The sequence below is a fragment of the Acomys russatus genome, chromosome 32 (genome assembly GCF_903995435.1).
Source record: "Acomys russatus chromosome 32, mAcoRus1.1, whole genome shotgun sequence".
Classification (NCBI taxonomy): Eukaryota; Metazoa; Chordata; class Mammalia; order Rodentia; family Muridae; genus Acomys; species Acomys russatus.
Genome location: NC_067168.1, coordinates 19,678,546 through 19,822,724, shown reverse-complemented (window position 1 = coordinate 19,822,724; position 144,179 = coordinate 19,678,546). Strand labels below are relative to the sequence as shown.

The 144,179-nt window shown below is 39.8% G+C and overlaps 1 protein-coding gene and 1 non-coding gene across 3 annotated transcripts; one reads left to right on the top strand and one right to left on the bottom strand.

Annotated features, from left to right (window-relative positions):
• Positions 1–46,454: 46,454 nt before the first annotated feature.
• Plod2 (procollagen-lysine,2-oxoglutarate 5-dioxygenase 2) lies at positions 46,455–114,362 on the bottom strand. Of its 2 annotated transcripts, XM_051140008.1 has the most exons (20): positions 114,112–114,362; positions 80,366–80,457; positions 78,064–78,200; positions 73,756–73,919; positions 71,012–71,124; positions 69,849–69,912; positions 68,023–68,120; positions 64,440–64,541; positions 61,976–62,101; positions 60,440–60,561; positions 58,557–58,661; positions 55,269–55,394; positions 53,141–53,282; positions 51,963–52,025; positions 50,923–51,036; positions 48,847–48,912; positions 48,195–48,299; positions 47,021–47,167; positions 46,795–46,920; positions 46,455–46,645 (listed from the first exon to the last, which is right to left on the bottom strand). In XM_051140008.1, exons 1-20 carry the CDS (start codon positions 114,218–114,220, stop codon positions 46,490–46,492), a joined length of 2,277 nt encoding a protein of 758 aa, XP_050995965.1. In that variant the 5' UTR covers positions 114,221–114,362; the 3' UTR covers positions 46,455–46,489. The 2 variants fall into 2 exon arrangements, with proteins under 2 accessions (XP_050995965.1, XP_050995966.1); XM_051140009.1 differs by lacking the exon at positions 51,963–52,025.
• A 16,608-nt stretch (positions 114,363–130,970) lies between these two features.
• Positions 130,971–131,103, top strand: LOC127184519 (small nucleolar RNA SNORA17). Its single transcript, XR_007830157.1, has one exon. It is a non-coding gene; the product is annotated as a small nucleolar RNA SNORA17 (small nucleolar RNA).
• Positions 131,104–144,179: the final 13,076 nt, after the last annotated feature.

Genomic DNA, 144,179 nt, shown 5'->3' with positions numbered 1-144,179 from the left:
CCTTCATAGACATGCTTTTCTCTTTAGCAATCCAAACCTTGTTGAGCTGACAGTATTAACCATTACAAGTCCACCTTTATCAATTTAAAAACTAAAAATACCACTTTTAAGCCATATCTTCTATGCTATCCCCATAGTCCCATGGCTATCTCAGAATACAAAATGACCTCAGTCCAACTTTAAAAGTCCTCATAATCTCTAACCATTACAACATTGTTTGCAAGCCCAGAGTTTCTTCTGAAACTCAGGCTATATCTTTTAATGGTAAGCCTCTGTCAAATTGAAGACCAAGTTACATTCTTCCAACACACACTGGTACATTCCAAAAAGAAAAGAATGACACCATGGCAAAGAAAAGTCAGCCAAAGCAAACCCAAAATTCATAAAGGAAAACATCAAATCCTAGGAGGATCTTAAGTTAAGCATCTAGGACTCATAATGACATCACCTTGGCTCCAAAAGGCCTGGCTAACTCCAACCTTCCAAGTCTTCTGCATGCAGAATGCTGTATGCATAGCATCTGTCTTAGGATGACTTCACTTTGTGCCTGCAACGTCCCTCTCTAGACATCCTATTTTTTTATCCTCTCCAACATGCTGGGCTCTTCCTTGTAACTTAGGTTTCACCTTCACAGTTTTATGCAGTGGCCTCTCTGGACCTCTCTAAGGGAATGCTGGCTCTGCTATAATCTGGAAAAACGCCCATAGAACCATAATGTAAAACTCTATGACTCCCTCAATCTTGCATCATTTATATTTGCAGATCTGGCACCATGTGGATGATACTGTCAAGTTCTGATGCCAGCTTGGACCACAACTGCAGTATCCTCTGTGTGCAGACCCTGAGGAAACATTTCCATCAATTGGTTTCAACAAGTAAGCAATTTTTCAGCAGCATCCTCAGTCTAGGCTCTCTCATTTCAGATGAATTTGAATTCTTACAAGTTGGAAACTTTAACGGATGAGATGTTGCCCTCAGGACAGCCTTCCTACTGTCCTGTGCTGAGCAGGATGTTTCACTCTAACAATTGCTTCATCTTTTTCAGAACATGCAAGAGGCTGTGAGTTGCACAAACTCTTAGGTTTTTTTTTTTAAGCATATAGTTTTTTTTTTAATCTTTTGCCTGTTTGTATCTTTTCATGGGAGACCTGAATAAAAGTGATGAACAATAATATGGATTCTTTTCTGTTTCAGATTTTTACCTATAAAACACATTAACCTATCTCTTTTAATTTTATCCTTATTCAAGTCCTGAGTGTATAGATAAGAGGTTTCCAGATGCTCTGTCCAAACACCACACAAATATAAGGTCAAGCTCATTTCTTGATAATTCCTTGTTCCTTTCTGGCGCCCCATGTACTGAGCTTCCACTGGCCTCATATGATTCTGTTAAACTCCCAACAGAATGGCCCATTAAGCTCTATTTGCAATGTTCAGAAATTAGCGAAATTACCATTTAAAATTTTCTAATGTATTTTCACATAATAGAGTGTTCAAATATTTTAAAAATGTGAAGTGAAGAGGGTAAAAGAAAAAGGTAATATAATTTTATATATACATCTGATTAATTGAGGTATATATGACTTTTCCAAATGAAAACTGTGCTAAAAATAGGACAACTCTGAAGAATTACTAACTTCTTCTTATTGTAAATCTACTGAAAAACGTTAATCACAACTTTTACTACTGAAAGAAAAAATTCAGACTCAATAAAGTAATAATTTCAGACATTCTTCAAATCATCCTATACTATGACTCAGACAATCTCCAACATTTGTGGGTTTTTTTTTCATTTAAAAATGGAGACATATTACACAATATTTGACAGAAAATAATTCTGATAATTTTGGTAAAATCCCCTTTTCTTCCTTCTGTCTTAACTTCTATTACTGTTAATACTTCCTAATGTACTAATATTCTCTGGTCTTAGAAACCTCCTTTCTTTCCAAATTTAAAGTTATATTTAACGTGAACTGGAAGAACACAGTGTTCTCCCAGATGCCAGCTCAATGATTTAGAAAATTCTAGAAGCACTTGAGAAGAAATCAGAGTGGATAGCATTAGCATTGCTCTGAATGCTTAGTTCATTTTATTTCTGCTGGTGGCCCTCTTCTATCTAACACAATGAGGGATATGAGGAAAAAGAAGAATTGGCACTATATCCACTAATTTACATGTAATTGATATATCTTCCTGGAAACATTCAAAAGTAAGATTTAACTTCCAACTTTATATCCAATATGCTTACTGATGCATTGACAGTCTTGTATATTATAGATGCCCATGCAATTATGCATATGCACAACATATTTATAAACAAAGAAAAGGCAATAAATTCTAAAATATGTTTTGTTTAGTAGCAGTCTCTGGAAATTTCATCTAATCCTGCCCATCTACCTATATATTTTCCAAGTTATAAGTTCAGTAATTGATGTAAACATAATCATGGCCAAGTTAATTTCAGGAGTCACTCAAGTTTTGAGCATAAGATAGCTTTCCAAATTAACAAGCAAAACACTATCTAAATTACTTCAGTTAAAACAGCACCTTTAGTAGTTTTATGTTTGAACTGAACCAACTGCCAGAGAATGTGGGAGCCACTGAACCAATACAGGAGTATTACCAATTAGCACTTTCACAATCTGTGAGCAATTTGGAAGCAGGCCTCCTAATGTAGAAAGAACACTAAAGACACTTAAGAAAATGCTGTTTAACAAACCCCTGACTGCAAACTTTTCAGGTGTGGTTTATCACCGCTACTCAGTAACTCTAGGTCACATAGTCCACAGAAGGTTGACGACCTTGCCTGTGAAAATCCTCACATTTTATTTCTTTTAGCAAATATTTGACTAGTTTATACTACAAATATTGGTTAAGCAAGAATAAGCATAAAATATTTAGAGAGTGGATTATCATGGTCGCAGATGCGTTCCTTTCATCATGTAATCTAACTATGGTTGGCCTACTGCACCCTAGAGGTCCAGAGTCTATCCGAGTCCCCAGAACTCCACAGAAGCATGGGTAGAAAGACAGCACAATCTAGCTTTCAACTGGTAGGTTCATGTCTGTTCCAAGTTTTGTCAGAGAACAAAAGAAGAGGAAGATTATAAATTAATTACGTTTTGGAAAAAGACAGTGAGAATAGACGGAATGAGGCTCAGTAACTCACAGACAACAGCCACTGTGAGCCTCTTCCTTATGCTACACCCATCACTTGAAGTAGCTTTGAAAGGAAGTTTTGTTGTACTAAGTTCCCAGACGATGTTTCTTTGTTTTGTCTTACGTTAGTTTACCAGCACACATATAGAACATGCTGCAATCCAGATGACATTAAGATAATTAAACTTTCTAAAGACTGTTTTAATTTCATTTGTACTGAAGTTTATGGAACTTATACTGCGAAAGGCTCTATCTCATTTTTAGGCTGTTGCCCAATAGAATAGCAACTGACGCTGATATCCAGAGACAAAAATTTTATTCTTATTTGCCCCCTATTACACATATCTCATGGCTGAAGGTGCTGTGTGCAATAGTCGTATTTTCCCATTGATAACAATTTGGGATGTGGGGAACAAATTTTCATGACACTCTGTCCACTTTAATTGCTCTCTTTTTCCTACAACTTAAAGGGCCTTTTACCCTTTCAAAATAAATGTGCCTTTCTTTGTCTGGAAAAGCTAAGCTATAAACCAGAAGTCCAGAAAATGTTATGGTTCAGAAAGGAAAGTGTAGAAGAACAGCCTAAATGGACACTGTGTATTTTCTTTGCATGCAAAAATGGAAATGTCATGTTGACCCACAGACTCTCAAATCCCAGGCCAATACAATCTTGAAACCTCATCTGTTTTTGTTGCTTCTTGTCCTTGGTTGACCTCAAAGCTACTAAAACACCTCACCAGTTTATAACATTATAACATATAATGTACTGAACTAGGAAACATCCCCAGCACAATTTTTAAATGTCGCCCTGCAAGCTGTTCAGCAATGTATCAAATGAAACGCTTAGAGACCACCCAGCCATTGCAAAAGGCCGTCTTAATCCTAGAAAAATTTCCAAGTGTTTTGAGGAGGCAGACTCTGAAGCTGAAGCTCACTGGAAATGAGAGGCACCAGTTTCCTTCCAAAGACTCCAGAAATGTTTCCAAGTTTTCAGTATTTGAAATTCAACAATTAATCAAGACTCATTTGGCTGTTTTAGTTCTCTAGAGCTGTATAAACAGATCAAAATAATTGCAAAGAAATAATACAAGATACTTCCCGAAGTTCAATTCTGCCCTTCACATAAAAGTAGCAATGGCATTTGTTAAATATATCAAAATAGAATCATTAACAGCATTACTTTATGCATTCTAAATATTTGCCACATCTGAAGTTATTATGTGAAAACAGCATAGCCTAAAATACTTTGTTTATAAAAATATAGCATATTTAGATAGATCACAGCATGACAAATTCTATTTTGACTTCCACTGTCAAAATAAGCAAATATCCTAGATCATAAATGAAGTATAGTGTAATTTTTATAGTTTCATATCATGGCATTCGTTTTTACAGTTAAAAATATTTTAAATAAGTTACCAGATTTAGCATATCATTGTGCAAGAAATGAAGACTCTAAATATACCCACAGTAAAATATACTGTGCATTTCTTATTCCTAAAAAGCCTTACTTGTTGATTTGTAAACAACATGTGCAATGTTTCTTATAAAACTTAATGAACTTGCCAAGTGCAATGGCACATGCCTTTAACTCCAGCACTCAGACGGCAGAGGTAGGTGGATCTCTGTGAGTTCAAGGCCACTCACCTCTACATAGTGAGTTCTAGGTTAGGCAAGGCTGCATAAAGAGACCCGATTAGATGCAGCATCTATTCAGTTATGTCTGTCTTTTGAGTCTTTCTGTGTAGTATTCATTATCTTACAGTCTTGAGGTTCAGAGACTGAGAGAAATATAGCAAAATCCTACCCCTTCTTAACCTCTTTCATAAAACATCCTCTTACTGTTCTACTATGTCTCTGACATGGGAATCTCAAAAGATTGCATTATGGCCTCTATGGAAATTATTTTCTTTTACAAGTGGTTTTGTAATTAAAAAAAAATTATAACCTTAAAAAAATCAATTAACTTCGTTTGTGGGCCCAGCTCACACTGGGACATTGTACAGATTGTGTGTCCCAAGTGCACATCGGCATAACTCAATACCACTGCGCTGAAAGCTGCATGGCTCCTTCTCACACTAAACGACAGCGGCGATGACTACAGAATGCCTTGTGCTTGGCACTAAAGAGCAGATGTTTTGCTTTCTCTTTTTTCTGTGAGAACAGCTAATATAATCCTATTCGTGAGGGCTAATATTCTAATAGTTCCAGCAAGTCTCAGCAAATACAGGCAAACTGAATCAAAATCTGGCATTCTACCTGACAACAATAGAATAAAGCTGGATATCAATAGCAATAAAAACTACAGAAAGCATACAAACTCCTGGAAACAAAAGTAACACACTGATGAACAATAATCAGGTCAAGGAGGAAATCAAGAAGGAAAATGTAAGATTACTAGAATTAATTAAAAATGAAAGCACAACATACCCAAAATCTGTAGGACACAATGAAAGTTGTCTCAAGAGGAAAAGTATGGACTGGGTACCTGCATCAAAGTTATTGTGATTTCAAAATAATACTTTAAGGGTGCTCCTAAAGACCTTTGAAAGACAAGAATAAACAAACCCCCAAAACAATAGATGGGAAGAGATAACCAATACATGGGCTGAAATTGAGGAACTAGAAACAAACAACAGCTCACAGAGAATCAATGAAATAAAAGGTTGGTTCTTTGCAATGATTAGCAATATTGACAAAACTTTAGCCAAACTAGACAAAAGGAAGAGAAAGAGACTATACAAAGTAATTAAATTTGAGGGGGGGAGGGGAGAAATTAAAACAGATACGGAAGATTTAGATAATCATAAGAATAAACTTTTGAAATGTATACTCCATCAACTGAGAAATTTGTCAAATATATGTTGATCATCTTCATCACTGCCCTTCCACCTCCCCCAGATGTGTTCCCTTAAAGTAAATCAACTCCTCCTTTCCCAGAAGCCATCAATTGCTAATAGCTCCTCCTCAGCTAGTGTGGGTCGTATCCACGCGATCCCATGTTTGAATTTTGTCTGCTTTGAGCTTGCATAAGTTTCACGAATGCTGCTACAGCCACTATAATTTCATATGTATAATTTCCTTATTGTGTCCATAAAAGCACTGCTCCTCAGTTATCCCCCGCTCCTTGGTCTTGTAGTCTTTCTTTTCCTTCTGCCACAAAGAAAGTCTTCTGGTGGGTGTGCAGTGGATACTTTCTGTTTATAACTGGGAAAGCCACAGTTGGTATTCCCTGTACATTGATGACTTGAGGTTCTCTGTGTTAATTGCTGTATACTACAAAGAGTTCTCTAATGAGCGTGTAGGTATGTACTGATCTAAGATTGTAGCAATAAGACATTAGGAGTCATTTTAATACAGTGCCCATTGATCAGACAAACAATATTCTGTTCTCCCCTACCTAGATAGAGCCTATTATCTATGTGGCCACAGACTCTTGTCCTTATTAACTGTACCGGGTATGGGTTCCATCATATAATCAAGCCTGAGATCTAATAAGAAAATGGTTGGATACTTCCATAGCTTTCATGCCACTACTGTACCAGTGTAGATATCTTATCAGGCCACGTATTATTGTAGCTTGCAAGGTACAAGCTGTGTAGCTCACAGCTGGGTGAGATTGGTGGTTAATTTTCTCCTCTTGTAGCTTATATATTAGCTCCTTGCTATGTAGGTTAACTTCGCTAATTTTTACTTCTTTTGTGTATTTGCATATACATATGTGTATGTAACTAATACTACTGTAGCTTTCCATATGACTTTTTAATAATGTAATGTTAATTGCTTCTCCCCAAAGTCCCTTATTCACTCTGCCTTCTCATCCACTGTGGCAATTTAACACTTCCTCTTACATTATTCTTTCAACCATTTGTAGCACTGCATTCTGTCACTTTCCCTTGAACGACCCTCATAATACATCCCTTTACTAATTTTCTGACCTCCCTAGTCGTTCAAATGAAACACACATAGTCTAAGGATTGAAAACTAGCATCCACAAATGATAGAAAAACATAAGATATTTGCTTTTATGTGCCTGTATTATTTCCTAGTCTGAATCTTCGAACTTCATCTGTTCACTTAAAGTTTTCACCATTTTGCTTTTAAAAGTTGAATATTACTAACCCAAGGGCCATGTCCCATGAAAGTCTTCACTTACCAGGAAAGTGGGACAGAGGGGAGGACATCCTATTGGGGCTTTAGGTGAGAGAAGCATGGGAGAATGGAGAAATAGAGGGTCCCAGAAACCTACAAGAAGAACATTATGACACACAGATCTGGGTCCAGGGTTCCTGCTCAAACTATGGCGCCAGCCAAGGACAATATAGGCAGTAAACTTCGAACCCCTACCCAGATCTAGCTGATGGACAGAACATTCTCCACCATTGAGCGAGAATGGAGTCTGACTTTCACATGAACTCTGGTGCCCCATTTTTTACCATGTCCCCTGGACGGGGAGGCCTGGTGGCACTCAGAGGAAGGATAGCAGGTTACCAAGAAGAAACTTGATACCCTATGAGCATATACAGGTGGAAGAGGCCACCTCAGTCACAGACATAGGGGAGGGGAGTAGGGGGAAAGTGGGAGGGAAGGAGGAATGGGAGGATACAAGGTATGGGATAACAACTTAGATGTAATAAGAATAAATTAGTAAAATATTTTTAAAAATAAAAATAAAAGTTGAATATTCCATTGTGTAAATGTACCAAAGTTTTATTATCCATTCATCAGTTGATTGGCATCTGAGCTGTATCATTTTCTGGCTACTGTGAATATAACATCAGAAACATGGATAAGCAGATATCTCTAGAGTAAGATATTGAGTCCGCTTGGTATACACCCATGAGTTGTACGGCTGGGCCCTGTGATTGATTTTGCTCAAAGATATACACAGAAATATCAGTGCTGGGCACAAATGTCTATTTGGTTTTAGTATACCACTCCCAGCATACTCAGGTAATCAACTTTCCACAGAAGACTTATCTGTTTATATTTCTTGCCAATGATGTAGAACCATTCCAAATATTTGCTATTATCACCAATATAAATTTTAGTAATAATTTTAGTTGGAACAATTCCATTGGGTACATTTTGTTATATTGTATTGTGAATAAATTTGATATTTTACTAAAAAATAATTGTGGTGAACACATTTCTTGTAGGTTTGTTTGTCTGACACTTTGATATTTTCCTGTGTTATGCGTTTATTCAAATGCTTGAATTTTAATCTTAGGTTCTGAGAAACCTTTTTTTCCCTCAGCATGTGTTAAGCCCTGTGTTCAATCCCTAACACACAATGAAAATGTAAAAGCTGCTAACACATACTGTGTAAAATACTTTGTAAAATTTGTCTGTTGGAAATGTCTTTTTATGTAGCTCCTTTGATTACTGTTAATGTTGGTGATTGATGAACAGAATGGAACCACTTCTAAGAAATAAAATCCAGCTCATAAATCCATGCCTAGTGCTTTTGGAAACAATATTGGGGTACTTTGTCTACCTGAAGATTCTGAATACATTCTCATATACTTTAGTTTGGTATTGTTTCATCTTTAGGACTGAAATTAAAAATATAATTTTCAAAACAATTGTACATATATAGTAAATGAGATGTATCTGATATCAGTTGATGTAACATAATATACTGGTAAGCCTATTATTTCACTTACATAATGTACTTATAATGTTATTTAACACAGTCTCTGGGTTAATGTATGTTTGTTTTCAGGAATCTGTACTGTGCGTTGGTTAGCTTGTCAACACTTGCCTAGCAGAGCTCTGTATTCGTTATTCTAGCTGAAATGTTCTCAATGCCTACTATTTTTGTAGTATTTTTATCAAAGTGTTTTTTTCATACAATCAATATTTTGATCATGGTTTCTCTTCTTCCAACACCCTCCCCCGTATACTCTCTACTTCCCCTTTTATCAAAAGCCACACCCTTTATTTCAACTCTCTTATTAGAAAACAAGTATTTAAAAAAGCAAACAAATCAAGATAGAACAAAAACAACAATAACAAGGAAATGAGGGGAAAAAGAGGCAAAGAAAAAGTGCGAGAAGTACATGCAGATATAGATACACACTCACACACATAGAAATCCCATAAGAAGCACAAAATAAAAAACTATAACATATAAACAAAATATATGGAAGGTAAAAAAAAAAAAAATGCCCTGACAAAACGTTATGAGACAAATAAAACCCTTACAAAATGCCATTGAGTTCATTTTCAGTGCCTATTTTTAAAGTGTTTTTGTGAAACTGTAGGGTTTTTTTTTTTTCATGTCTAGAATCAACTTTGTGTCAATAACATGGCTCAGCAGATAAAAGGGCTTACACACAAACCTAGGAACCTTAATTCTATCATTATAACCCATGTATAACACTTAGTTTGGTGACGTGCATCTGTAATACCCATCCTTCTGTGGAAGCTGCGGAAACAGAGACTGAAGAAGCACCTCCAAGCTCAGAGCCAAATTACCTTGAACCGACTGCAACAGAAGCAAAAGGGACCCTGCCTCAACAGGTGGAAGGAGAGAATTGAGTCTCAGGAGTGCTCCTCTATCTCGACACCATGTATACCTTGGCATGTGTATGCCGGCATTTACAGACATAGCACACACACACACACACACACACACACAGAGAGAGAGAGAGAGAGAGAGAGAGAGAGAGAGAGAGAGAGAGAGAAAGAGAGAGGAGGGGGGGATATCATCCCCATCATCAAATAAATAGCTAAAACTTAAAAGCAGTTTGTCATTAAAATAATGGGAATTTGATCAAGGTTACGAGGAATCTGCAAAAAAATAAAAAAAAAGAAAAAAGAAAAAAGAGGTACAGAACTGACACCTTGACAAAGTGACTTTTCAATGACTTCTTATTGAAAGTTGTTAAGTAATAAATCAAAAAATGATAGTTTAGCTTAGGTTCTCAATTTTAAACTTTTTAACAGTTGGTATATTTTTGAATATTCAATAATGTTTTTGCTAAACTTGCTAATTTCTTCTGATAGTTTATAAATTTGTTCACAAATCATTGTACAAGTAATGGTATTTTCTTATTGCTGTCTAGGCTGGGTTTTAGCGAACTAGTTGGAGACCTCGTGGTGTATTAATTAGAAGCATTGATCGTACATATGATTATTTTCAAGTTTGAGAGAAAAGTACTCCATGTCTTAATATGCTAAAGGTTGTCATTACCCCATTTAGCTTTTTTGAGTTAAGGAGTATCACTTTTCTCTATGCTGCTGGGTGTTCTTATACAACATGGATTGTGAGTTTTACTTACATTTTTTCTTCTATCTACAGAGTCAGTCATAAATCTTTTCTTCACTAATTGTGAAAAGTGGAAAAGAGACTTGATTAATTTTCTAATGGTTGGTCTGTCTTACATTCCTAGAATAAATTATACTTGTGTTCTTGGGTGTTTGTTTTCACTGAGCTTCATAAAACAGGTAAGACTTATTTTTCCTTAAAGTTATTGTATGGTTTGTGGCATGAAGATAATCCTGATTTTGCACAAATACTTGAAAATAATCTACTTCTAGTTTTTGAATGAACTAATAACAACTATTTTTCAGACAGTTAAATACTTGGAATAATGTTCACTCACGGATAAATCTGACTAAGCATGAAATTTTTATGTATATCTTGGAATGTTGTGAACTCAATTTCTTCGGCAAACAACCTATTTAACTTTTGGAAAAATGTGTGTGTTATATTATATACATGTTCGTGTATACAAGTGTGGTGGTGTATGTGCACGTATTTACATGTGCGTGTGAAGGTCTAAATTCTCGTGTCCTGTCCTTCCACATCACCACCCCCCTGTTATTTATAGAGACAAGGTCTCACATTCAACCCGGCACTAGCAATTCAGCTAGACTAGCTGGCCAGTGAGCCCCAGAGGTGCTGCCCTCTGCCTCCTCAGCACTCAGATGATTGCTGTACTGCCACACCCAGTTCTTTACATGGGAGCTTTGAATCCAAACTCCGGTCCTCGTCACTGCATAGCAAGCACCTAACTGACTGAGACATCTCTCCACCCCCCAAATTTCTCCAAAATTCCTTTGTAAGTTGTTTATTGTCAAGAAAATATCTATTTGAATTGTTTTCAAACATCTTAGTGTATTTGTGTTCCTAGTTCACATAGTATAAAACTGACCGTTTTTAAGTGCACAGTTCAGCGGGGTTTTAGACTATTTACAAGGTTATGCAATCATCATGACTATTAATTCTAGAACATTTTTTGAAATCCCCAGAGGTCACACAACTGTTAGCAGTCACTAGCTGTTCCTCCTCCTAGCCTCTGGCAACTGCATACCTGTCTTATGTCTCTAAAAAAATGGCCTTCTGAGAACATCATGCACAAATAGAATTATACACTGTGTGTCATTTTATGTCTGGTTTCTTTCACTCAGTGACGTGTTTACAAGGCTTCCTTATGTAACAGCACTTGTCCATAGTTTGTTCCTTTTCTGCTGCTCACCAGTATTCTTGGGTAATGGACACACCATCTTTTTTTACTCATCAGTTGATATAAATTTGGGTTGTTTCCTCTGTGGGCTATTATGAAGGAAGCCTCTTCCCATGCCAATACTTGAGATGCTTGTTTAAACATTTGCTTTTAATCATGTGATTATATAAATTCAAGAGTAGGGAGGTCTGGGTCACAGTCTAACTCCATCTTTCATGTGTTGAGCGCTGCCAAAGAGAACAGATGAACCATTTTTACATTTCTAAAAGAGAAATGTGTGGCGATCCCTGTTTCTTTTCATCCCACAGGTCCTGCTTTTCTTTTCTTTTCTTTTTTCTTTTCCTTTTTCTTTTTGTTGCATTATAGAGAGTATAAAGTGTTTTGATTTGCATGTTCCTAGTAATTATGAAGGTTGTGCCTCAACATATACTTGTGCTCTATTTGCCTTGCTTTTTTTCTTTTTGACTAATTGATATGATATCTCACTATATGGCGTAAGCTCAATCTTACTCAAGATTCACAATCTTCCTGGTTGTATTTCCAATTTCTATGTTATCTGCAGTTGAGTTACCTTTTTCATCTCTGAATGAGCACTTTGTGTTTTCTATTATCATCTTGCTGACGTGCTTGTGATGTCATTGTTCTCTGTTGTATATATTTTCTCTTTTATTGCTATTTCCCCATGTTTTAATTAGGACTATAGTCATAATTCAGTGGTAGAATACTTGCTTATCAGATGCAAGGGCTTGGGTTCAATTCCAGGAATGACAAAACAACAAAATCAATATAATGTTTAGATAATTGTGCAATACAAAGCTTACTTTATTTTTTGATCTTTCTTGTTTTTTAGTGTGTCCATTAAAGTGTGTCCATTGAAATTAGCTTTCAAATTTGATATGTTGTATTTCCACTATCAGCCTGTCAAAAAAAAAAACAGTCACAATTTATGTTCTTTTTTCTTTTTGGACTCATTGTTTATTATAAAGTTTATCACTTAATCAAGTGTTTATAGGTTGTCCTCTTAATTTTCTGCTGCTTATTTCTAGATTATATTCATTGTGGTTATAAAAATACACTATATCTGATTTAATTCCTTGAATATTTGTTGACATTTAAAATAAATGCAAAATATAAAGGAGTCTACAAAGTACATAGAAACAAATAGCTGTATGTTTTCATTTTAAAAGTTGGACCTAAGGAAGTGTCTTCTCATTCTTGTTCTTTACCACTTTCTTATATACTGAAATGACAGTGGTTACTTAGAAATATAACCACAATGGAAATGACAGTATCATACATGTTGATGTAACTATAACCATTCTATAACAAGTGCTGCAAGATACCATTGACATATGAAATTTTACAAGGATAAAACCAATTCAAGCATCATAGATAGATTAATTTTGCATCAAGCATGATGAAAGTAGACCAGGAAGGATCAGAGGATTTGTTTCCAGCTTATGAAAATACCCTTTGTGGAGTGAATGTGTATATGTTTTTCAAAACCAATTTAATCACTCTGCATTCAGCACTTGGGCATGAAGTCCCACCCTCAGCTTAGTAGCAATTGGTAATGGATAACTGCTAGGAGCAGGTGAGGACATTTTTAAAGGGTAAAGCCTCTGGTAGGTTGATCACCTTCCACTGGGAGGCTTTGTATTCAAGAGAATATGGGCAGTGCCAAATGTACCTGATAGGAGAAGAAGAAGGAGAAGAAGAAGAAGAAGGAGGAGGAGGAGGAGGAAGAGGAGGAGGAGGAGGAGGAGGAGGAGGAGGAGGAGGAGAAGAAGAAGAAGAAGAAGAAGAAGAAGAAGAAGAAGAAGAAGAAGAAGATGAAGAAATAAAATTGAGTAGCTAGGAAGGAAGACTGGGAAGAGGGGTGACTATGATTAAAACATATTATGTGAAATTCTCAAATAACTAATAAAAGGGAGAAAATACTAAAAAGCAAAAAATAATTAAGTGAAAAAGAATATTTTATTCTGTTTATAATATCACAATTTAAAAAATTGAAAAGCATTCATGAAACCTTTCATACTCTTATAATTTAAAAACATTGCGTTTGGCAAGCCTAATTCTATTTGTTATCCATTTCATGATGTTCATGTTGACTCAAACTCTTATGATAATGCTTTGTTTTATGCAAGACAGTTTAGAACACAATAATTCGTCTGTATATTTTAATACTATAAATCATTAATTTTCATAACCTAGTTTATATTCTATAGAATTCAAGATATTTTGTCCAGTTTCAATGGATAAACCAATACTTAAAACAAAAACCTTACACTGAAAGAAACATATATGTGCACCTACTGACATGTAGTATGCATTTCCACTCCCAATTTCAGTGGGTTTGCAGCTCTTTGACAGTTCATCTCACTACTTAGGAAAAGCTTGAATACGAAACTAAAATACATCAGTTTTAAAACTAGTAACAGAATTTCATTTTTCTTTACAGCAGAATAAAACTCCACTCTGCACCACATTTTCATGATCCACTTATCCACTGTTAGACATCTAAGCTTGCTCACATTTTCTGGTTACTGTTAACAGAGAAGCAATGAACATGAACGTACTCTTCTGTAGTAGGTTGTAAATTCCTTTGGGAATACCTCTAACAGCTGTACGGCTGCATCCTCTGATAGATAAGCTTTTTTAGGAAGTACCACATTGATTTCCATAGTAACCACACCGGTTTTTACTCACACTACAGCCACTATTGGAGCTTCCAAGCACTAACAGTATTTACTTACCACACATCTTCCCCTTTTCCCCACATCAGTGATAATTGAAACTGGTGATTAAATCAGAGACCCAAGACTTACCAATGAGCAGGAGAATATGACATAGTGGACAGGTCTCCTCTAAATACGACATCTCTATCACACTCCCTTCTCCCAAAACTCAGTGATAAATGCTGACGAGAGAGTAGAAACAATTTAAGAGGCAGAGAGAGAAGATACAGGCAGGACCACTGTATGCACGAACTCGCATTGGCTATAGCTACATGTTTTAGACATAAGCAAGATACATTTGGCCGAAATAGAAAGAAGTGGGTAGGGCTCATGAAGCTTCACTCAGCTGAGGAGCTACTGGTAGTCGATGGCTGCTGGTAGAATGAGAGTCAGTTTTATTATGGGATGTTGTCTCTAAGAGCCTGCACATCCTCTAGAGGATTGCCCTTCACTCATACCCATGGAGGAAGTACTAAGTGGACTCTGTAGGTTGTAAAAGGAAGAAGCAAACAAATATACAAATTGTATATATTTTCAAAAAGTATGAGGGTGTATGAAGGACTTAAAGGGGGAGTTTGGGAGGTGTATTTGATCAAAATATACATACTACATGCATGTATGAAATTCTCAAACAATAAATAGAATTTTTAAAATATCAACAAATACAAAGACCTAGGAAAAATTGTATTTATCCCATAAATCAATTCTAAATTAAAATATAGACAGACAAATTTTAGCCTAGGAATTTTACCCATAAAGAAGTTGAGAAAATTGTAGGCAGTAAGTTCTTGACTGGGAAGGATCACAAAGATCTTTAGCAGCTCTGGACAGTACGTAGGCTACCTATCAAAGGCAGCCTGAGACTTACATCTGTGCTCTTCAAGTCCTGTAGCTGTATTCAAGTCCTTCAATCTATGGCACGACAACCTCCTTCTGTTTTCCATGTCCTTTCCAGCAGTTTGAGCTGACTCACAGTGTACCTAAGACTGGTGTGTAGAGGTTTGGCTTGAAGTGTATCTCAGTGTTTTCCTGAAGTTGTTGCCTCATCATGAGGCTCCAATTGTACACGGATTTCCCTGAAGAGATCCAAGATCTCATTCTCCCCTTACATTACATCTCCCTTTGAATTTCCTCTTTGTTGAAGTTATCTTTGATGATTTGACATGTGGGCTCTTGCAAGAGATTGTGTTCCACGCTGTGGCTATTCTTTCATCTGTTGCTTATTTGGGGGTGTATTTAAGACCTTTAAATATATTATTATTCATCACACCTTTAAAGATAAGTTTGATAGTGTTGACACAAAAATCACAGATCTCATCTTTAAGGAAATAAGTGATAGTTTACTCTTTTAAAAAAAAAGGTTTATTTAGCTTATGATTCTCATATCTGGAAAGTCTAATTTATGGTGGTGGAGTCTTTTGAGGACATCCTGGCTGCTTTGATAGTTTACTCTTGAGCCATATTGTGTGACCATTGCCCAGGAACACAGATTTGGGTTGCCAGTTTTATGCTCCAGTGTGGAAGTAATTCCAGGAACTTGTTATAGTTTTCCAGAACAGAGTAATTAGTAAATCAAGAAAAGTTTAAAATACAGTGGTGTGTACATCAGAAAAGCAGGTACATTGAGATGGAGGAAGATTTCCTTTAAACTCAAGATGTTATCTGATGGCATTCCCAGCTTTTGTGTTGTTAGAAGCTAGTGGCCTGCTAAGTCAATAGATCCTAACAAGTTTGTATTTATTGTCACAAGATGTTAGTTCTAACACAGAGGCAAAAGAAATGGCTCTTCAGGAGGGCCAGAACTTAGCCCAAGATAAGATAACTAGCCTCTAGACTTGCAACATTCCAATCTTTCCACGGTTCTGAAATTAGTCAAACCAGTGCCTGCAGACACAGATTTCTTTCAGGAGTTTTTATTCACAGGTAAAGGAAGCTTTTCTTCAGACTTTTGCTTTCACACTAGCAAGACTAGCTCAAACCATGAGCTCTGTATTTGATTAAGATACTCAGCTTCCTTATGTAATGGAAGGACACCTGATGAAAGATGATTCCTGACATTAACCCAGACTCCACATGCACACACACACACACACACACACACACACACACACACACACACACACACACACACACACACACACCACGAAGGAAGGTCAAAAGAGAAGGTCATTTTTTCAATGAAAAATGTTTAAAAATAATGAGATTCTGCATGGTTTGCATGCTCATTATTACTGGGATGGATATCCTCAGTCAGAACTGGGAAAGATGTCTCGTATGCACATGCACACATGCACCCATAACTACACATCCACACTGACAGCCAACAGTTTGCACTGGCAAATCCAACACCACAGGTTTATACACAGTCCTCCCTTGGCACACGTTACCTTCTTCTGTCTCTGACAGGGTGAAACCTGGCTCCCCTTATCTCTCAGTTGCCTTTTTGGCTCATTTCCTGCAGCGTCCAACGAGTCTCCCTTTGTTACCACATCTTTCTTCCCTTGTTCCCTTTGCTGACTCCGAGCTGCTGCCGCCTCCCTGTACTCCTACGAAAAATGTTCTTTTTGTCCAGTCAAGAATCCAACACTTTGCTCCAGCTGATGCTACCAGCACCCTGCAGAGCTACCCTTCACACTGGCCCCACGTCCCTGCAGTGCCACAAAAATGTTTTCATTCAAAAGTCAAAATGCCAGTTGATTCCACATCACTCTATTACTCCTAGACCCTCTAAGAAGCAAGCCTGAAGGGAAGATTCATCTTGGAATGGTTTGTTTAAAGGTGAAGACTATGTGCAGGAAAACAGGGAAGAAGCCAGACCAGCTGGAGAAACCCAGTGCGAGTGAGCTCTACTGAAACTGACAGAAATGATGAGCAAGTTGCATGGAATCGGGGCAAAGGCACTCTGGCTGCGCATTCAGGGGTCCACAAGCCTTTAGACTCCCAGAAACCTTCCGCCCTCCAAATCCATTCCAGCTGCGCTCAATCGTTTGGTTGTAAACAGTCTGTGTAAAGTGTGTGATGACTGCAAAACTGCACAGCTCCTGAAGTCACGCAAAGCTACACCCCTGCAGCTGGACAAGTGTGAGCCCGTTTCTCATTATCACCCCAAACCACATTCTGTTTTTCAGGTTACAGTTTTTTGGGGTTTTTTTTGTTTTGTTTTGTTTTGTTTTATGATTACAGCTCAGAGTCAGTTCAGCACCACATTAAAATAAGCCTTAGATAAAGAAGCCCTTAAATGTACAGTGAATAATAAGTTTATTGCAAACCACAGGTCACATCGAAGCCTAAAGACAAAGGACAGAATCAGATTACAGTATACTTGTTCCAATATAGACTTGTGGAAAGCTTTTCCTTGGGTTCTTCCTGAGGAATAGCAGCTATTGCACAGGCAGGCACTCTCTGCCCATCCCTAAGGCACCTGTCTAGTGTAAGCAGCCAGTCGGGGAGCATGGTGAATTAATAGGGATTTCTGGAGCAATGATATCTGACATTTATATTCCTCATATGATATTGGTATTCTGTATGCATATGTGTGTTGATGTCTGTCTTTATATGAGACCCATAGCATTTCAGACCTTACTTTTTCATTTACAGGCACATGTGCCTTTTTGAACAATGCATCAAGTTTTTCAAATAAACAAGATACGTCTGGCAGATCGTGCACACGCTGAAAATGTGAGGTTAAAAAGAAGAGGCCATGCCAGTGAAGAGCTACTGCACCTCACAGAGTTAATGGCAACTTCAGGCAGAACCTGAGGCCTCCAAGCTACAGCTCACTATTCATGGTCAATGTCCTATACATTGCCTTTGAATGTAATGCCCTCACTTCAGCACCAGGAGCTTACACGGAATAAAAGAGGTTAAATGGGCAAAATGCTGGAAGACCTCATGGTCCCTTGACATACCGCAACGTCATACAAAAAAAGAAACAAGAAATTCTAGCTACCGATATAAAACACAAACGCAGCAAACAGGTAAATGAACAAAACTTAAGGCTCATGTAATGACATTCTCCTGAAAGTCTCGATTTGAAACTCTCAATAGTCTCTTTGCTATTTAGGTCACAGTTTAAATAGGGGATACAAACAGGAGGGAATAAAACCCAAGACTAAAGCACCAGTGGCGTTACAAAGGAGTAAAGCTTTGGTCACTTAATACTCTACATATACTTATTAAATGAATTGTTTAAAACAGTATTATTTAATCACATGTGTTTATCTGGTTGGTTTTTTGTTTTTTCTTTGTGTTTTTTGATACAGAGTTTCTCCGTGTAGCCCTGGCTGTCCTGAAACTCACTCTGTAGACCAGGATATCCTCGAACTTGGATACCTGCCTCCCTCTTCATCATCTGGAGTGCTAGGATTAAAGGCATATGCCACAATTCCCAGTTTATAAATATGTATCAAATACTTGAAATTTGGTAATTCAGACAAAAAGTCAAAATAGTGAAAAATTCTACTTAGACATCAAAAGTTTGGGTGAAAGAAAATTAATGCAAAATATCCCAATAATATTATACTTACTCTTAAAATGATATTTGAATATTTGTGTTAAATTTATATATGCATGCCATTATTTGTTAATTCAATCTAACTCTTTCAACTTTTGTAATATGGATACTAGGTATTTTTAAATTATATTCATAGAAATCCCTTACACCTATTGGGAAACATGATTTATACTTCAGAGCATAGTCAAGATACTGTCCAAACAAAGGTCAGCTTCCCATCCTACTTCATTCCTAGGAGAATGTCATACCTTACTCCCCTTAAAGATAAATTTGGTAAATAGCATCCTTCAGCTGGAGGGTTTTAATGAGTGCCCCTTCCCAGAAGTCGTTTCAAGAGCCAAGTGTGATTATCTTCCTTACCTGCAGATGAGGTAAAGTGCCCCTTCTTCTCCCCTTTTTCCCCCTAGCTATTAACATGGGTGTCCTCCCACGTGCACACAATGTATACTAAACATTTACTTAGACAGAAGCATTTACTTAATAGTTCTTCTCAATACTTCTTCCAATAGAATGGTAGTAACAACAAAAAAAGTAAAAAAATAAGAGAACAGTATTTGTTCCCAGACCTTGATTGCTAATACCGTTCTCAAAGTTCTCCTCAAGGAAGTGGCTGACTTTGTAGCAATAGCTACGTGAGCCTTGAGTATCTTTCAGAACCACAGTTGACCATATTTTGAAAAAGACAAAATGATGACCACATGTCAAAAGGACACAGAGCTCTAGTTTTAGAGCTCCAGTTTCAGCTAAAGCAGAAATAACTAGAACAACAACAACATGTTAAAGACATGTTAAAGACATCGCATGTTAAAGACTATCTGTGTATATCCATACTGACAGAAGTGAGCCAATGAGTAAATGATAAATGAAGTAGGCACACTTCTACACAAGAATTGAAAAGACTCTATTTTAGATTGGACTCACCATATCACATGTTCCATGGAAGAGAAGTGAATGGCTCACTCTTTCCCTAGGTGTGTTCTGTTCTTAGTGACAAATTGCATGGTATGGTGAGGTATGTGAGAATGAACAAATCCCCTGTGGTATAGACTGGAAGGTACTTCCTTCTCTAGGTGACCGCAGAAAGCATCAGCAATGACACTACATTCTAGGCAAACATTTGTAACGTATATTGACAGTGGCACTTCATTTCTGTAGTCTGCCCCCAAAACAACAAATCTGACATAAACATTAGAAAAAGAACAAGCTGAGAACCAGTCTACAAATGGCCATCTTAGAACCCCTCAAAACCATTAAAGTCATGACAAAGCATTAAAAGGCTAAGGAGACATGGCTGGAACAAGTCTGGTATCTCGATCGAAGTGTAGTAATATTCAAGAAACGTTACAGGATGTGGCACCACTTGTGTGTAACCACAGTGCCCCTGCAGGAAGATAGGAGACAGAACAAGGAGACTCTGGGAACCTGCAGAAAGGCCAGCCTGATGAATGCAGCAGCAAACATGGATCTGTATGTAAAAAGGTGGAAGATGAGGATAAACAGTTGAGGTTATCCTCAGAATCTTGTACACACTCTGTGGCAGACACAATACACACACACAGAGAGAGAGAGAGAGAGAGAGAGAGAGAGAGAGAGAGAGAACACACACAGAGAGAGAGAGAGAGAGAGAGAGAGAGAGAGAGAGAGAGAGAGAGAGAGACAGAGAGAGACAGAGACAGAGACAGAGACAGAGAGAGACAGAGACAGAGACAGAGACACAGACACAGAGACACAGACACAGACACAGACACAGACACAGACGGAGACACAGACACAGACAGAGACAGAGACAGAGAGACAGAGACAGAGACAGAGACAGACAGAAACAGGGAGACAGAGACAGAAAAACTTTTAAATAAGCATTGGAAAAACTAAAGTACTACTAATAACATAATAATATTGTCTCATTAACTACGTGCCATAATGATACAGGATAGTAACAGAGAAAATGTGTACAAGATATATTGGAACTTATTGCAGTATCTTAGAGAACTTTCAGTAAGTCTAAAGCTACCTCAAGTTAAATATTTTATTTAGGTATAAAGCAAAATATTTTAGTTACTTTGAAACGTCCTTAGTTACAAGAGACCCAAGCCAAGAATTGTATCCTGAACTTTGTGGAAACCTCTTAGTGGCTGAGCACAGATACCTCAACTAGAAGAGAAACCAAGTCTCTGAGGAGTTCCAGGCACTCGTTTTGATGCCTGTTATTGCTTCAGTTAGACTTGAAGGTCGGAGAGATCCTACATTTGTATTAATTGTATTGAAATCATTAAAAGGTGATCATTAAACACTGTTTATATCCTCATTAGTTCATCTGTGCTGACCTCTTCATCTATGAAGGTATGCTGGACAGCCTCATGGTGACCAGCATCACCTCCAATGTGTGCATTTGCCCAAAAGTCCCAGCAATGACCTCTGAGCATGACTATGATGCACACTGCTGTCCTAGATAATAAGAATTTAAAGATGCAATGTCTACTCATCAGGGCATTATAATATAATATCGTATTGAGTCCTGAAGCACTACTGTAAAAAAAGAAAAAGACATATTAGCAGATCAAACATCCAATCCTGCCATGGCTGGCTCTCCCTCTTGACATCTCTGCCTCCTCAAATAGAATGAGAAGCATTCGGCTAAGCAGAGGCTAATGAGGAATCAGCCCAGCTTCCTTTATTTCCTTTTTGCTCTGTAGCAACAGTAACACCTCCCGTCCTCTATGTTTCATTTTACTTTTTTAAAAATATATTTTATTGATTTATTCATATTACATCTCAGTTGTTATCCCATCCCTTGTATCCTCCCTTCCTCACAGTTGAGTGGAGAGTGGGGTCTGACTTTCACATGAACTCTGGTGCCCCATATGTGACCACATCTCCTGGATGGGGAGGCCTGGTGGCACTCAGAGGAAGGATAGCCAGCTATGAAGAAGAGACTTGATCACTTTACTTTTAAACCAGAAGTATTGATGACGACAGATTCCCCAAAACCACTGGGCTCAGTCTCTCAGAAAGATTTGTGACCTTAAAGAAGCTCTTTACTCACTGTGAAGCTCTGTTTCCTCTCTTAGTAAATTATATTAACAGCACCATGTAAGCTATTGTTGTAAAAATTAAATTGAATTAGCAGCACTATATTCTATTACAGTGTTTATCATACATTAAGCATCTGATAAACATGAACTGCAGTTATTCAGTGTCTGCCTGCTTCTTGTACTCAGGAACGTTGGTTCTGAAGGCTCTGTGGCAGCATTTGGCTAAAGGTAGCCAAAAGCTCTGCCCCCAGCATGAGTGTCACAGAAAGTGGGAATCAGAACCACAAAGCTCCTCACCTCCTGCAGGGGACATCTACAGCAGGCCATATTTTTTACAAAGACAAATAATATTCTATGTCTATGGAATTCAATTTCTTCCAGTGTCTACACTAAAGAATTACATAGAGAATCCAACATTCCCCACCCAAGGGACTGTTGTGGTCTGGCTTTGGATGACAAGGTTTGCTGACCTCAGTTTATAGTTTTCTGTATGGCAAATATGGGGACCATCAACTCATGCCTGGCATATTATTAAAGTGTTTTCTTGTAGTGTGTTTAAATTAAGTACTCTGTTTCAATTCATTAATTTTTAAATTAACCAGTTCTATATGCTCTTCTGCAAAAACATCAAGAAATGTTTTCCTACAGCTCAACATTGCCCTCCTATGGACTAAAATCCATAACATAAATGTTCTAATGTTTAAAAACAAATAGGAAAACTATACTCCTATAGCACAGTGATTAAAAGAAGCAATTAGCCTTTGGGATTCTGAATATCAAACACACACCTGTCCCTAGCACCCAAGCATGCTCACAGCTCTTATGAATGAGTGTTCCTAGAGAGACTTCTCTTTTCAGACACTCTCCAGTCTGAGTGGGCAATCAATGTACAAACGTGACCAGGAACTCAGCAAGTAAAGCAGCGGCTTCACAGAGCCTGGCCTGTCATCAAGGGATGTGCATGGTGGTTTTATTTACTGGGCACTTCACATTAGGTAAACATCCAACAAGTTTAAAAAAAAAAAAAAAAGAGTAAGTCAGATTTAGTCCAGAGTTCCACAAAGTATTAAGCCATACTTTGCTAACAATTCTCTTGGACCTGAAAGTGTGAAGTTTAGCAAATCCACAACGAGGCATTGCAGGGCAATGATCAAGAGAAACAAATAAACAGAAAAGGTGAAGGGTAGGAAATTGATGTTTTACATACATTTAAGAATATCAGTGGCAGGTGGGTGTGATGCCCAATGCTTTTAATCCTAGGACTCAGGACGTAGAGGCAGGTGGATCTCTATGAGTTTGAGGTCACCCTGGTCTACAAAGTGAGTCCAGGACAGTGAGGACTTGTTACACAGAGAAATTCTATCTCTAAAAAACAAAGAAAAACAAAAAGCAAACAACAACAACAACAAAAAATAACATCATTGTCTAAATGTTGTATATAACAAACTCATAGGAAAAAAGTGAGAAAAAGTTAGTTATCTTGTTAAAATAAACAATGAAACAGTGCTGCCCATTATAGTTACTTCTTTTTAATACAGTGCTTGAAGCACTGGGTAGAATTGTAAGAGAAGACAAGGAGGGGCCACAGAAATGCTAAGTGGCTGAGAGCATTTGCAGCTTTTCCAGAGGACCTCAGCCAGATTCCTAACACCCACATAACAACTACTACCTTTAATTATAGCTCCAGAGGAGCTTCTTTTGGCCTTTTTGGTTAACTAGTCAGACAAATGGTCCACAGACAAACATGCAGGTGAAACACTCACACAAATAAAATAAAAATAAATATATCTGAAATAAAAAGATAAGGCAAGGAAATTAAAGAAATATAAATATAAAAAGAAGTCAAAATATCATGATTTGCAAATAATATATATATATATATGAGATCCCCAAAATTCTACCATGAAACTACTGGAAATGATCTACAGGTTCAAAAAAAAATGTCAAGAGATAAAAGCAACATTCAAAAGTCAGTAGTCTTGGTATAGATACATAGATACATACATACAAACACACATACACACACACACACACACACACACACACACACACACACACACACACAAGCATGATGAAGAAAAAAAATACTCTCACTAATAACATAGTGGCAAGATAAATCTTGGAAAAAGCCTAACCAAGGAAGTAAAAGATCTGTAAAATTGAATCACTAAGTCCCTAAAAAATAATTAAATACATTGAAAAATACTCTAAAAATGGAACGATACCCCCATGTTCATATATTGGTAGAATCAATGTTGTAGAAATACTCATCCTATCATAATCAAGTTATAGCCTCAATATAATACCAAGTAAGTTACCCAGGATGCTCTTAATGGACACAGAAAAAAAAAAAACCACACAATCGTATGTCACACAAAAGTCCCTGTGATGACAATTCTTTGTTGTCAACTTGACAACATCTGGAATTAACTAAACCAAAAATGGAGGGCACATCTGTGAAGTATTTCTTCATTTGAAGTGCAAAGATCTACTTCTAATCTGGATCTTTGAAATGGGAAGACATAGCAACAATCCAGCTCTTGTGGTCAGAAGACCCACCTTTAATTCAGATGTCATCGGGGCCTGGCCTTCTTCAGGGAACCCATGTACATACCTGGGAGAGGAAAGTTTTGCTCTCTGTTTGATTGCCTTTGTCTTGCTAGCAAGCCATTCTTTCACTGGTGTCAGCGCCTGCTTCGTCTGGATTCTGGCTTATCTGGCAGACCAGCTGAGATATTCAGACTAAGGGACCAAACAATTGTGGTATTCTTAGACCTCCTGTTTATTGGCAGTCATTGTTGGATTAGCTGGAGCACAGCCTGTAAGTCATTCTAATAAGTCACCTTTCTATAGATACATATAGAGATTGATTCTATTCATTTTGTTACTCTATAGAACTCTGATTAATATAGTTCCCAAGTAGTCAAAGCAAACATGAGCAAAGAGAGAAGCTCTAGAAGGAATGCTTTCCAGATTTCAAAATGCATTACAGAGACTAATGAATAAATTCTCTCACTGAAACTCATATACCAGAATGGAAGACTTAAATCAAACTACACATACCCAAAATCTTCTGAGAGTTGACAAAGATGCCAAGAAACAGACTCTGGGGGAAAGAGGTGTTTTTTTTTTCAATGCTGTAGGGAAAACTGATCATCCACAGGTAGAAGAATGAAATTGACCTTACCTATCACATACACAAAAATCAACACCAAATTCATCAAAAACTTCAATGTAAAACTAGAAACACTGAAAGTTGTAAAGTATACCTTACAAGATAAGAGTTTATGAATATAATTGATTCACTTCTTGAATTAACGACATTTGGTAAATGAACCCTCATAAAATTAAACATTTCTGTCAGCAAAGGAAATAATCAAGTGAAGAGGAATCTCACAGCATAGGGGAAAAAAAATCTTTGCTAGCTATATATCCAGCAGAGAATTAAAATCCAGAACATACAAAGAATTCAACAAAGAACCAAAAAAAAAAAAAAAATATGACTTAAGCAAAAAATGGTTTATAGATCAGTGAATTTTTAAAAGAAGAAATAAAAATAGCTAATAAATATTTTATGAGTCTTGAATATCCTTAGCCATCAGAGAAATGCAAATTCCATCTCCCTCTATTCACAATGGCTAATATCATGAAAGCAACTAACAAGTGCTAGTATGTTTGTTGGGAATAAGGAACTGTCATTCACAGTTGGTGAGCCTGCCACTATAGCAATCTGTGTGGGGGCTGAAGAGATGGCTCAGCCATTAAAGACTAGGCTCACAACCAAAAATATAAGAGATCAGTGTGGAGAATTCTCAAAAAGCTAAAATAACAATGAGGACCCTAGGGAGAATGCTTAAGTCTCATTCAGAAGGACAAATAGAATAGACACCAGAAGCAGGTGAAAAGAAGGAACAGGTCCTCTGAAAGACTCTATCCAGTGGGGGGGGGGGTCAAAGAAGATGCTGAGACTCACAGCCAAACTTTAGGATGGAGCTAAGGGAGTCTTATGGAAGAGTTAGGGGATAGAAGGACCCAGAGGGGACAGGAGCTCCACAAGAAGAGCAATAGAGCCAACAAATCAAAGTTGGATGTGGGTTGGAGGGGTGCTATGGACACTGATCCATCAACCAAGGACTATTCCTGGTGAGGACCTAGACCTTCTGCTCAGATGTAGTTGAAAGGCAGCACAGTCTCCTTGTGGGCCCCCTAACATGCGGAGTAGTGGCTACCTCTGACATGGACTATGGAGCCTACTCATAGGTCACTTCCACCTGGCAGGAGCCTTGACAGGCCACAGAGGAAGAGGATGCAGGCAGTCCAGATGAGATTTGATAGGCTAGGGTCAGATGAGAGGGGAGGAGGGCTCCCTCTTTCTGAGGACTAGGGGAGGGGGAGGGGGATGAGAGAGGGAGGGTAGGACTAGGGGGTGATGAGGGAGGGGACTACAATTGGGTGTAAAATGAACAAATGTTTTAAAAGCCAAAAATAAATCTACCATGTGACCTAGCTATACCAATCTTTGACATATGCCCAAATACACGGATCCCTGTTCAGCCATGCCCATTGTTGCTCTATTTGTAAAAGCTAGGAAATGGAAACTGTTTCACTGTCCTTCAACTGATGGATGGATAAATAAATTGTATTACATATGCCAATTGGAATTCTATTCAAGCATATTCATAGAGAAACATGATACCATGACATTTGCAGGTTAATGGATAGGACTAAACCTACTACCACCACTCCCCCACAAACAGTATAATGTCTACATATTCTTCCGTCTACATAATTATCCTTACATCCACAGTTATAACTCTCACCAATCATCAAAGAATCTTCTTTTTGCCATTGTAGAAATCCGCAAGTTGTCAAAATACAGAGCACAGATGAGCATATAGTGGCCAACTCCAATCGATGCTCTACCCATTAATCTCAACAACATGGTTAACTAAACCAGACCCATACGATGGCCAACCAGTAGTCCTCATAATGTGGATAGGAGAAACATCATAAGGGCCTTCCCTACCTCATACACACATTTGTACACATAATAAACACACATTGATGGAACACTGAACAGCCTCCAGAAATGGCAACTAATTTTCAAGGAAATTGCTGAGATAATTCACTGGAAAGGCTCCTCTTCTCAGTAACTATGACATAGTGCTCTTTAGATTTTGGTGTTGTTTTCCAGCACTTACATACTACAAATATTATGTTAGGAAGAAAGCCAAAAAATTCATGGTTTTTAGATATAATTATATCACATCTTTTACTTTTGTTCCACATATGTCTGTGAGTGTGGCCTTGCTAAAATCACTTTTGAATTTGAATAAATTTTTGTAGATTTTTTTCATGTTTCACTATTATAAGACTCAAAAAGTTTTCTCTTGCCAATTTACATGCTTTTTATGTACATGAAAATAAGAGCATGCACACGCACTGCATACACACACACATACACATATATGCATGCATGCACGCACTTGCACACACACAGTCTGTTTGAGCTGGTTGGAAATTCTAAAATACGGTGATACAAAAGAATAACAAGTTTGACGTTTGCCCTGGTTTTCGAAGAAAGAACTGACTTGTCTTTAACTGTGTTGGTATCTGTAAATGTATCCAGTTGGGAGAAGGTTGATCGATCCACTAAAAAAAAAAATATTAAAGCTCCATCTTGAAATGTTTCAATGGTTTTCCATATAAGTAAAAATTATTTTCGTCTATTCTGTGAGTACAGCTATCCTATCAATACTCCTTTTAATGGTAAATCAACTTGCTATTCCTGATAGAATATCTCACTTGGACACCTTTATTATTCTTTTCCTGTATCATTGGATTGAATTTACCAAGATTGTGGATCTCTCTTTGTAATACACAGGCCTCTAGTTTTCCTTTAAATTATTTTGTGAGTCTTCGATATTGAGGATGACATGTTTACAGTGTCTCCTTATTCTTTTTCTAAAAGCTAATTCTTTAGGATTTGTGTCACGGCCTTCTTAAACACTTTATTGGATTCAGCAGTGATGCCAGCTGAGCCTGTGTGTGAGTATCTGTGTGTGAGTGTGCATGTATGTGTCTGTGCATGTGTGTGTGCATGTATGTGAGTGTTTGGGGAGGGGGGGAGAGAGAGAGAGAAAGAGAGAGAGAATTAATGTGTGTTTATGAGTGTGTGTATGTGTGATTGTGTGTGTTAAATGGTTCTTAAAAAAAAATAAAGATAACAGGTTTTCTAAGTAAGCGCATTTTTACAATTTGCTTTTACACATAGCTTCAGTGTATATTGCAGTTTTCATGGCCTAACATTGTTGGTGTGCTGTTTTTGCTGTTAAGTTTTCAAGTTATGTAATAACAATCCCTTTATCATCCTAGAACTTCTGAGTTTTTATGCTTATTTTAATGAATTTTATTAATCATTTGAAATGATCAACTTTTCTCTTTACTTATTTTCTCTATTTCTTTTTTTTTTCTGTCATATAGCTTGCTATTTTTTATTGCTTATTATTTCTTTCTCTGGTCTATTATATGAATTTTTTGTCATTTTTTTTATGTTTTTGCTTCTCATAAAAAAGTGTTAAAGGCATACATGTAAGTATTCGCAGCATTGAATTAGCTGTCCATTTAATAGGCTTTGCTGTGTTGATTACAAATGTAGTCCAATTTTTTCATTACAAAAATATTTAATTTCAGACAATGATGACAAATACTGTCAAGATGCATTGAAAGGTGGCGTTTCCTCTACCGTCAGGAGTGGTGACCCTGACATTCTTTCTTGCATATTCTCCCACCACCTCGCATCTGCAGAAACTGCGGCTAGGTTCAACAGGGCTAGTTGTGAGAAACTTTATTCCAGCCTTGTTTCTTAGAAGCAACAGAGGTCCATGATGTACTCCAGATTCCTTTCTTCTGGAAGTTTCTGACAGTGAAGTACTGAGTGGATTCAAGTTTTACTTAATCCATGAACTGTTAAGTCCATGTCTGTCCAGTCAGGAAATGGAAATAAAGCAATTTAAAGGAGAAAATGGAAAGAAACATGAGGCCGCAGTAGGAAACTATCATGAAGCTATAAGGACGAAGATAGCGATGGCGTACTATGGAGGCTGGCATTTAGACTCCATAGAGAGTCTGGTAACAGCGGCTAATGGAAAGAAGCTCACAGAATCATGACAATCCACACTTGGCAGGCAAGACAACAAATGTCTGCAGTGTAGGCAAGCCCTCCAGTTAGACTTCAGGTTCCACTGTGGATGTGAAGCCTAGAGGATACCACACCCATGAGAAGGACTTAGAGATGGGAAAAGTCAGCCTTCCGTGAGGACAATGCCATAGATCGTGCAGAAATTGTATCTGCATGAGTCAACACGGGGGCCTGATTCAGAGGTAGCAGGCAGGTTGCCAGAGATGCTGTTACACTCTTGCCGAGGAAGTGCTGCCCCAGGTCAAACTCCCCTCTGCCCTCTCTACAACCTGAGAACTGCCTCTACCTCACCCTGGCAATGGCAGCACCTGCATAAGCCGTAAGTAGCTAGGGTGAGGGGGATCACACCCTCACATTTTCCTGTGTTATATCTGGGCAGAAACAGTGGCAAGATTATGCCTAATGTCAAATGCTTCTTTGTTAGACACAAAATGTCCTCTTTTTAGTGCATCAATCCTGCACAGTATTTAAGGGGACATAGGAAATCAGTCATCTGTCTCAGAATGGAAAATGATTGACTTTTGTCACAGATTCACCATTCTTAAATACAGAAAAGCCAGTGAAGATGGGTGGGGGTAGGGATAAAGTATAAACATAGTTACTTAACAGAAAATGGGAAACTACTGAAGGACACACTCTGTAACTGCTTTTGCATTTCTCTTTGTTCTTCCTGTCATTTAAAGAAGATGAGAAGGCAAATCGGCAGGGCAGTGTCAGACCACAAAGACCAGAGCCGAGATGATGAACAGATGTCAACAAGATGGAAGACAGAGAGCAAAAAGGACAAAAGAGAAAGTGCTTTTGAAAGAATCTGAGTGCACATAGTAGGTGAACATGTGTGAAATCATGCCTAGACTTTGTATAGGATTGAGATACCATTTTCAGGCTCCTTAGGTCTGCTAAGTTGGCTAAATAATACAAATTCTGGCATCTTGAGCCTGCATACTTGGTTTGTTCTGAAGATGATTCAGTTTGAAAAGAGTACAAGAATTTTTTTTTTAAGTGAACGTCCTCTGATTTTGAGGATATGCTGTTTAAAAGAGCAAGCCAGCAAGCACCTAAGAGGTGGAAAAGTCATGCGGTGTAGGAAGGCTGCCCCCTACAAGGAAAACATGTAGAAGGAAAAAAAAAATTCTGGTTATGCTAATTTAGCCGGGTCTTGTACTAAGGATTTTCCAGCTTTTGTGCCAGGCTGCTGAAATGGCAATATAAACAAGATGTAATTACTAGTTTGCCCATTGAGAATTACAAGTCCTGCTGTGATGAAAGGAAAATAGCAGGAAAATCACAGGCCTAAAATCCCATAGGTCACAAATGCAAGGGCCTACTGAGGTCAGGATGATGTTGAGGGAGGGCTGCTGCTGGCACTGTGGCTGTGGCAATACAGAGTCTGAACCCATGCCAAGCACCAGTAGTGCTTCTATTGTTCTGTTCTGACCCTGTGGCCCCACCCACAGACGCCACACAGCCAAAGCTTCTCAAATCCCCCCTGAAACTGCAAACATATCCTATGAGCAAAATCACTTAGTATTTTTGTTATTATTTATTTTTATAGGTTTTAATTAGAATAGAATTACGTCACTTTCTCCCATGCCTTTTTCTTTTCCAGACCCTCCCAGTTATGCTCTTTGGAGCACCTCCCATATCCTCCCATTCTTAAATCGGTAGCTCTTCTTCTTTTTTTACTATAGTTGTTACATACATATACATGTACATGTATGAACATATATGTATGTAAAAATATACAGATGATATAAATGTAGATAGATATAGAATATAAAAGTACAGATGATATAGTTTACCGGGTCCATTTAGGTTGTTTGTGTACATATGGTGTCAGGACTGACAACTCTGCATGGACAACGCATAGGTTAATTGTCCTTGTCAGCAGCAGTCACTAGGTGCCTGTAGTTCCTTGTCTAGCTTGGAACCCTGCCAAAGTTTCCCCTTTCCAAGTTAACAACTCTATTGATATGACCACTTAACAGTCCTGTTTATGCAGCCGTTTCTAGGAGTGACTGTATCACAGCTGGTTGTCTTATATCCTGAAGAAAAGTTATTAGCTATTAAGTGTTTAAACTTTTTTTAAGTATGAAAAATGAGGAAAGAAAGGAGGATAAGAGACTTCTGTGACCATAATAGATATTTCTTCCATGAGCCTCCAGTGTTCTCAGCCTATACACATATTTCAGATGAGGAATTTGGCCCGGGGATGGGAACAGGCTTTGGCCATGGTTACAGATTGGTTCCTAGCAGGTCCGAGGTTTAACATGAAGACTCCCTTGTTACCAGCTCAGTGCCTGCCAATTTTTGTAGATTCCAATGTTCCCAGAAATCCAGACTGAACTCTCAAAGCCTTTTGAGCTTGGAGAGAGCCTTGCTTGTATGCCTTGTCTTTGCGGGTTAGCTGAGAAGCCACCGCACTAACTGCCCCTCCCCAGACAAGGCTGCTGTGGCCTACCAAATGCATTTTTTTCCTTGACTTGGTGTGGAGGGCAAAAAGAGCACTGCGCACCCAGATAAGCACTGGAGAAGCCAGGAAAAGTTAAACACACCGCTGAACTTTCCAAAAGGAGAAGATATTTGACTGTTCTCCAGGCATGCTGGGGGGTGGGGGTGGGGAATGTACTTTACAACCTGGTAATTGTTTTTTATCTGTTGGGCTCAACCCGTATCAACCAGAATATTAAGATAGTTTATCGCAGACTTTTTCTCCCTAAAACCCTGAGCACTGATTGCTTCTAGATTATAAAACTTATTCTTTTTGGTAACTAGCTATCCTTCCTCTGAGTGCCACAAAGAGACTTGATAGTCTGAGAGCATATATAGGGGGAGGAGGTCTCCCTCGGTCACGGACATAGGGGAGGGGAGAAGGGGAGAAATGGGAGGGAGGGAAGAATGGGAGGAAACAGGGGAAGGGCTAACAATCAAGATGTAATATGAATAAATTAATAAAAAAAAGATGAAAAAAAAACTTATTCTTTTGAGGGATATCATTTGCACTTTACAAATTTAGTTCTATGTTTTCTTAGGACCAGGCCAAATCCTGACTCCCACCAGGCTATGTTTACCTCTGTCATTCTCAGAAGACACTTATCTTGAGCATTGTTTCTAAGTCAACAAGGACCCTTCTTATGGACAATGCCATATGTACTTTGTAGAGAGCTTCAATGTAAACAAGCCTTAAGCTTTGTTGCACTCATGGGGCTGATTTGCCTGTTATCTGAAAACGTTTTTCTAGTCCTGTGTTATGCTTAAATATGACAAAAATATATGAGCTGATTTTAGACTCCATGAAGAAGTCTTGGCCCAGCATCAGTTATCTAAATCGAAGGGAACCGAGATTCAGTTCCCTGACAGATCATTTTCCCTGCCACAGTTTGGGAAGCAAATTGGAGAAGGTTGAATGCCTCCATGTTCCATGGTAATCTGCAGCGTTATATGAACAGGACAGGAGCCTTTGGTCTACACTGGCTGTATAACCTTTGTGCCCACTTCTTGCTAAATATTCCCAAATATAAAAAAACTGTGTTACACACCTTAGGTTTTTAGGAGTACTCTGAATGAACTCTGGAAATTTAGATCTCAGTGGAACAGGCACCCAAATGCAGATTTGTGTAAAGACTGATGAAGGAGACCATCACTTTTTGTTTTATTTTGTTTTTTGTTTTGTTTTGTTTTTGTCTTTTGAGACAGTGTTTCTCTGTGTAGCCTTGGTTGTCCTGGACTCCTTTTGTAGGCCAGGCTGGCCTGAAACTCACAGTGATCTGCATGCCTCTGCCTCCTGAGTGCTGAGATTAAGGGTGTGTGCCACCACACTTGGCAAAGACCATCGCTTTTAGGATTGAACCTGACACCATAGAAAATGTAACGGCTCAGATCCATGATCAGGAAGGAACTCCTCCTGCTCAGCAGAGTCTGATGTGTTAGGAAGCAGTTGAAAGATGGACAAACTCCTTCTGACTACAACATTTCAAAGAAGACCACCCTTCATCTGGCATTGAGACCTTTGCGTGGTGCCGCACACAAAAAGAAGTCTCACGTCACTCTCAAGAAGCACAAGCAGAAGAGAAAGGACAAGATGGATGTCCAGAAACTGCACCTATAACGTGCACGAAAATGGTGAAATCAGTCCCCTTTGTGGAGAGCGTCTTTCTACGAATGCGGTGTTGGAGTTCTCATGGTCAGCCACTTTGATGCCATTGTTGTGACAAATGTTGTCTAATGACTGAATGCTTCAGCAAACCAGCAGACAAGTAAGTATGCATGAGCTAACAAAAAGAACTGACAATAAATACGTAAATAAATTGCCAGGAAGGAACAGCATTCTATTAAAACTAGTCAAAGGTTTAACAGCAAAATACGAAATGAGTGATATTATGGAGTAGCACATAGGGCCATCAGGTACTTCAAAGTAAAAACTCAGTCCCCTGCTCGGCAGATGTCTGCAGACGTTAGAGAAGTGCTTGTTGCAGAGCTGCACTCAGTTTGTTTAGAGAAAGCTCACAGTCGTGAGTACCATTTCATGACTAACATGTTTTATAAATATTATCTATATCTGTTTTTAAGTCAAAGATGTCTACTACCAGGAGTGAGGGAAGAAAGAAACTACCTGCTGACACTGGAGCATGCTCAAGCCCTTGAGTCCTGCAGCACTGCTTAGTCTTGGAAACCGGCATATTGATTGTTTCCAGCAGTCCCCTGCAATTGCTTAGAGATGTAAGTAAACTCATTAAGTAGCTATACACAAATGCAAATTTCTTTTATGTTCTCTTGGCCCACCAGAATTTAATTAAACATGCTTCATACAGCTTGTATTTTTAACCAAATCTTTATATTCGTCTGCTGCTATTCACAGCATCAGTCAACAAGCCCTAACATTTGGTGGGACAAGATGTGTGTGTAGCATTTACTATTAAAACTGAAGAGACAGCCGGATGTGGTAGTGCACGCCTTTAATCCCAGCACCCGAGAGGCAGAAGCAAGCGGATCTCTGTGAGTTCGAAGCCAGCCTGGTCTACAAAGCTAGTCCAGGACAGCCAACGCTACACAGAGAAACCCTGTCTCCAAAAACCAAAAAAAAAAAAAAAAAAAAAAGAAAGAAAGAAAGAAAACTGAAGAGACAAAGATAGGCCAAAGTGACAAAGTTTGAATTAGCCTTTTTTTAAATCCCATCATTCCAAGTTCTGCTTCGCAATAGTCAAATCTAATTTTTGAAATCCAACCACCAGAGGAGAAAATACACAAATATCGTGGAAAACCCCTTTCTTCTGAGGAAGGCTGAAGTTGCAAGAGGAACAGACCTCCAGGGATAACTGATGGGTGTGGGGCCCGCCTCCTGGCAGCTGCAGCATCACGGAGAGGGAAACCTCATCATTCTCAAACTCCCCTGCTCTGTGATTAGCACAAACCCTTACAGAAGGCTTCATTATGCTCCTTCAGTGGGTGAGGTCTTCACCCAAGTGTGTGTCGGTAAATAACCACCTTTGCACTGCAGATCCCCACTCCTGTCTTTTTATAGGCAAAGCCTGGCCCTGAAGGTATGGCTCATCATACTAAACAAGTGTGCCACCTTCCCTGAAAGCAAACAAGCTTCCCTCATGGTTGAAGGAGGTACCAATGGGCCAGCTTCCCAAACTGTAACCTGGTTATGTGTGTTGGGTAATTCTCTCTCACTCTCTTCTTCTGTGTGCATCGCATCAAGTGTGCATCAGCTTCCTCAGCCATCTTAGTCACCTACTTGGCCAAATTTTCTTTGCCTTCACATATATATCCATGACATATTTATCATCATTTATTATTGCGTCCTTCCTTACCAAATTAAAATTGTATGAGATTTAACAAGCAAATATGAAATTACTTTACTTTTCAAAGAAAAAATTCTACACTAAAATCTTTGCTGGCTTTAATCTTGATATTCTGAAACCTTGTACCTTTTGTCCACAGTGTATGGTACACAAGAGGTCCAAAAGATGTTACCAAAGTTATTTAAAATTCATTTTCCTAGTGGCATGGTCTTTTCACCTACAGTACGACCCCACCTCTCCACTTTCCACCCTCACTACAGGAGAAACTTGCGCACACATGCCTACACTCTGATATTTGGAGAAGTTGATGATAAAACAGGTAAAGAACAGAACTGCTATCTTGAAATGAAATTATTGACAGTATTAATCTTTTTAAATTAATTTATTCATATTACAACTCGATTGTTATCCTACCACTTGTATCCTTCCATTCCTCCTTCCGTCCCGCTTTCACTCTACTTCCCTCTCCTAGGTGTAAGACCGAGTGGGCCCTCCTCCCCCACTATAGTCTTTTATAATGTTATTTTTTATAGCTTTAGCACCTCCCCATCCCAACTATGTAAACTGCTTAAATAAAAGTAAACTGCAGTGCCTGCAGAGTTATGTTCAAGTGTCCATAAGACAAAGTTCTCCAAAAAACACAGTTGAGCCCTCAACAGCGCCCAGTGGATTCTGGGCTGTGCTAGCTATACCCAGTCATGACACAAATAAAACGGGTTGTTCTTGTGGGTAAGCTGAATTACTAGCCTTGGTCCTGTGTTTAACCCAGGGTCATAAATTGGCGAGAAATGTTACTCTTTGTCCTGAGATTTGTGGAGAGAAAACCCTAGGACTGTCCACGTGGCATGGCCTGCAGCACTGAGGGCTACTGGTGTGAGCTGAGCTAGTCAGAACTGGATTAGAATGTGATAAATGTATACATATCTTTAAACATTGATTACTGGTCAATCAATGTCCAAGCCTTTTCTTCTTTCCTTGTTTGTTTCCGCTTACTGGATATATACAGATCAACACCTTGAACATGCAGGAAATTCAAAATGATGTCGACATTTTAATCAGTTTGAAACTCTTGTGATTTCATGAAATAGTTATTCTATATGACAAAGGTCTTGCTAGCTGGTTCTTTTCTTTTTTCTTTTTCCTTTTTTTCCAGGAAAAGGATCCTAAGGATCATATTTGGGTTTAAGGATTGGGGGCAACCTCCTTCATTTGCTGAGCCATCTCATCAGATCACATTTCCTAAATGCTATAATAAATAGCAAAAAATAAAGCTGTTAAATGAGAAAAAGAAAAGTAAACATTGTATAAGTATTTTGCTAAAGAAAAGCAAAAGCAGGTTAAAGAAAAAACTCTTTTAGATAAAAATGTATTTAAGGCCTGGTGGCACTCAGGAAGGATAGCAGGCTACCAAGAAAAGACTTGATACCCTATGAGCATATACAGGGGGAGGAGGTGCCCCTCAGTCACAGTCATAGGGGAGGGGAGTAAGGGGAAAATAGGAGGGAGGAATGAGAAGATACAAGGGATGGGATAACAATTGAGATGTAATATGAATAAACTAATAAAAATATTTTTAAAAGATTAAAAATTATATACACTCTAAAATAAAGGGTTGTTCTAAAATAGAAAATACAAGATGAAGACAAAACTAAAAAGTTAAAGTAAATCATAAAAAATGCTATAAAAGTTAAAATTTAAATGAAGATTACATGCCAGAACTAAATTAGCTGTAATTAGGCATCCTGAAATTCCCAAGGTCAAATTCAATACCTTAATATAGATGTAGTGGCTTAATTTCTGTTTAAAACACAGTTTTCTTAAAACATTGTTCTGCTTTTAGTGTTACTGGAATTGTAAGGATTAGAGCCTGGGCTCCAACAAGCCTGAAAAGCTAGGATCAGCCACATGGCCTCAAGAGGCCAATTAAAGAGACAAATAATAGTGAAACAAACAGACAGATGAGAGCTGAGATTCTTTCTGATGTGGCCGCACATCAGAGGAGGCTCGGTAAATAACTCCCTTCTTGCAGCCAAAGCCCATCCTCACCCGTGTCCATTGGAGTTTAAAAGAACAGGAGACACTGATTGTTAAACTTGACCAAAGAACCACCTCCTTATAGAGGAAATGCCAAGCATCCTTTACAAACATGGTCAAAGGACTGCTAAAGGCAACCATGGTACACTATTATAAAGAAACTTTAACCCTGAAAACTAAAACTTCAGAATTGATTACAGAATCTTTCCACTGAGAGTTCCCAGACATTAATAATTAAAGGAACATGAGCTAAATCTAGCTGCTTTGATCTATTGGAAAAAGGAGAAGAGAGCCAAAGCTCTCTTTAACCTAGAGGGAGAGACCACAGCGTTACTTCTAACTACCTCATGTGTGGTGGAGTATCAGGAGCTGAATTCTCCAGTCCTTGCTTTCTGCCTCACACTTGTGCCGACTTCTTTTGAAAGCACATCTTCATAGACTTCACAGAAGCCGATCAACTCCAACAACACGAACCTTTGCACAGCCCAGTTGTATTTTATTATGGGCTATTTGTAGTCCGATAAGATTTTGTTCTCCTCATTATCAATCTCATAACTTCCTTTTTTTTTTTTTTTTTGAGGCTAGCATAGAAAGCTACCCAATTACATTTTTCTTTGTGGCTTTAAATTGTAGTTCTAGGTTGATGATGTATTTGTGCAAGGTGATTTCCCCCGTCTAATATAATTTGTCAGTCTCCCCCTAGTTCATGTCACCTGAATATGAACAAGGCACATCTGTAATGTATATATAGACCTGTTCAGGAACTTTAATCTAAGTTGCAATTACATTCTATAAGCCATCTTAATCAGAGTGGTAATTATGATTACAAATATTAACATTTTAAAACATTTTAGTGTGTGTGTGTGTGTGTGTGTGTGTGTGTTTTGACATTGTTTGTTGATATACAAACTTATTCTTAGAACTCACAAATGGCAGACTTTTAATAGTTGAAGAGAAATTTGCAATTTGTTTTCCACTGGTCTGCAGTGCAAGGTGGTGTCTCCTTCATGTTTGTAACTTGAGACTCCACAAATGGGTTCACTCACTACAGGAAGACTTCACGTGGGTGAGAGTGGGTGGGTGGTCAACAAGGAAAGATTGAAAGGCTCGGCTTAGGGTGGAAGTGCATAGAACGTGAACTGCCACTGCCTATACACCTCTCTTCTTAGATGACAAATTCAATCACTAAAGTCTTCAGATGATGCTATCATTTAATGACTTGAGATTCAACACATACAGATGTGAGTTATATCCCAACCTACACAATGAATTGAGCACTCAGAGGAAGGATTGCAAGTTACCAAGAAGAGACTCGATATTCTAAGAGCATATATAGGGGGAGGAGGTCTCCCTCAATCACAGACATAAGAGAGGGAGAAGGGGGGGAAGTGAGAGGAAGGGAAGAATGGGAGGAAACAGGGGAAGGGCTAACAATCGAGATGTAATATGAATAAATTAATGAAATTTAAAAAAAAAGGAGAAAGTGAAAAAAAAAGTGTACTTAGCACAAGCTTGACACCCTAGCACAGCAGTGCAGAGCACCACGCCCCTGCGCCCAGGCTTTTTGGGAAGCCCAGCACAAATGATACTTTGCAACATAGAGGCAGTACTATGTGCACCAATAACCCGAGAAAATATAAAATTTCAAAATTTTTATACTTCATGTATATTACTTTTGAATTGCCAAAAGCTAAAAAAAAAAAAAACAAAAAACAAAAAACAAAAAACCTAAGCTGGTAAGTCAGTGACTATCCATTTCTATCTTTTCCTCTTCTCATCACTATTGTGTTAGCACATTTTGTGTAGATGTTAAAACAAACAAAACAAAACAAAAAACATCATGACCAAAGCAACTTATAAAGAAAAAGGTGTATTTGGGGTTTAGGGCTCTAGAGGGGGTAAGCATCTGTCACCATCAGAGTGGTGAAGCATGGCATCAGGAAGACAAGAGGAAGAAACAGCTGCAAGCTCACACCTGAAGCTGTGAGCCCACATCTGGAGCTGTGAGCCCACACCTGGAGCTGTGAGCCCTCACCTGGAGCTGTGAGCAGCAAGCAGAGAACTGGGAACAATGGGAGGCTTTGAACTCTCCAAGCCTGTCCTAGTGACATATTTCATCCAGCAAAGCTACACCTCCTAAGCTTCCCCAGACAGTAGCACCTACTGGGGACCAATTATTCAAATGTCTGAGAACCTGGAGGACATCAGTTTACACTGTAATCAACTGCTGGGCAAACTCAGTTAAGCCTCAGTTACTTAAGTAACATAATCAACTTTAGTTCTCATACAAATGTCTTGAAGTGCTCAAGCATACTTATTTCCAAGAGTAACTCGGTGTGCATGCACTAAAAGGTGTCCCAAATGGGTGCTAAGTGCTTGTCTTGGGAGTGATCCAGAGTCACATGATCCCACCCGTCACAAAGCAGGGAATCTGGAAGTGCGTTTGTACTCAGTGAGTACCTGTAATTATCACAGAATTGAAGCATCAGCCATCATCCAGGGCCACAAGCATCTAAGAGCCATCAATGATGTCGCAGAGACAAGTCCGCATTTTGGAATTAGTGGTGCCCTCATTTTAGACCACAAGTCGTTTAAAGCTGGACTAAATTTTTACAAAATGTACTGCAAACTCTGTTATCCAAAAAACACTGCCAAGACAAATGTCCAGAACCAGTAGAGAAAGGCTATTTAACGTATGAATTCATGTCAATTTTTTCCACATCTGCTGGGTGCCATTCAGGCTCCACTTTAAGGCACATTCGCATTCCACACAGGACAGTGATCTGTGGATCCTAAGAGAGGAAACAGGGATGGGGGGGGGGGGGGGGGGGGCCTGTAATGGCAGGGGATGAAGGAGACCTCAGAGGGCTGTGAGTGCATTGAGCAACAACAGACTTCTTGGGAGACAGCTTCAGTGAGGCAGTTTGTTTAATTGGAGCGGGGGTGGGGGGGTGCGGGGGTGGGAGGGCGGGGCGGGGCGGGGTGTAAAAATGCTACTTAAACCTTTGTGGGAGAATTTCAAGTGCTGTCAGACATGACCTTATAAGGCGAAAGGGAGTTTAACCTGGCTACCAGGATATATGACCTCCTCTGGGTCCCACAGCTCTCCAGCCCCACAGCTGGGTAATAAAATCAGAATATTCAGCCAGGCAGTGGTATCCCATCGCGTCGTCTCAGCACTCAGAAGGCAGAGGCAGGCAGACAGAAAGATCTGGGTTCAATGCCAGTCTAGTCTACATAGCTAGCTCCAGAACTGTCAGGACTACATACTGAGACCCTGGTTCTTTTTTTTTTTTTTTTTTTTAAATCAAGAATAAAAATAATAATCATGTTATTCCCCCCTTGAGCCCTGACTATTATCTTCATCATTACTTTTCCCTTGAATTCACTGCAAGTTCTCTTTACACATGATCAACTCACTTATAGGAATTTTAAAGTTAAAAATAGCCTCTTCATACTTTTACAAAATTGCTATTTTCTAAGATTATGTGACTCACTAATGTCTACCTTTCAACGAGAAGTGTTTCTAAGTTCTAGCCTTTTAATTTTTTTTTCTTTCAACATTATTGTAGTTTTAACTCTCCTAAGTAGTATTTATCCCATATCTTAGACCAATCTGAAAAGATGACGAAATGGTGTTTGGCCAAATCCGCCAGCCAAGAGGGGTGAGCAATACCGTGAGTATCCATGGTAACCGTGTGGTTCCAATAAACACATCAAGGCTACTCTCTTCCTCAGCATCTGAATCCACTCTTGTCACAGGTTGCTAGTTTAGAATTATTTTACTTCAGAGTTAGAGGGTTAAATGGGGGGCTTTTTGGATAGTTTATAGGCATAGCACTTTTTGAAGAACATAAAAATACACTATTTTAAGATGTGTAACACAGATTCATTTGATTTTAAAATGCCTATTGGAAGTCTACCACATGGCCACCAGTGAGCAGGTCACTCATAAATTCAATAAATAATGAGAATAGCAGGGGCAGTGGGTTCTTGTTACAGTTTTAATGCATCACTCTCTCCAACTTGGATAACATGTGTGGTGCTCTATTCTGGGACAGACGGTACACCTTCATTGTATTTGCAGACAAAGACCCGTGCATTTCAAAAAAAAAAAAAAAAAAAAGTTCACCTGTTCAATTCAAAGCCTCTGCTCCCACACAACCTCTTTTCAAGTACTGGTTCAAACACAATAAAATTTTACAAATAAAAGCACCTCCCAGTTACTCACAGTTAAGTATTTTGTAGCTCCAGACAGGGGGGGGGGAGGGGGGGGCTAGAATGTCTAAGAGGCTCCAGAACTGGGAAGGCTACTGAGAGAGGAGCCTTTATTTCTGCCCTTGGGAAGCTCAAGAACTTGAGGGGGAAATGTAAATAAAGCCAGTATCCAGAGGAGGCACCAGGGCATTGGGCTGCTTCCCATGGAAGCCTCGTGGTTTACATTGTTATCACTCTACTTTCTCTGCTGGACTGTGCCTCTTAGAGGATGACTTGGCTTGAAGCGGGTGCTCAGCTTTGCTGGCAGAGCTTGTAAAAAAAAAAAAAAAAAAATCAGCCTTTGGAGTCTGGAGATAATTCCCTGAAAGTCACTGTCCAAAGAACTAACACTGTAAGTTCTTCTGTAATTCAACTTGGAAGCAATGCTATCACCTTTGGATGAATTTTTTTCCTTCTACAGGGTCCACATGGACTTGATGTGTAGGGCAGTGACTTCACAACAGCCCATGTCAGTACCCATACAGGACCAGCTCCACAGCTCACCGCCACAAGCATTCAATCTTCCCAATAACCAATGCTTCCCGTTCTTTGTCCTGGAGGCTCACCGATGAGTGTAAAGATGGCATCCTAGAGCAATAGTTCTTAACCTATGGATTGTGACATCTTGGGAGTCCAAAGACTCATAGGCGTCACCTAAGACCATAAGAAAACACAAATATTTACATTATGATTCACAACAGTAACAAAAATTGCAGTTATGAAGAAGCAACACAATAATTTCATGGTTGGGGGTCAGCACAATACGAGGGACTATATTGAAGGGTCGTAGCATCAGGAAGGTTGAGAACCACTGCACTAGCATCCAAGCCACAAGGAAAGGGTGGCTGTGAACCTTTGAACATGCAAAGCAGACATACCTGGGAATTCCTTGGGCAATCTCCCTCCATTTACACCACTAATGTCAAAAATGCAACTACCGTAGCTTTCAGAGTTTCAGTCATCCAGTTCCTATTTTTTCTTTAAACCACAATAATCTTGTCCTTAATGTTACAACCATCAGCCTTTTGGTGATCACTCACAATTATTATTTATTTCTTTTCCCCATAGAGCAATTCAAAGGATTTTCCTTTGCACAGTAGAGGCCTACAGACCTGTTCCTGCGTTGGTATAGATGGAACTTGGGGACTCCAATACTTATGAGTTGTACCTTCATCTGACATCGTCTAGACAAGTTTTATTAGCAGGACAGGCTAGCGGTCCCTACTGGTCATAGATGAAAGGACTATAAAGTAGGTAAAGTTAAGGACAATGCTTGTCATCAGCATTAACTGGAAGCATGCCCATTCTTTGAGATAAGGTGTTGTGATTCCTGCTTTTTTAAAACATTGCTATACAGCACAACACGACATTTAAAAAGAACTGCTTTAAAAAACCTCATTTCTGTAATCTTCCTTATACTAGCTTTCAAGGAAAAAATGCTCAGCAACAACTAAAAGAAAATTAAAGTTTTTGCATCTTGCTTTGATTAGAAGCTATCATCTGTGGCTTCTAACCACAAGGTGGAGCTGTGATGTCACAGTTTGGAAATACTTATAAACCATGTAAATCCAGATGAGAGTAATTTAATAAAACACAATGAAAAAGGCTAACTTAGTTTTGAAAGCACACACTATTTCCAATTAACCAATGATGCACTGCTTATGCTCAGTAGGAAATGGATTTCCGCGTGCTCAGGACTGCCCTTGCTGCTTCTGAGCTCGGCCAGATGCAACCAGGGCACAATTGATTCCCTTGGCTCCATTAAGAGATCCTACTACAGTCTTGATCACTGAGCAACACTGACCAAAAGGAATGTCTTTCAAAATTACTTCAAAAGTTACTGTCCAACCATGCACAGAATGGTTTATCTGCCACAAATCTACAGGGAACCTTCCCCATTCCTTAATTCGAAGTGACAAAGTAGCGTTTACTCTAGAATGAGACTTTACAATGGAAACCTTTCTTTATAAGATGCTATTTTAATTTTAAATTAATGATGTGGTTTTTACCATTATATAGGCAGAAATTACTAATTTAAGAAGACAATCAATGTTCAAAAGTAGTCACCAATTTTTCAGTGGTGAAGACAGAACACATTAAATGGTCTTTATATACTAAATGAATAAATATGGACATTATACATTGTTAGCGTGAAAACCAACTCTCACAATTGAATGCACGGTCTTGTACCTATAAGGCAAGAACCATTCCACTGGACCTGAAGCCCAGTCCACAGCTCAATTTGCATTTTAGAAACATGCTTGTATGCAGCTTTCTACTCTCTTCATTACTTTTTAATTTGAATCCAAAGCTCATTTCTTCATTCATGCACCATACACACACAAAAAACCCTTTATGGATTTTTCTCCTTGTTGTCCCCCAATGTCTTTTTCTTAATGGAAATACTAAGTCTATACTTGTTTTCTGAACGGCCACAGAAAAACAGTGCTGACAAAGCCTGCTTTCATAATGTCTTAAATAATTTAAGTTTCCAAAAACAGCATCTAGTGAAACAAAGCTACTTACCCAGGCCGACGCTCCACTGTGGACAGCAATTTTAAATTCTATTAGAGTTGTCTGCAGTTTAAAGAGATCTGGTGTATAAATAGTCCTATGCCCTGAACGAATGACACATCCAAACACTAGCACATGAGATGCACCCTAGTCCTCAGCAAGCAGGCAAGTTAACCAGTGTACACTCAGATAGGAAATCAGGAACGTGGGCTGCTTCTATCACAAGAAGCCCCACTTGATACAAAGATGTGTGGTTTTCCATACTTTTACTCTATAAAATTACCAATAAAAAGTTAGTGATTTTCATAGGTAAAGCAGAACTGACACTGAGTCACCAGAAAATAATTAATTATTTATTCTAGGGGTCAATATTCATACTGACTTCCATGTGCATTAACAGTTAACAAAAGCAGACCTTAGAGGTGTAAAAAGGACGAGAGTGAAAGGCTCTGGTTTCAAACAGGAGGAAAGAAAGGGAAGAGGAAGAAAGAAGACTAGAAAAGGAGAAAAATAACTTGGAACAAAATGACATCAACACGATTACTTAAAAGCCCTCTTATCATACAGACATTAATGATATTCCTGAATTTTTTCCATTCACGCCTAAATGCATTTTTTGGGTAAGATTTCAGTTATAAAAAAAAAAAAAATAACCAAAAGCACAAAATCTATTTACTCTTCCAAGAGGTCACACCATTATGTTCCTCCCTAGAATACTTTACACACACACACACACACACACACACACACACACACACACACACACACACAAAAGGGGGTGAAAACAGGGAGGTCTGTTTTTAACATAGCTGGTACTGCACTCTAATAGTCTGATTTTTTTCCTCATATGCCTCTTTTGTAGAGACATCTGCCATTTTGTTGTTCCCGAAAAAAGAACGCACAAGCCATGCCTCTGAAGTGACCTCAGGAACTTCCTGTCAGAGCCATCTCCGTCAGTTTCCTCCGTCTAGCAGGATATCTCATGTTCTTTTCATCTTTTAGATTGTATAGTCTACTTGTGGGAGGGTTACTCTCACTAATTAGGATTCTAAGACTTTAAACAATATATAGTTTCCCTAAATGAGATTTTTTCAAAAACAGAAAATTTTGCTAAGTTGGTTGTCTTTATTGAACTTCTGGAAACGTGGCATGGCTCACTACGCTCGGTGGCAGCCTAGGGCCTCTGTCACATAGGAGCCCACGCCTGCCGTGCTCCGAACAGTGTAGCACTGGGTGTGGGGCTAACTCCTCTTGCTTTACAGTCTGGTTCACCTGGATGGCACCAGTGCCAGACCAGATCTGCATACTGTGAACACTCTGTCTGAAGTACACTTAAATTCAAAAAGCATTACTAAATGATTTATGCGTAATTGAATTTTAAAGTTCAGGTAGCAATTTTGATATAGTAAGCTAAATGAAATAATAATGACTTTTATATACAGATATGCTTTCAGACTGGTTTATGATACAGCCCCCTTCTAAAGAACCATTAATAATACTGAAAAGCATGATGATTTTTAAAAATTATTTTATTTTTCATCATTTTCTAACACACAGAGTTAGAAAAGTTAATTTTGGCACCATGAAGTTTTTTCAAGTGTAACCTTAAAATTAAAAACAGTAGCTATAACAAAGATATTCAAACTTTGTTCTGAGAAATATTAAAAATTGAAATCAAAATTTTTGTTGTGGGAATTTTTTAAAACTGGGATAAAGGAAAATTAATAAAACTAAGAATGATGAAATAGATTATGGTGAGGAGAAAAAAAGTATTTACCCCCAGGAAAAAAGTAACAGAGATCACCTAAGGGGAAAAAAACAAACAATAATAACAACAACAAGAAACCAAAAAACCAAGGCTCAAACTATTTATTTTCCTGATATAAAATTCAAGTACTGAAGAAGTTTGGTTTTCGTTATTTTTAAAAAACATTTCATTAGTCTCAATGAAATTGTTTTTTGTTTTTTGTTTTTCTTACTATTTTCTATAACTAAGAAAAAACCCAGAAGGAAACAAACAATCCTTTTGACATAAGGACACTTGGGAGTTTATATTTGAAGCACTTTGCAAAGCAGAAAGACATCAACTGCCCCGAGAGCTTGCTCTGGATTAACACAAGGGTCTAATTTCCAGCAGAAATGAGTATCTGCCTTACATGCTTGTAGTTCCAACGGATATGCTCCCACTGGTTGTCTGCGCTAGGGTTTCTTGAGGAAAAGCTTTGTGTAATATTTTCTTTGGCTTTCCTTCCTAATTACTGAACAACAGACCCAGGCAGAGGTCAACATGACTTACTAATTACATATAAATTCAGTAAGCTTCAGAATTCTGCATTTCCAGACTTGCTGCTTTTCCTTTATAACCGTTTTCTATACTTCTCCTCACTGATAAATAAAATCTCAGGTTTTCCTTAAGTAAGAAAATATGACTAGGATTGTTTATTATCATTCATGCCTTTGTACCTAAACATTGTATAAACTGTCATTATTTTCAGAGAAAATTAAAGCATAGAAATAAATACCAAGTTCCACTTTTTTTCCTTTCTTTTCTTCTTCAACCTGTGTTTTAAGGCTCAGAGCAGACATTAAGAAACATCAAACAATTTTACATAAAAAGTTTTCAAATGTTTGGCCCAAAGTGAAGTTGTTCTGTTGGCATCCTTTAAATATTCCTCTCATCTTCTCAAGCACAACTTCAGAGGCATGTTCGTGTCAGTCCTCCATCTCAGAGAATGATTCCGTTCAAGGCAAGTAAATAACTTAGGGATCTATAAATGACACTGCGATGTATCTCGTGCCATTTTTAACAGGAAGTCCTTCATGCAAATGCGTAAGTCTCCCAGGATGCATGAAGCTCCAGCCTTTCCGTGGGGACTCAATGGAGCAATTATACCGTATAAATTTGCAGCCACCTCCCTAAAGAAAGGTAAGCACAAACAAATATATCAACTTAATTATTTTACACTTTCAATCAGCAGCAGTATTCAAACCGTGCCATCTAAACAGCCTTTCCCATGATGCCACAGTCACTGGAAAACATTTTTTAATATGTTTGCCATAATTACCTGAAAATCTACTCCTACATTATTTAGAGCAATGTTGATGGTAAAGGTTGAGGCATCATGGTGTGGACGGAGTGAGCGCTGTCTTTCAGGTGAGTACTTCACTACAAAATTCAGCATTGCAAATCCCTAGAAAGGCAATGCAATGGAGGATTTGCTTAACAATGAAAAGATGCTCATGCAGGGCCAAGAGAGACTGAGCAGGCAGGAGGAGGCGTGGGACAGATACCTTTGTGTAATACCCTGCGAAGACCTTCAGCGTCACTGGAGCAATGAACTCGCGGATAAAGTGAAGCCAAACATGCTCCAGATCGATTTGTTTCATATGAATGTCATCAGTGGGAACATTTTCATAACCACCAGATATTCGACTGTCCTGGAAATAGCATTAAAGACTATTTGCGTTGTTTACCTTGGCATTTTTCAGTCAGGAATCATAATAAAATGAACAGTTGTTTATGGCTTGCCGTCTGTACAGGGAGATCAAGACCATTTAGGTAACATAGCTTTGCACATGACCTTTATGAGTGTTGAAGCGAGCTTTAGCTGGAAAACACATTTCTACTTATTAACTGTAGATATAAGTTTCACAAGAAAATTGATTAAAATGGACCTTCTAAGTCCTCACACCATCCTCGAAAATAATTTTTTATAATCACCCTCATGGTAGATTCCACTCATGTGATCTTTTGCGTCATTGACCCTGCAAACCTTGCTTTCATTTGGTGAAAGCCACGTCTTTCTCTGAACGGTGAGTTCTTCCTCATATTTTCAGTGTGCCTCTTCTTGGTCACCTAGCTACATAGATGTGAGGCAAGTCTGGCAAATGCAGTTAGATTCCAAACTAGCCCACCAAAACGCCAGTGTAATTTTCAAGAACAGGCTGTCCCTGTGGCTTCTTAAAGAGACACATGTGGAATCAATGCTGGTATTACTTCCTGCCAAGTTTCTAACCGAATGTAAATAAAAAGCAGAATCACATATTCAACCTTACTATTTTACACATATACAAAAAAAAAAACAAAAAAAAACAAAACTCATGCTGACAGTCAAATGGAGTCTGTCTGAGCATTTTCACTACAGTGCAGTAGAAAGATGAGCCCAGGAAGACGTACTTGAAAAAGAGCACTGATAGGTAAAGGAATGTATTTCCTAATCAATTCCAATCTGAGGGCACTGATCCCTCAAGGCTAAACAATGTAATTACTCTTATAAATGAGAAAGGGACCCAGGCAGAGAGTAATTTAAAACAATTAGTAATCAGTAAAACCAGACTAAAAAGTTTTCTTCACGGCTAACTCATTTAGATCAAGGTCTCAGAGACACACGTAACTGAAAAGAAAGATGTCCTTTGTAATCCCTTCCCTCCCCATTTCACTCGGTTCTGTAAAATTACAACTCACGTGATGCTTTCCCCCAGACCACTTGCCATAATGTTCCATCTCCTGGACCAATTCATCGCAGGCTCTTTCAGAAAATATGGGAAACCAGAAGACATCTGGACAAGGCTGCAATGCAGTGCGTCGTTAAAAGACAGGGCAGCACCAGTAAGAGCTCTTAATGTGTATGCATTGTTTTTTAAAAACTTTACTAGAAGATACTTTCATAATAGTTTAATTGTAGTGTGTTTTGTTCCTCTTCATGCCTAAAACAACGGTGTATCAGTGAAACTTTATTTCTTCAGAAACAAACCCAACTGACAGTTTTGAACACTGAAGTACAGTACATTTTGTCTTTCTGAGTACTGGCTCTTTAAGAGAGATGACCCATCGTTTCCCAAGGTAACCTTCCACTGTCCAACCGTCTACTAAGAGTCCCCCAGCTTCCGTGGCTTGATGAAGCTCTGGTGCGCAGCTGCATGTCTGCATGTTTTTGACGACAGTGAGGTCTTAAATGCTAGGTTCCATTAAGCAAATTAAAAGCTGTAAGTAAACCTCATGAATTATAACCTAACCAACTGTTTCTCCACATTTGAACTGTCTGCTAATGTAGTAGTATTTAGGTAAGACTTTGTGGAAATTATACAAAAACCATGTTGTAACTACTAGCACAAACCTGCTCGGCTATATTTTCAGTGAAAATCTTTGAATAATCACGGTTTATATATTTTTCCTTCCAGTCCTAAAAGAGAGAGAGAGAGAGAGAGAGAGAGAGAGAGAGAGAGAGAGAGAGAGAAATGAAGAGAGCGGAGGAGGAGAGAGAGAGAGAGAGAGAGAGAGAGAGAGAGAGAGAGAGAGAGAAAACACATTTAAAAAAATAAAATTTCCATTAATAAGCATATAGATTGTAGAAATATTTATATAACTTATAAGTAACTATGTAACTGGATGAAATGATAATTTTCAGGAACCAGTTCATCTTCGCCTGATTCTGTGTATGCGTCCACCATCCCGGGGAACCAAGCTTTTTATCTATAAACTTTCAGGTATCAAGCTATTAAAACGGAATAGTATTATAATGGATAAGATTTATAAGCCGTTTTTAGGAAACAGATGTTTAAACACAAGGAACAGAACTGAGAATGTAACCCGGAGTCCTAAGGGTAGAGAAAACCCCTTGCCTGGATACAGACCTCCCATTGCAGTTGAGCTGGGCCATCATTTTACCTTAGCTGATGCTAAAGGTTTTAATGTTTTATAGTGGGCATTAATACTAACTCTTCATTCGAAAACACCTTTCGTTCTGGTCATTGAGTCAATTATGATCGCACTTACAAAACGGGAGACCCCTAGGTGTTTATTTTCCGCCATCGTGCATCTTCAGACGGAAGTATGAGAGAATAAGCAAGACCATGGGAAGAGAAAAGAGGCCACTGCACTGTGTCCTCTCAGGAGAGCCGAGTTCCCACAGGAATCTATGATAAAGCTCACCTGCAAGCTATAACAAAGTAATTCTACCCCTCGGGAACACTCAAAAATTCAGAACCCAAGTTATGTGAGTAGATTCTATCTTCGCCTTAAAAAAAGACAAAGAAAACCATTTCCAGTTCTATCCCATTAAAGATGAAGATATGCAGGTAAACATAGAACAAAGGTACTTTTAAAATACCAAAATGCCAAAAATAAAATTTTTTTTTCTCTCCAACAGAGGATTCAGTGTTCAAAGCTGCTCTTGGAATCCTACTACTTCTGTAAAATCAAAGACTACCCACATTAGGAGGCTGGAGGCTGCAATTCAACACTTACTGCTGGCAAGAGAAGAGACCTTAAAGACAAGGTAAGTGAAATGACTACTCAAGAAAGCTTTCTCAAGGGACAAATAGGCTAAGCCTACTGAAGAAAGAGATCCCTAAAAAACTCAAGACCAGGAGCTATTACTATTTCAGCACATTTCTTCAACTTAACGCATTTTTTTTTCATATGGGAGGAAGCTTTACTCTGCATTTTCCTTTGGCTATCTTCAGTATATATTTACAAAAAGAAAAAAAAAGTTGTAGCACTTTACTAAGTGGAAAAATAATGGGTATTCCCCCAAACTAACTTCTTGATATATCTTCGTGTATGTGTGCGTGCGTGCGTGTGTGTGTGTGTGTGTGTGTGTGTGTGTGTGTGTTGTGGGGAGTGGGGACAGCTGGGAATGAACCTAATACATTTTGCATGCTAGGGGAAGAGTTCTACTCTGCAGCCATACCTTTAGTCACTGAGCTTCTTTCATCCCACCCTACCCTGTTTGAACATATGTATGCTATTCATTTTGTTCTAATTAATGGTTAAAAACTTGATAATACTTTTGAATACAGAAAGCAGAAATGTTGGGAGAAAGAAAAAAAAACTGATAAATTCCCTTCCTTTAAGGAAATGTGTATCTTAATTTTCAAAAGTTCTTGGTCAAGTTGAGAACTACTACAGATCATAAAATACAACTGTACACATTTAAAAATGTTTATGTGCTGGGAGTGGTGGTGCACACCTTTAATCCCAGCACTCGGGAGGCAGAGGCAGGCAGATCTCTGCGACTTCAAGGTCAGTCTGGTCTAAAGGTGAGTCTAGGATAGCCAAGGCTACCCAGAGAAAGCCTATCTTAAAAAATCTAAATAAATAAATAAATTTTATATTTTAGTCTTATTACATGATTTATACCCATTTAGAGTGACAGGAAGATATGCAACAAGAGAGTTGAAAATGAGCATACCATAGGGTTTTCAAAGATCTGCCAGAGGTCATTGTTTAGATGAGAGGTGTTGTAATTAGCAGTTGATAACAGCCGTCCAAATTCATGTCTGTTAGAAATGTACATAAACACACCCTATATACCAAAAAAACAGCAGTATTAAACTCAAAGCACAAAACATTTAATCATGGGGAAAATACAGAGAATGTATTGATTTCAATTTTTTTAATATTTAATTCATAAACATGCATTTTAATTTTTCATAGAACATGTATTATTTCAGATAAATTGTTATAAATTCAGACAAGACATAAACTAATAGCCCTAGTGGACAACTGAAAAGAAGAAGACTCGGCTGCTGGGCTGCTTTGTTACTGTCTCAGTGAACCTAGATACAGATAGAAAAAAAATCCTGTTCAAAAGCAGAAAAGTATTTCAGACATCAACAGGCAATGAAGTGTATCTTCTTTTTATCTTCGGTTCCTTTCAAAGAAATGCAATCTTTATGCAACCTCAAGGTGCCAGAAGTTGTTCCTTGGTGTCCTGTATTCCTCTATTGTAGGGTTTCAGCACCCAGCACAATTCTGCAGGCATGTAATGGTCTAAGAGAGAACTCTCCCGTTTTTGCCCTAAACCACATGAATGTGGCCGACAGCTCTGGGCCAAGGATGTCTCTTTGTACCTGCTTTTATTATAAAGAGATTAGCAGCAAACAAACACCTTGGCAGGTTCCCAAATGCCATCTCTAGTAGAGATGTACTTTACACTTACTCCATTCGCTCTCCACAGCACCCCAAAAATCCTAGTATTTGTGGTCATTTCTCTTACTTGCTAACTATAAAATGGAAATTACTTCAATGACCCAAGAGGTGAACACCCAGCAACACTCCTCCAAAATCCCACAACACACATATGAACAGGTAAGGATCTCATGAGTACCAACATTTCACCAGTCAATGCCAAGGAGCCTCTTAAGAAAGTGGCTTTACTGCCACTCAAAATAGCATATCTAATATAATTACATAAAGAAAAAAAGAAGAAAAAGTAAATAAAAATAACACCTTTGGGGGGCTGAGCATTTGGAATGTTTCCGGAGTAGGGGAGTCTTTTTCCCTTTGAAAGGTCTAAAATGAAGAGAAGCATTGGGTCAGTTGATCTGTACACCCCATTAGTCAGGCATCTTGGTAAATAAATACAGCAGCTCTGATAAAAAGCTGATATTGTGAAATGTCTTTCCCGGATCACATGCAAAACAAGCAAAGCTTGCAGAGCCCACAAAGAACTTCAAGCCTACCCCCTCCGTTTTATTTTGACGTGTTTGGCGAAACACATATCCAAGCTCATTCCTTAGCAAAACTTCATTAGACACATAATTAAGACAAAGGGGAAAAAATGAGTAACAGAGGCCATTCCTGATGCACTGTTGAGTGAACTCAGCCAGACACGAGCACAAATACAAAGGTACTGAGGGCGTTCAGTGAGGATGCACACAGGTACATACATAGTCAACACAAACATACCGGAACAACACATGCCTTGTTAAACTAAGAAAAAACACTTGCCAACTTTTCTGATATTCCTAAGGCCATGACTGCTTATATAAATTGAGAAATAAAAATAACAATATTTGAAGCAGAAAATCTTATAAATATGTTTCTGAGTAAAAACACATTTGTGCATTTCAAAAAAATATTTTTATAAGCATTTCTATAGCTTTCTATAAGTATTAATGTAGAAATAACATTTCTAAAACATTAATGTATCACCAAGTTTTCACAGAGATTAAATAGACTATTTCCATAGTTTAAGGCACCTGCTTTGTAAGAGTGTCATCACTAATATTATAGGATACATTTTAAAAATATTCACTGATTTTATAACATGAATATATGCTTATCAAATGTGTAAAACACATTTTGTTCAGATTAATATTAAATAAACTCAATTTTTTAGTAAAAAAATTTCAAATGTGAGTCAAGACATATTCTTAAAAAAACAAAGCTTATTCTTAATTCTGCCTCTATTAAAATCTTCTTAAGCTGGTCTATGAGTCAAGCCTAGTCTAACATTTCAAAACTGTGTCTCAAATGTTAGTCTCCAAAAAAATATAGAACCAAAAAAATTGGCTAGTATTTACAAATGAAAGATAAAAAGGGGGCATCCAAATACAGTGACACACGGACTGAAAAGCAAGCCATCTGATCAGAATGTTCAAGCGAGCTGCAGCTCTGCATCTTACCGTTTCTCTAGCGTTGCGGCAAAGAGCCATATCAGGGTCCAATTTATCACGGACAAAGTAGTTCCTTTCATTCATCTCTGAACGGAGTGTCTTTCCTTGAATTAAATACACATTAGCCATGTAGGGGACATTCCAAATTCCTCTGAAAGTAAAAAAAATATATATATGTATATATTCCAGAAATACCACACATACAAAAAAATGTGTTTCATGTCTATATTTTAAATAGATGCTTTGTACATGTTCAGGATTTATATATATAAAGTAATCTGTAGGTAAAACATATGCTGATGTTTGACAAATGTGAAATATTATATATATTAATGATGTTTAGAAGAAGTTGTTATCTACAGAGAGACTTAATTTAGGTTGTATTTATCTGTGGGCCTTTCGTGACACCGTTGTCAGTTAGGTCAGAATATCTTCTGTCTAACAGCAATCATCTGATAGCTAAAGCAATGACACAGAACAAAAGGTGTGCTGGCACTAGCTGGCCCAGCTCCCTAGAGCAGACATCAGTGCAAAGACTGCATTGAAGAATTAAGTAGGCCATAAGAGAAGCATTTATACCATAGAACTTTGTAAGCACTACAATTGAGGGTATTCATCCAACTGCAGCCAAAACAAAACATTTAAATCATATTCTCCTGAATTTCCTTAAATCTGGGTGGATGAGGAAGACATGAGGAAAAACAGCTGGAAGTGTAAGTGATGGCAGACATTTCTCTTTCTTCACCGTTCCCAACCCCATTCTGCCAGGGCTCTTTCTATAAGAGACTTCCCAGCCTAAAGGCCTGTGTCTGTCATGTTTAGAAAACAGAAAGGGAAAAATCTTGACCAAAGAAGTGTAAAGACATCATTTCATCTTACTTTGATGGGGAAAATCTAATGAATAAAAAGGCCCTTAGCCTTATATGACTTTTTACGTAAATTCAAGCATTAGTCATGATGGAATGCACGGTGCTTCTAAGGGCACACGTGCAGGTGCCCTCCAACAAGTCACTCACTAACCAAGGTCCCTATCAGCCTCTTGACTTTCTCCTGTGGAGAAACCAGGCAGGAAACCAACTGTGTACAAAGAAATAGCAATGACTTCCTACAGTCAACACGGATGCACCATCCTGCATTTGGCAGCCTCCACATCCATCTAATCCATGGACAGCATCAAATATGTGGCTTACGTAAGTCATTTTAGAGTCATTTAAGTAACTGAAATAAAAGAGTTGTCGTAATACTAGTTTCTTACCTACCATGCTATCAGCTAGCAAAAACTTTATCATAGCTGCATCATTCAGATGTAAAGCTTCTAGGCTCATCCTTACCCCGTCCACTACTTCCTAAAGGAAAATACAAGGTATTTAATCTATGGGCACTTCCTTTTTGATGTCACAGTATATTCCAGTTTTTCACTGAGTTTGATAATTAAGACAAAGCAGTTAGGACTTGAGCACATCTGGAAAAAAGAATGACATCTTGCCCAGTATTTCCTTAACAAAACTCTTGATATTTGATTAATTTTTAACTTAGAAAATATCAGCTATCATCTAGGAAGTACATATCAGTTGAACACTTGAATTTGTAGCATGTGTATTTTTGAAACATCTAAAGGATGGTAATCGGATGTCAGTAAAGTTTCCTACCTTTTTATGTATACAATTACACACAGAGATGACAAAACAAACAAAAAGCTACCACTGTCAATAACAAAGTCAACTCATGCAACTGGGAATGTTGGGATGTTTTTGTATTCTGTGAATTATGTCTGTATTTATTCATTCTAAAGACAAGACAACTTTTTATTGGAGCTACTAAATGAATTAGCTAAACTGTCTTTCCCAACTTTTAGGGAAGATCTCTACTCTTCTCTACCAATAGGTGGGTACCCACGGCAACCAAGAATTAACACACAACAATGAAGTTGTCCTGTTAATGATGTAGAAATGCTTTCTAACTTAAAATTTATACATACTGTTTTTATATAAATGTTCCAGTATCCTTTGGTCTCCATGTTTTCAAATTTACAGTAAGGACAATGAAAAGATGAGCAAAAAGACGATTTTTCAAGTAATATTAGTAAGACAGGGTCTTTATGGTATCGTATGTGATATGACTAAGTCAGACAACTCACACTCTAGTCCCCTGAACGATGTCCACGTAATCTTCAGAGCGAGCGTAGTATCCGTCAGGACTCAGTGCTCCCCAGAAATTGGACCACAACTTTCCATGACGTGTCACAAGAGGAGCAATGATCTTCCTAAGAAAGGGAAACACACTATTATTAATTTTTAAAGGATCAGAGTTGTATATTTTTCTTTTCTTTCTTCTTTTTCTTTTTTCTTTTTCTTTCTTTCTTTCTTTCTTTTTGTTTTGTTTTGTTTTGTTTTTTGGTTTTTCGAGACAGGATTTCTCTGTGTAGCCTTGGCTGTCCTGGACTCACTTTGTAGGCCAGGCTGGCCTTGAACTTACAAGGATCCGCCTCTGCCTCCTGAGTGCTGGGATTAAAGGTGTGCGCCATCATGCCCGGCCTATTTTTCAAGACATAACATAGTGACGTTTATTTAACTTATTATAACAAACAAAATTTGTGTGTGTGTGTGTGTGTGTGTGTGTGTGTGTGTGTGTGTGTGTGTGTGCGACACACAAAAATATTAATCACGGCATCTTTTCTTTCAATGGATAGACTGAAAACTTTCCATCATGTCAATTAAAAAGAGCAACAAAAAGGAAGATTTATTAAAAATGCTAACAAAGTATTGAAATAAATGTTTACCAGTACACTAGTTACATCTAAGGGAGTCAAACTGAACTACTTCACTGCATTTAAAGCGAGTTCATGCTTAGCTGGCCAGCTGAACTCTCTACTGTAATACGGTAGCCAATGAATATTTGTTGAGTGAAAAACAACACAGGCAGATGGGCTGAGATGGTGTTGAGGCAATGTTCCTAAAACAAGTCCTAATCACTTTACCATCTGTCTCGGTGTTTTATGACTTTTAAACTGGGTTGTAGTTGTAAGCTGGCCTCGGAGCAATGCATACGTCAGCCTTTGCTTCAGAAAACAAGACAGAGATCCTTGCCTGGAACAGAAAGTCCCCTAAGAAACGAGAGTTTAAATTTAACCACTAAGGCGAGAGCTCTGAGAGATGGAACAATGAGCGGCATCGGTGCATCTTTCTCCTTAAAACCAGGGGATCCAACCCCCTCATACAGACATCCATTCAGGAAAAGACAGCAGTTCACATAAAATAAAAATAAGTAAATCATTAGAAATTACTTTTTAAATAGACAAAAAAAAAAAAAAAAAATACCACTCGTAATTTATCATCTCGTTGCTCCTGAAGAATTATACTTAGAGCCATAGAAACCACTGCTTGTCTACTGTGTGCCTCAGTGTTTTTTAAGGATGGAAAGTGTGAGGACACAATCTGGGCGTGATGACTTCTCTTACAACAAAGAAGTAAAATTTGTAGCTAGCCAACAAGTAGTGGCAGAAACAAGAGGAACAGAGAGCTGAGAGCTGCTCCAAAGCTGCATCTCCTATTCCTCAACCTCCAACCTGCACTCAAGTCCTCGGTGTCTCACACATGTTATGTACATGTTTCTAACGGAAACATCAGACTCAAACACAGAAATCACAGTAACGTAAACTTTTGTCACTCAGGAATCCATGGAAGGAGGAACCGTTTGTTTTACAAGTCAGTAAAGAGGTAAGGACTTAAAAAAAAAAAAAAGGCAATTGAGTTCCTTTTGAATTAATTTTATTTTCAAGACCATTTACACCTGTGAGTAATAATGGTGGAATGTATGTTTAATATCTGGTATGAACTGTCTGGTATGATGGCCGTAACTAATCATTAAGGAACTACCCAAATTATCCTAAAATCAACTCATCTGTGCCGCGGAGTTTTAACTCTCAACCCAGCAAAACTTAGCATCACCAAGGAAGAATCTTAATGAAAAAAATTCTAGGTCAGGTTGGCTAATGGGCATGTCATCGGGTGGAGTGTGTTAATTGTTAGCTGATGTAGGATGACCCAGCCTGTTGTGGGCAGCACCTAGGCAGGGGATCCTGGGTAGTCACAGAAGAGGAAAGCTAGCTGAGAGCAGCAAGCAAGGATCCATACTCTCTCTGCACTTGCCTGTTGATGTAATTTAAATTCCAACCTTGACTTCCCCACAACAATGGACTACGGCCTGTACCTCTAGTCAAAGAAGTCTTCTTCCCTGAGTTATTTTGAGTTGGAGGGGCGTTTTCAGGTTATTTTTTACAACAGCAGAAATGAAACTAGAACAGTACTTAAATATTACTGAAACTCTGTATGTATTATAACACACTGCATCCAAGTCAAAGTGTGGAGAAATCAACAAAGCAAATTTTAAAACTTACTGAATTCTGTAGATTTCTTTTATGAATGAGAGAACTTTATTACCTCTCATATCTGCTTATTTAAGCCAACTGATCAAGACCTTAGTATTTTGAGAAACTATAAAATTTAAACTGTTCACTTAGGGTAGCTCTCTATGGATGAACACAATAGATATTCACACGCAGATTACATCTAATGAGTCAGGTTTGAGGCAAAGACTAAAATTTCCAAACTGACTGACTATCTAATGGCCTTTGTTTATACACAGGATGGGTTAACACTGTATAACAGCTTCTGGCGTATTTCCCTAACATTGTGATATCATGCTAACGTCTCATCTCCCATGCCTTCTCTTTGCTGTGGGAAACAATTGTTAGAGCACACAAACGGTACGAATGTGAGCTACAAGGAGCAGTGGCTAGCAACAGATTCAGTCCTAGCTGTAGTCTAACAAGCTGGATGAAGGCCTTTGTATCCATTATGTCTTTATTCCATTTCCATTCGAGCCAGTGAGAACAGGGGTTCAGTGACATTCTGTGGCTGGCTGTGGAACAGTCAGAATATCTGAAATGTCTAATCTTAGAAATACAATTCTATGAAACAACTGATGCATTCTACAAAACCCCGTATTTAAATATTTGCACAGGGAGCTCCCCTTTTCTAAGAAGGGCAGGGGAAAGGGGAAAAGAGGGTGGGAGAGTGGGACTGTGTAGAGAGCAAGAAGGGGATAGTGATTGGAATGTAAAATAAATAAATAAATAAATTTAATAAAAATAAATAAAATAAATAGCAATGGATGACAAAAATAAGAAAATTTGCTAGTATCAAACACATTAATAATATGTTAAACTTAGCTTTAAATAAAATATGACCAAGTATCATTGAAGACCCACTTTTAGTGCACTTTTGTCTCTAAAACTATTTAATACTGGCAGTGACAGATATAGTTGACTGTGACTTACCTCAAGTCATTACACAGTTAGGTAGTGTGCCCACACAGATGTGGGAAGTTATCATATTACTAATGAACTCATGTTAAATCTTAGTACCTGTTTTGTTCAATCAAAATTTTTAAAGTTCTCGGGTTTGTCAAAACAACATCTGCATCCACGCTAAAGTAGTAATCACACTTGTCATCCTGACGGCAGAAATCCCTGATGTTGAGAAGGAGAATAAAATAAGCATTAGACAAAATTTCCTACTTGGAAGTATTAGCATAAAGCAAACATAAGTAGGAATGCTCTGATGTATTTTTCAATCCAAACTGCCTTGATACTGAAAAATCCCTGATTCATCAACATAGGTATATATCCATAGGTACATAGGTATATCCATAGGTAGACGTCACTATAACTTTAGGCCACGTGAGCTATATATTTTAAGTCACTAAATATTTCAGGTCATAAAAGCACTGAGGAGGCGTGGGGAAGGCTCAGTGCATAACAGTGCTTGCTATGCAAGCATAAAGTCCTATTGCCCTGAATCCACGTAAAAAAGCTGGGCGTGGTTCAACATGCAGGCCACAGGCTGGTAACCCCAGCACTGCAGGGACACAGCAGAAGGATGGCTGGGAGTGGCTGGCCTCTAGCCAAGCTCCCGGGAAGTAAGAGATGCTGTCTCAAAGGAATAAGGTGGGTATTGACAGGCAAGGCGTGTCCTGCTCTGGGTCTGCACATGTGATAGGTGCACACATTTAAATACATACATACTAAACATCTGGGAATTTGTGAAACTTGTAAATGCTTTAAGGGAGAAATAATTTATTTATATTCTAAATTACTTTTTATATGCAAACACATAGACACACAAGATGAAATACTGTATCTACAATAATTCAGATTTTTAAAGGGGATTCGATGGGGGTTTTCCCCCCTGTTTTTGGTTAGTATGTGTGTGTGGAGGATGATGATGGAGATGAATTAATCCCATCCTTACACATGCTAAGACCACTGCACTACAAACCTAAACACTGACAAAATCATTTGAAAGAAATTGTGGAGATGAAGTTAAAAGCTCCCTGAGTATTGATATTTTATACTTGGTTGACTAGCATGATTTTTAAGACAGTTTCGTTTGGCCTGATCACTGGAGATGCTGACTGGAGTCTATTTCCAGGAGAGCACGCAGCGTTTTCAGCAGGGACGCCAATGACTGAACCACTGCTGATCCCACGATGACTTGTGAACTCTCCACAGGTTATGGCTTCTGCCTGCCTGCTTCATCTTCCCGCACAGACAGCTGGCCTCACTGGCCACCTTCTGCTCTTAGGTACATTTTTTTTCACAGTAGCTGCCAAGCAAGACAGCTGATGGGAGGACTTATAGCAGTCAGAGGGAGGAAGTCTTGAATGAGGAGTCAGGGAGCTGTCCAGTGATTGAGGTCCAGACATTCCTGACTAGTCTAAAAGCCCTTCCCAAGCAGAACCACTAGCTGTGAGCTGGGCAGCAGTACGAGATGCTCTCAGAATGCTGTCTGGATTATCAACTTGGCATTCACAGAAGACATGCCTGCTCTCTGAGCGGAGTTTGACACGGACTCTGTTGGAAGTATTAAAGACCCCAAACGGCCATCTCTGAGTATATGGTATTAGCAACGCCACACAGGAACACACATACTCCTCACAGGAGCTTTACTGCATGGCCTTTTGATGGTAAATTTAAATGTAAGGCATTTGCTATTGTGGTCATGATATTCATAGTTGTTTTCTTTCAATCTTAAGCTGAAGTTTAATTCATAAAGAGGTTAAATATTTTGACCAGGTTTAAAGAAAAATAAGAAACGTTTACAGCTACTCCTGTGTAACTACACCCATGCGGAAAAGACTCCTGCATGTCCCTGACACACATGGGAACAGGAACCTTGCAACTTTAATAGAATAATTTGGGGGAATTTTTTTCTCAATGACAACCCAGTACAAAATATTTGAACATACATTCCCATGTTTCTGGCTTCCGCTTGACTTAGTTTTTCTTCTGGTCCTACTATTTTTATAGTACTGATCTCATGCTTAGCTTTGTCCACAAATGCTTTGATGTCCTTTTCGTGATAAACTTCCTGAAACATATTTTAAGTAGAAAAAAAAAATTAGAGAGAACACAAACAATCCAAATCACTCATAAAGACAGTGCTTCGCATTGAAAGTGTGGACTATATGATTGCCAGTCACTCAGTTATAGAAACTGTACTTAGTTATCACTTAAAAAATGATACAAAGAACATGAAATTGATTTATATCAAAATCCAAAAAGAGAAGCTGCTTCAAAGTTATTTCACTATTTGCTAATTGTTTAAGTCCTACAATAACCCTTAAATCATGGTCATTAAAAATAAGATTCAACTAGAAGGGGGTAAAAATCTTCTTGCCTAAGAAAATTAGACGTTTGCCATTAAAAAAAAAAAAAACAGGAAAAGGCTCTATTAAACGTAATAGATATTAATCTGTTAGGAACATAAACAGTTTCATTGTGCAAAATAAAATGTAACAGACTGCACAGAAGCCACAGACTGTAGTTAATGACCACACACAAAATTGTTATTAGCTAAAAAAAAATAGTAAAGAATGCAACAAATTCAATACTGATGGACAGGCAGCTGGTGGTATAAAGCCACTGCATCATTTGCCATATTGACGTTCAAGTGGATTCTCGTTTTAGCTCCAGACTGCGAGGAGCTTCTTATGTAGCACATCTCACCATGCCTTCTCAAAAGTCGTGTCAGGTCAGTTCTCACAAAAGGCTGCATGACACAGCCTTAATCCAAATGAAAAAGCTGCTGTTAGGAATTTAAGGCCACTTAAAATCAGGTAAAATGGAAACCAAAAAAACCCAGTACCATAAAAGTAAAAGAGGTTGTGTTAAGTATCTACTTTGGATAGCAAATGTCTGTTATTTACTCTTTGAACTTACTGAAAATGGGTTTCTGGAATTTTAAAATGGTACCCAGAAAAATAAATGATTATGAGACATCCAAAAAATATAACAATTTTAAAAACCTATGACCACAAAAGCAGAAAATAACATGCTTCATAGCTATCAACTTTTCTACACAGAGTAGGAACTAACATTCGAGCAAAGAAAACACAAATTAGCAGGAAGGACTATGCTTAGATTATGTCTGGGAGGCTCTGGATGTCTTGGAGGAAAAAACAGTATCGGACTCTTCTGGTGAAGAGCATGCCACCTCGAGACGGACAGAAGGTTATCACTAAAAATCATCAATGGCCATCAAAGCCCCAAAGTCACCCAATGCAAAGAAACACAGGCTCTCCCACACATCCTTTGTTGACAAGCAGAGGCTAAATCTTCAGCCATTTTGATCTACAGAAATGCTCAATTTCATCTGGCTCAGCCTAGTATTCAATTCAATCTTTACATAAGATGGAAGTAAAACCTTCCACTTGGTTTTTAAGTGCAAGAGGAGTCATCTCAAAAGAATTCTCACCTGCACCGCTCATGACTGAAATACTTACTTTATTATGAATGAAGAGTTGAAGCGCTTCTTTGGGATAATCCAGTGTTAACAATAAATCCAGGAAGCGAGGTAGAAAAGGGGTTGGTTGTTCAATGAAAACACCTATTGTTACCTTTGGATGGACCTGTTTTTTTTTTATAGCAAATACAAAAGCAAATTGGGATCAGTATGACTTTAACTCCTATTCCTATTTCCACTAAACTTGCATCAACCACTGATAGTCCTCCACACAGGAAGTCAGTATCTATGATGCCTATCAACGTGATTTTACCGAATCACATCTTTTGCCTGTAACTTGCATTTATAACTTAAAGTAAGTTATGATCAGCCTACTTTAGTGATCCATTTCCTTCAGGGCTGCTCTCAAAGACATGTCTTCATAGCTAAGTGCTGTTTTGAAAAATTCTATAAAAAACACTAGAGTTCAAGGCCAGGGGCGGTCCTTACTGCAGAGAGCCTACGTATAGCTGGGGCTGGAGATAGACAGAGAGGAAGCGGGTGGAAGGAGAAGGATAATCTCATTAAGAAGCTTTTTTTGATTTTACTTTCCTTTGTCATATTATTTCATATTTTACCTTAATGCAAACATTTTTATACATTTTCTTAAATCAACTTTAAGCATGTTTAGGTGTAGCTTCTTTCTTTTATTCTTTATATGAAAGTATCTAGATTATACATTGACCATGGCAGTCTTTGTGTTGGGTGGAGTTTTACAAAAGAATATGGAAGCCCCTGGCTTGAAAAAGTTACAATTAAGGAGGGGTCAAGATGACATACAAATGTATGAGACTGGAATCAGAAGTCCTCATGGAGCCCAGACATGTTGAACAAGCTCACCACCACTGAGGTGGACCCTCAGACCCAGAAATACAGATGTGTTTTAACCACACATACGCTTTGTGTTGAACTGGCTATTTCTCCCCATCTCTTCACACACATATCCCTCCATTACCTGAACATCTGTTTGCCAAAAAGTAAGTGAGGCTGGGCATTGTGTGTTATCAGTTCACTCGCCCAAACAGTGAATACCAGATGTCTAAATAAATGCAAAACACTGGCAACAGCACTCCTACCCACCAGGAGTTTTCAGTTCAGTGGAGGAAAAGTGTCAAGAGTAGATCACATTCTTCTCTTACGTAGATCATTCAATGCCCTAAGCCCTCAGACGTTACTCACCTTCCCCCATTTATATACACACACAAATGAAACTTGGAGGGGAAATTTAGAGCCATTACGTATTTCTGTTTTAATCTTTTTTAAAGAATACTGGTAACAGCAGCTAAACATTTATTAAACACTAAATGTATGTAAAATGTAGCATGTATATGGCCAGTAAAATGAATCAGGTCATAAAGTTGTTTGCCACCACGCCTGTCCATATGGCCCACAGGACTCATAGTAAAAGCAGAGAACAAACGCTTCCAAGCTGACTCTGACCACCACAGTGTGGTAGAATGTGCACATTAGCATGCACACAAACACATGCACAAGCATAACATAAAGAAATGAAAATGTAACAGAAATTTAATTGTGCCCAATAGGAGACTGCTATGGCCCATATCTAAACATATGCTGTATCTGGGATTCAACTCGTATAAATATTTAATTTCTATGTCCCCATTGCATGATGGCTACATTTTGAAACTACAGACTTTTATTATATTTAGAAGTAAGTTGTTTTCCCTTTCTAGCACATTTTTAGTAAGTTAAGTCAAACAGAGTTAAGAATGAATTTATTTATAAGCAAAAACCCCATTGTTTATATGTTAAATAAAAAACTCAATACTAATATTTTATCTTTGAACCATAAAGTTTATATTAGAAGGAAAAATCCAAAGAGAAGGAATTGATTCTCCTTCCAGAGGACAACTGCAAAAACGATCAAGACAAACATTTAAACATCTCTGTGGGGCAGACTCATTCAGAAGAGCTCTGGCTCACTTTCCAGATAGGAAACATTTAGTTTGTTGCTTAAAAGTCTGGCCAAAAAAAAAAAAAAAAAAAAAAAAAAAGCACACACACCTTGCTTTCAAGTGACATAGAGGTCTATTCAGAAGTTACTAAATACAGACAATTTACTTTTTATCCTCCCTTCACACAGCAATGAGAAATCAAACATTCATTTTGTGTGCTGTGCCTGGGGACCTTGCCATTCCCCAAGTGCTGTGGTCACACATGTCCCCAGTGACTTTATTTTTACCTGCACTGCTTTACCTTCCATGGCATGCTGTAGGTGCTCAATTCCCTCATGGCCAATAAATTCAGCTTTCAGTTGTCAGTGGTTTCAAAACAATTCAAAAGGACAAGTCTATAGATTTTCTCAGTGTCCGTACTTATACCTTATAAATCCATTATCTAATATACAATGGATACTATAAAACAATTTGCCCCTTTTCTGAGTCACTGCATTTTATGACAATGTAGATTTTTAATACAAATTCATACAAATAAATTCCACTTACATCTACAGTAGACAAGTCAATTGTGTCAAAGTCACAAAGAGCACAGCCATTTTCCTGTGTCCACGAATTTGGGACATAGTTTCCAAAATAATTCAGGAGGATCTAGGAAATGCAGGAAAAACAAATGAACAGAAGTAGTCCATACTCACAAAGGCGTTCTCACTAGATACTCACAGATACTTGCTCACTATATAGCTTCACGGAAGTCTGTCTGTACCGGTACACTCCGCTAATCACAGTAACACACATTAGTCAACGCTTTCTTCACACAATGAATCATTAAGTGCCACAAACTATGTCTAGAAAGGTCCAAGCAGTTATAAAAGATACAGGTTGTATTATTTGATATAATTTGATGTGAGGAACGGTACTAGAAGTGACCAGTGTAACAGAAGTCAAAACAAGCAATCTACTAAAGGAGCAAATAAGACAATTTTAGACAAACCACCATGAATCATGTGTAATGAGATATAAGGATTAAATGTCCAGCAGAGACACCTGCAGTTCGTGGGGCAGGGATAATGTGATCTCTTACCAACACATCACACAAAACAAATACTGAGGAAACTTCATCACGAAATGGCATTAAGTTATTTCTGGAGTGTTGGAGGTTGGGCCGATATATTTTGTGCTAGTTACTGTTTGCTATCTATGTACCCGACAATTGCTATGTAACCATGCCTAAAGAACTTATTCTTGTTTGACCAATAAAAAGCCATCACACCTGGGCAGGACAAATGGGACAGGTGTGGCTAAGGTTCCCAGGCTATGGGACACAGAGAGAGTCTTGGGAAGAAGGAGAAAAGCAGGAAGAAGGGGCTGGAACCATGGGTTAGGCAGGAAGAAGCACATGCCTGGCTTGGATAGAGATTTGGCCCAGATAAAGAGCATTAGCAAGTATTTGGGATTATGGATGAGAGGTAGCTCGATAGAAATTATTAAAAGCAGATGGTCTGGGATTGGAGCAAGGAATGGGATACCTATCCCAATATGGAATGTAGTTTAGGAGATTAATATCTGCCCTGCCCCAGGTTAACCAAGGCTACTTTAAAATGTAGCAGGTGTCTGTGTCTTAGTCGGTTGCTAGAGGGTTAGAAAATCCTGCCATAATAATAATTATAGGCCTGATAATAAACATTATTTGTCTCTACTGCTAAATTAACCACAACATATTGGTACCCCAAATTGGGCGCCAATATGATGAATTAATGTTTATTCGTCCTACATTAATTAATACAGTAAATTATTAAGGCAGAAGTTTTCTTTAACCAGCTAGTTCCCCAATGACAGACACAGAGAGACTGATGGAGTAGAAGCTACCCTGGGAGCCACCAGATTGGCAAATTAATGGTTTTTATATGGGTTTTAAAGCTACCAGGATTAGAGTAGCTCAGATTCTCCTCAGCGTAATGCTTGCAGCTTAAAAAAAAAAAAAAATAGTCTCTATGTGTCTGTCATTGGAGAACTACTGCCTTAATAATTTACTGCATTAATTAATGTAAGAAGAATAAACATTAATTCAACACTGGAGACATCTCTGTCAGCCAGGCTTTGGGGTGCTGCTCAGAGCATTGATGTGGCAAGGGATTAAAATATCCAATCCACAAACCAAGAAGAAGCTAAAGTGCAGACTGTTTACCCATATGACAGGGTACCTCCTCTCTGACTTATGGCCGCTCTCTTCTAAGTATCTGTTGGGACCCACTTCATTTTCAAAAACTGCAATTTTATGTCTTGAAGGGTGACCAGTAAGGGAAGAAAGATGGCTCACGAAGAAGCATGCACATGAATATTCCCTTTGAGCCCTAAGAATATCTTGAAACTCTCTAAAACTGGAACATTGCAGAAGACATGCTTTAGATATACAAGCAAGCATTACGTGCTTTGCAATCTTTGTACCACACAGTGTCTGTCATAGCCTAACATTACCACTGTGAGAATGCACCTTGAATCCACACTACGCTTATATAACCATTTTTTAACATGTCAAAAGTAAGGTAGTTTTAAAAAGTCAAATGTATTTACAGATATAAGTTAAAACACATAGGGAAGTGCCCATGAGATATTTTTTTTTTCCAGGCATTTCTCTCGAGCCCTTCCACAGTTCAATCCGAGGATCTCCACTGCATGGAAATTTTCAATCAGAAGCTGCTGACACCAGTAATGTTTGCATTAGGACAGGAAAGCCTTTGTGCTGCCACAATGCTCTAGATGTGGCTACACTCAACCTCTACAAACCTAAGACAAGGACAAGCACTACAAGGGTATTTGCATTGGATGGTGAGCTCGCTCAGAAGTCAGGAACCATATGGTCATGACATTCATCATTACATTTCAAGAGCCAGTGTGGCTGGGCATGGGAGAGCACACCTTTAATCCAGCACTCCGTAGGCACTTTGAGTTCACAGCCAGCCTGGTCTACAAGGTACATTCCAGACTAGCCAAGGACTACACAGTAACACCCTCTGATAGGGGACAATGGTGGCATTTAAAATGCATAACAAAAACAGACACAGAAAGCACTTCTGACTCTCAAATAACAAAAGTGAGTATTAAAATAAGACATGTTTTATAAAAACAGGCACCTTAGTACATATTACTTTTAAAGGACATGAAAACTACAAAGCATGAAATACATAATTAGACACATTAAAAATCCTCACAATATATAAGGAATGACAACTTTTCCCACTTAGAAATAACACAAAATTTTAATATTTATGCCATGAGTTAGTCGACTAGATTCCCTGTATGACTATGGAAATAGTCAGTAGTTCCAATGGGCAAAACACAAACAGCTATAACTTTCAGCTTTCAGAATTAAAATTGGATTTTGTAACTTTCCACCTTCTGCCCTTTGTTCCCTGAGTGAGTATAATATTGAGAAACAATCCTATTGATGGGAAGTGGCCTTGTTATTTGTCATCCCATGGCAGAGACTATCCATCCTCCCTCCCAATTCCCACACACCAGGGCATCTGTTTTCCTCATAACAACTGTAGGCGTTTCTTTTGGCCACTGTGGAAGTTGTGGAAAGTTGCTTACAGGGTGAGGCTGCCTTGGGCTCATGAGCACTGCGTACTAGTACCTTCCTGAGGTCTCTTCAAAGTACTTCCTAATGTGATGTCATTTGCGTTTGCAGAGGACCTAACCCACCCCCATCTAGCTATCATTCAACAAAGGGTAAGCACTATGAATTTGAGGCATTCGTTAAAGTCATTTTATTCTAAATCAAAAAAGTTGAAGAAATTACTTCTTTTCATGTGCAAAACAGGTGATTCTAAGGTCTCTGAACTATCAGGGGAATAAAGTTTGCTCCCTTTATTTGTCCTCTCGTCTTTTCTGTTCCTAAAACAGTAAACACTAAAGTGAAGTATCTACTTATATATTAAAAGATCATACTCTTGCTAAGGAAAATCCTGGTTATTTTAAACCAGATCCTACCACTGCATAAAAGACAATGTAAATAAACTGTTCACACTAAATTTTTGACATAATTTTCTAAAAAGATGATGACCCTCCTACGTTACTCCAAAGTCCACCTCTGAGAAACAGACAATGAGCTAAAGGGCAGGGTACTCACTTTGGTGGGCCCCTTCCCATTAATTGCCACTGGCAGTGTTTCATAAAATGTATTCTTCACTCTGCTTTTACCATTTTCGAATTTTAAAACAACTTCATCTGCGTTAAAAAAAAAAAAGTTTTTGTTAACTTCAAATATATATTGGTCTATGCATTTCTAACACAAACTGTAACATTTTTCAATGCATAGAAACTATCCTCTCCAAATCTATAGTTAGCAAAATTTGAAGGACAGTGTGGACAGATAGAGGTTAATCCCAGCCAAATGCCTTTACACTAAGCTGGGTTGTCAAGTGGTACAAAGTTGCCTGACCTGGTCCCTATCAGTGTGATGCCAGCTGAACTATCACAACTTACCATCTGGTAGTGAACCCGGACTGGTCCTGAAGGGATTATTCTAGAAACAACAGGTAATGTGTGTATAGGGAAGATGCGCGACCTGCCATAACCATGACTTTCACAGCTGACTGGCCATGTATTTGATAGGATGTACAACTCTCAACTGACCTGCTGTGGTGGTCCAAAAAGGTGGAGAGGAACATGTGAGCCATTGTATTTTTATTACAGGTTTCTTCTCTCAGAGTTCTAAATACTACATGCCTTCTGTCCACAGAATCTATTCACTGCGTGGGTAGCTCCAGGGACTATGTGAACTCTAGCACATCTTATGTTTAGGCTAATGATGCATTCACAGGTAAAAATATGTTGACTTTCAGTACACAAATTAACGCAATGATATATCATACTAGGGTGTACGTATCTCTAGAAAAATAATGCAATCAAGGATGCTCACAAGTATGTACATGGGCATTCTCTGTGAAGAAGTGCTCACATATGCAGGTTTGCACATGTTCTGTGTGTGTACTCAAAAGTCTGCAAGTGTCTGCGCAAGTTTTGCTTGAGTAACCACAACCACGCAGTTGTGTGCACACACCGTGTACATTTACTCACAAATGTGCAGGTGTATCTGCTTGTTCAGTGAACAAGTACTGACAAATACACAGGTGTATACAGACGCTGTGTGTGTAATTATGTGCAGGTGTGTGCACATGCACTCTCCATATATGCACTAACAAGGATGTAATCATGCTTGTTTGTGTACTCATAAATGTTCGCATGTGCCCATATACTCTGTGAGAATGTATTCACATATATACTGGTGTGTTTGAATGCTTTTTGTGAGTTTACTCACATATGCAGGTGTGTGCATACTTTCTGCATATACTGATAAATGTGCAGATATTATGTGCACACTCTGTGAGTGTGTACTCACATGTGGATTTGTGTGTATATACTCATAAGTGTATGTAGGTGCATGCACACATTCTGCAGGAGTGCTGGTGTGCACAGGTGCCCTGTGGGAGGGTACTACTAAGTTTGCAGGTATGCACACATTGTGCATACTCACACAGGTACAGGTGTACAGATGCACTCTCACTCTTCCTCAATCCATTCTTAGATATTACCAATTTACTTTCAATTAAACCTAAAGGACCTCGAACCCTCCCAGGTAACTCACGACCCAAAAACTTAAACAGAACAATGTGTCATAAAGATGTAATTAGCTCACAACTACCCATCAAGTCTAAGTGATTCAAGGCCAGCACTTATCTTTTTCACTCACTTACTAGACTATATGGAAACATCGAGTTTAATTCAGTATTTGATAGTTTTGAACATTTTAAAGATTGGCACCTTAGACATAGCCCCAAATGGTCTAGCATAGGAGAGAATGCCTAAATAAATAAATAAATAAATAAATAAATAAATAAATAAGCAAGCAAGCAAGCAATGACATCTATCAGAAAGTAGCATGGGCATCTGTACCTGTAGCTCCATTCAAGGCCTGGAAAATTTTGCATTTGTGATCCAATGTGATGTTAAAAGCTTCCTAAAAATAGGAAAATGGGTAACATTGAAAATTCCAAAAGAAACAGGCAACGGCACAGTCATATTGATATATGTATCTTTGGGGGAATTTATAGCTTAAAATAATTGTTCAATACATCAATGAGAATCTGCAGATGTCTAAGACAGACTCCATTGTCCTGTAGCTGCACACTTGTACTGAAGGTGCGGGCACTGTGGAACACTCCCCCAGACCTTGCTTCCCTGGTGACAGTACGCAGAATGAGCAATTCAAGAAACACTGCAATTATATTTATACTGCACACAAGATGCACAAAACATTACTTTTGTTATTTAACTACATTTTTTCAAATTATACCTACTTTTTCTCTGAATTAAAGCTTAAATGAATTTTACAAGCCTCTATAGAGACCATGGCAGACTCAGTTGTAACTGTACCTAGATTTTCAGTATTTGTATTTGAAGAAGCATAAATTTTGTCTGTGTTATTGATAGAACACTGTGTCTTAAAGATAGACATCTGCTCCATCTTAACATCATTGTCTAGTATTGCCGTTGGTCTACAGGCTCAAAACCTTTCCTGTCTTAGCTTCATTCTGATATTTAGAGGCCAGACAGTGAGGACACAGCAGGGGAGCAAGCACACTAGTAGAGACTGGCCCTGAATTTTCTAGTTTGATGTGTGTTTCCACATAATATGGTGGCAAATAACAGGTCTTTTACTCTGTGTAGCCTTGGCTGTCCTGGACTAATTTTGTAGATCGGGCTGGCCTCAGACTCACAGAGATCCACCTGCCTCTGCCTCCCCAAGTGCTGGGATTACAGGAGTTTGCCACCACACCTGGCTCAAATAACAAGTCTTACACCAACTTTTTTCCTCTCTAATGAACCCAAGTTGGGCAGTTTGGACTTAGCTATTGAGAGATAGAGAGTTCTCATATCCAACCTAAGGAGGGAGACCAAGGTCACCACCAAATTGACTTGTAGTGTTTCAACTGTGATGTTAACAAAACTAATTTACAACTCAGCTTCCTAAAACCCTCTGTTTCTGACCACTTCGTTGAGGAAAATATAAAAGTCAAAGCAACCGAATCAATGAGAAATTGCAAGCCGTTCCTCACCCTCTTGACTGGATCAATGTAAACTTTAGTGTAGAAGAGCTGATCGTCATCATTGTCCTGCAGATTCCACAGCTGGACTAAACGGTTGATGTATGGCGCATAGCCAATAAAGCCTGCAACACACAGAGACACACAGCAGAGCTCAGGAGCCCGAGACCAAAATGCACGTCCACGTTTAGTTCTGCTCAACAGCTGACAGCACATCTCTGTGTAGGCTACAATGGAGCAATTACACACCAATGACAGCACAAAGCAAGATACTGATGGTAGAACTAACTTTCGAAGGTTGCCAAGGGAGGCTAAGGAAGGACCGGAGTAAGATAACCCTCGACCTTGTGAATTGCTCTTCTTGGGACCCACTGAAAAGGGAACCGCTGCTTCTGAATGAAAGAAATATCTCCTGCTGTGCCAAGATTCCAGAGTAGGCAAGGAATGTGGGTTGTCACCAAGTACAAAAATCAGGAAGAAATTTTCTATCTAGGGAATTTGGGGAATTTCTTCCATTACTTGAACCACTGTTACTGTGCCTGCTAGACTGTTTTTCTGGCTAGGTTTTATATGTCATTGTCTGGAAAAAGGAAGTCTAAAATTGCAGTGTTTCCCCTTGGCCTTCAAGCCTACGCAATGAATCTGCCAATGGCCCGTGTCTATAAAGGCAAAAGGAGCATCTTCTTCGTTTCCCTCTGAGTTTCAGACCTGCAGCCAGCTGTTCTACTTCACTATGGATAATCTCACCACACGCAGACCATACTTTTTTTTTAAAATTTTTTATTATTAATTTATTCTTGTTACATCTCAATGGTTATCCCATTCCTTGTGTCCTCCCATTCTTCCCTCCCTCCCCTTTTCCCCTTATTCCCCTCCCCTATGACTGTTCCTGAGGGGGATTACCTCCCCCTGTATATGCTCATAGGGTATCAAGTCTCTTCTCAGTAACCTGCTGTCTTTCCTCTGAGTGCCACCAGGTCTCCCCCTCCAGGGGACATGGTCAAATGTGAGGCACCAGAGTGCATGAGAAAGTCATATCCCACTCTCCACTCAAGTGTGGAGACTGTTCTGACCATTGGCTAGATCTGGATAGGGGTTTAAAGTTTACCGCCTGTATTGTCCTTGGCTGGTGCCTTAGTTTGAGCGGGACCCCTGGGCCCAAATCTGCCTATCATAATGTTCTACTTGTAAGTTTCTAGGACCCTCTGGATCCTTCTACTTTGCCATTCTCCCACTTACCAGGAAACTGGGACAGAGGGGAGGACATCCTATTGGGACTCTAGATGAGAGAAGCATGGGAGAATGGCAAAGACCACACTTAAAAAAAAAAAAAAAAAAAAAACCGGGCTATTTTATGTTTCTGAGTGTTTTGCCTGCTGGATGGTATGTGTGCCATGTGTGTGCATGTGCTCACAGAAGCCGGAAGATAGTCTTAGACCCCCTTGAACTGGAGTTTGAGATCTGTGAGCTATCTGATGCGATGTGGGTGCTGTGAAGCGGAGAAGCACTGAGCATTCCACCACAGAGCATCTCTCCAGCATGGCAGTGTGTTTTTAATTCTTATGAATAGTCTTCTACATTACTGTCTTATTTAAAAAAAAAAAAAAACAAAAAACAACTCTTTCCTTACTCTTCTTCTAAGGCCAAATATCCCTAAATAAGTGAAATACAATTACATTCATATGCATCCGGAATCTATCTTTTTTCTATTAGTGTGTTTAAGACTAAATGATACATTTTTACTAAGTCATGATGCATGTTCTTTAAAATATCTCTCACAGACTGCCTCTGAAGCCACTCTGACTGCACACACCTACCCTCCCTGCCCTCTCTCTAACAATCCTTAGTGTACATAAAAGCGTCTCCCTCTCTCTAACAATCCTGTGTGCATATAAAAGCGTCTCCCTCTCTCTAACAATCCTGAATGTACATAAAAGCGTCTCCCTGCTCTATCTCCAAGTACTTCCCTGTAAAAGATGACTGAGAACAGAGCTTACTTGCTAATATCTGTCATTTGCACAGCACCATGAGTCCCTCTGCTACTTCCCCCAGTGGCTTTTTACTGTCGAGATGCATGTGTACCACAGGATGTCATGTACATGCCATTTCCAAAATAAAAGAATTAATTGACTACAAAATACATCCTAATCCAAAGCTATATGTCTCACATGGAACGCATGACCTCCATCCGATGTGGTTATGCCTTCTGTCTATGTGTTTACACTAATCTGAGCTCAAGGGTAACATGCCCATAGTCATAACACGTCAAAGGTCAAATTTTCTTTTATCTTTACAGGAATGTGGGTGACCACTGTGATTTAATCTGTGGTGATTCACACAGAGAATGCAACACTTCTGTCCACTCAGAAATTATTTAAAATTTTGGCTTCAAAAGTCAAAATAAGTAATTTAGCACAATATATTAACAAACAAAAAAAAAAAAAAACAGACCACATTAACAAGCGACTATTTTTAACTGGGTGACTATAGACTACACATGAATTTCTTCAAAGTAAACTGACTAAACTTAATATCCAAGACCCAAAACCTCCCAATGAACCGTAATGAGAAGACTTGAATTCTCACTTGCAATGTGGAAGATTGAACATCTTCCCTGTGTAGATACACCGGTAGAAAACATAGGACACAGGAGAGGTTTTATCAGCTCTAATGTGTGCGTGAGCTTTCAGAATATTTCCTAGCAAGATCATGGCTGTGGTTGCAACACTTCCTGTCTGTAGCAGCATCGTTCATACCTCCGGAGTTCAGGTAGCGTTTCCCAATGTGAACCACAGGGTACTTGTCTGCCAGCCGCTTGTCTGGCCACAGCAGCCCGTCAGCTGCAAAGACGATTTTGTGATTTGTCTTTTGGAACTTCTTTAGAACTTCCTGAGGCCCACCAGCAAATAAAACATCAAAACTGTTTAGAGAAGAGACAAGCAAGTCTTAAAATGCATGTTTCAGAGTTTAAGCACGAAAACAAAGAAAAGAAATCACAGAAAGAGAGAGAGAGAGAGAGAGAGAGAGAGAGAAACATCAGAGAACTTCCTCCCAACTTGCATCATATGAACTACATTTGATTCTGGTTTTACTTCTACATTGACAAATGAAATACAAATATGAGATATTTTTTATTAAAAGAGATAATAATGTATCTCCAAAATAAAAATTATAAGTTAGTGTGCAAATGTTACAATTAATATAAATTAATGACATAGGCATAAACAAACACTTATAAAAGTTTCCATCGTAACATTCAAATATTTCAGTGACATGTGCGTCAATTCATTATTATCTCTGATAATCTGGTTTTCACCAATATGTCTCACACTGCTTTCAGTATACTTAATAGTTGATATATTGTATAATATGGAATCTATATTTTATTTGCTTTTCAAGGCAGGGTTTCTCTGTGTAGCCCTGGCTGTCCTGGACTCACTTTGTAGACCAGGCTAGCCTTGAACTCACAGAGATCCACCTGCTTCTGCCTCCCTGAGTGTTAGGATTACAGGCGTGCACCACTGTGCCTGGCGGTTATTTGAACTCTTAATCAGACAAGTTCATCTTTTTAATGCTCAGTAAATGTGAAAACAATGTAAAAGTTAACAATATAATTTAAGGTCTAGTTTTATTAACTTCCCTCCCTCTCCCCCTCCGTACTTTATTTTCCAGCTCTAACACACAGGATCACAACATAACAGAAAATTAACGTGAAAACATCTATCAGGAATGGAACCTCTCTGCAGAAATCCCTAACACATTACAACCTCAAATCTGCCTGGATTGGTTTTCACGTCAGTGTACCTGAAAGCCAATGCCTGCGGGACGCTAAGCTGATGCTTACATGAGGTGCCAAGTGCCAAGGGTAAGCTCATGCTCTGGAGTTCTGCAGAGGGCTTCCCAGCAGCTAACACTGTGGAAGTGCTGTGGTGATGAGGCTACTCCACCTGGGCTCTCTAGCTGGCTCTACTGAGGGACTGGATATGCATATGTAAGATTTAGCAACTTATAGTCCACCGTATGAAACTTTTTAGCAAAACTACCGTCAGTTGATATTCTCCATTCAGCTCTGGGCAGAGATGATATCTGCCCCTCTTACACATTCTGACGCCTTTTTAGAAGATCTATTTGTCTATTTATTATGTTTGTGAGGTTTTCATCTTTGGAACTCTAGTGAAGGACAAAGCTAAAACTGCATTTCAGACTATTACTAAAGTCAATAATTTATATTTGAAAAGGTATGATGTCTAATTTGATAATTTAGCATTTTATAAGCATTACTTTAAAATGCAATTCTTTTAAGGTAGGTAAGAAAGAAATTGTTTGCACAAAATTCAAGTAAAAATATTACTTTGACTTAAAATGTTAAATATTTCCTTTTTTGAGAAAGGGTCTCGTGTAGCCCAGGCAGGCCAGAAACATGCTGTGATGTCCAGGCTGGCCCTGCACTTCCTACCTTCACTTCCCGAGGGCCGGCATTACAGAGAGGCGCTACCACACACAGCTAAAAAGGTAAGGCCAGTGGAAATTTTCCTATTTCATTCTAGCAGGTGTCATTTCTGTTTGAGTTTCTCAGGGAGGAAAATATTTTTGTGTCTATTTAAAACTTCCCAAAGGGAAAAAAGGTTTTCTACTTAAAATTATTTGAACCACAAAAATGTAAATATATATATATATTTTTTAAAAAGCCAAACACACAGAGATCATAAAAATAACTCTCATGGGAATTCAGTCTATTTAAATCAAAGAATAAAATAAAACTTTCCACATTTAAGCATGGTAAATAGTCCCAAGTCCTGCAAAACCCATAAGTTTGAACCCAGACCTGTCACAGTTCTATCTCTAACAGGTCATTGAGACTTTTATGAGTGTTTATCCTTCTGTGTTATTTTTGTGGTACCTTCAACTACAATTACCCAGACTGGATGAAAATTCGTCATTCATCCTGGGCTCACCCATTTTCATGACAGCTGCCATCCAAGTCATTTTGCAGTGTCTTACACCTACTATTCAGTGTCTCTCCCAGAAGGCAATGGCCTGTACTGACTTACATACCCTACAGGCTACACGGCACCTCCCGGGTGATCTGCCACCCCTGCCCCTCACATACTCCTGGGTCAGGAGTCTGTGACTCTCCTGAAGGTACCACACCCCAACGTCAATTCGTAGTTTCTAGCTTTGGCCTAAAATAAGAGTCACCAAATATTGACCCTGGCCTGCAGATGAGAGGTTGGACTCTGACGGCCACATAGTCTGCCAGGCTAGTACAAAAAGCAGTCACAAACAAGACATAAGCAAATGTAGGTCCCTGAGTTATAGAACAATGCTTGGTCACACAAGAGCCATTTATGGATACTTGCCCTGTGGGATAAAATCTAAGTGGCTCATACTAATAACCTCCATTAACTATCCTGTTAAGAAGCTTAATGCAACTCTTTTTCCTGTGGGACCGAGTGTGTCTTCATAATGGATGGATTTAGCATGGATTTTCCAACGGGCCCAGGCCGTTTGCCTTCAAAGCCCATTTCCAGTGTCAATTCCTCTAAACACCAACATGGCAGGAAAGTATCATTTCCTTCCACTCCCTCTCACTAGCCTTTCCTTCTCCCTCCCCACCCAAGTATCCATTCTATTTTATGCACGTAATCAAAAAGCCTTTCTTATTCCAGAAGGCAGCTTCTCCTTCACAAGCCAAGCTCTTGTCTTTAGCATCTGTAGGCCCGTAGCTGAGGATTTTGAAGATAATTCAGAAACGTCTGTTGAACAAATGAACCAACCAACCAACGAATGAATTATACCATATCTAAACAAGAGGGAAAAGCTATTGGGTAGCTAAGGAAAAAAGCCACAGAAGTATCCCCTAGCCTTTTTATTCTTCCCTATCTAATACTTTTCTAATCATTACATGCATAGAATTAAACAAAATTATAGTCATCTAAACCATAAAGTATAGGCTGAAATAAAGTCTAACAAAACTGGAGCAGTTCCTGCCACACCTGAAAACTATGTATCTTAAGCCTTCCCTCAGACACATTTTGGTATTTCCAGAGATAAAACCCACAATGCAACACTGTGGAACCTTCAGTGTCTGCAACATACACTGACATAGACAAACAGACATATACGGACAAGCGCATGCATGTATGTGCGCGCGCATGCACACACACACACACACACACACACACACATACACACCAGCCATAGCTATCACAGATGAAATGCTGTCCCTCACTAATGACAAGATCCTTTATGTCTGCACACTTAGGCTGTCACTACTGCCAGAGAGGAGGCATCATCAAAGAAAACTACATGTTTATTCTTAAAACTCTGCTCTTAAGAAGCTCTAGCTGGAAAAAAAAAAAAGAAGAAGAAGAAGAAGAAGCTCTAGCTGGTCCACTGGCACATAGCTGATCCTGGCAATACCTAGAGACACCCGACCTTCCTCAAACACTCTCTTTCCTGCCAGCCTGAGTCTTAAATACAACCCAAAAGAATCAGACTGGCTTGCCTTGAGCTACGGGTGTCATATAATGCCCCTCTTCTGTCTGTCAAAAACAACTGGGCCATTCATGTTGCTGATTCTCAGGAACTAAATCTTATGAGTAGGGGAGATAGGAGACCGCAAAGGGAAGCACAGAGAAAAGCAGGTTCCCCAAACTCACTGCCCAGATCACCGCGAGCCTCTAGGTGGTCACTTGTTCACAGGTTATCAGCCTCACTCAAAATCCAAATTTGCTTGTGTTGGCTTCAAGCTCACTGACGTTTTCTCACTAGTTCTTATTATAACTCATCACCTTTAATATACTAGGAGACCGGCTCAGGTTGTGACTTTTCGTGCATCATAAATTAAGAAAAATTCCTGTTGATTTAGTATAAAACAATCTTGCTTTTAAGTTGGGACTCAGAAGCAGAGGCTCCTCCCTGGAGAGACTTCTTCAGTTATAACCGAGAAAAATATTCTTACAATAACTGTTCTTTGTCAGGAAAATAATTCTTCATTTAAACTTTAGTTATAAATTTCAGTCTTTAAAAATAATATAATATAAAGTGAGTAGTTCTCTTACCATTCAGTAAACAAGATGACCAGGTCCTCCTGACTGGCGTAGTGTTCCATGGCTTCCTTCATTAACCTCACCTTCTGGCCCCCTCCAATACTACCAATCCCATCGCCACCTCTCCACTCTTGCCCTTGACCAAGAACCTGTCAATGAAATCAAGAATTCATCCTGAGGAAAACGCCAGTGGCGACAATAGCATAAAAATGTCAGCAGACACTCATTACTGCGCTACATAGTGATCCGCTGTTTATAATGAGAGCACAGTGCTAGAATGAAACGGAAATTCAAGCCTGGGTGGGTCATATTTCTTCAATGCTATCCGTCTCTAAGACACCATCCCAAACATCTCAAAAGTCCACCCTAACCTACAGAAGTAGACTCAGAAAGTATTTCTCATATTATCTTATTCTTGTTTTTTTCATACTTAAATGAAAATGAAGAGACCTTGTAGTTAACCTGTTTAATATGGTAGGAAATCTACAAGGAAATTCCTATGCTTGGAGGCTCCTAGACTGGCCTCTCAAGCAAGGACACACAGAAAGTATCAAGTAAAAGAGACCCTTATTTCTCTGGCAAATCATAAGCTTGTATCAGTCCCAAGAGTTTAATAAGAATTATCCGATGCAAGAGACGCTGAAGAGCAGCTAGTCTGGGCTGCACACACTGACTGCTCAGCATCTGCCCCAGCCTCAACCACTCCAAACTGAACTGTAAGTGGTAACTGACACCCCTGGCTTTGAGGGAGAGAAGTGTAGCCAACATCTGCCCCAGCTCCAGACACACAACTAGATCTGGAAAATGAAAGCGGAATGAAAGTCAAAGGAAGTGCAATGAAACAAATGCAATGGACACACCCTCACATGTTTTAATCCTTACAGGGATGTCTGGGGCAGAAGACATCCACACGAACCGATGTTGGTCTGGAGCTGGACTCACCCTGTGGAAAATCTACTGTGTTATTAGTGTTCCAGCTGAGATTCTTCCACAATCCCCTGGAGTCTCCAACACTGAGCCCACAGAGCCCAGGCACATCTGAGGCCCATCCCAGTTGAGCACAGGGAGGAGGCAGGCTTTGCTGCACATCGGCCACATGGACAAATGATGAAGGCCAATGACTCCTGGCCCCACTCTGTGACTCGCTGATCTTAGGTGCACCTGAGAATTTCCCCTCCTAACTCTTTTCAAGTAACAAGGATCTCACTGGTATAAAGTATATACTTTAGAAACCTCTGGACTATGTAACAGGAGAGAAAAGAGGGCCAAAATCTCCATTCTATTGACAGTGAACTCTAAGGTAGGAGAGGTTATAGCTATGTACTCTAGGACAAGTTTTCCTCAGAAGTAAATGAATTTTGCTCATTCGTGTGTTTGTCTCACTTTGGTCACATAATTCACTAATAGCACACCACATGCACATTTCCTAATAAAATACTTGCACATAAGAAGCTTTCTCTTCTTTCTTCAAATTGATCCCTAAAGATTGGCCCACTGAGTTTCAACTATATCTTACCTTAATTTCTTTGTACTATTATACTGTTTTCCATCCATGCATGTTAACAGTGTTTCTTGTTTACCTCAAAGTATTTCTCACTTATCCTCTTTAAACATGAAGTTGATATCACTAGATCTCTTTCTAGCAAAGTTCGTCATCATTAATACTCTGCATGAAACCCACATCTTGTCATCAAGGGGATAAGTAAGGACGGCACTGTCTTCTACATTACATCCTAAAACAACAATGCTTTCCTTCTTTCTTTCTTTCTTTTTTTTTTTTGTTCTTTTTTCTTTTGTTTTTAATCTCTTACATACTTTTTCATGCCCCTCTTTTCTAGAAAAGATGTGGCTGGCACACTCTTTGTTTCAAAAAACAAATATCCAGCAGCAACCAGCAAACAGATCTCACAGAAGCCAGTTGAAGGCTCTATCAGTGACTCCAGTCCCCCGACCATGTCCACAAACCTTGTCCTGTAGAGAAAGTATCTACAACACTTGGCCATGTTCCGAAAAATGAACCCAAACCAACCAGACAAAACTGGAAAAACAACTATCAATAAAGCAACCCAATGCCCCCTTCCAACCATGTTTCCAACAGTCTTTAAAGAAACACCATGACAGGCAACCCAGTCGGTAAAAACATTTACTGTCAAACTTTGATAACATTGCACGTGTGCATGACCCTCCAAGAGAAATCAGTTAGCTTACATATACACACACACTTTTGTTTATACAACATGTTTAAATAAACCACTAGATAATATGTTTTATGCACATATTCCAACAAGTCCAAAGATTGAAAGATATACCATACCTTCACAGTGTAATTGAAATACTTGGCTGAATTCATAAATCGGTGGAATCCATCATTTTCTTTTGTTGCTACGGTTATCACTAATAATTTATCTGTAAAGAAATAAAGAAATAAGAAGGGTTAGAAAAAAGTAAATGCTAGGACTCCATAACTCACTACGGTGATTGAAGACTTCATTATCCCATGGGAATGCTGAAAATAGGCATTTAAGATGGGCCCTATTATACCCAAAAATGAATCCACGTAGGAGGAAATCATTTTAATGGTAAAATAAAGTTCATTAGTAGCTCAGGACCAACAAGTCCTGAATTGAGTACTTCAAAAATAGGAGATGAGCTTTCCTAAAGCACCTATTTTATCTGTAAGAGTTGACTCTTTCGTGATATCATTCTATCAGCCAAGTACACTGTTTGCTATAAAACCATCCCAGTGACTTCCTCAGCAAGCTCCATCCACTCGGCCCTGGCACTCACAAAGGAGGATCTAATTGCAAGGCTAATTTTACTCTCTAAAATAAACCGAACAAACTGAAAACAGATTGAGGAAAGTCTTGCTTTTCTTCCTACCTATAAGATCTTATACTAAAAGTCTTAAAAGTCATCACATTTATATCATTTATTTGTTGCTTAGTTTCATAAACAGTAGTTGGAACAAAAAAAAAAAAAAGTCAGTGATGCTAATTACGTCATCAGTAAATACGTAGCTTTTAGTTTCCTTTTACAATGGCTTTTACTCTATTTTAACATAAGTCCTCTTCTTAAAGGAGGCAGGTGGGGTAAGGATCTACTTACAAGTACCTACAAAAGCTGCTGGAGACAGATGGAAATATGTACCTGACAAAAACATGCTGGGAAATTCCTAAAAGTTGCATCCTCCCCAGCAAGCACTAAGGAGTCATGCATCCCTCTTTGCAGAATTAGGAGCGCTCATGGACTACTACAGCTGAGCTAACATCTCAACATTGTAAGCACCAGGCTATCCCACTTAATTCTCCATGGCCTAGAGGTACAAGAAACCTGAAAAGGTCCTGCATAACCCCTAAGTCATACTCAATCTTTAGTCAAAGATTAATAGATCATAAGTATCAGTGAACAACAGTAACTCTTCATCTCAAGGGCTGAAAATAATTTACTATAGAAAATAAGTATAATGTGGGTAAAATAAACATTCGTTACTCAAACCAAAAGGAAAAATACTTCCATGACATAAAATAGTGCATTTTTAGATTTATGTTAAAAAAAAAAAAGGAAGGAAGTTTTACCTTGCAATAGTTTTGGTTTAATAAAGGTTCCAAATAAAATAAAGGCATCTATTAATGTTATGAGGATATGAGCATGGTGGTTTGAATGATTAAGAATCTCCCCCACAGTCATATACATCTGAATGCTTAGTCACCAGTGCATGGAATGGTTTGGGAAGGATTAGGACTTGTGGCCTTGTTGGAGGAGATGATACTGCAGTGGACTTTGAAGATTTAAAATTCCATGCTAGGCACAATGTATGACTTTGTCTGTCGCCCGCCCCGTGTGTGTGTGTGTGTGTGTGTGTGTGTGTGTGTGTGTGTGTGTGTGTGTGTGTGTGTTTGTGCGCGCGCGCGCGTCTGGCTCTCCTGCCCGCCTCTACCAAATCCCCTTTGCCTGCTGCTTGAAGATCTCAACCTCCACTCCAGCACCATGCCTTTCTGCTTCCACCATGATGTTTACACACTAAACATCTAAACTATAGGCAAGCCCCTAATCAAATGGTTTTATTTTTTGTAAGATTTGCCTTGGTCATTTTTTTTTTCACAGCAATAGAACAGTAACTACGATATTGAGTCAAGGTATCTCAAAGATACTTTCAAATTATTATTTTTAGAGAACAAATTTTTTCAGGGTGGGAGAGATGGGCAAGCCTGACCACCTGAGCTGGATGTCCAGGAATCAAAGAGGGCTGGGTGCAACAGCAGGACAAGAGTCTGTAATCCCAGCATGCCCCTCAGGAGAGATGCAAGACAAAGACGGCAGAATCTCCAGATGTTTTTGGCCAGCAGGCCATATGCAGTGATGAAGCCATCTTTGTTTTAAAGATTTATTTATTTTTATTTTCCATGTATGGGTGCTTTTTCTGAATGTGTTTCTCTGTTCCACATAAGTACCAGTGCCTGTGGAGGCCTGAAGAGAGTGTTGGAGCCACTGGAACTAGAATTACAGACAGTCATGAGCCACTGTGTGGACACTGGGAATAGAATTCAAGTCCTCTATAAGAACAGTCAGTGCTTTTCACTACTGAGCTACTCTCTGTCCCAAGACCCAGACTTAATCAAGGTGGAAGGGTGAGGGCCAACACCCAAAAGTTGTCTTTTGATCTCTTTACCAGGAACACTGTGGCATTACTTGTGCACACACATGAAGACAAACATAAACAATATAGTCATACATATGAACACAAAAACTAAATAAAGTCAATCCCATTTTTAATATTTCAAACATGGCTTCACTGAACAATGACTTGGCAAGTCATTATTCCTAGTGCACATTAAAACAGAGCATCTTAAGAGAGCAAAGAGTATCCTTTACAAAGGATCCCTTTTTAATAATGATTTTTAAAGTTTCTCGCATAAATCAAAAACAACTACAAGTTCAGAGATTTGACTGTCTAGGATGTTATATTTACCATTATCAGTATAAATTAATAACAAGAATTTTATTAGCCCTAATAGGAAGCATAATTTTGCAAAACCATTAGGAAAATAAAAATGTTAATAAACTCAGTAGTAAATTCACAAGTGACATTACTTATCAGCCATAAGACAAATAAAGACTCTTGTTGCTTCTGTACTGTTTCTAAAAACCATTAAAAACGGACGCAGGTGTGTCTTCCTGTCACTCAAGAGATAGCTGCTTTCTCACCTGCATGTTAACATCACTATGAGGAGAAATGAACCTTATTAATTAATATCAGAAAAAAAGGTAAACAAATGGGAAACACTCAGAAACTGTCAACAACCAGTTCAAGAACTCAGCTTAAGGACAGGAGAGATGACTCCGCACATAAGAGCAAACTGCTCTTAGCATCTTCAGCTCTCTCCCAACACTTCCCACGAAGTTTAAGTACAAACTCATTAGAACAGTTAAAATTGATGATCAAATCTCCCAACTAGACAATAAGAGTCAAGATGTCCTCAGCTGTTTACTAGACCATGAGGCTTTCATGGTCTTTAGCCTACCATGCATCGATAAACATTTTTAATTCATTTTCAGTTAACACATAAAAGCATACAACTGTAAAGCCCATTTGGTTCCAATATCTAAGGTGGTCTCAAGGGCTGAAAGCAAACTTTGCAATATCATGTGTGCAGAAAAGGAACGACAAGCCGGAGGCTTCCCTCTTGAAAGGCCTGCTTGAAGGGCTGGTCCTCTATGGAAGTTGGATTCCAGAGATTGTCTACGACATCTTCCAGAGGGACAACCCTGTTCTGAAGAATTGCTCACAGTGCCTAAGTTGTCCAACGTGGTTTGCATTGACCATCTATCTCATTTTCTGCCAGGTTTTGGAATGGTGGATAGATAGGGGCCTGAGTATGTCAGCAGTCCTCGGTAAAAACAGGATACTCATTCACAGGTGTTACCAACATTTTCCACATTCTGGCCGCTGGGAGACTAAACCCATCACGTTTGACTTTGCCAGGAAGAACTAGGACAACCCTACATAGCACTCCGGGGATCTGCAAGGGCTGCACTTGCTTTGCACCACCCTGACACACTCAGAGATCTGAGGATAACTGTGCTGAATCCTCAGCCCTCCTGGGGCATCACTGACAGATAGGTGTACGAGGGAATATGAGACCTCCACAAAGCTAACTGGCTAATCATGTGATCTGATTGTTTTATCATTTCAGGATGTAGGCTAGCCATATAGAGAAGACTACAAACAGACGCCAGGATCAGAACTCGCACAGAAGGCAAGCGTGCCCCAGTCCTTTCCTATCAATGTAAATTATGGCAGCAACAGAAAAGTAAACCCACTTTTTATAAAGGAAACAAACAAACGAAATGGTCTAAAAAGAAAGTAAGACTTGCCTGGGACCCTGTAGCTAGGCAGTAGTCATCTTAAGACTAAATTTGGGATATAAATTATATAAAAATAAGGATTTTTTTCTGCGAGATGGGGTGCAAGAGAGACGACTCAGTGGTTAAAGCACAGCTGCCTTCACCTCCAGCTCCTCCAAGTGATATGGTGCCCTCTTCTGGCTCCAGGGAACACGTGCATAATGATAGACACTAACAGGAATGCACACATAGAAATAGACAATAAATCTTAGGTCTTAGAGCACTATTTGTTGCTAAGTATCGAGCCACAGCAACAGTCTAACTGCACTATAGGAGACCAGGGAATACATTTTATTTTGTGAAACTTTTGGAAGAAACTCAAGACAAAGAGGCCCCAAGAGCAATACCCATCATGATTTCAACGAGAACAACAGCAACAAGGGAACGTTTTTATCTGCATTCCCACCCTTAGCTGCACGATGTAAGACGCATAATGTAGAGAGAGATGTGCTAGTAGGGGAAATGTGAGTCGGCTGTTCACCCATCTCCCTGTCCTTACATGGGCAAACCAGGATGACGAGCAAGGCCCACAGCAGCGCGCACACTGTGGGATGGAGGGTGATATCACCAGCTATTTGCAAGAAGGCTACATAATCATCTGTCCTAGTTAGAAGGCAGTACAGTTTAAATACGAACACTTCTGGACCCAGATGAGGCAAACTGATGAAACCTTCAAGAAGTTATAAACATCGCTGAGGCCATCATGACAGTTCTTTCTAAATGCTTCAAACCACAACATTCCTGTAGACTTATTTCAAATAAAATTAAACACACACTAGAATTAAAACCTTAAAAACATGTGTTACATTTACTCTTCTCCCTTCACATACCATTTTTGATACTATATATAACCACTAATTTTGTATATTATTGTAGGTAGCCACATGGTGAGTGGAAAACAAAGTGACGTTCACAGACCTATGGAAACTTAAAAACATTTCCAAAGTATGCAAGTAGATTATTTATATTGCAAAAAAAACAAAAAAACAAAACAAAAAAAAAACCAAAATTAGTATATTTTATAGAAAAGATAATTATTGGGGAAAGATTGAAACTATAAAACTCTATCCACTATGAGATGTAATTTTAATATATTTGTTGGCTACATGCTTTATATCAATGATAACAACCACTAGTCAGAGATGAAAATGAGAAAAGCTGGCCATAACACACTTACTAGCTTACATAAGTGCATGGCGTTGTTGAAGCAATAGTTGCATGCTTAAGGGAAAGATTGATAAAACATGAGGCACATCAGCTAATTAATCTGTATAAAATGCACTTCATTCAGAATGACTTCTTAAGAACGCCTCACTAACATCCAACACTCCCTCAGCACTCATGTAGGCCCACACTTTTGCTTCTCCTCAGTTACTCAGAGTTCAATGTTAAAAGAACCCAACCTCACTGTGATAAACAATCGGAAGAAAAATGAAGGGGATCCACTCCCCCACATCCATAGGAATCCCTTCCCAGAAACATGGAAATAAAAATTACACAAGGCCTGGATGGCAGCCAAAAACTATACGCAGAGGTCCAAAAAAATGCCTCAAGGAGTTTATAACGTGAAAACAAAGTTCAGACACCAAAGAATGATCATGCTAAAGGAATTGCAATTCAAGCAAGTAAAACCTGAATTAAAATTTTAAATGAAAAAAAAAAAAAAAAAAAAAAACCATAAAAAACAAGCAAGGAAACCCAACAACAAACCAAAACCTCGCCAGGCATGGTGGCACATGCCTATAATCCCAGCACTCTGAAAGGCAGACGCAGACACATCTCTCTGTGAATATGAGGGCAGCTTGATTTACAGAGCGAGTGCAGGACAGCCAGGGCTACACAGAGAAACCTTGTCTCCAAAGCAAAAAAACAAAACCTCAGGAACTTGAACACAGGCTCCAAAACAGCAAATACATGCCAAAGCAAGCAAAGAAGCCAGCCATGTTAACCAGGCAGATGACATCGGTCAGCTCCTTCCCAGTGTTAAATTACAAGACACTGATGAGCTATGTCAGCAAGTGCTGACAGTCTGAAATTTAACCAGAGCAGCAAAAGATCTGGAAGTCATGCCATAATATAATAGTTGAGGGATCTAGAAATTTTTTTCTACTCTTATTTTTTAAAAAATTAACCACCTTTTGCAGTAACTCATTTCATTAAAGAGGAGAGAAACACGTTTTTCTGTATAACTTTAGAGTGCTGGTTGTAATGGAAAAGGAGTAACTAACTGAGAAAAATACGTCAATACTGAGAAGAGTAAGAAGTATCCAAAATTAATGAGCTACATGAGAAAACTAGTGTGCCCCCTATCCCATAGATAAGACAAATACAATGCTGCAATTTTCCAGAATTTATGACAGCATGCTGGATCGCTCCACATATCCCAAAATGTGAACGCTAGACAAAATTCTAATGTCAAAGCTGCCAGCCACCCACTCCAAAGGAAGAGTGGACGTTAATGAATTCCAAGGCTTCAGAGACATCAAGAATCTCAAAAATAGAAAGATGCAGCGGTGAGAACGAACATCCTTTGAGCAGAGTGCAGCCAGGCATCTGCTGGCCAAATGCTTCATCAGAGGATGGGACCCGCCTTCCCGAAATCTGGCAGGGGATGGTGGAGCTCACTGAAGTACATGTTACAACAACTCCATGTTTTATACGGGCACCCAAAGCATCCGGCATGCTCACACACACAAGGGGCGCCACTTAGGGACCAGGACAAAAACACAGATGGAAAGAACATCCATTCCCGCCAACGCACACACTTGCACGAGCTGCCCTGCAGCACGAGCCACTTCAGCTGGGCTGAGCTTAGGAGACCGTGCTCTGGGAGAGGGTTCTAATTAAAAGAAGATCCAGAAACATATGCTGCTGAAATCTGAGGAAAGCCAAGTCCCAAGCCTCACTTCAGTTACAATGGAATAGCTGTTTCCTCGATTCTGCACTCCTGTGAGAACACTACAGATCATTTTCAAAGGGTTGGAACATCAGTCTTGGAATGCTGTTTCTTGGTTCTTCGTTACAGCGCTTATTTAGCATGCTCAAGGCCCGCCTTCAATTCCTACCACAACAAACATAAGAAGTAGAAACGGGTGATGCTGCCCGCCCCGTCTACCTTTTGTGTAGGCACGGGTGTATTAAATTAAGCAGCAGCTCAGCCTCACTCCACCTTGAACGTTTTACAGCATCAACTCCTGGAAGTCAGAATCTTTGTAACACCTTCCTGCTGCTTCAATTCCCATAATCAAGAAGAAGGTGCCATGTAAGAGTTTACTAAAAACGTGGACTAGTGCATTAGCTGATAATTTGCGCCTATAAAGGGAACCCTAAATGGCTCATAAGGCCATCTTTACAAATTGGGCCTCTGTGCAATTACTACAGTCATCACAAAAAATCATCTGTATGCTCTGCCACCAACTTTCACGCTCTTGTGTTGCTGAAAAAGTTGTCAGTTTTTTGGAGTGTTTCAGAAAATATAACAATGTAGCTTCACTGTGCAAACGCAAAGATTTTAAAATCATGCACATAGGGCTGGATCATTGGTTCGGTGGTTAAGAGCACTGGCTGCTCTTCCGGAGGGCACAGGTTTGGTTACTAGCACTCACACAGTGGGGCTCATAACCTTCTGGAACTCCAGTTCCAGCAGATCTGACACCGTCTTCCGGCCTCTGTTGGCACCAAGCTCACAAGTGGTGCACACACACATCCAGGCAAAATACTCACACATATTAAAAATTTTTAACTTCTTTTCTTCTTAATATTTTAGCTTTTGGATTAAATGATGAAATTAAAATATCTTTTCAGACATATAATTGGTTCCCACTCAAGACATTAAAGAAACTGGTTCTGATGCCTGCTTCTAAAGAAATCCCAATGCCACACAAGTGGGTATTTCATATTCCTGTACATGAGCACATTATATATGCTAGCACATATTTTCTTTGTATAGATTTTGCATACATTGAGCTCTTTTCTTTTCTTTTTCCTTTTTCTTTTTCTTTTTCTTTTTTTTTTTTTTTTTTTTTTTTTTTTTTTTTTTTTTTTTTTTTTGGTTTTATGAGACAGGGTTTCCCTCTATAGCCCTGGCTGTCCTGGAACTCACTGTGTAGAACGGGCTGGTCTCGAACTCACAGAGATCTGCTTGCCTCTGCCTCCCGAGTACTGGGATTAAAGGTGTGCGCCATTTGAGCTGTTTTCAAATGGAAGATAGCAGTGTGATTTGGTTTACATAAGCTATAACTTGTGTAACCACTATGCTAAGAACTTAAAGCTATTTCTAAAACACCACTTTCCTTAAGAACATTTACAAAGATTCAGTTGATTGTGATATACATAATTTCTTACATGTAAACTATATCTGTACAATAAACTCCAACTCCAATTCTGTTGTGCTTTGAATCTGCAAAGTCCCCTAAAGGCACATAGCAGCTGGGCTCCACCTGTTGGCATGGATTTGGTGACTTTGAGAGGTTAGGTCAGCCTGAAAAAAGCCAAACCATGGAAGTGACCTTTTGAGAGTAATGGCACGGCCCTGCTTCAGGGCCAGTCTCTGCTTCCTTGTCAGCCTCCTGTGAACAGTCATGGCGTCACGCTCTCTACCACAGCTGGAGTTGCTCCTGTTCTCTGCCACGACGGACTGAGGTCCTCTGAAAGCACAGCTGGCATAACTCAGTCCTCCCTAAAGCTGCATGTGTCAGGAATGTTGTCCGAGCAACAAGAAAACTAATGAGTTCAGAAACAGGCAGAGAACCAGGGCTCTCGGGGTGTGACAAGCCTGACCATGTAGCTTACAGTCCTTAGGAGCTGCTGTGCGGAAGACCTTCCAGGAGAGGGAGGGAAGCCCTAGAGTTCTGTGAGCACGGAATTCTGATAGAAACGTGGGCAGCAAAGACTGTGCTAGAGAGGTTTCAAGCAGCGACAAAGACTACGGCAAATTGGGCTGGAGGCCACTCGGGTTATACTCTGTTCTGCCTGTGTCCTGGACCATCTGATGAGGCTGAACTCTAAAGCACTGGACTTATTTATTTGGCAGGGTACATTTCAGGACAGCCTAGCACTCAGTCTGTGCCATGATTGTTATTGGATGCTTTTGATCAGGTTCATAATGAGAGTGCAGAGCACAAGGAACCAATATATATGCAGCCCAGAAAGAAGGGCATGTCATGCCCCCTCCGGATGCCATGAGGGGGGATGGTATAGATTAGGAACTGTCCATCTCAACTTACAGCAGGCTAGAAAAGCAGCAACGGAGTCCCAAAAGTATCCTTTATCCTAGTTATAAACTCAGGGGGGAAATCAAAGAGTGTAATACCAAAGAGTAAATATACACATAAAGTAAATGACTACTCATGAATAGGTAATCAAAGTATTTTATTTCATTCAATTACTCAGGTACCAAAGAAAGACAAGGATCTATAGAGTACATGACCAGTCTCCAAGTAAAACACTCCATTTGATGTACAACAGCTCCCAGGAGTTTTCAGAGCAACAAGAAAACTAATGAGTTCAGAAACAGGCAGAGAACCAGGGCTCTCGGGGTGTGACAAGCCTGACCGCGTAGCTCACAGTCCTTAGGAGCTGCTGTGCGGAAGACCTTCCAAGAGAGGGAGAGAAGCCCTAGAGTTCTGTGAGCACGGAATTCTGACAGAAACGTGAGTCAACTTAGTTGTCCTTAGTGATATATAAGTCACTTGTCCCTAAGAAGCAATCACCACACTTGAGACCACCTAACCCTCACCCAAAGAACACACCGCTCTTAGCCTCAGCGTACGTGCTTTTCGATTTTAACTTCTTCTACCAAGTTGGTCCTTTCCTTCTACTTTCTCCCATCAGCCACCAGTCCTTTTGATATATGCCAGTCTTGAAGAAGGACCTAAGGTACTCACCCATCCCAAGAAGCCATGTGTGCCAAATTTAGCCTTAGCATGACTAACCAGTCTCAAAATCTCCCTACGGTGAATCCCATAGGAAGTGAGGCAGATAACCATCTATTATCCAAAATGTGCTCAAAAGAAGAAAGTCTAAACCTCAGACGTAAACATTGACATATTTTCATCTCATTGACTGTTCTTTGTCCTGCAGGACATCTCCCAGTTAATGATACATTCAGAGAAAGGAGCCTGTTATTCATTCTTAGAACATTGGCGCTCTCAGCTCCTGTTTCCATTTTTGTTTTTCTATTCCTAAGGATAATTGCACACTAGTAGCAGTAACTTACCAACCGGTTCCCTAATCTTAGGTATCATCAGTCTGTTCCACTTATACAATGTCCTTGTCAACTGATTTCCAAGGTCTCGCTAAAACATAAATGCTAGATCACAATGCCCCTCACATAATGTGTTTAAGGAAGTGTTCTGTGCACCAGGAGATTCTGATAAAGCTGAGTGGCAATCGCATTATAAACCGATCACCTATGCACTCCAGCAAAGCCACAACGAGACGCAACAAGGCACGAGAGGAGGAACAAGAATCAACTGGATTAGCCCACAGAAGAACAGAAACTGTAGATGGTTCTGGAAGAAGAAGTAAGATTTAGACAGTGGGAAACCGAGGCAAGAGAATCTCATCCTCTGCATTCAAAAAGAAAAGAAACGCTTAAATGCATGCACTGAGAGAAAAGGCATCTGGAAGCCAAGATGAAAAAAGACCATTCAGAGCTATGAGAAGTGCAGGCCCAGAGCAGGGATGATGTTGTCCAGTAAAGTTTGCAAGAACATTCCATAGATGCCGGAATTTCAGCCTCTCCAACATGTGCTGTGTTCTATCACTACAGACAGTGTCCTAAAGGCTCAATATTCCAGAGACAGTAAAGGAGAAAACACATCAACCTTTGCTGCCAGCAGAGCAAACACAAAGCACAATTCAGCAAACTTTTGGCTCTAGGGACATGGAGAAGAAACACACGGCTGCTGCAATTCTGAGTCACACGCATAGCACACTATGTGGGAAGGTCTGGTGCTGAGGCAGTGGAGTGGAACAGATAATCTAGGGATGTTTTCCAGTAAGAAGAAACAAACACAAAGTATGTCATGGAGTCTGGTTTGCCGAAGAACAAGACAGGCATAAACATGGATGAAGACATCAATCAAGAAAGGATGCAACACATGCCTCCCTGAGATCTGCGGAGGGCCTCACGGGTCACTGCAGATTTTAATCGTGACACCGGAAGCTCTCTGAATGTTGAGGAAAGGGATAACAAAACCGGTTGCCAAGATTAGTGTCTGCTGATAGCAATAACCACTATGTGTTCTATTTTACATCACGTATACTGCCCTAAATAAAATATATTTGAAGTCACAAGATCCCACACTTGATCTGGCTCTGGAGAGCATGCTCTCACTGCTATGCAGAAGGGCTTTCTCATCATATGACTAAATTTATCCGAATTTCTTGGCTCCACCAAAAGAGGCAAGGGTAAATACCGGCACAGTTGACTCCAAGAGAGTTTCTAACACTATAAGCTAGAGATCATGACTGGAACTAAAGGGTAGCAATGATGGAGGGGAAAAGCAATTCGGTGCATTTTTGAACAATTCAAGTTAACTGATATATTGATTGAGTTTGTGAGGAAGGGAGGGAAGAAGGAATCCCAAATCATTTAAGATGACTTGCCCAGAGCACAAGTATACTGCAGAGGTAAAATGGCAAGAAAATGTGTTAAAGGTATTCAAAGTATTTACAGAGACACTGTAGACCCTAAGAAACCTAAATATCACATTCTTCCTTTGCAATGGGACATACCCTTACAGCTTTTCTGTATTAATATTTGTTTATTCCCAGGAGAATCTCAGACAAAAGCTAGGAAGAATCCTAAATGTGCTAGTGTGGGCTTTACTACACTGTGTGAATGGTGTTGACTTGAGCTTACCTCAACACCAGCAGCTTTTCTACACTTAACATTAGTTTGAATTTCACCAGATATGAGTGGTCAATATACAGAGGTTCCCCCCCCCCATTTTTAACTAGTGGAAACTAAACAAGTTACTGGTGCATATTCCTATGTAAATTCACCATTTAAGTCTTTGCTAAGACAGTTTTTACAAGGACTGGAATATATACATTGTGACTCACCTGCGGAGGAATACCTGTTGGCAGAGAACAGTGATGAGGACAGTCACAGCAAAGCCATCATCCACCCAGCCCTCCTTTCCCCAGTCCCTCCATTCCTTCCCTGTCTACTCTGTAGTCATATTCATTTGATTTCTTGCTACAATATTTCAGAAATAAATAGCAGGCCATGCAGTTGTTTAAACACTAAGATCATTCCACAAGAAGCAGCAAGGCATTAATTAATCATGAGGATGACACACACTTAAAGCAGATGTTCATAAAAGAGCTCTGTGAATGCAATGTAACCTCTGTGTACAAACCCACACAGGGCAAGATGTCCCTGAGCACTGGCCAAGGTTGTACAGTATCAGAGGGGTCAGTAGTTCGCGTAGGGCATTCGGGCATTTGAGGAGCAGGAAATGAAGACACTCCTCACACTTGTTGGAGGGCACAGCCAATATCCTACGTGGCCAGCTTCTAACAGGAATCCTCGGCATTGGGAGCTCTCCAAACATCTTCTACAGAGCAGGGTCACCCTGCCCACTGCTGCAAGGCCTCGTGCTATTGCTCATTCATGTCTGACTTCTACAGCCAACAAGCAACGTTTTCCTTAGTTATTGCCTCAGAATCAGTGACAGCTCCCAGTGAGCCCTGCGTGCTCTTAATTCCAAGGTTCTTCAAGGAGGAAACACAATAATTTCATTTAGAGTTAAATAGCATAAACAATTCCGATTAATCTATGATGTGTGTGTGTGTGTGTGTGTATGTGTGCGCGCGCACGCATATGCGCACGCACATGTGTGTCTTTTAAGGCATACACAATATAGCTTTTAAAGTAAAAAAAAGAAAGTTTCTCGAATTCATAAATTACTCTGCATTCTTTTACACCACATTCCCACTACTGAACAGAACTCACTGTACATCACACTATAATTAGAAAAAGGCACATGAAAACTGTAACTTCTCTGTGACTTCTCATTGCCTGCCATAAGAGCCCAAGGCAGATTATTTTTCATATACTTTTCAACTTTCATATCATTTTTCTTTCTTTTTTTTCTTTTGGTTCTATGATGTTGAGGATTGAACTCAATACTCTGCATACAGGAGGCATGTGTTCTAGCACTGAGCTACATTTCCAGCCCTGGGACTCTAACTTCTAAGTTCCCACTTTAATACCTGAAAGGTCAGGGTACCTGATGCCACCAGCCAGCGTGCCTCTTCACCAACTGTCCCTGTATGACTTTAAAAATGTATTTTATGCTGCTATGTGAAAAGCTCTTTTGCTCATACTGTACACAGTGTTTAATTACAAGTTTTATATATACATATATACATCATATATATGTAAACAGTGAACTCCCTTAAAATATTTACATTCCATGTTTTCGCCAACACTAAACTGATTACCAACATACAAGAGATTAGTCTTGTAACTTGCTCATGTTGCATTTACCTCCTCTGATGGAGACAGTAAAAATGAATTTAAGCAAAGGGAGGTTACGTTTTACTGGAAGAAAAGTCAGACTAACCCAGCATTCTTCCTCACTGCAGGAGTGGAAAAGTATCTCAAGCGTCCATGGTATCTACTGAGAGGCAACCATGTTTTGATAACTATTAGAATGGCATGAAAAAAATTCCAAACTCCTTCTGGAGAAACACACACACACACACACACCCTTGCCAGAGGAAAATGAATCTACTGAAGACAAGTGAACACTCTGCCCGTATAACACTCTGCAGCAGCTTCACCTTCCTTTGGGATGTGGCTTTGAAACCTTCATCCAATTCCAACACCTAGAGAGTGTTTTAAACACAGATGCCTAGAATAGAGCCTAGATTAACTAATAATGTAAACTCTCAAGGCTATTTTCTTTTCTTTTCCCTTAATGTGCACAGCAAAAGAGTAGCAGAGTTGCAGGACACTTGTAAATTGTAAGGCAAAGGAGCTTTCACTCTTGGGGCAAGACTGCCTCCTAAACCACAGACTTAAATTAACCCCAGAATCCACTCTGCATTAGGGTCTTACCAATTATCATCACTTCTTTCATTTTCATTTTTCAACAGTTATCATTGTCCACTTTGAAATAGGTACCCATTCACACAAAGAGGCAACAGGAAGCCAAAGAAATACTAAAAACTAGAAGAACATAATCTAACGATTGACAAACTCTAAATGTAAAAAGATACTCTCTGCAGACTTACTTTGAAAGTGGTTCCTGACTCCACATAACTTAGGCAACAGTAAGACACACAGTAAGGAATTGCCTACAAAATTAAGGTTCCTTGCTGTGATAAATGAACAAAGAACACTTTTTTAAAACTATAGTGAAATGAGAGATTTTAATGAAGAAAGTTGTATTAAACTAGAAGGTTAGGAAACAGTTCGGAGGAATTTACACTAAGAGTGAGACCTGAAGAAGAGAAAGGAGTTACCAGGTAAAGAGATGCATTTTTTCAGGAAAAGCAGTCTTAAATTAAACCAGCAATAAATGATGTTCCAGGACTAGACTTCCTTTGTCATTCTAGAGAGATACAGGACTGATAACGTCCCTTGCTGTATCGCAGAGTAAATGCTAATGTCAGAAAAGTAGCTGCAACGTTTTAAGAACCCCCCCTCTCTCCCTCTCTCTCGTGTGTGTGTGTGTGTGTGTGTGTGTGTGTGTGTGTGTGTGTGTGTGTGTGGTGTTGTGTGTAGATTGGCTTATTGAATAGATGTGTGGAGGCCAAAAGTCAACAGTCTCCCTCTGTTGTTTTCCTCTTTATTTAATGAGACAGGTCTCTCCGTGAACCTGGAGCTGGCTGTTTGAGCCAGGGTAGCTAGCTGGCCAGCAAGTCCATGGGACTCCACTGGTTCTGCTTGCCAGCGGTGGAGTTAGAGATGTGCAACACATCTGGCTCCCTTTTCCCCCATCATCCATTACTGAAAGCTAAGGAGAGCACATATCAGCATCACCACATCTAAACACCCTATTTAAATTGCATAAGCTGCATATTTAATAGAAAAGATCATCAGGCAGTGCAAAGCAACCTCCAAGAACTAAAGGCGCAGTGAGGTATGAGGAAAGCACTTTCAGAGAACATATAGGCCCCAGGACTTCACTTAAACAAACCAAGGCACACAAAGCAGTGCCTATCTTTAACCTAAGTTTAATTTGTCATAGATAACAAACAATAAAAAAGAGAACTTCACAATAAAGCTTCTAGTTACTGTATTGTAATAGAGTATGAGGGAGGAGCGCAGTAACCCCTTCAGCACATGCTAATCTTGTTCCAAATCAAATATGCTTATCACATTGGAACAGCCCTCTGCTGACTCAGGGAAACCTGAGCAGCAATCTTAAAGCCCTGGAGCCAGATGCCTGGCCACTCCCCACCCTTGCTGTGACTGTAAGGGCTTCCAGGGAATCTAATCTCTCTGTACTATAACTGAACTTCTGCAGAATGCTGTGTCCCAAACTCATGGGGTCAGGCAACAGCAGTTGCTGTTCCTCAGCAGAATCGGTTTCAGCAGTCGGTTTTGATTTATTTTTCCAGCCCTAGCACACCACTAAATTTAAGCCCTCCGATAACAGTACAGGGACAAAAGACTATACACTTTAATAAGTGAGTGCTAAGAGTAAAACAGTCACCAAAGCTTCTCGAAAAGTGCTAGTTTACCTCCATCTCAGAATATAAGTTAGAGCAGGCATTGTGCATTTTCACTCTGTCTTTTATATGCAAAGTATAGGGATGTCTTATATCCTCTGTTCCTCTCTCAAATTTTTGTGCAATCTGCCTGCAGATTCTATCAGAGTAACGGGGCCCAGCCTGTTTGCTACCTCCCCTGTGTCGATACCGTCATCTCCTGCGTTGGTCATGAAAACACATATTATACGGGTTTTCCAGACCATGTTGACTATCATTACATTATCATCAGAACAGGGGTCCTGCCAACTCTCAGCAGTGTTTCTGTCTTTTTCCGTAATGTCCAGACTCTTTGCTACAGTGCCCCATACCTGTCTGTGGATCTGAACTGTTAACACCACCACAGGCCCACTGCTCTGGCTACTCCGCAGACACACCCTGGGCTCAGGCAGTTCCAGGAAATTGTTACTTACGGTCTGCTGCTGCAAGCCTCCTCTCCCAGAAACAAGGTGTCCCCCAGGCTGCTTAAAACAGTGGCTCTCATGGATCGCTGGGAGTTCGAGGCCAGCCTGGTCTACAAAGCGAATCCAGGACAGCCAAGGCTACGCAGAGAAACCCTGTCTTAAAAAAACCAAAAAAAAAAAAAGGGGGGGGGCTCTCAACATCCGCAGTGCTGCATGCAGGTGTGACCTTTTAATACAGCTCCTCATGCTGTGCCGACCGCAAACACAAAATTATTTACATTGCTACTTCATAACTGTAGTATGGCTACTGTTATGAACTGTAATGTAAACATCTGTGTTTTCTGGTGGTCTTAGGCTGCCTGTGAAAGGGTCACCGGACCCCTAAAAAGGTTGTGACCCACAGATTGAGAACCACTGACTCAGAAGACCACAAATATGGAACAAAGCCCCGAAGAGACCCACATGAGTTTTTTCCAGCCACATCATTCTTACAGCAGATCACCAATACATAGACAGGAAACAATCCTTCATTCTGGGATTCACAGTCACTGACATAATTCTTGACTGTGCTTACTCATCTCAATTAGCTTTTATATTCCAGTAAAATGATATGACATCTCACAGAGGGAAAAAAAAAAAAAAAGGAAAAGGAAAAAAAAATTCTTCTTCTGGGAAGTAAAGAAAGAGTACAGAAATCACTACAGTAGCGGCACTGACAGAGCTGCCATGATTCAATACAAAAGTGAGGGGCAGGTGACAACCCACACAGTTTTCTGCTATGCACTTTGATACATGACACAAGAAAGAAAAGGTCCATACTACATGATACCTTTTTCCTTTACAAATCACGTGCAAATAAGTAAAACTGGATTCCAACTGGATTTTCAGTAATCTTATTACAAAATAATTTGTATTAGTGTGTCATACTAAATGTTGTATTTGTTCAAGAGTTACAGTAACATAGGAAGTCTGAAGCCATCCTATCACATTATTACTACTATAAACCTACACCCTGAAAGCGAACCAACACTGTAAGAGATACTTACTGAACAGTGTTTTGAAGGAGGCAGAACACAAAGTTCTTTACATGCTTGTTGACATGGATGTACTGGATTTTGTGAAGAGAACACATGAGGGTACAGAAAATAATATCGCAATATTTTGCTTACTAGTTGATAGAGGGATCACAGACAAATTTAATTTGCTCTTCTAAGTAACAGAAATTCATTTCATTGTAAGAAAAAGCACAGCTTTAAATAAAGACATAGAATTCATATTAGTCAGTCTACTCTATTGGCGCTTTGACATGTCTTACTAGGGCTCTGTCGTTTCACTTGGGCATTTTAGAACATGCTATAGATGAAAAGGGTGCAGTCAGGACACATGTCATCAAAGTAAATCCAGGGTCACTAAACAGTTGTGTCTACTTTCTACAAAAATGAAAGCTCAGCCTAGCGAGAAGAGATGGATCACTGGTAAAGAGTGTGTCCTCATCATCCAGACGACCAAGCATCCACTACTGTAATTCCAGCCCCAAGAGATCCAGTACCTCTTCTTTTCTCTGCTAGCAACTGCACTCATGTGTGCATACCCACCTCACACCCACTAATACTGATATGCATATAGTTAAAAACATAGATCTTCTTGGCTACCAAGAAGAGACTTGATACCCTATGAGCATATACAAGGGGAGGAGGTCCCCCTCAGTCACAGTCATAGGGGAGGGGAGTAAGGGGAAAATGGGAGGGAGGGAGGAATGGGAGGATAAAAGGGAAGGGATAACCACTGAGATGTAATATGAATAAATTAATAAAATTTTTAAGAAAGAATTATAAAAAAAACATAGATCTTAAATAAAAAGAAAGCAAATGTTTTAAATGCGCACGCACACGCACACGCACACACACACACACACACACACACACAGCCACACAGCTACAACTGCTATGGAAGCAGATTAAACATGTACAATCCTCAAACTTAAGTCTTGAATTCATTCTGAGTGGCTAAAGAGAGCATGATACATGCACGTAAGGGAATACTACTCAGCTACGAAAAAGCTAAAGAATCATTTGCAACAACTCTGATTAAATGGGGATCATTACATTAACTGAAAAGAGCCAGCACAGAAATACAAAATCCATGATTTCAGTCATTCTAACTAATCTTAAAAAGCTGATCTCTTAGACCTTGAGGATCAGAATCATAGTTCCCAGAGACTGGGGAGAGGGACAAGGCGAGGCTGCTCAGTCGCTACACAGCTAGAGTGAGACAAGACCAAGTAATTCTGCTGCTGCTGCTGCCGCTGCTGCCACTGCTACAGTTGCAGAGTTTCTCAAAGGGCTGATTACTTTAGTACTCTCAGTTTCTTGAGCACTTGGGGGCTGAGTCAAGTCAATCCCCTCCTTCCTAAATGAGGCAGAATTTTTCTGCTATCTCTTGACCCGTCTCAAATTATCGAGTAAGCCCTGGTTTCGCCTCAGAAAAGTAACTCTAGTTGCTAAGTCTTTACTAAAAGTTCACAAAAGCCATTGAATAAAGTGGACACAGTAAAAAGAAAAATTAGGTTAACAGCTGAAAATCAACACGGTATAAGTGCAATTAGCGATAAGCCCTGCTACAATCTTCCTGTGCTAAATTATGATCCAGGGTCATTAAGTAGGGGAGAGTGAGGGGACAGGAAATCTCCATTACTTACTTTCAGTTCAGGGCTTTGTTTAACTTTTCCCATGACCTTCTCCATTAACTGTTTTCTCCAAACTTAACACATCTGACAGTCAGAGCTCTGCGCCTGCATCCCAGTGGGATGTCTTCAGTTGCCTATGCCTGCATCTCTACTGTCAAATAGACAGCTATGTGATTCTGCAGCCACAGAATGGCTTTTCTTGCTACGAGCAAATGCAATTCCTGAAGAAATTCACCAAAACCTCAGACATCAAAAACCAAGCCCTTGCATTCTGAGAAAGCTGCAGCTGCCTCCTGTCAGCGGCCTCGCAGCAGATCTGGCACTAGCAGCTCCCTTCCTTGTACCTTCTGCTTTTTTTTTTTTTTTTTTTTAGAGAGGGTGTCATCCGTCAGCATTCCAGTGTGGGCCTCTCTGTGAGCAATGGGAGAGGCAGCAGAAATCAACAAGAAAGAAGAGGAAATAGGCAGAGGCAGGAGTTTTTCTGTATTCTAGAACCAGACACCAGCACCAATCTCATGGGTGCAGAGTCCCTGGAGATGGCTTCCTAACGCCCTGGTTGTATTTAAGGCAGCAAAATCCAGATTCATGAAGGGCACAGATAGGAAGCTCCGGAAGTCCCAACGAAACAGAAACAACTGCTTCTGTTTGGTCAGTAGGAGGACCGGCTAGGGTCAGCGTGAAGCTAGCTCTGCTAGCCTTCCAATAGTGATATAAGCTTGTTCTAGCTTGCTTCTCTGTTGCTGTGATAAACCCTGACCAACAGCAACTTGAGGAAGCAAGCGCCTATTTTAATCCATCCTATCAAAGCTAGGGCAGGAATCTGGAGGCCAGGACTTCAGTAGAGACCCAAGAGAAACACTATTTCCTCAGGCTTGCTCACTTTCCCTTTTCCCATAGCCAGGTTCCAACTACTGAGTGATGGGACCACCTGCAGTGTATTGGGTTCTACTGCATCAATTAGCAATTAAGAAAACAGCCCCCAGACATGCCGCCAGGCCAATCTGATGTAGGCAGTTCAGTAATTGAGGCTTCCTCTTCCCAGTGTGTCAAGCTTACAACACTAACCAGGACAAAGCTCTTAATGACTTCTTAGAGCCCCTCTGCTCGAGAGACACAAAAAAGAGTTTTTAAATATAAAATTATAAATTACAAAATGAAACTGTCCACAGTGGAGCTTGGTCCAGTGGCAACCATGCTCCCATTTTCTTATTTGTGACAGGCGTGTCCTGCCCACCCTGAGTGCAGACGGCAGTCCAAAGGCTTGCAGAGGCTTGTGCTGCAGAGACAGAGACTGCATAACCAACAACAGGAAGCCATCTGCCCTCCTGCCCATTAAGCATCTAGCTCAGACTAAAACTTTGATTCATCCCAAAAGAATGAAAACTACTTGCTGCATAGCTAATAACGGATCATATCATCAGCCCGGGGCACTGCAGGAGGCCAGGGTGGCAGCGAGAGCTGCAGGAAACTCCAGACTACTTATTCGTGTCACTTGGCTACATTCGTTTTTCTACATGGGTGCACTAAAAACTCCAAGTGAGAAGATAGGAAAGTGAAATTTCTCTAAGGCAAGCTCCCACTCCAGCAAGATGGTTTTATGTTTCATGGATGCACCCAGTACAAGAATGCAAGGTTTCAAAGAGTGAAGGAACAGATTCTGAAAACCTAACATTATTTGACTTTTCTGAAATCCCATGAGCAGGAGAGATTTGACCCCGCAGCCTGGCGTAAGGGGGAGACACAAAGTAAGTAAAGGTCAAAGCATGCTTGGCTGACAACAGAGACTATTGTCAACTGTGAATATTGTGTGAGGGAACGCGGATATACTTGGAATTGTGAGAAGCACAGGGTGAAGACAGTATTATCAGGACTGAGCTGATATAATGAATCTTTCTGCAAACTCAGTGCACTGATAATCAGGACTGGCAATTCTTCCTTGGGAGCCATGCTGTACCTTGTAGGATACCTCCACCCACTCACCCACCCACCAATGTTTATCCACAGGACTCCAGTAGCATCTACTACTGGTCACATAGCATTTGCATACATTGTCAAATATTCTTTGGGAGAATACCTCCTGGTCAGGAGCCCCTGGACTTGAGTGGGCCGAGAGTAGGATGATAAAGTGGGAGGGAGGGAAGAATGGGAGGATACAAGGGATGGGCTAACAATTGAGATGTAATATGAATAAATTAATAACAATTTCTTTTTTTAAAAAAGAAGCATTCTGGCTATGTCCTTCAGTGACCTGTGCCCAGTACAAGAATGCAAGGTTTCAAAGAGTGAAGGAACAGAACAGCAATGCTTCCCTCCCCGCAGGGCCCTTTGCAGTCCAGTATCCTGTGGGAAGGCAACTCTGCGCTGCCACTGTCTTGACAGTTTGCCTGCCTGCCTGCCTGCCTGTCTTTCTGTCCCTCCCTCCCTTCCTCTCTCCCTTTCTTCCTCACTTCTACTCTCTCCCCAGCAAGAGAAGAAAAACGGATTTCAGGTAAAGCTCCCAGATTCTGAAAACCTAACATTATTTGACTTTTCTGAAATCCCATGAGCAGGAGAGATTTGACCCTGCAGCCTGGCGTAAGGGGGAGACAGCTGTGAGGGGAGTTTAGGAACAGAGAGTAATGGTCTGATCAGACAAACCTCCTGCAGAGATGAGATCAGCTAGCCATAGCTTCCAATTATGTACTTAGAGCCCTTGGCTGTCTGAGACATTCAATAATGTGTGCATATACCTCTACTGAAGATGAGAAAAGGAGAGATGACAAGGTAATAGTGGCTGGTCATAAGTTCCAAGGAAAACTTGCCTTAAAGAAAAGAGGAAAAAATAAGGTATCAAAAGAATAAAGAAAAATTTAAGATTTGAAACTGAGTAAGCAATGAGCATCATCACAAAGATGGCACCCGCACTGTCTAATTTATCATCTATTTCCTTCAAGTCCCTTGAAAAATATTGTCTTTACAGCTTAGCTTGTTAAAACTTCCTGAGTCCCTGTATTTCTCCTATTATGTGAACATAAGAATAATCCCACTATTTTTGGATTCTACTTTAGAAAAATGCTAACTAGAAGTATATTCCTTAAAATGGTACAAAAGTAATAGCACAAACTGGGCAATTTCCATTTGGAGGCATGCTTCTTCTACAGGTGTTGTTGTGACCTGTATTGTGTCCTGAACCTGTAATGTTCAGATAATTGCCTAGGAAGCAGCATTCCTGTCAGGGAACTAGGAGAGTTCAGAAAGGTTAAGAAGCTTGTGCGGAGGATAATCTGCCCATGTGCGACACCTTAAGGCTCATCTGTTCATTCAAAAGCCTTATCCACTTAACTATTGCCCTACACTGTTTCCATATCCTCTGCCTTTCACAGTTACTGTGTAAGCAGTTTGTAAGCCCTTGGCTTTCAAATACATCCTGTATCCCAGTATCAGAGGCAACATCCAGGGTACTTTTAAGTCACAGTTAAGGGTCTGTAAGTGCCTTATGGTGCGCCCTCTCTGGCTGTTCTCAGAAGCAGCAAGCACATCGGCCTCTATTCCTTCTGCATTTTTCTTGATATTTCAAAACAAAGTAATACAGTCCTCAAACTCATTGTAATGTTAAACACAATGAATGTGGAGTTAATATGGCTATTCCAGTCATTCACAGCACGGCCGACTCACCCCTCCACTCATCAGAAGTACCAAGAGACAAGGGACTCATCACCCTGCCCACCACAGAACACCCACAGAGGATTGTTATTATCTACATGTCTCCATCTCTACTAATCAGGGGGGCAATCAGCTGATTTCCTGCAAATCAGTGTGCCTGTGGTGTGTGTGTGTGTGTGTGTGTGTGTGTGTGTGTGTGTGTATGTGTGTCTACTACCAGGGTCCACCCACAGGAGACCACAAGCAAGAACAGCTGGAACAATCCTTTCGTTATGGTCAATAGAAAATGCCATGGCTTCAATTAGCATAACCTAGATAAAGTCCTACAGTGAAACTAGCCAAACCATATTTCTTTTTTTGGACAGAATGAAAGGTTCAACTTACATAAACAAAAGGGATGGCAAAATCCTGTCAATAGATTCTGACTAACATCATTCTTAATTGTATGCACCCTTCTCTTCCACACTTGAACGCAATGTCTCTGCCTCTTCTCTGCTTTCTATCACCTTGTCACATGAGTATTTTTTGAAAGGTTTTTCTACAACTCAAATGTGCTCTTCAATTAATTCAATTGTGGGTGATTATGATGAAAACAAATGAATATCTTAACATCTAGGAGGAATTTGTTTCCTGTCCTTTTCATTGTTGGGGACTGAACAGGATAGCCAAGCAGTCTACTGGAGCTACTCACACAGGCCTATAAGAGTTCAAGCCTACTTATAGGACAGGAGATGTTTTACCAGTGACGGTTCTTTCTTAGTTTATGCATGTTTAAAACATAAGCTTCTTACTTATCTCTCACACTTCAGCCAGGAGCATCTAATCCCACCCACATCATCCTAAGCCACACAAACACCTTAGTCAGTAACTGATCCTTTAACTGTCCTATATGATGGATGACCTTAGCTGTTTGGGGCTGCCGCCCTGTAGGGGAAAATGATTCTGCTTGGCGAACATAAAAACATCAAATATGCAATACCTGGTAATAAAGGGTTAAGTTAATTAACTAAGGGAGCTAGGGAGATGACTGGCCCCTAAACTTGAGGAGCAGAATTTGGATATCCCACCCTCATATTAAAATCAGAGTCGTATGGCCCACTGATAATTCCAGTACTTGAAAGAAGACAGGAAAATCCCAGAGGCAAGCTGAGTAAAATACATGAGCACTGGGTTTAAGGAGAGATCTCAATAAAGGACAGAGGGATCTAGGATCATAACCGGTTTCAATCCCTGCCCTTCATGTACACAGACATACAAGTTCATACATACCCTCACTCAAGTGCACCCACACTTGTACAAAGAAGCATACACACAAAAGAGTTTACCATTTTAATAAACCAGATATTTCTTTAGTACTTAAAGTCTGGGGATAAATAACTGTTTATGTTTATTTGCTTACTCAACAAAGCATTGTTAATTTCCCAGTACTCAAGGTGAATGATTTTGCAATTTTATAGTATCATATCAAAAAGTAATTTTGCTTTTTCGAAATTTCCACACTTTCCTTTGATTTGTCCTGCCTCAACTTCTTCTCTAATTTACCCAAAGTCATTTCAGAGAGCTGGAGGAAGTTTGGCTCAGTGATAGAGCACTTGCCTAGCAAGAACTAGACCCTTAGTTTGGTCCCGAACTATGGGAGGTATGGTGTAGTCCTTTTGAAAACAGCAGATAAAATAATACATTCTCAGGGGGCCGGGGGAAACAATCCTTTAAGGATTAGCTGTGAGATTGTACCATTCACTGGATAACATTCAGTCGTGGAGGCACAAACACAAAGAACAAATGTTGCTGAAGCAGCAACCTAGCAACACACCAGGGAAGGCACTGCCACGTCACTCCACTCTAAGGGCTTAAAGGTGATCTCTGTATCTAGCATCAAAAGCAAGCATGCACACTCACGTGCGCATGCACACACTTCTGCACTTTTCTCCTATAGAGTGATTTCTTTTGAACTTATGGTTCTAGTGTAATAAATGTCATATTTTAAAACTATAGGGTAAATCTAAGTATTTCAGTAACAAACCAAGGGGATCAATTTTTTCATTCTTTTATTAATTCATTCATATTACATCTCAATTGTTATCCCATCCCTTGTATCCTTCCATTTCTCCCTCCCTCCCGCTTTCCCCCTACTCCCCTCCCCTATGACTGTGACTGAGAGGGACCTCCTCCCCCTGTATATGCTCATAGGGTATCAAGTCTCTTCTTGGTAGCTTGCTATCCTTCCTCTGAGTGCCACCAGGCCTCCCCATCAAGGGGACATGGTCAAATATGGGGCACCAGAGTTCATGTGAAAGTCAGTCCCCACTCTCCACTCAACTGTGGAGAATGTCCTGTTCACTGGCTAGATCTGGGATCAATTTTTAAATAGCACATATTATATAGGTTAATTTTTAGCCATTCCAGGGTTATCAGCATCATCTTTGATAATTTATAAATTCTGAATAGGAAGGAAGCAACAGAAATATATAGTTCTTTTTAAAATGCTTTACAATATTTAAATGTACTGGAATATCTGATTCCTCTGAGAAGACGGAAAATAGCTTCATATAAAAAACTAGACCGCTTTCCTCTCATGTGAAACATTTGGAATATTTTTTAAATGTAAATTTAATTCTAGTTATTGTTAGCATTATTGTCCTATCTCTAAATCAGAACATCATTAAGAAAAAAAAGCCACATCAAATTTCAGTCAAACCTCATGTGGGATACGATAACTAGGAGGAAACACAAACTTCAAACTACAGCACTACTGTGTGTCTCTATTCTCTTTGACCTAATAAAATAAGAGCTTCATCAAGTTGCAGTTAGGGGAAGCTCATACCTGCATGTCAAGTTTGCTGGGGTGCTGATGGCTCAGGCTGCGGAATGAGGGGAATCTCAGATCCCTGCCTCCTCCCAGTTCTCGGCACTCTTTCCTGTGCTGCATCCTACAGCCACTTGGATTTCTTCAACTTTACGTATGCCTGATTTTCTTACCACAATTCCTACAATTTCCATGTACAAACGAACTGAGTCTGCTGTGGGTTTGCTTGTGTTACTTTTTTTCTTCCCTCGCACAAAGCAACAAAACATAGACGAGGCATTCGAAAAGTATTTCATCCCTGAAATACTGTCCTATCGAGGGTATTAAACAACAGAAACTATGAGACCGGTCTCTACCAACAGAAAGTATTATTAGGGGAATACATGAAGTTTATCTAATTAAATCAGTATTTAGTGAACTACAGAATCACAAAAACTGTTGCAAATGATTACTCAAAGCCAAGTATTACAGCAATACAGAAGAGATAGCTTACTAACTCCATTGGAAGACCACACATCCACGAATATTTGGCCAATACAAACTGGTTTTGAAGGCTTTTTTTTTTTTTTTTTTTTTTTTACAGACACAAAGCTGGATTGGTAGGGAAGTGGGCTATACTTAGCGTTGGAGGACGAAATGAATATGATCAAAGTATGTAAGGACTTGAAACTCTTAAATAAGTAATGAAAAATAAGAGCCTATGAACAAAAATAGATAAGTAGATAAGTAAAAAAACAAAATCTTCCTCCTACGGAAGAAAATGGAATGCTAAATAGGTAGGGTTATGATAACACATCACCAAGAAGCTGCAAATAGAACCGTCTCCTAGTCTTTTCCTACCTTGAATGTCAAGGGCTCCTGCCTTGAAAAACAGTTGTCTCTGCAAAATACTGTGCCGGGAAAAGCAAGGAGATAACGAGTTAGCCAAACGAAAACTGGCCAAGGATTTTCGGAACTCAGGAGTGAGCCTGAAGCATGGGGCTCTCAGGACGCCGAGTCAGAAAACACTGAGAACTCTTTCTACTGCGTGGGTCTGTTCATTTCTTTGTTTTGGTGATTTTCCAGATCTGAGTTTGGTTTTGTTTTGCCCTTGGTTACCTAGTAAAGTCACTGTTTAAAATATTCCAACCTTGTCTAAACTAAACCAAGAAGAAAAAGAGAACTGTCCTCTAGAAGTGGCCGGCAGGACCAGGAAGAGCAGGATGTGCTGGTCACAGCCACATTGCCGGCTGGCAGCCAGGAAATACCAGCACGGCTGGAGTGGGAGTGGGCGCCTCTGATGACAAAAAGCCTCAGAGTTGGCTTAGACAGGACTGGAAAAACCCAAACAATCAATCAGCCAGTTGGCCCTGGGTCCAAGGGCTTGCAGGACTTCCTGGGAGAGTGAATTAGTCAGGTCATTTGGGATTTAAAAGATGTGACTTAAATTCTCTATCTGCATAAATTTTCAAAACAGAATAGCTGCTGGTGTTTACCATACTTAATAGAACTAAGAAAGAAAGTTTTTAAGCATTTGAGGAACTGTTAGAAACTAAATCTAGGGTACCAAAAATAGGAGGCATGCATGGTGATGTAGGCCTGTAATCGCAGCATTTAGGAGACAGGGATGAGGACCAGCAGTTTAAGACCAGCCTAGGCTATGTAAGTAGAAAGTGGGCTTTAAAAACTGAGAGCCAGTTAAGTAACTCACTCCTTTTTGTGCAATAAGTATTAAGTAATTAGCACCCTAAAACTCCATATACACTTCTGCTTCAAGCTAACTAAACCAAAGTCAGCAGCAGAAATGAGCCTTGGGCTCTAGGGGGGAAAAGGATGGCTTCTGGGTGCGTCTCCTACCAACCAATGATGCTCCAACATCAAGAAGTTGGCAACTGTTTGAACCCAGGCAGTTCTTTCACTTAATTGTTGAGTCTGCAGGAGAATCAACCATGGCGCATATTGTTCGGCTATATGGGGAAAAGGCACCCAACAGAGCAACACCAAGTAGGACCAATTTCCAGGCAAAGCATTTATTGGAGAATAGGAAAAGACACTGGGATAAAAGGGAAATCTCAACCACCTCAGAAAGTTCAAGAGTTAGTTCTTTTAAGGTTCCTGGTATGACAAGCAGAAGAAGGAAGGTGTTGTACCCAAGGAAATAGGCCCAGGGCCATCTGACATCAACCAGATAGACTTGGGGAAACCATTTCTTGTTTTCTGGCTGAGGGAAATGTTTAAAAGGTTGGGGGGTGGGTAAGTATTCGGGATAAGGGTCATCTGTGTAGCAATGGCTATAGTTGGATGTCATGAGTCAGTTTTGTCATCTAGCAGTCCAAGTTATCTGTAAATGCCAGGTGCTAAAGAGAGAGACCAGCTTTTATGAGACCAGTGGGAATGAAGGCTTTATCTGTCGGGATCTAAACAGTGGCACGTGCCTGTCACCCTGCTGCCTGTCAGTTCCAACTGGAGATAGGGGAAATAGTGTGCAGGTGGCCCAGTGTGTGAGCGTTTGTGAGCTAGCAGGTATCTAATATCTCTTGTGTGTGTCTGAGTGTCCGGGGGCAGCGACACTGAGAGCATAAAAGCTGTCTATGCTGTGGCAGACATGAAGGCTCACATCTGTAACCCTGGGTTGGGGCAGGGGAATGCAAGATTGAAGCCAGGCTGTGCTATACATTCTGGCCCTCAAAACACAGAGGTATGTGTTTGAAAGCTCCTTTCTTCCACAAAATGTCTTCACCTGTCTGTTATGGAAAATAACCATAATACTGAAATCAAATGAAAAGCCTCTTTCGCATCGCTTTTGGAAGAAACCTTAAAACTGGGAAGCAAATAGAGAAATTGCTCCGCAACATTTGATACGGCAACCCTACAGAAAAAAAGAAAAAAAGAAAAAGAAAAAACAAAAAAGCCAAAGGTAAGTTAGCATAAAAAATGGATGTCTTAGGCACCCAACAATAAGCTAAATAATACTAAAATCAACAGATAACCAATACAAATGAAACATAGTTTTAACTTTGCCCTACTTAAGAAACTCCAGTCTGACAGACACACCTCCTGACAAGGCCTCATTAGCCCCCAAATATTAACATATGTTCACTGAAAAATCATTACAGGAGCTGATTATAGTGATAAACATGTTCTGTGGGTTGCTTTAAAATGTGAAATGTGGTAATTTGCTTTCATCTATGGTGAAGACTCTATGTACACTTGGTCTTCAGGAACAGAAATCTATACCAGAGGGGAAGGTTTCTCTGAGGCAAGGCATGTCCCAGTGGAGGCGATATGGGAGTGTCTCCGCCACTCAGAAGCCTGCATAGATGCCAGGTCTTCTGTGGGAAGGGGCAATCCAAAAGAGCAGTGAAAGGGAAGATGCCAGTGTTGGCTTCCCTTTAAAGGCGGAGCAAATGCTGCCCAAGGCCTCCATAGAGGTGTCTCCCTGGCTGGTCAGCATTCTAAACCTAAGCTACAGTTCTGGTAGAAATACTATACAGAACTAACAAATTGAGCCCCCGTAGGTCTCTCTGCACATAATCACACCTCCTTTAAGAAAGCCAAGAAAATCCATATGTTAATAGGAATGTGAGTGCAACACTCTTATTACGTTGAGAAAACTGTTGCAAGTCATCAGTCAAACAGATAAATGCATAAATTCTCTGGCTTAAAATATATTTAAAATAAGAATATTCATATGTTATAGAAATGCTACTAAAACTTAATGTTCCCTTTGTTAACACATAAAAATAAAGGAAGTCTACTCTTCTGCATAAAAAAATCACTATCTGCAGTCTAAGTTTTTAAGTGAGGTTATCCTAAATGAAAAATACTGAAACTTACATGAAGTTACTATATTTTAAATTATAAACTGCACTTTGACATGAACAGTAATTTATTAGAAGTTACATTTTAAAACTATGAAGCATTTCAAGTATAAAAGTATCCTTGTGCCCCAGTTACTAGGGTAATAATTTAACAGTGTTCCACTGAATGTCAGCAACTGCTTAACAAACCAAGCTTTCAAGGCAGCTTCAGGGCAGTGACAGTGCCCATATTCTCTGACTCCAAGTAACTGTTTGGGGGTAACTGCAATCGTAATAGCTTTGGAAGTTACTCGGGGATGGGGCGGGGGGGGGGAGGTAAAATACACACACAAAACAGTTCAAGTCACTTGAAAATACACCACCCTCAGTTCAGCCTGATTTACTGCTACAGTTACTGGGAGACTAAGAATCCTAATTGACAAACGTACTAATTATTTCATTCAAGGAACTAAGCCAAAGTTCTTCACCAGTTCACTTGATAAACTTCTAGAATATAAATCTAAAGAAAAACGCATCTTCTTCCCATCTGGCCAAAATAAAGATATTTTGTTTTTGACTACGCAAACAGTTTTTACACCAGAGATTGTATCTAGTTAGATTCAAGTGTTGTATTTCAACAGTTGCAGAAATCACTGGCAACATCTAAAATGAAAACCAGGCCTCTGGCATGGCCAGAGCCAGCTGCTACTGTCCCAACTGTGGATCTTTCCAAGAGAGGAGCAATCGACACGTGTTACAGCTTCAATCAGAATGTCATCTCCTTTGGCATGGACCAGGACAGGGAAGACAGTAAATGTTTTAAGACTGTGTGGTCGATTCCACCCATGTAGAACCACTCCGCTGTGCCTGGGAGCACTAAAGCCACCACAACCCATGTGCCAGCACATGATATGACAGCAGCCACTACAGCCACTACTAGTTCATAAAGTCTTCACATGCCCTGATATATTACTTTCTTTCTGATTTTTTTCCCATCCATCCAAAATTGTGGAGTCTGTTTGCTGAAAGGCTACGCAAAAACACATAGCTGGGTTTGACCTTGTGGATTTGGCCTGTGGTTTGCAGTCTGTCCCTGGCTGAGGGGCAAACTGGCCTTCAATCCTTGCACATATACCACTATGTACATCGCCTACAAACAGCATACTTTTTCTGCTAAACGCCCCTCTCTCAGTCACTGACTTTGTCCAGTTGCTATTTCTTTCCCACATACCCTAAAGTCCAACAGAGCAATAGTGAGGGCAGGAAAAAACACCCAACATGGAGAAAGGATACAGACTCCTCTTACTGCTCCCCAGTGGCCTTGTGGGAAGTGGGAACCATCCCCAATCGATTCTGGCCCTGTAACTGATTGTGGCCAACAAGCACCTGAAGAGGACAGTGAATGCACCATCTTTTATTAACAGAAATGGAGGTGGGGGGGGGGGTCGGGGTTAGGCTAGGGGGGCTGGGGGGGGTGGCTTGAGTGGCCAACAGCATCTTGGAAACAAGGTCCTGGCTGATAGGGCAGGGTTAAAATGCTCAGTTTTGGTAGCAAGGATCCCTGAGGGAGAAAGAACATTGGGCTAAGATCGCTGAAAGTCCTACAAAGAGAGCAGCTACTAACCTCAAAGGCTGCATGCTGCTTTTCAGAATTCTTAAAGGAGGACTTAAGCTTAACAAAATAAATTGTGGATCTCTTTGCGGTAAAAGGCCCAGCCAGGCATGCATTCTGAAGATTGTAAAAATGAGTAAAATTCTACTTCAAATATAAGTCACTAAATCATAAACAAAAAGCAAAACAAGTTTGAGCCGCATACACCAGCCATATTAAGAGGTTATAAAACAAAGAAAAGCAAAACCAAAAGACAGCAAGGGGAGGCATTTCCTAGGGACTAGACTGACTGGAAAGAAGTGCAGGAAAGACAGAAAAAGTAGAGGAGTTTCCTTCCTTCCCTCCCCACTGCCTCTCCAGGGACCTGCTCTCTCCCTCTCCACCCTGTAAATTGCTGGTTTACATCTGCAGACAGGGACAAGCTTTTTCTTCCTTTTTCCGAATGCGCCATAGCCAATTAAAGAGCTTATGAATGAACATCACTGAAAAATACTAGTCTTAACAGAAATGTCTGAAGCCATCGCCTTCCATTTTGCTCCAAACTTGGTATTTTGCCCAAGTTAGTTGACAAAAATAGTCAAGGTGCCTCTAAAAGCACACACTAGTCTGGACCCAGGTCTAGCATCCAATGGCAGGGACTTGGCAGGACCACACTCTCCTACCTCTCTCATGTCTAAGGCATGGAGCACAGAGAGAAGCAATGGCATAGGAACTTGACCAAAGAGACCTGCCTGGGAATAGCTCCAAGAAACATAATTCTGATAAAATGCTTCAAGGACAAATGACAATTTTAACTAAAATCTTGTCTACATTCTCTCTTCAGCCTGGAACACAGGGGCAGCCAAAAGACACTCAGGGCAGCACACAGCAGACCTGTCAGCTGCTGTCACAAGTAGGACATTGCCAGCTGTTGAACACACAGCCCAAAGCCAGGAAGCCTATTCCAAAAACACATTCAATGCAACAAGGGACGATTGCTCTTAGAATTTGCTTTTCAAAAACTCCTGCCAGGCAAGGATGAAGACCTGAACTCTCAGTTATTCAGGAAGCTGAAGTGGAAGTCACACAGAAAACTCTCAAAAACAAATGGAAGGGCAGAGGAGGCTCTATTACCCTCCAGATAATATTATAATGTTACCTTGCCTCTAGGACATCTTGCACAGCCATTCTCAAACCTAGACCATCTGCCTCTCGAGAGACTGTCCTTTTGCTGGTTTGAACACTTCCTTCATTCTCACATTCAGAGCTGGATGCTACTGGCATCTAGTGGGTAGAAGCCAAGGACAAGGCTAAACACACAGTGTGCAGGACAGCCAGCAAGAGCAAAGGGGAATGGTTCAAATTATCAATAGAGCCAAGCAATGTTGAGTGAATCCTCTCCTTTTACGTGGGAGGATAAGCTCGTACTGGGAATGTGGACATGCCTATGAATGATACACTGGCAAATAATTGGGTCAGAGGTGATCTGCACTCTTCTTGAAGACCTACTAATCTAGACAGTTTTGCTCTTCTTTATGGTCCACTAATGCAGACAACTTAGACTTTAAAGATTGTTTCCGTATTTATGTTGTAATTTTCTGTTTTGCTACTTCAGGGAGTAAAGTAACCGTAGCTGATAAATCTGACCAAATTATCAAATAGAGTATCTTCTGCATTTATTAGCTTATCACAGAGCTGGTAAGACCAATCTACCTACTTACAGAACCAGCTTGGCTACTGCTGTCTCCTGGCTCCCTTAGTGCACAGTAACACGTCCAACATTAGCTCCGGAGACTGAACTCTGTGCCCACCTACCACAGAAACCACGTCTCATACATCAACCGTGGGTTTTATATGGAAAACATCCATATATGAAATTCCCTTCCTCCGATATTACCATCCAATTTAACATCCAATTCCACAAGATGTGAAAGCTTGCACAAGGAAGGAGTTGATTTTTGACTGTAAATTTAAAGGTAGTAATCTGGCACGGCCATCTTCTATAAAAAGCGAGTGGTGGTATAAAATACACAAAAGCCGAAGCTTCGAGATTGCTTTATTTATAAATAAAGGCTTATTTGGGTGTCTCAACAAAGACAATTTTCAGAGTAGTTTTTTATATTTTGAGTCTCTATTTGCATTTATTTGTCTGGCTTTCAAGTGTTATTCCAAAAAAAAATACTTTTGATGTGTGATTAAATTTAGTTCAAAGTCAGAATAATCATACAGGTTCAGATTTCCCTGCAACTGATAGAATAAAGGCAGACATTTATGCAGCCAACAAAGCAAGCACTGTTCTACCAAGAACCAGGGGCTGCATAGCGCTAAAGTTTCATGAATTACACTAAGAGAAAGAAAAGACAAAAGAACGGCGACCCGGACCAGCTGAAACTTGTGCCAAGTGTCACCCACTGAATTGGAATCCCGAGATGGAAACGTTTGCTCGTGGGCTCAGTTTCCAGCAGAAAAGCATCTCACTAGTTATTGTAAAAAGCAATTTTATCTCATCTACCCACTCACCACCAAAGTACATCAGGTCATTTCAACGAAAGGCTCAGTTCCAAGGAGTTAAGCCCAGGACCCAGAAGTGGAAACCGCCAGAGAACTCCCTTACTCGATAAAGCGCTGCAAGCCCTGTTGAGACAAATAGGTGGCGGAGCTCTCCTCTGGCTGAACCCAGAAAGTTTTGTTCACACGGACTTGTCTCCAACTACTAGCTTTCGTTCAGCTTCCGAATACCTTCGGAGCCAGGACTCAGGGAAGCCTGACTCTGCGCCCCGAAGTGGAACAGAATGAGAAATGGGTGGGAGCACAGTAAGTCCACCGGAGAACAGCTTGTAGACAGAGACAAGAGGGCGAGCTGCTTCCCCAGGCGCTGGAAGGAATGTCCCAGTCAATCGCAAAACACCAAGCCCCGCGGTTAGGGTCCGACAGGGATAAAGCATGCAAAGAGGAAAGAAAAGATGCCCAGTTCCCTCCAGATTGGCCCATGGAAGCCGGCGAGAGGACCTCACCTGCAGGGATGCGCGAGACAGTCTCCTCTGCCGCACCCAAGCCGGCCGCCCAGGAGAGCAGGGCGAGCAAAGGCACAAGGAGCCCTGCTCTAGGTCCCTGGTCCCCCATTCCGCCCCTTCCCCCAGGAGCCCAAGGCCTGCGGCGGCGACTTCTCGCGAGACGCGGAGACCCCAAAGGGCGTTGGGCCAGAGGTGGGCCTGGGGACCGCAACGGAGAGCAGACTTTGTGGATGGCAAAGCGGGCAGACTAATGTGAAGCCAGGACGCATGGAGCAGACGACGGAACCGGTGGCTCCGGAGGTGCGGGCTTAAGAGCGGCCAATGAGGGCGGGGCCGGGGCGGGGCGCTGCTCCAAGACCCTTGGTCACCGGCTGTCGAAGCTGCGCCCCCACCCTCCGAGTTGCCGACGCCTACGTGCACCGCCTCACGCCTGGAATCCAGGGAGCTTTCTTGCGGGATGTGCGCCCCTCTCCGCGCGCGTTTCCGAAGTTTACACTTCTGTGCGCCCTGGCTAGATCTCCTCTGCTGAACCAGGCGCTCCCCCCCGGAGGTGAGTGATGACTGTGGAGCTTTCAGCCTGCTTGGCTGAGTAGGCTCTTGTCACACTCGCAGCAACAGTGCAGGGGCTCCATTTCTACAGCCCGGTTACTTCTGAGCTTAGCCATCGCTTTGTCAAAGAAGACCGTGCTTTGATTTTATTCCGTAAACAGAAACTTTTCATTGTCCGGTGAACATTTCTCCCGCTGCTAGTGCCAGGAGAACCTTAGACTCTTTCCAGTAATGAAGCTTGTAAAATCTGGCGAAGTCCAAGGCCAACTTGTGCAACCTGGGGGTGTTTCTTTCTTTCTTTCTTTTTTTATTTATTTTTTTTTTTTATTTTTTTTTTTTACAAGATTTTCCTGTCCTGTCCGGCACATGGAAAATTACTTCCGAAGATGTAGGGGAGGCATTCCTGGACTCCTGGGAGCCGCCTCCACTACTTCGGGTTTTGATTAGTATGTTTATGTAAAGTCATTTTCCATTTGTCCTCCACACTTTAGCCCAGGATTTAAACTGAATTGTACAAGATCCAAAGTTTTGAGAGCTTCATCCCCCACACTATGGAATGCTTACTTTAAGAAAGAAGAGTCAAATTGACTGCATTCTAGAATCTACTACGTAAACCTTCCGGAAATAAGAGGGAGAATGAAATACTTGTTCTAGCCTGTAATTTTTAATTGAAATTTCTCAAGTTCATGATCACAGTTTTTGTAAAATTAGTGTAAAGTTGAGAGGAATACTAGTTAGCAGATTAAAAACGGGTGGGAAAGTCTGTAAATATTTGAAGTGTGACATTTAGAAGAAGAAAAAAAATTTTTTCCTGAGTCTAGAACTGAGCCAGTTATTACTGTTTTAAAGGTTTTGGTGTGTCTGACTCCCTCCTCGCTCCCTCACTTTTTAATAAAGGAAAGTTGGGGAAAGTTCAGAGAGGAGTAGAAATAATCAAAGAAATGGAAACTGTGACCGGAGAAGAAGGGAATGAGGAAGAATGAAATGAGACGTATTTTCTCCAAAGAAGGAACAGCTAAGGGGTGGATTCCTTCACAGTGGGGGTGGCAGGTGCAGAGTCATGAACTCAGGCAGGACCAAGTACAACCAGCCCTCAATAGAATGGCTGGTCATTTGGATACATATGTTTTCAGGATTCCAGACTTAATGCTGCCAAGCTCCTTGAACTTGACTCTTGCTTCCCTGAACCTCTGGAGTCCTTAACTTGTCTGGCTAGAACTAGAGTTTCCATGTATGCTCAACTGTAGAGTCCACCAAATTACTAGTTACTATGGCATTCTCCTCAGAGTCTTAGAGTCAGAACTTAGAAGATTCCATAAAACAAGTGTCTCTGAGATTTTCAAAATAGCCAGAGGCTTCAATCACAGACTCAAAGTGCCCCATTATGAAACCAGATCTTCCTGGCCCTCTGAGGTTTCCAGCCCTGCTGTCAACTGGAGATATCTACTTGTATGTTCCCTTGGCAAACACTTAGCATCTTTAGCTCATGGGATCCAGATCTCACACTGGTTTCTTCATCTTTGTTAATGGTGCTCTAACTCACATGGCTTCAGAGTTCTTCTTAATCTCTGCTTTCAGTACCACCAAAGCAGAGAGCTGTTATATTTCCCCTTCACCTTTTCTCTGTTTCCTTCCATCCTTTCTTTCCTGCTTAGGTAACATGGCCTTACTGTGGCACCTCAAGCTGTTTTCTCACTGGCCAACTTTCCTCTGGCTGCTTCCTGTCCCCAAACTGTGACACTTTATGTTATGACTAAATCCATCATACTCTGATTTTTTTTTTAATCCCTAAACTCAAAGATTTCACAGTAGCTCTGGGAACAATCCTAACCCATTAGCCCACAATTCGTATTACTCCACTAAGATGCATGCCATCTCATTCTGTGTACTGTACCTGATTGGTTTGGCTTCCTTTCTCTCCCAGCACAAGACAGATGTTTTTGTTTGTTTGTTTATTTATTTTTCTTTCAAAGTTTGTATAGCAGTCATTGTCATCGTTTGGGTTCCAGCATAGGTCAACTGTGACCCCAAGGTTACAGGAAGAGTGTATTCAGAAGGCTGGGCGTGGTGGCGCAAGCCTTTAATCCCAGCACTTGAGAGGCAGAGGCAGGCGGATCAATGTGTGTTTGAAGGCAGCCTGGTCTACAAAGTGAGTCCAGCCCAGCCAGGTCTACACAGAGAAACCCTGTCTCGAAAAAACAAAAACAAAATAAAAGAGTGTATTCAGAAGACACTGAGTAGATGAGGTTGAAGAAATTCCAGGAAAGACAAGCAGGCATTGGTTCATTTTGTAATCTAACCCAGTAGGTATGGTCCTTAGCCCACAGACTTGATGCATAATTTACCCCTCAGAGATTAGCCTAGCCAAGGAGCAAGCTATCTGGGCAGTCTGTCTTCATTTTCAGTTCCAGCATTCATTGACTGAAGGGCCGTGAAAGGCTTCTTGGTCTCCACATATTCCCAGCCTGCTCTGCTCACAGGTAAAGCAGCCCACCAAGGATTGTCTAACTCTGGACTACGAGAACTCTGGAGCACAAGGTTGGCGTGCTCAGAAATGGTAAGATTGGAGGAGAAAGCAAGTGTACGCCCACATTCCTTTGTACTTCTTATCTTTCTGTATAAAGACCTCTAACAAAGAACCCACTCCTCCTTCACTGAACTAATCAGCTCGAAGATGAAAGATTCTTGGAGATGCCTAAAGATTCTGTATATCTTGGCCTACCATAGCTTGGACAGAGGAGAATATTCACACAGTTTGTATTCATGCTTAGTTCTGTCCAAGCCCATTTCCTTTGTGGCTTTTTTTTTTTTTTTTAAACTTGTTTAAATATCAGCGAAACCTATACAGAGTTTTTACTCTCAAGTGAAGAAAAGGCTGTAAATGTATAAATGTAATAAGTTATATAGAGAAAATAAATCAGGAAAAGTAAAAGGACAAAAGGAGGAATGTGCTGGAAATGTAACTGAAGGGTTCTGGGCCAGTGTCACTGAGAACATACCTGGGTTGTGTAGTGTGCAGGAAAGGTGATCCTGGCACAATAAACAAGTGCCAGGACCCTGAAGTTAGGGGGAAAGAGAGGCCACACCAGGTTCTATACTGTGTGAGAATAGTAACATAATCCTAAGAATAGATACAGGGAGTAGGCAGATGGCTGAGCAGATAAGGAGCCTGCCTGCCCTCCTCCTCTGATCTGGGTGAGCAGAAAAGTTCTGTGAATGTTTTAGGCAGAGCAGAAGTGTGCTTGATGTGGATTTAAAGAAAAAAAAAATAGAATGAGATTCCAGATGTTAGATGAAGAACCAAGGGGCAGGTGGTGGCAAAATGCAGCACTAGAGACCCATTATTTAAAGACTGAAGCCCAGCAAAGAAGCCATGGTGGCATTAACCATGTTGGTACTAGTAAATCAAAGTCAATTTCTCAATAAATTTTACAGTACAGCCAACAAAATGTGATGGTCTGTATGTAGGTGTGAAAGAAGAAAAAATGTCAAAGGAATATTTATTCAGCGAATATTTGTTGAGCGAATGAGAGGCTATGCTCTGAGAACATACTTCATAACTGGGGCGGACAGAGAAAAGAACATTATAAGAAACAAACTGGAAGGAAAATAACCAGACAGCCAAGAAATGAAATGAAGGAAAGCAGGCCCTGCCGGAGAGGGAGGAGCAGTGGCCAGTAAAGGAAACCAATAGAGTCAGAGGAACAAAACTGATCTGCAGTGGAGGGAAAGGAGGCCGGCTTGAGTCATCAGGATGCAAGTTTAAGATCTAAACCTCAGAAGGGAGTAGAAACCACATGGTGAAGAAAGCAAGAGAAAACTGCAGACCATTCTGGTGTGACTGCATCTAAACCAGGCCCTTTCTTTCTGTGCATGTCAGACTGCAGCCCTCCCCCACTTAGCCCCACTTAAGGGTGCTCACGTTACCACACAGCTGACTCCGCCCTTCAAGTAGGAAAGATTTGTAACATGCTACAGGGGACCCAGCAGTTTTCCAAGCTGTAATTTAAGGAAAGATGATTTTCTAGGATATATATATATATATATATATATATATATATATATATATATATATATATATATATATATAAAATTTCCTAGGAGATATATATCAGATATATTTTATATAAGGTTGAAATATCAGATATATATAATATATATATATATATATATGGTTTAATCTCTTTTTAGCTAATAAGAAAATTAAATAGGCTGTTTAGCATATCAAATGATCAGCAGCTACTTACTTATAACCAGGAACATTGATTGATTTGTATTGTGATATTTTTTTAATTTATTATCTTTGTGTGTGTGTGTGTCATTGGAGACTGATAAGCATACAGTTTTACTTAAGAAATCTTGGTTTACATTCAGCACTTTCAGATTAAACATCAGTTTTCAAACCCTTGATTACATGCTTTGGTCATCTTGTATGGAATCTTCCCTAGGTAGATAAATGTTGAAGTCCATGTACACTGGAAAATGATGTCATGCATAAAACTAACACAGCCAACTTGAAATAACAGAAGCAGGCCAGGACCATGACGGAGAGCCAATTGGTGCATGGTATTTCGAGAAGATGATTCTAGCAGATGTTTTCTGACCAGTCAAAATGATTAGGACAGAGCTGTCTGTGCTGTGAGTCACCCCTCAAGTCCAGCAACAGACATTTGTGGTGTCTGCGTTTACCTTCCAAGTATGTTTCACTGAAGTCCAGTGCCGCAACATACTTGTTGACACAGATAACATTAAAATGTCACTAATTAAGACAAGCCCAGTGGTAGTGACGCTTTTGTGTGTGTGTGTGTGTGTGTGTGTGTGTGTGTGTGTGTGTGTGTGTGTTGTTCAACAGCAGTTTCTAATGATTTCCTTCTGGTTGTCTTGTTTTTACATTTTTTTTTTTTCATTTCCTCACTTAAGTACTACCCCAAGGCACATTGCCCTGAGGCTAAGGAGGCTTAAGCACTATGAATGTGGTGCAAATATAAGGAGTGACTGGGGGTCCTGGCTTAGTCTTGATTGGGAAGGAAGCCAGGTCATGATCAAGAAGAATCATTAAGTACGGGTCTCTTAGACACTGCTATGGAGCTCTTAGAAAAGGAGGCTTGAAATTTAGTTTGCATTTTATTTGTAGCACAGCAGCTGTGTAGAGGGGTCAGTGAACAAATTTGTCAAAGTGAGTTCCCTCTCCATGAGTTTCAGGGATGGCATTCAAGTCACGGACCTTTAACTCAGTGAGCAGTTTCATGACCCAGGGCCTGAGTTTCATTTACTCAGTAAAGTATTAGGTTTTGTTTGTTTTGGTTTTTTTTTTTTTTTTTCCCTCATTATACTAAGTAAGTACTCAAGTCTGTGAAGGGAGGACCACAAATACAAGACAAGTGCATCAACACACTATGTTAGAAGCGCAGACAAACATGTTAGGTGTCCTTCAACAGTGTCAAGAGATATTGAACAAAAGTTAATTCACGAGATATGGCAAGTAGACCCACTTACCTGACAGCCAATTGTGCTGTCTAATTTTATAAACCCTTGACACAGCTACAGACTCTCTTCACTGAGGAAAATGTCTCCACAAGATGGGCATGTAGACAGTGTGTAATGCATTTTCTTAACTAGTGAATGATGTGGGAGAGCTCAGCTCATTGTAGGTGGTGCCATCCCTGGCCTAGTGGTCCTGGATGCTAAAAGGAAATAAGCCAGGGACCTGCCCAGCTTGAGTTCAATGGGCTGGGTGACTTTCTTACCAAGATCTTCAAGTCTAATGGCCTGAATCATCTCTACCACGATTTCAGTGTGTCTGTCCAGGGCATCATCATTTATTGAGCTGCCTACTTCAAGGCTATGACACTGCCAATGGGATGCTGCCAGACCCCAAGAATGTGCATATTATTGTGAGCTGGGTGATTGCCCAGAATGTGAACAGTGGTCGCAGGGATGCTGTCCTATTCATTTGACACTGTCGTAGGATGATCATGATGGAGTCTGGCTGGAAAGGGGTGGGAATTATGTACATGTGTAAAATTTATTCTCCTTCACCTCTGATTGGTTAATAAAGAGCTGAACAGCCAATAGCTGGGCAAGAGAGTTGAGGCTGGATTTGCAAGCCCAGGAGGAAGGGTCCCAGATGGAGGAAAGAGGAGAGGGTCATCCTGGGGAGGTCACCACGAGAGAGTCACCAGGAGGACACAGATGGAGCAGGAGCAGCCAGGGCAAGACTAGGTCGTAGGTAAAGGGCAAGTGGCTGGGAAGTAGGCCAGATGAGTGTAGACGGCTTAGAATAGCCCAATATCTGTCCAGCTATAGTATCTAAAGCTTATTAATAAATGTTATAGGCCTCTGTATCAATATTTGGGAGCTACAGCAGGGGTAAAAAAAAAAAAAAAGCCCATGTTCTATTTTTACATTAGCTAGAACAATAATACAAGTAAAAGAAACAGAAGAAGTACAAATAGGAAAAGGGGAATCAAATCATCCTTGTTTGCAAATGATAGGATTCTATATTCAAAAGACGAAATACTCCACCAGAAATCCCTACATCTGATAAATGTGTTCAGCAAACTAACAGATTCGAAAATAAACACACAAACCAGTAGCCTTTCTGATTACAAATGACAATCATACCAAGAAATCAGAGAGAGAATCTCCTTTGAAAAGTTAAAATATCTTGGAATATTTCTAAGTAAGAAAGTGAAATGCGTATAATAAAAACTTAAACACATTGAAAAAATTTTCAGTCACCAGAAGATGGAGAATCTTCTCATGCTCATGAGCTGATAGGGTAAATATTGCAAAAAGGCCATACTACCAAAAGCAATTTACATATTCAAAGCAATCACTAACAAACTTCCAATATAATTCTTCATAGAAATTGGAAAAAAAAAAAAACCTCTTAAATTTCATTTGTTTAATACAAGATAGACAAAATAATCCTAAACACTAGAGGTGGCAGTAGGTATAAGTGTTATCAATAAAATGAGATGGGGAGAAGGGAGAGAGGAGGAGAGGTGCATCAGGGGAAGAGACAGAGAAAGAGACAGACAGACAGACAGACAGACAGACAGACGGAAAAAGAAGTAAGAGAGAGAAAAAGTGGCATGTTGGCCCCTTTTAAAATCCTGGGCACCTGGGCACCTAGGTGATGACATCATAGCTTGCTAGGCAGCCTGGAGGCAGGCTTGTGAAGCTGCTGATATGCTAACAATAATCATTTCTGATTTTAACTTATACTACACAATGGAAATAAAATTATGCAGGCATTATAAACATATCTTGATCAACAAAACAGAACAAAATGCCAAGACATAAGTCTACATACTATGGCTACCTGAGTTTTGACAAAGAACTTAAGCATATACACTAAAGGAAAGACAGCATCTTACACCAATGGTGCTAGTCAAGTTAGCCGGCCACATGTAGAAGAATAAAACTAGGTCCTTTGCTCTCACCTTACATAAAATAACTCCAACTGGATCAAGGACTTTCAGATGAGACTTGATAGGGGAAGAAACTAGAGAATACCCTGGAACTTGTAGGAATGGGAGAGGACTTTCTGAAGAGGACCTTAATAATACAAACATTAAGGTTAACAATTAGCAATTAGGACCTTGTGAATTCATCCCTAAAATATACACATAACTAAAAAAAATTACTCATCAAGAAAATACACAACCCAACTTAAAAATGGGATATGGATCTAAACAGAGGCATCTCAAAATATGAAAGACAAATGGCTTAGAAATGATTTTTTTAAATCATCAATACCGTTGGCCATGAGTCAAATGTCAAATGAAACTATTTTGATATGTCATGTTACCCAAGTCAGGATGGCCCGAATCTGTATTAGTGGTTTCTTTAGCTTTTCAGCTTTTTTTTTTTTTTTTTTTTTAGAGGTCTCACTTGTCAACAGCTGGCCTCAATTTCTTTTTTTTTTTTTTTTTTATTAATTTATTCTTGTTACATCTCAATGTTTATCCCATCCCTTGTATCCTCCCATTCCTCCCCCCCCCCCATTTTCCCATTATTCCCCTCCCCTATGACTGTTCCTGAGGGGGATTACGTCCCCCTATATATTCTCATAGGGTATCAAGTCTCTTCTTGGCTACTTGCTGTCCTTCCTCTGAGTGCCACCAGGTCTCCCCCTCCAGGGGACATGGTCAAATGTGAGGCACCAGAGTATGTGAGAAAGTCGTATCACACTCTCCACTCAACTGTGGAGAATATTCTGACCATTGGCTAGATCTGGGAAGGGGTTTAAAGTTTACCTCCTGTATTGTCCTTGGCTGGTGCCTTAGTTTGAGCGGGACCCCTGGGCCCAAATCTGCCTATCATATTGTTCTACTTGTAGATTTCTAGGACCCTCTGGATCCTTTTATTTTGCTGTTCTCCCATGCGTCTCTCATTTAGAGTCCCAATAGGATGCCTTCCCCTCTGTCCCAGTTTCCTGGTAAGTGAAGGCTTTCGTGGGACCTGCCCCTTGGGCTAGTATGCAGATATAAGTGAATATATACCATTTGATTCTTTCTGCTTCTGGGTTAACTCACTCATTATGATCATTTCTAGCTCAATCCATTTATCCACAAATTTCGGGAATTCCTTGTTTTTAATAGCTGAGTAGTATTCCATAGTGTATATGTACCACAGTTTCTTTATCCACTCTTCTACTGAGGGACACTTAGGCTGTTTCCATGTTCTGGCTATTATGAATAAGGCTGCTATGAACATGGTTGAGCAAATTTTCTTGTTGTGTGCTGGAGCATCTTCTGGGTATATTCCAAGGAGTGGAATAGCTGGGTCTTGAGGAAGCCCTATTCCCATTTTTCTGAGATAGCACCAGATAGATTTCCAAAGTGGCTGTACTAGTTTGCATTCCCACCAGCAATGAAGGAGTGTTCCTCTCTCCCCACATCCTCGCCAGCATGTGGTGTCATTTGAATTTTTGATCTTAGCCATTCTGATGGGTGTAAGATGGAATCTCAGAGTTGTTTTGATTTGCATTTCCCTGATGACTAAGGAGGTTGAGCATTTCTTTAAGTGTTTCTCAGCCATTTGATACTCCTCTGTTGAGAATTCTCTGTTTAGTTCCAAGCCCCATTTCTCAATTGGGTTATTCGGTTTGGTGGTGTTGAATTTCTTGAGTTCTTTATATATTTTGGATATTAGACCTTTGTCAGATGTAGGGTTGGTGAAGATTTTTTCCCAGTCTGTAGGCTGTCGCTTTGTTCTCTTGACAGTGTCTCCTGAGCTGGCCTCAATTTCTTATCCATCGGGCCCTATGCAGAAATTCCTCTCCACATCTGTGTCTTATAGGGTTCTCCTCAGGCTATGACGTAGCAGGTGCAGTGTTTCAGGTTTCATATTTAAGTCTTTAACTCCATTTGGAGTTAGCTTTAGGTGCAGGGTGCTGGACACGGCTCTGATTTTATTCTTCTATGTTTAGACTTCCATTTTCCCAACACCATTTGTTAAAGATGAATGGGTTTGGCATCTTTGTCAAACACTAGATGTCTATAATTATATGTACTCATGTTTCTATCTCCTATTTTGTCCCATTGATCTATGTGTATGGCTTTTATGGGAGTACAATATTGTTTTTACTACTTTGGCCCTGTAAAATGTCTGCGGGTCTGGAAGGTCCATTCCTCCAGCACTGTTATTTTTGCTTATGATTGTTTTGACTATCTGGAGTCTTTTGTGGTTCCTTATGTTATTCCTATGTCTTACCGTGCATCCTTGATGCAGTCCTTTGCCATGGGACGCAAGAGACTATATAATCAGGTGCCCCACCCTCTTTCACCATTACACTCCCCCTTTCCTCAGAAAAGGGGAGCTCCACCCTCATACCAACCTGCCCCAACTCATCAAGTTGGATCAGGACTAAGTACCACCTCTTTCAGTGAGGCAGCCCAACTAGTGGAAAGAGATCAAAAAGCAGGCAACTATATCCATGTCAGAGCTCTAATTGCTCTTCTCCAAAGCACTGCTCCAATTGCTAGGGGTGGGCAAGAAGACCAAGCTGCTCATCAGCTACATATGGTGTAGGGGACCTAGGTCCAGACCATGAATGTTCTTTGGTTGGTGGTTCAGTCTCTGTGAGCCCCCATGGGCTTAGGTTATTTGACTATTGGTCTTCCTGTGGGGTTCTTGTCCCCTCTGGGTTCCTCTATACTTCCCTCAACTCTTCCAGAAGTTTCCCTGAGCTCTGCCTAATGTTTGACTGTGGGTCTCAGCATCTGTTTTGATCCACTGCTAGGTGAAGTCTCTGAGAGGACAGTTATGCTAGGTTCCTGTCTTCAAGAATAGTAGAGTATCATGAATAGTGTCAGGTGTTGGCTCTTCCCTATGAGGTGTCTCTTAAGTTTGGCCAGTCATTGGTTGGACATTCCCTCAATCTCTGCCTCATGTTTATCCCTGTATATCTTGTAAGCAGGGTAAGATTTGGGTTGAAGGTTTTGTGGGTGGGTTGGTGTCCCCATCATCCCACTGAAAGTCCTGCCTGGATATTGGAGGTGACCACTTCAGTATTCATATCCCCACTGCTAGGTGTCTTAGCTAAAGTAACCCCCATATCCTCTCAAAAGCACACACCAGTGTAGGTCTCCAGCTTGTCCCAGAGATGGCCCTACCCATTGATTTCCTCTCTCTCTCTCTCTCTCTCTCTCTCTCTCTCTCTCTCTCTCTCTCTCTCTCTCTCTCTCTCTCTCTCTCTCTCTCTCTCTCTCTCTCGCAGCCCTCTCACGTCCCACCCCTGCTGTCTCCATACCTGATCTCCACCCTGTTCCCCTCCCCATGCCTTCTCCTCTTCATCATAATCTCAGGTCCCAAGTGACTGATTAATTCACTTATGAATTGATGTTTAAAAAAAAAAAAAAAAAGAAAGAAAGAAAAGAAAAGACCACACCTGTATTAAAGATTCTTCAAGGCTGATTGATAGTTACGAACCTCTGTGGTGGGGTCTATAAGATGGCTCAGCAGGTGAAGATGTTTACCTCCCAAGATGGAAGACATGAGTTCAGCTCCCAGAATCCACACAAAGGTCGAAGGCACAAATAGAACCTCTATATCTGTGGAGAGCTGGAATGTTCCAGGTTAAGAGCCAAGCTATTAAGTTACCTTTAGCCCCCAGTGTGGTCATCCATTGCCCATCATTGCCCATCACTGTCTCCCTTAATATCCATCCTTATGACTATTAAGTAAATCTATTTGCAGTGTAGAAGAGACCACCAGCTTCTACCAACCCGTAGTCTAAGAATGTCATCAGATACCATCCAAGGCCTAGAGAAGAGATTTCTCCACATTTTTATAACCTGCCTGCTGTTCCCACGAATATACTTTTAAAATACTTTGATGTATCACTGTTTCGTTACCGTCAAAACTTCATGAAACTGCTACCATGTTCTAGCATGGTATTTTGTGTAACATGAACCTGTGTTCATAGGACATATTCATTCATATTTGGCTCCAAGATAATTTTGTCCTCTTTAAGATATCTCAGGATGAACTTACCATTACATACAGTTCCAAACAATAGGATTCTACCACTTCCCTGAATCTCTGGACTTCTTGTAGCCCCTGGGTGGCACAAATCATAGTACTTCTGCGACTGTGTGGTTACTTTCATGCCCTGTCACTGCTGTTAGTATACTAACCTTTATTCTTGAAGAGCTTATTCTGTCTGACCTGTATTGAACATACATTAATTGTACTGTTTGATTCAACAAGAGCACTTTGATGGCCAAAATTCCACTTTGATTCCCAATGGTGAACTCTCCAAGAAGGTCACCCTAAAATGAAATACAACCTAAGTGGAAAAAGAGATCCACCAATTATGAAAATAATTGTAGATAATGAAACTAAAGGTGCTATGAAATAAACAGATGAAATAATGGAAGTTATAAAGCTTTGATCTGAGGCAAAGGACCATTACTCAGAATACATGTTGTAGAAGCACTAAGGCCATTCTTAGTCTGGAGTATGAGTTCTGGGGCATACACCACAGGAAATGTACTGAAAAGAAAGCTGTACTTGAAAGGGGGTGCCAATTGAGAAAACCCTGTAGTGTGGCCATTCCGTGCCGAGTCTGCACACACCACCTCAGAGGCCCACGCTGCCTCCTTTAGAATCGTGCCCATTACAGGTTTCTAAAGCCATACTTTGCATCAGGTATAATTTTCCATATTACAGGCACAGATGGCAGATCTCCGAGCCATTTGATGCTTTCGGAACCTCGCCATAATGAGCAGGCAGCTTTCTTGCTCGCAAGCTCCTGCAGACACTGTTTGATAAGGTCCTCTGCCACTATCAAGAAAAGCTGCCATTTGGAAGCGGCTCTCTAATTCACCTCTCACTTAATCACAGTGTTTTTCCAAGTAGCTGTAGCATTACCTTGTTTAAGGCATGTGGGCTCTCTTAGTTTTTTTCTTCTAGCCATTAATATGATTGTTAAATATCACACTTTAGAGATAATTGACGTGAATTTCATCCCACAGTAAAAACTACGCAGTTCAAAGGATAATCAACATCTATCTAAAAATACAGGTATAGGCACAGGCATGTGATCACTAAAAGTGTATTTTTACATAAGGTTCAGTTTTTACATAGAAAATTTAAACCCATAAAATAGAAAACGCTCTGAAATTAATTACGTTAGTGGCTCACTTGACTTGTTCAGCTTTTCAACACTGAATATTTATTGCTTTATTCAAAGCAAATAGCATATGATGTCCGTGCAGAAAAATCCCACAAAAAAAAATGCAACATAAAAGTAGAAAATCTCCTTTTCTTCTTTTTTTTCCTTTATTCCATTCAAGGCTGTTTACATAGTCAGTCATTGTTGAAAGGTCACAGAAATCATCAGGGCAGGAAGACAAGAAAGTGCTGCTGTTACTCACTCCTTAACCAAGATGGAGCCACCTCCACCAGAGGCTCGGCTAGTGCTAATCATGGCCATGTTGCTGTTGCATTCCAGACACTCACAGCCAAATCCCAAGATGAATCAGACTCTGTCTCTTCAAATAGCTCCCAAGAACTGTTGTTTATTTTTTAAAAAGAAAACTATAGTACATCCCAGTAAAAGTTTGTTAGGGAAAAAATGCTATTTGAGTAAAGAATAAAAGATATTTTAAAGATATTCCAATACTCTAGATAAAAAAAAAAAAAAAACCTGAATAACTTTTTTTCTAGATAACTTGTTTCGAACTCACAGAGATCCACCTGCCTTTGCCTCCTGAGTGCTAGGATTGCAGGTGAGTGCCACCACTGCCTGGCCTTGTATTATTCTTTTAAAAAAAAAAAGCTGTAATACAAACCAAAGAAAGATATAATTTTGAAACTTCAGTAACTTTAAAAATTAACAATGAACAAAATGTTTATGCTTGGCAGTAGGAGGCAATTCTTTTTTTAGTTTTTAGAGACAGGGTTTCTTTGTGTAGATATGAGATCTCTATGCACAAATTAACTCTTTTTTTTTTTCTTTCTTTCTGAGACAGAGTTTTTTTTTGTGTGTGTGTAGCTTTGGTCATAGTGGACTTACTCTGTAGACCAGTCTGGCCTTGAACACATAGCAATCTGCCTCCCTTTGCCTCCTTGAGTGCTGGGATTACAGGTGTGCAACACCATGCCTGGATGGTATTCTTTCTTTCTCTTTTCCTTTTTCTGTTTTCCTTCCTTCCTTCCTTCCTTTGTTTTTTTATCTTTCTTATTTGTAATTTTTACAAATTGGTTGGCCAAAAGAGCTTGTCATCTACTTTAAATATTCTCTTAAGTTCTCTATCATAAAGTTACTTTCTGTTTTTCAGTGTATTATTTTTTATTTCTTTTCTTAAGGTTAGTGGTTTTCCTGGTGACATTTTTACACATACTTTGTTTTGGCTGACCCTCTTTTCCCTCCTCTCTCCCCTACCCTCTTCCTACCTCTTTCTGACCTCTTTCCTCCCCTAGACTACCTTTTGTTTTCATGTCACATTTAGTCTGTTTATTCACTTATTCTTTTATTTTATTTTTCCTAACCTTCCCTTAAGATTTCTTCCCACTTCTTTCACGGTCTCTTTTCCAGTTTTATAACACACATGCCTACACACATGTACACATATATAAAAATTGTAATATAGAATCTGCATATGAAAAATATTCAGTATCTTTCTGAGTTTGGGATACTTTGCTTAAATCAATGATTCTATTTTTCCAGAAATTTTTATTTTTCTTTCCAGGTGAATGAAATGTACAACTTTACAGGTTGTGCATATGGAGCAATTTCCCTTATCCATTCTTCTGTTGATGAACATTTAGGCTGTTTCCATTCTTTAGTTTTGTGAAAAGAGCTGGAAAAAGTAACGTAGAAAAATAAAAGACCCCTAAGTCTCGCCCTGTGCAAAAATCAGTTAAAAAGAATCAGAGATCCTGATGTAAAAACCTGAAATATAGAAACTGTTACCAAACTTTGGAGTCATAGTCTGGTTCAGCATCCTGTCTTTGAGAAACTGATCAGAACAGCCAAATTAATTGTAAAAATCAAAAGAACAAAGACTTATCCAATGTGAAGATGCTGGAAAAAAGGATAAAGGGACCCAGTGATGCCCTTCCAGTCTGTCTTTGGAGTCTTAAAATGATAGAAGGCCAAGCTTATGTGCATCTCTGCAGTCCCAGTCCTGATGTGATCCTGCCCACCACAGGCTCACTTTATCTGGGCTCCCATTTTTCACCAAGGTAGTCTGGTAAGTTCTTAGATGTGTGTTGAATCTCTTTCAGCGAGGCAGTATCACTCTCAGACTGGTAAAAGGTTTAGCTTTTCCTTCTCACAGTGTGAGATTTCTACGGGGAATTACAGTTGAGAATTTATTGATTTAATAGTTCTATAGTCAGATTGAGGGACATAGTGTCTCTTTAGAATATATTCATTCTCAATCCTGTGTACCAATCCAACCTGGTGGACCAGTCTGACCCTAGCATGCCTATAATATCCAACCTTCATAACCCACCCAAGATTTCACATTTTATACAACTTTCCAGTCTGGTGAGCCTTCCACATCTTAGCTTGCCTGCACTTTCTCTAATCCCCAGACCCAGCCTGGGGTTCATTACCTCATTCATATGCATATACACAGCCTAGTGAGTTCCACATGTATGATTCCCCAACCTTCAGACTTGACCAAGTCTAAAATTCTATTCATCAACCTAGCCTTATGAGTACACATGACCCTAGACCACACACACAGTTTCCAATATTCAGTCCTAGCCTGGATCACACATCCTATGTGCCGCCTCAACCTGGTAAGGTCCACAGATTCTAGTCTTCCAATACCATTCCCAACCTCCATGCTTGGCCTAAAACATACACCCAGTGTACTATCCTGGTAGGGTAAATATGCTGGACTTTAGACTGCCTGTCTACACCTAATGTTCAGAATCATCCTGAGTTACAAATTGTATACTGGTTCAGTATGGTGAGTTTCCCAGATGCTAGCCTCTCTGCACCCCAGCCAACCTCAAAGCCTAGTCCCACATGAACATTTATATATGTGTTAGACCAGCCTAGATCCTCTCCTGCCCGTGGCATCCCCCAACATCAGCCTGTACACTGCTCCAAAACCCCTCACCCATCTATGCAATCCCTAAGCTCTTGGGCATAGCTTGAGTGGCACAACTTTTACACCAGCCCAAATAATCCAGAAAGTTGTTGTATTCACCATCTATCTTGCTTTACACTGAACTGGAATCACCTCCATTTCCCCAATCCAAATTTATCACTGAATATTTGAAGGATTGACCTACCAACTTCATATGCCAGACCATAAATTAACCAATCTAGCAAAACAACAAAAAACACAAACTTCTTCTCAACAGAGTCAGCCTAGAATCTCTCATCAGACACACAACTAACAAAAGAAGTCTCCATACCCAAACTTATCACAAAAAATATAAGCAATATAAAAGGCCAAGGCAGTGTATCTCCTTCCAAACCTACAAGTCCCATAAAATGGCACCCAGTGAGAATTATTGATGGTAGAGCACAATCCTGACATATATCAAAAAATTCAGGGATATTAAGGAAGACAAAAACATCTCAATAAACTTAAAGAAAACAGAAGTAAATGGTTGAGTGTTGCTCAAGAAAACACAAACATAAAAATAAACCAATGAAGACAATCCAGGACTTGTAAACTGATTTCAATAAAGAGGTAGAATTATTGAAGAGAGATCAAGCCAAAATTAAGATGAAATTTAAAAATCCAAAAACAATTAGAAAACTCAGTGGAATGCTTTACAGGAAGAAAGGTTGAGGATAAAATATCAACACTAAAAGATAAAGTGGGACAGCCCAGTAGAGATATTGCAGGTGTGGCTGCTGAGGTACTTTTGCATCAGTAGGTGGCAGAGAGAAGAGAGGCTATGTCTCCACTCAATGTTCTGACTTGTGAGCATTGGAATGATTAGTATCCTAACATTCCCTGAAAAAAGCAAGCCTGAGACAACCACCAGTTTAGTATCTTTCAGGCCCAGACAGGCTCCCGGGATAGGGAGCTAGGCAGGTGTAGGTTCTGTTTCTTAACAATTAAGCTTTATTATACAACCCAACTAGCTTACACAAGAGGGGAAAAAAAGGTTAAAGGGAAAAAAGAGTGAACCTTCCAGTATCTGTTCCACGGGACAGGTCCTTAGGTGTCTCTGGCCTGCGTGCTGGTCCAGCCTGTTGCTGATCCACGTGTGCTCAAGCCTGGTCTGCACCTGCTGCTGCTCTCTCCTCTCTGCCTGCCTGTGTCACATGGGAAGGGCGGTCTTCTTCTCCCATTGAGGATCAATTAGAAAAACAATAGTCCAGGAGGAGTCCCCAGGCCTGCTTCCTGAATTCCAGGCCCAGGATGGCTCTACCCAGTCTATCTCAGGCAATATCCATGGTGTGTCCAAGGGTAAAGCCTGCCAAGACTGCTTTCACCTGTGACAAAGCTTACAGTCTTTCCCACAAGCAGGAAATACAAGAACCCTGCCATGCCTGAGTTGACTCAATGTGCAAGCAGAGCGTAGCACTCCTGAGACCACTCCTGAGATGATACCAGAGACTCCAAGACCCCAGGAGCCACTCAGAGGAGCAAGTAAGTGATGGAGAAATGTAAGATACAGGGAAACAGAAGGGTCTGGGCACAATGAAAAGAAGCACAACCGGAGACTTCAGGGTAGTGAGGAGCAGCTTGATGTGAGTACCTTGTGATGCCACATGGGACCATGGTCCTGCCTCTGGAGGCCGTATCTGGGTCGTGGCCCTGCAGCAGCAGGGGGCTGCCACCACCAAAGGCCTGGTGATCATCTCTGGTCTGGGCTGCTGCCCAGGGACATGTTGATGTCTGAGGGCTGTGCAGAATTGGCCCGACCACTCACCTGGACATCATGGGAGAGATGGACGAGGGATTGTAAGAGAAAAAAAACTGACCCTACTCCTAGCCAGCTGCAGTAGCCAGGAGAGCAGCCCACACACAATGCAGGGCTTGCAGGTGAGCTTGACCCTCATCTTGTGTGTGGTGGCATAGATGAGAGAGGCAGGCATGCCCCTACCCCCTTTTCCCCTTGACACCTGTGGCAGGTGGGATACCTGGCCTTCACAGCAGAAGAGTGAACTCTGCTCCTTAGCTACCGCAGCACTCAGGAGAGCCAGCTCTACCTCTTCTCTGTTGGGCACTGGCACAGACAAGGGATAGATGCCCTTCTCCCTCCCTTGTTCCTTGCCACACAGTCTGGCAAGCGGGCCCCAGGGTCATAAGAGTGGAAGAACTAACTGGCTGTATCCTGCACCTGCTTCAACGCTCAGGAGAGTGAGTCTAGCACCCCACTTGAACAGCAGGGTAGAGCTGGCCCTGGTTTCGAGGAGGGGAGGGGTTGAGGTAAGCATGAGGGCATGAGAGAGGAAGAGCCTTTGGTGAACTGACCAACTCAGATACCTCTCAGGCCCAGATGCAGGGCTTTGAGTTGGCCCGCCCCAACATCTACGCCCTCGATGAACTGCTGGAGCACATGACAGGGCCAGTCCTGCAGATCCAAAACCCTGATCACCATGACAGATGGCAACAACAGGATATCTGAGAGGAGTCCCAGTGAGGTTCCAGTGCTGATAGAGTAGCAGAAACCAGGGGCACCAAACCAGACCAACGAGTGATTGCAATGAACATTTGCAAACAAAGGAGTGTGGACAAAGGAGTATACTGTGGGGTACACTGTGACATACTACAGCTTCCACGACAAGATTGTTTTTCTGTGTTGGGGGTGAGGGATGGCGGGGAGGAGGAGAAACCAAGAAAGAAATGTTTGAAATCTTGGAATTAAGTGAAAGTAAAATCCAACATATCAAGACCTCAGAAACGCGGGAAAGCAGTCCTAAAAGGTAGGTAAATTTGGAGGTCTATGTACACATGACTTAATGACGCAAGTAAAGAATTGAAAAGAGATGGGAAGAGACAATAAAAAATCAGAACACATTGCTGAGATCAGAACAACAGCAAAAAAACAAAACAACAACAACAACAACAAAGAAGACTTTGTGTGTGTGTGTGTGTGTGTGTGTGTGTGTGTGTGTGTGTTTGAGAAGATAAACAGGATTGATATACCTGTGGTACAGTTAATCAAATTAACAGAATCAGAGATGAACAGGGAAACATTACAACAGACACCACGGAAATTCAGATGATAAGGGCATACTTTAAAACCCTATATTCTACTAAGACAGAAAACCTAAAAGAAATAAGTAACTTTCTAGATTTATCCAAACTATAGTCCAATAATTTCGACAGACTCCTAACAAATGAGATTGAAACAGTAGTAAAAGGCCTCCAAAAGAAAAAGAAAAAAGGCCCAGGCCCAGATAAAATCATCCCAGAATTCTACCAGACTTTAAAGAAGACCTACACTCACAATTCTTACATTATTAAAAAAAGAAAGATAAGGAACAGAAGGAACAATCCAAAACTCATATAAAGCTAGTATTTCTCTAGTACCAAAACCCAGGTAAACACATACAGACAGACATTCATACACACACACACATACACACAAAATTCCTGATGAAAATACATGCAAAAATCCTGTAAAAAGTTCTTGAAATCCAAATAAAGACATATATCAGCAAGGTCATCCACCACATCAAATTGGCTTTATATTGGAGATGAAGGAATGAGTCAACACCTGAAAATCAATAAAGATAGTTGTTTTAAGTTGATAAACATGAGATATGATAGATATTGATTTACATTCAGACTTTTAGATGCACCAAGATAGGAAAGATGTTTTCTCCAAGGTTGACAAATACAAACAGCCAAAACACTATGAAAGTAACATTTATATAATTCCTGCTTGTTTTGTGGTTCTGCTTGCTGTAGGTAGTTTATTGTATATATGTGTAACAATATAAATGTATATGTAAAAAATAAAATAAAAGTTAATTTACAACAAATTGTATAATGAATGAAAGACAAAAATTACATGATCAGCTCAATAGATGAAGAGAAAGTCTTTGTCTATATATTCCTTCATGATAAAAGTCCTAGAGACAGTAATACTTGAGGGAGCATACCTCAACATAATAAGCAAACCTCGAACCAATATCATCTTAATGCAGGAAAACACAAAACAATCCCATTAAAATCAGGAACAAGACAGTGATGTCAAGTATTTTCACTCTTTTTCAAAATAGTGCTTGAAGCACTAGCTTGACCAACAGGTGAAGTAAATTGAAGAGCTACAAATAAGAAAAGGAATCAATGTTTATCTATTTGCAAATGAAATAATATGCATTAAAGATCCCAAATATTTCACCAGAAAACTTTAGAAATGATCAACACTTTCAGAAAAATAGCGGAATAGAAAATCTGCCTTCAAAATTCCATGGCCTTTCTATATGTCAATAGCAATACATAGAGAAAGAAATTGTTGAAGCAGTTTTACACACACACACACACACACAAAGAAAGAAAAGAGAAAAAGAGAAAATTTGTCTACAAACAAGCTTAACCAAAGAGATAAAAGAATTTCACAGTGAAAACATTAAAGCTCAGAAGAAAGGGATTGAGGATGATACTAGAAAATGGAAAGATTTCCCACACTCACAGATAAATAGAATTAATATTGTACAAATCATAATCCTACCAAAGAAATAATAAATGGAATTACATGAAATCAGAAAGCTTCTACACAGCAAAGGAAACAAACAGCAGAGAATGGGGGAAGATCGTGGCCATTTAAGTTTCAAAAGGAAGATAATGTCCATAATATCTAAAGAATTGCAAATATAAATGCCAAAAAAATAAAAAATTTCAGTTAAGTAAATGGGCTAAGGAAATGAACTGACTGTTGTTAAAAGCAGAAATGTAGACAGCCAATGAACATTTGAAAGAGTGTACAAAGCTCTTAAGAAGAAGAAGAAGAAGAAGAAGAAGAAGAAGAAGAAGAAGAAGAAGAAGAAGAAGAAGAAGAAGAAGAAGAAAGCCCATTTAGGAAAAAGTCCTTTTGGTCAAGAGAATTCACTTTCTTATCTGAATGGAGAACAAACATTTCAGTTGTATCTGTCAACCATCGAGCCAAGGGACCACCCCTCACAAAGGACATTCACCGTAAATCATACTAACGAAATAGAAGGATTAATTATAGATAAAGCACTTTGCCTTTCCAGAGTTTTCTGTCATCTAGCACAGTAGGTCACAGAGCCAGTCACATAGCTTTGTAAGTCTGTCTGCTTTTTTGAATTACTCTGAAAACCATAACTTGTCATTTCCTTCTTCCTATCTCTTTTCTAAGCGTGATTTCCTTAAAACTTTGGGCTTAGCTTTCTCTCAAGTTCACCTGCCTGTTCACCATGTGCCTTGCAGCTCACATCCATGTCAGTTTAACTCAACTACATGACAGTTTCGTCTTTCTCAGCTCCACCTTCCTCCTTCTGGCATCTGCCAGGATTTACAACTTGCTTGTTCTGGTGTCTTTCTTTCAAATGCTAATAAAACCATCTTCAAGTTTTTCAATCTAGTGTTAAATCATTTTACTAATGAGACTAATAATCCTGAGAAGAGACCCTGGTTTCCAAGGTAACCTGTGGTAGCTCTTAAGATCCTCCCCCCAACCCCCCCTCCTCGCTCCGCACCCCCACCAAATTTCCAGTCACACTTGGCCATTAAGAAAATGAAGATGAAAACTGCTTTGAGATTCCATCTCACCCCATGGAGAATGGCTGGCATCAAATACTAGTAAAGATGTGGGGAAAGGGAGTCTTGTTCACTGCTGATTAAAGTGCAAATAATGCAGGAATTGAAATTAATGTGAAGGACTTATTAAAGCTAAAAATAGAATTACTATTTGTATGATCAGACTGCTTCTCTGGCCACAACACCTACAGCAGCCTTCCTTCTCTCACAGACACTGGCAAGCGCCCTACTGACAACATTTTCTACCTAGAAGACTTCTAATCGCCTAGATCTCACTTAGGCATCAAAAAAGGTGGCCACATATTCTGCATCCGACCCTCTTCTTGGCCTCTTGTCTGAGAATCAGAGCCTGGATGCAGGCTTGCGCTGTGAGCTCACTGCCATCCTCATGAACCTCTTAAGAAAAGAACCCCTTCTGTTACAAAGGGCCTGATTCCTTTCTTCAGAACCCACTGCCATGATGTCAGTCCATGGTGCTGGGGCATGAATGTTCCTTGGTCCCTGACATGCTGTTCCCTGCCTTTCTATGCCATTAATAAAGTTTTGGAAGGCTTTTCAATCCAAAGAACTCTATTTCCTATTACACAGTTCCTTACACATCCACGTTTACTCCTTCTCTGTAGGTAATTCATCAAGAAACAATAGTATTCCATGCCTGCTTCAGGTTTGTGATGGCTCATGTGTCAATTTGACACACTTAGGAAGAGAGAACTTTAGTTGAAAGGTTGCTTGCATCAGATTGGCCTATGGGCACTTTCTTCATCTCTAAGTAATTAATTAGTTACTAATGATGTGGGAGAGGTGGGCCCATTATGAGCAGTGCTTGCTATAGTCAAGTGGGCTTGTGCTATAAGCAAGGCAGCTTAACAAGCTTTGGGGAGCAAGCAAGTAAGCAGTATACCTCTGTGGTCTCTGCTTCAGTCCAGATTCCTGAGTAACTGCCCAAGCTCCCCTTAATAAACTTTAATCTGCAATATATAAAACTCTTTTCTTCTTGTGTTGATGTTGCTGACTTATTTGTTTTATGTGTTTGCATGTTTTGCCTATATGTATGCACATGAGGGTGTCAGATCACCTGGACCTGTAGTTGCAGATGATTGTGAGCCATCATATGAGATCTGGGAACCCTGAGTCCTCTGAAAGAGCAACAAGTGTTCTGAATTGCTAGACCATCTATTCTAGGCTTTTGGTCATTGATAACAGTAATAGAAAGCAAACTAGAACTAGCCTGGCAGACATGAAGATAATCTTTTTTTGTTGTTGTCATAAAGATTTATTTATTTATTATGTATACAGTGCTCTGCAGGCTTGTGTGCCTGCACACCAGAAGAGGGCATCACATCACAGATGGTTGTGAGCCACCATGTCGTCGCTGAGAATTCAACTTGGAACCTCTGGAAGAGCAGCCAGCTCTCTTAACCTCTGAGCCATCTCTCCAGCCCCATGACATGAAGACAGTCTAAAAAGACACTAGTGTCTGTTAATCTATCAGACTGTTGATACCATGGACTCTGAAGAATTATTATTTTCCCCCAGAGATCTCATCCTGGGAGGAGGAAAAGGGACAAGCCTGAGGGAAAACCTGTCTACCTGAAGGAGGTTTCACACAGTTCAAACAAATTTGTCAGACCACCACACAGACTGAGACTGAAGACCAGTCAGAGATAAAAATAAAGAAAGAATAAAATAAAATAAAATAAAAAAATAAACAAACAAACAAAAGATGAGTCAGTGGTGAATGGGTCCACAGCTTGATAGGACAGAGCCTTAGCCCTTTATTTAAAACCCCGTCTGATTTCAGGACCCGGAAAACAGACTTAGCCCAGAGCCCTGATTTACACTAGTGTTTTGGGTGTGCTCACACTCTAGTTACTTCCCATGATGAATCAAAGTGTTTGGAGACTTGGCACACCTAAGTGTTCTCTTCTGTCCCTCCCCATGCTCTAAATGCTACTATGCTCTTCTCTTGAGTACAGCGCTCTAGACTAGTTGCTCCTTTCCTCCAGAATCGTAGATAACTTGTCCAGTCAACAGTGACTTTGCTCAGGCCTGTGTTTAGAATGTATTACCCCTTCCTCCCCCCTCCCTCCACCTCTCTCTCTCTCCCCGTCTCCTTTCTCTCCTCTTTAAAATCTGTAAAATTCACTAGCAGTGACAGAGAACTATCCCACAGGTAAGTGCTTGCTGCCTACTGCTGTTTCCACTAGATTAAGATCTTAAAGTTGTTCCACTCTGATGTCTCTATCCTGTCCTGCATTGATCCACTGATTTCCTTATCATCTCCTACTGCTTTCTTGGATTTCTTTGCCTTTGTTTTTTGTTTCTTAGAAAATCCTATAAATGTATCTACCACTCTCAAAATTTTGGTGTCATAATTGGAAATTTAAGATATTTTTCTGAGTGCTCATCATTAAATAACAATTGTTTCCTTTTAATCATTCAAATATATTGCTTATGTGTCATGTATGGATAATGTTCTGTTCTTGTATTCTATTTCACACCTATACAGTTTCATCTTCTAGCTCCTTTATTTGCTTTAGAAACTATTTTCATGTGAAGGTTTAATCCAAGTGCCCCAATTATCCTTAATAAACAATAAGAAGATTCTCAACAGACCAGAGAGAGCTGTGTGTGAGCCAGAGTAAAGGTCCAGCGCAGGAAGACAGTTTCAATGGTATGAGAAGTTAAACCTTTTGCTGGGGACATGCCCAACTGTCAGTGTCTCCCTTTTCTTCTGATGAAACTTATCTTCAGACAAAACCTCTATTCTGAAAATACTATGCTTTTAAGCCTGGTATTAGATTACTGTTTTTAAGCCTGGCTGTTAGTTGTGGTTCCTAAAGAGAATAAGAAAGTAAAGTCAGCGTGTGCTTATTTCTGTGCACTGTGGCACACTGATGCGTTGTTCTTTGTAAGGGTCATCTTATTTGGGTTCTTTCACTCCAGCCTGTAGGGAATAAATCTCCATTTTACTGGGATACTTTCAAAGCTGGACCACTTTTCTGGCACACATGTTCTGGACAGAGAACAAAGCAGCCTCTTCACTTGTGTCTCCATGCATAATCTGATACCCTAAACTCACCCTAAATTATAAACTTTTTTTCTTGCATGAATTGCCTTGTTTCACAGTGAAGATTTAGGTTACAGTTCACCAAGTTTTAGCTTTGGAAAACTTTGAGTAAACTCTGAGTGACCAACATATTAAAAATAAATTACCTTAAAAGTTTATTATCACCAGTAGAGCCACTAAAGAATGAATTTGATATTACTACATTTTTTTGTGAGAAAAAGGAAAGCAGTAATTAGTTTCATCAATTAAAGAATGTTCCAGATCTCTACAGTTAAGAAGCCTCTGGTCTGTTCTGCCTGGTCTGGCATCTCTCTGCATCCAACCTTCCTTTATAAGTTCTTCTGTCTCTATGAGGGTAACTGCTGAGATTATCACATCTATGGTTATTGCCAGACGCGCACACTATCTACTTACCCGCTCAGTAAGGATACAAGCAAATGTTTAAACCATTTCTAAACTTTATTTAATTTTCTAACATGGGGGAGGAATGGTAATGCTTCTGTGAGTACTCGCACTAAGACAAGGTTTGCATTTTCCTCTGAAGCAGAGGCATGCCTGACTCATGTTTGTCTTGCCCAAAAGCCCTGGCACAGTGTCTTGAAACTGCAGGCATGTAATAACCACCTAACGGATGAATGAATAAATTTACTTTTCTCTCTCTTTTTTGCCGCATATAAAGACCCGATTCATTGATTCCCTCTTCTGAGCAAGCTTTGAGTAGCTAAGACATATCTAGTTTACTTTCTGTGTGGGTATCTTACAAAACAAGATTTACTTTGTGTAATGTTGAATCCTAATCGATAACGTTAGTAAAGAAACACCTCCCTATTTTCATAGGTTCTTTTCTTGTAAATCTTTGTGTGTGAATCTGCATGTCTCCCCTTTTTTTGTTGTTGCAATGCTAGGAGTTAGAGGTAAGCAGATAATAAAGGCATTTAGAGAGAACTGGCTTCTGTACATTGTGCGTTTTTATACCCCTGGGCCTTATTTTCATTTCCTGAAACACTGAAAGTCTCTAGTACATCTAAAAGAATGATGCCATTTTGCAGTTTTACATCATGTTTTGTGAATTTTTATCCAAAATAAAGAAATACAAAGTTTGAAATAAGATGATATAATTAGAACCAAATATTTTTTTTTTTCTGTGAGAGCACCTTCATAATCTAATAATGAAATAGGTAGAAAAAGAGGGAAGGATTTATGCTCAAAAAATTCCTCTCTGGAAAGTATAAAATTATGATGAGATTATAAAATGGTGTGTTTTTTGGTTTTATTAGAGTCCATAGCAGTATCATGAACGCCAGTCAGTTCCCCGTAAGCACAATGAATGGCAGCAGGAAGTGAGAGTTTCCTTACTTGTTTACTAGTCAACATTTTCCCAGGCCGTTGAGTTGTGAGAGTTTTTAAGGGACAAATTGTGTGTTTTGGGGGAATTAATAAAAAAAGATTTGGGGTATCCGTATCATATTGCAACTTGGCTTGCTTTTGCCTTGTATAGGCAAGCAGATCTAATCACAAGTGAAAGTGTGTTGTTAATTATCCGCATGAAACTAAAAACATTTTAAACAAATCTAGGATACTGAGTGAAATTCAGCAGAAAGATATTTGAAGAAAGCATGTCTAAGGTAATCATCTGTCTTGTATTCCTAAGCCACGGTGTCATAAAAGGCAGTGTTCCCAAGCCTCGAGGGCCAGATCTGCTGCACTGCCAGCAGCAGTGGACTCAGGTCAGCACCTAGCAGCTGAGGTTCTACAGAAGATAAAAATCTTCAATGAGTCATAGAAAAGGAATCCTACTCATATTTAAAATAATTTGCATTCATCATTCAAGACTATTTACAGATAACAAAGCAAAACAGAAAGTGAGTTGTGAAAAACCAACTTAGAAGCAGAAGGTTCTGGAAGTAAAGCAGAAATAACCTTCACACATGCACACAAAACTAGAAGGCAAAGATTTTGAGTTAAATAAGATTTAAATTTATGATTCACATAACATAATTTAAATGATTCTGGGTATTGGATTGCTTAAATCTTTCTTCAAAAAATTTCTCCTTAAAAGGTAACATGGAGCTTCTAGGTTTTATTAAACATAATTTATTTATATTAATTTTTATGTATATGAATCCTTTGCATGCATATATGTCTATATCACATGCATGCCTGTTGCTCATGTTATGAGAAAGGACAAGTGATTGCTGAGTCTGAAGTGACTTTTTTGTTGTATAGTTTCAATAAAGTTGTATTTTGGCTTAAGACAAAGCAAAGAATCTGGCAAGAAAAGTAAGGCCTGGTCTTCCTCACCGGGCTCTGCTAACACAATTTGGCATCATTACTGCTTCTGCTAATCACTGTGAATTTTATCAACAACAGCCTCTCCTTTAGGGATTTGGTGGACTGTGAAAGATGAAATAGTTGTGAGACCATGCTTTTTGCCTCAAGATGTCCTGCCTCTGTGATGCTCTGTCTTCAGGTAGTGGCTCCTATTACTTTCTGTGCCCTGGACACATGGCATGTCAAGAGCCACACGATGGCCATTGTGCCTGACTGTCCCCTGAGCAAAGATTTGAAATCTAGCTGAACCATGACCTTAAATGGTTTAAAACTATTCAGTGTTTTTACAGAATAGCCTGAAAGGGACATGATAATTTTGGAAGAAATAGAAGTAGAATCCAGCACATACATTTCTGTTTCTATTAGCTCAGTCATAGTAGTCCAAGGTACTTGAAAGCCAGATGCAAGGAGAAATGTAATTTTTTTTTAACAACTCCAGTTTGTACACATTTTATTCTTTTTTTGTTGTTTATTTTGATATTATATTTTTATTACAACAGTTCTCTCTTCTCTATTCTTCCTCCAGTGCCCCTCCCTATATCTACTCCTTCCCACTCTCCTTTAAATTCATGGCCCCTCATCACATCAATTGTAATTGCGTACATGTATGTATTTGTATATGCATATATATTCCCAAATATAACCTGTTGAGTCTATGCAATGTTACTTGTATGTATATCTTCAAGGATGACTACTTGGCAGGGGACAAACAATTGATATGCTCTTTCTTAGAGAAGGCTACCTCGCTCACTCACTCACTCACAGCTCTTCTTAGTTACCTGTAGCTCTTTGTGTCGGGCCGAGGCCCTCATGGACTTTCCACAAAGGAAAGAATTTTGATCAAATGTGAGATTCTGGCTTATAAATGGTCTAGCTCATGCTCTATACTTTTGTGTCATATGCTAGATTAGAAATGGACAGATTGCTGACCATACTGCACATATAAAAAAATAAGGATGTGAGCTATCCTAGGCGCAAAATTCTCTAAATTAATTTGTAGTTCAGGGTAAGATTTATCCATGCTGTCTAACTTTAAGTTATTTATTTATTTATTTATTTATTTATTTATTTATTTTGTTGTTGTTGCTTGGAATAGAAACCAGGGCATTTTACATAATCACTGAGCATGAATTCGTTACATTTTCTAAGACAAACTTTCCTTCATTTTTTTCCCTCTTTATATGAGGAAAATCTGAATGAATGATATGTATTTACTAGCAACCACAACAAAATAAGGATTCTGTCTATGGGATGGTTCAAAAATTAATTTATTCACATGTCTATATGCTTCCCAGGGATGGGACTATCAGGAAGGGAGGAAGAAAGGAAGGAAGGAAGGAAGGAAGGAAGAAAGAAGAAAGCCTTTGTTATTTACACAATAAAAAGTTAGGTGCCATCTGTGTGAAAGTTCTGAGCTACTGACCCTGTGTGTCCCACCGTTTTATCTGTGGTGGCTACAGCATTTGTGCTAATGGACTCCCCTAGTTAGTCTCCTCCTGCATCTACATCCTCCTCCTCCAGCAATGGCCTTTCTTCTGTGTTCTCAACCCCCCCCCCCCACTAACTTGTACTTCTTACAGACACTGGCATATGCTGTAGGCAGTGTAAATTATCACAGAAGTACATGTCCACTTACTTGATGCTGCAAAGTTACCTATCTAGGCCAAGGATGTCAAGTTTTTTGTAAAAATAACTTATATATTGAAAATTATTAAAAACTCAAAAAAAAAAAAAACCATCGTGTTTGTTTGAGCTATGTTCATCTGTACTTAGAATTTTAAAGTTAAAATAGGCACTGTACGGGCCTCAGCATGTAGCTCAGAAATAAGACATTTAAGGCTGGCCATGCCTAAGGCCTTCAGTTTGCTCTTTTGGCATTACAAGAAAATAATATCAAATAAAATGCACACATTTTAATAATATGTACTAACTTAAAATAACAATGTTAGCATTTTAATATCAGTAACATTTTATTATATCAATATCAATAACTATGCTCTAAAAATGTAGCACAAAGATTAGCAAATGTCTTTAATATTTAGCTTAATAAGAACAGCTGAATTTAACATCTTTATTCATGCTGTTATGATGCTTTGAGTTTTGATTTAATCACATGAAGAAAATCTTGCCTCATAAAATATGTAGCACAGAAGAGATAATTTTTAAAGCCCCATCAGATAATTATAGATGTTTTATATAGCCTCAGAGTAAGCTGTTTTTACATAGCAGTTTAGGGCTCTGAGCATATGTGTTCCAGAAAATAAGCTACTGTTGCTATTAAGAAGCATCACGTCCATGGATTTTTGTAAGGACATTTGGACTGCTAAATTTGTGGGATTGATAATTGCTTCTATTGTAAAAGATAAACTGTACAATTTTTAGCTGAAACAGAAAGGGGGAAATTGTATAGAAATTTTAATTCAGAGCATGACTGCTCTGGCAAGAGATTGCATCCAAAGATGTTCTGTGTATGTGTGATCTGGCTGGAATGCAGACAGGCTGGGCAGTAGTGACACATACCTTTAATCCCAGGAAACAGAGGCGAAAAGACTTCTGAGTTCAAGGCAAGCCTGGTATAGTGCAAGTTTCGGGTTAAAAAAAAAAAAAAAAGCTTAGGTCCAGGCATGGTGGTTCATGCCTTTAATACCAAACAATGAAGGTAAAGTTAGTTTGAGGAAGGAAGTACCCATGTTTGAAAATAATGTCTAATTGAGTGGCAGAAACTGTGACCAATCAGAGAAAGATTTGACAGAATAGGATACACCCAACTCTCATGAGAAGAGAGAGGAAAGGGAAGCTATTTAAGGGAGCACACACAATGAGGAAGGGAGGAGGCTCTTTTACTGAGAGTTTTAGAGAGAGGTTGAAGAGAAAACAAGCCAGACACAAATAAAGGCAGAACGAGCTAGAGAATGAAAAGGAGCCAGAAGATTAGAACAGATTGT

Bases quoted from the DNA above. Each gene is read 5' to 3' on its own strand.
- Plod2 (XM_051140008.1), bottom strand. From the start codon at position 114,220: ATGGGGGACCAGGGACCTAGAGCAGGGCTCCTTGTGCCTTTGCTCGCC. The intron at 52,026-53,140 runs GTAAGATGCAGA...TCTTCATTTTAG, and splicing joins GCCGCAACGCTAGAGAAACG to ACCTTTCAAAGGGAAAAAGA. The intron at 46,921-47,020 runs GTATCTGTCCCA...TTGCCTTTCTAG, and splicing joins TCGCAGGGTATTACACAAAG to GGATTTGCAATGCTGAATTT.